The 144179-nt window shown below is 35.7% G+C and overlaps 9 protein-coding genes, 1 long non-coding RNA gene and 3 pseudogenes across 12 annotated transcripts; 9 read left to right on the plus strand and 4 right to left on the minus strand.

Moving 5' to 3' along the window:
* Positions 1-415: 415 nt before the first annotated feature.
* LOC130723096 (uncharacterized) lies at positions 416-6551 on the plus strand. The gene is made up of 11 exons (XM_057574029.1): positions 416-611; positions 1937-2464; positions 2581-2829; positions 2930-3193; positions 3308-3562; positions 3639-3877; positions 3989-4201; positions 4279-4371; positions 4460-4561; positions 5715-6074; positions 6193-6551. The coding sequence occupies exons 2-11, from the start codon at positions 1939-1941 to the stop codon at positions 6262-6264; spliced, it is 2373 nt and encodes a 790-aa protein (XP_057430012.1). The 5' UTR covers positions 416-611; positions 1937-1938; the 3' UTR covers positions 6265-6551.
* Positions 6552-13239: 6688 nt separating this feature from the next.
* LOC130726095 (protein SIEVE ELEMENT OCCLUSION B-like) lies at positions 13240-17802 on the plus strand. Of its 2 annotated transcripts, none has more exons than XM_057577322.1 (7): positions 13240-13501; positions 13717-13806; positions 14736-15163; positions 15660-15745; positions 15879-16033; positions 16177-16659; positions 17037-17802. In XM_057577322.1, the coding sequence occupies exons 1-7, from the start codon at positions 13301-13303 to the stop codon at positions 17646-17648; spliced, it is 2055 nt and encodes a 684-aa protein (XP_057433305.1). In that variant the 5' UTR covers positions 13240-13300; the 3' UTR covers positions 17649-17802. The 2 variants fall into 2 exon arrangements, with proteins under 2 accessions (XP_057433305.1, XP_057433304.1); XM_057577321.1 differs by having other exon boundaries at positions 13241-13501; positions 15651-15745.
* A 3292-nt stretch (positions 17803-21094) lies between these two features.
* Positions 21095-27407, plus strand: LOC130725467 (protein CHROMATIN REMODELING 35-like; annotated as a pseudogene).
* A 3879-nt stretch (positions 27408-31286) lies between these two features.
* LOC130726967 (uncharacterized) lies at positions 31287-33147 on the plus strand. Its single transcript, XR_009015067.1, has 2 exons — positions 31287-32517; positions 32861-33147. It is a non-coding gene; the product is annotated as an uncharacterized LOC130726967 (long non-coding RNA).
* Positions 33148-33978: 831 nt separating this feature from the next.
* LOC130725468 (uncharacterized) lies at positions 33979-54588 on the minus strand. The gene is made up of 19 exons (XM_057576693.1): positions 54585-54588; positions 54304-54438; positions 53108-53761; positions 52764-52975; positions 52477-52580; positions 51309-51395; positions 51145-51220; positions 50993-51067; positions 50644-50697; positions 38964-39023; positions 38339-38455; positions 37739-37833; positions 37417-37619; positions 36286-36400; positions 36087-36182; positions 35845-36010; positions 35544-35666; positions 35237-35319; positions 33979-34036 (listed from the first exon to the last, which is right to left on the minus strand). The coding sequence occupies exons 1-19, from the start codon at positions 54586-54588 to the stop codon at positions 33979-33981; spliced, it is 2517 nt and encodes an 838-aa protein (XP_057432676.1).
* A 2123-nt stretch (positions 54589-56711) lies between these two features.
* LOC130722660 (protein argonaute 4-like) lies at positions 56712-65343 on the minus strand. Of its 2 annotated transcripts, none has more exons than XM_057573466.1 (23): positions 65187-65343; positions 63925-64198; positions 63528-63733; positions 63207-63434; positions 62939-63075; positions 62763-62860; positions 62579-62676; positions 62314-62470; positions 62075-62191; positions 61887-61994; positions 60040-60102; positions 59829-59945; positions 59586-59751; positions 59388-59500; positions 59002-59139; positions 58724-58854; positions 58341-58406; positions 58011-58074; positions 57812-57923; positions 57653-57726; positions 57435-57529; positions 57307-57338; positions 56712-57203 (listed from the first exon to the last, which is right to left on the minus strand). In XM_057573466.1, the coding sequence occupies exons 2-23, from the start codon at positions 64192-64194 to the stop codon at positions 57028-57030; spliced, it is 2766 nt and encodes a 921-aa protein (XP_057429449.1). In that variant the 5' UTR covers positions 64195-64198; positions 65187-65343; the 3' UTR covers positions 56712-57027. The 2 variants fall into 2 exon arrangements, with proteins under 2 accessions (XP_057429449.1, XP_057429450.1); XM_057573467.1 differs by having other exon boundaries at positions 63925-64194; positions 65187-65295.
* Positions 65344-67893: 2550 nt separating this feature from the next.
* On the plus strand, positions 67894-68725 carry LOC130725469 (uncharacterized). Its single transcript, XM_057576694.1, has 4 exons — positions 67894-67964; positions 68194-68393; positions 68471-68567; positions 68656-68725. Exons 1-4 carry the CDS (start codon positions 67894-67896, stop codon positions 68723-68725), a joined length of 438 nt encoding a protein of 145 aa, XP_057432677.1.
* A 6089-nt stretch (positions 68726-74814) lies between these two features.
* LOC130725470 (L10-interacting MYB domain-containing protein-like) lies at positions 74815-78854 on the minus strand (annotated as a pseudogene).
* Positions 78855-103810: 24956 nt separating this feature from the next.
* LOC130722388 (L-ascorbate oxidase-like) lies at positions 103811-109472 on the plus strand. Its single transcript, XM_057573093.1, is given in 6 exon segments — positions 103811-103978; positions 103980-104187; positions 104544-104636; positions 104911-105123; positions 105957-106154; positions 108401-109472. Coding segments are annotated over 6 exon segments (1689 nt in total). The 5' UTR covers positions 103811-103952; the 3' UTR covers positions 109352-109472.
* An 8097-nt stretch (positions 109473-117569) lies between these two features.
* Positions 117570-120456, plus strand: LOC130726932 (L-ascorbate oxidase-like; annotated as a pseudogene).
* Positions 120457-128142: 7686 nt separating this feature from the next.
* On the plus strand, positions 128143-128595 carry LOC130725472 (uncharacterized). The gene has a single exon (XM_057576695.1). The coding sequence runs from the start codon at positions 128143-128145 to the stop codon at positions 128593-128595; it is 453 nt and encodes a 150-aa protein (XP_057432678.1).
* Positions 128596-132633: 4038 nt separating this feature from the next.
* On the minus strand, positions 132634-135018 carry LOC130725473 (uncharacterized). Its single transcript, XM_057576697.1, has 3 exons — positions 134287-135018; positions 133188-134189; positions 132634-133116 (listed from the first exon to the last, which is right to left on the minus strand). Exons 1-3 carry the CDS (start codon positions 135016-135018, stop codon positions 132634-132636), a joined length of 2217 nt encoding a protein of 738 aa, XP_057432680.1.
* A 1827-nt stretch (positions 135019-136845) lies between these two features.
* Positions 136846-139790, plus strand: LOC130724515 (ribose-phosphate pyrophosphokinase 4-like). Its single transcript, XM_057575756.1, has 7 exons — positions 136846-137027; positions 137500-137815; positions 138463-138558; positions 138711-138779; positions 138858-138986; positions 139195-139291; positions 139377-139790. The coding sequence occupies exons 1-7, from the start codon at positions 136897-136899 to the stop codon at positions 139508-139510; spliced, it is 972 nt and encodes a 323-aa protein (XP_057431739.1). The 5' UTR covers positions 136846-136896; the 3' UTR covers positions 139511-139790.
* The last annotated feature ends 4389 nt before the right edge of the window (positions 139791-144179 follow it).

The following is a 144179-nucleotide window of genomic DNA, read 5'->3' on the forward strand; positions in this document are numbered from 1 at the left end:
AGTAATAATACTAATCAACTTGAGGTTCAGATATCACATTAAATGAGTAAAATTCTCACAACAAATCATTCTTCATACGCATCATCAATGATCAAACCCTAAATCAGATCCATAAGAAACTCCGATATCTACCGATACTGGTTATGCTAGAATGTGTTGGTTACGTATATCATTATTTATTTTTTTGGTACATCACAAAGTTAAATTGCACCCGTCAGGAATCGATCCTCGACCTCCCTCTACCCAACCCATATGTTTCAGCTCCTCCCACTTGAACTATATGCATATCGTGTATTGATTCAACAATAATATTTCTCCAAGTAAATTCATATAAAATATAATTATTTTCCTTCTATAAAAACCTTTTTCTAAACATTTAAAACCCTTCACAAGGTGAGTTTAATTATTGTATACATAAATAAATAAATGTAACAGTTTGTGAGATTTGTTTTTGGTTACAAATAGTTGTGAGATTTGTGAACCGCCACCCCAAATATCATTCTCTTCGTTCCCCGATCTCTGAACTGCCGCTAAATGATTCTGGTCTCTCTTCTCCGACCGTCGAATTCTGCAGTTTCTCTCTGGATTTAGGGTTTTCGCTCGCCACATCGGTACCAATTTCTCACACTCTGTGCCCTAATTCCCAGTTCTCTCTTTCCCTTTCTTCGATCAATTTCTCTGTTGTTTGTTTTCTTCAGTTTTCCCTCTTTCTCTTCAATCGTTTGGGAACTGTTGTAATTACTTTATCTTGTTAGCAATTTTGATTGGACCTTGAGTGTGATATGCCAATTTGCTTTGCTTGATTTTTTCTGGCGGTTTTGTGAATGTTAGAATTTCAGCACCACTGTTTTCATGGTAGATGTAGGAAGCTTGTTTGTAAATTACTCTGCAACTGATTTTAAGGGGATTCTACTTTAGCCAAGCTGAAATTATGGTTGGGATTTGGGAATAATTAACTGCACTAGTAGCATTATTCACTGAAAAAAAAATCATGGGTGTCACAAACTTTGAGGGAAATAATAGTGGTTTCTGGATTGATGATTCCTTGCTCAATGTAGCATTTATTATTATGAGTGAGAAAGGGGTAATTTTTTATTTTGGGTATTGAAGCTTGTTTGTACTTATTTACATGATATCTGTGTTATACCCTGAGAATGGTAGTTGTTTTTTGTTTTTGTTTTTTATTTTCAAATGATGAGTTTTTCCTTACTAAACCAGTCATATATTTGTCAAACACGGATCGTAGTGAATGTTTATATAGAGTGTAATGCTACTCACCTGGCTCGGAATTAATTTTTAAATTTTTGCGTTAAAGAAGGCACCGAATTTGCTTTGCCTATGAAACAAAAATCAAACTTCAAGCCTTCTTAAGTTGGTTTGGTTTCTTAAATTTTGTTTTATTGGAGATTTAGCCATAAAATGTTTGTGTAAAAGCTTTCATGAGTGAGGATTTTGTTCAGCATTGATGTTTAGACTTTAGGGGAGCTGGGAACTTGAAGTGGTAGAGTTGTTAGACTTAGACATCTACAAAAAGTGTGCCGATTCAAATCGAACCGTGCAATACACCTCATTTCTTTCCCATCCCCCTTCTCATGGGGATTTTCCTGGGCATCCTAGAAGTATCTGAAAAGAGAAAATCTAATTAGCTTCTTGCTTAGGTTATATATAGGTGGCTCTCTAAGTTACATTAGATATAATTATGATGAATTCATAACTTCAAGTCATGCTCAAAATCAACTTCAAGGGAAGATGAAAAATATGTTTGAATAATTGAAAGAAATATCATGGTTTAGTGTATTTTGCATTGTAATGATATCCATTTTTTAATATACTTATCAGTTCGCTTGTACTTACTATTTTGTCGCACTGTAACTTAAGCTGTATTTTATATCACATAATTTTGAACAGCACTGATTTTGCTCTGTTTTTTAATTAGACATGCCTCGTAAGGCCAAACGCTCCAAGAAAGGTGTTGCGGCCAAGGGACGAACTAGAGCATCTAATGGCACATCAAATTTGATGCCTCAAGCTTCTTCTCAAGGACATTCTGTACATCTAGAACCACAACCACACCTTTTAGAGCCAACACCACCTCAGGCTCCTGTTCCACCATTGGGTAGTACACCACATTCTCTGGCACATCCATCAGCTTCTACCCGACAACCACACACCACAAAACTCAATGGTTGTTTGGTTGTGGCTGAGGCACGAACTAGAGCATCTCATGGCGCATCAAATTTGATGGCTCAAGCTTCATCTCAAGGACATTCTGTACCTCTAGAGCCACAATCACACCTTTTAGAGCCAACACCAGCTCAGGCTCTGGTTCCACCATTGGGTAGTACACCACATTCTCTGGCTCCTCCATCAGCTCCATTGGGTAGTGCACCACATGCTTTGGCACCTCCATCAGCTCCTACCCGACAACCACACGCCACAAAAAGCCTTTCCTCCTCTACAAGACGTGAGTCCAGTAGAGTATAGAATGTACTGCTATTTTTCTGTTTTAAATTATCATGCAAGCTAAGTTGAATATAACAGTTTGAATTGGACTGAATTTTTTGTTTTGTTTTATCTTAGGCATGCCTATTAAAGAAAAACATTCAAAGAATGGTGTTGCAACCAAGGCACCGCCTAGTGTATCTCATGGCACATCAAATGTGATGCCTCAAACTTCATCTCAAGGATATTCTATATCTGAGGATCCACAACCAGACCTTTTAGAGTCTACACTGGGTCCACTATTGTATGATCTGACTCCTCCATGGGCTTCTACTCGTGCCGCAAAGCGTCGTGGGTTCAGTGGAGTTTTGGATCTACAAGCCAAAGGTAATATATGTTTTAAATAGTTTTTAGATTGTGATGCAAGCTTAGCTGAATATATATCAATTTTGAGTAGGACTAATTTTACCTTTTTTGTTTCACTTAGGCATGTCTCATGAAGCCGAACGTTCAAAGAATGGTATTGCTACTAGGGTACCATCTCGAATATCTCATGGCACATCAAATATGTTGTCTCAAGCTTCATCTCACAGACATTCTGTTCCGGTGGAGCCACAAGAAGACCTTTTAGAGCCGACACTGCCTCAGCCTGTGGTTCCACCTTTGGGTAGTACACCACAGGGTCTGACTCCTCCATCGGCTCCTACTCGACGAACACGTGCCACAAAACGTCATTCCTCACAAGCTAAAGGTAATAATATTTCTATTTTAAATGGTTAGTAGATTAGATTATGGTGCAAGCTAAGTTGAGAATATATATCATTTTTGAATAGGACTAAAGTTCCCCTTTCTGTTATCCACATAGACATACTTCGTAAAGCCAAACGTTTAAAGAATGGTGTTGCTACAAGGGCACCCTCGCATGGCACATCAAATTTGATGTCTCAAGCTTCATCTCAAGTACATTCTGATCATGTGGAGCCACAACCACACGTTTTAGAGCTGACACCAGATGCTCTATCTCCTCCATTGGCTCCTCCTCAATCATCACGTTCCTCCAAACTCCGTTCCTCCAAACCAGGGCGTGAGTGCGCTAGAGCATGGACTGTACAAGCTATAGGTAATAATAATTTTGTTTTAAATTGTTATTAACTTATTAAACCATCATGCGAGCTAAATTGAACTTCTTTGAATAGATGAACAAGGCAACGAAATGAAGATTCAAGTGACGAATCCGGGTGTATTTGATATGCCTCAAGGTCAGCGCATAGTGGTACCATTTGATAGGCAAATGCGAGCCTGTGGAGAAGCAGCAGCACTCCTTTCAGGAGCTTGTGGACGTATTTCCACCAAACCTGATAATATTCCAATCTATTTTGAAAGCTGGCCAAAAGTACCTGATTCATACAAAAAAGAATGCTTTAACGCTTTGAAGGTATATGGACATGTTAATGTTAACATTTTTCAAGTATAAATTTTTACTATTGAGTGTTGACAATTATTGTCTTTTAAAGATGACATACTAACATTGGTGTTTTGTATGAAGAATCTTTTTCATTTTCAGGCCTCGGAGGTAATTGCTAAGCGTTATTGTTATCTTACCATGGGAAGAAAGTATAGGAATCACAAGTTGAACTTATGGAAGTTGAACTTCAACCCTTCATATTCTAGAGAGCAACTTATAGAAAAAGTCCCTAATGGAATTCCTGAGGATCAGTGGCCATTGTTTGTTGATTATCATCTGAAGCCAGAATATATGGTGAAATTCCTAGTTATTGGTTGGTTGTATTGTCCTTTTAAGTTGATATTTTAATTAACACATTGTTCATATCTTAGGAGATGTGTCAAAAGAACGTTGAAGCCCGTAAAAAGCAAACAATTCCACATACTGGCGGATCTAAACTTTTGTCGCGGAGACAACAGGAAATGGTAAATAACTTGTGTTCTTTCTTGTTGGGTATTAATGGGTACTTATTTTTATTCGTCATTTAGACTTATGTGGGACACACATATGTAGGAAGAAGAGGCTGGACATGCTGTGGGTCGAGGTGAATTATATATTGCAACTCACAAGAAAAAAGATGGATCTTATGTTAATGCGGAAGCCAGGTCTATTGTGGTGAGTTACAATTCTCATGAGACTTTATATATCTTTTGTGAAGCATAGTCCTGCAGAACTCTCTTTATGGTTCAGTAAAAGATTTTAGTTTTGAATTGGTTGTTAACACCGATTGCGTAGTGTAACCTCATCTTGTTGTTTGGATTATTTAAATATAGGTCTCCACACATATGAATCATAGATTCATGATTCTGTACATAAAAGGGTATCTTCTTATTTGATTAGGTTTCTATTTTCTAATTCAAGGAATTGACCAAAAAGGCAAAAACTATATAGCTTAACTTTATTAAAAAAAAAACCCGAGAAGCAAGAAGAAAGCACAGCTTTTGTGACGATGCAGACATTGAGTGTTGAATTGCATTACAGCCCTCTTTGTTATTGGTGAGACAACATTGAGATGTTGAGTAAAAACCTCACGCTGGCTTTCTTTTAATGTTGTGTCAGTGTCTCTTAAACCAAACTGTTCCACCCGAGTCTTCAAAATTTAAAATTTCAACAGAAGATAAAATGGCCCGTGGCCTTTCTTGATTGCTTCAACTTTTGGAACAGTTGAGAAATACATGATATACTTTTTCATGTATCTCTCTTATTCTTTATATATAGATTCAGCGAGCACCCTTCAAACTAGGCACTAGTCAGGGTTTTGTTATTATTTTCCTCCTACCTCGTGGAAAACTAGGCATGCACCTTAAAACAACAACCTTCAGCAGCTAGATTTGCTACAAATCATATCATGGTAAAACCTCGAATTGTTCCTCATACAGCTCCTACCTACTAAATACTTTTGTACAGATAAAGCTCATAGGAGTATTAAATTAATAGTAAATTGTATGAATTCAAAGCAGAATTGGCTCGGAATTTCTCATTTGAATCAACACAGAAATTTTTGTACCTTCTTTAACCATTCAATTATTGATCTATTTAGCTCCTTTGTTGGGACATATACATGGATATCATAAGTAATTTAGTAATTCATTCCTTATGACCAATTGGGGATTAATAAGTATATGTTTGATCAATTTGGGCTGCTATTTAAATGGAATGTGAATATGTGATATAATTTGAGAATGTGTTTGATTAGTTTTAGTTATTGCTGCTTATTTATGCATGCTTTGTCATTATTTTATCGACATCAATGTTTTTATACATACAGGAGAAACTTGAAGAACAATTAGGTCAACTCGTTAATACTTCAGAAATTGCATCAAATGATGCTCTTGCTAAAGTATTGGGACCAGATCACGCTGGACGTGTACGTAGCTTAGGCCTAGGAGGTCTTCACAGTGTTGCATTTGCGTCCACCACCACGCGATTCAGTGTGTTAGGGAATCTATCAAACACTGATACAGCTGAACCTTCTCAATTGAAAGAAGAGGTCGACAGTTTGAGGCTCAAGTTAGCATCTTATGAGGAGAATATCAAGACATTACAAACTGTACTGATTTCATATATAGAAATGAAGGAGGGAACGGTCCCTGAAGAGTTCGGTGGTTTGTTAGGGACTCCTTCAGCGGTATGATTTCATATGCTTACTTTATATTGAACTAAAATAGTACAAGCTATTGGGTGAAGTTTAGTATCTTATCCTTTTAAGTATGCAATAAAGTGAAAAGTAATTTGGTTTTTCACAGGATCAAGAGAAGGAAGGTGATGCCCCCACATCAGAAGGAGGAGAATCTTCACTAAATAGTAATCGAGTTTGAATTACACATGTTTCGTGTATTTTAAGCTTTTAGTTTGCGATGGAAAGTAACTGAAGGTTGATATATACTTCATATATCGCATAGATTAGTATTTTTTTTTATTTAAGTGTGTTTGAGTGTTTTCCAAGTCGTTAAGAAAATACTATTTGAAAAACTTCTAAATTATCTTGTGGAAATTTCAGAGTCATCTTAAATAGTTTAGTGACATTCATGTATGGTATACACCAGTGAAAATGACATGCTATAGCAAAGTATTGTTAATATAACTAAGGAATGTTTAGGTTTTATCTTCCTCCCGATAGCACCCACATGTTGCACATTTTTGAAGCCTTTCATGCAATAGCTGTTTGATTCGGGAGTTGCCGATTCAGAATGTCGAGATCTGTGAAGAACCAATCCGGAAGTTACCAATTTCTCCGGCTATGTTAGCCTAATTAGAAGTTGTAAGGAGGATACGCAAGTCCCCATTTCAACAGCACAATTGCATGTTTGCTGAGTGATGCAATATGGTGTTTGATATTTCAAGTTTTCCAATTTTAGGTTATTTTTTCACTCATTTAGGTGAAAGTTTCAATTTCCCTGCAATTTGCATGCACTTGTATTCAAGTATCCACCTTATTTGAGTTTCTTAACTAAGGTTTAGACTCACAAATTGATGTTCAAGACCCATCTTCATGATGAACGATATTCACTCACCCTTTTATTACTTGATGTGACTTCTGGTCACAATAGATGCGTCTTAGAGGTGAAGTCGATTGACCAAAAAAAGAGAGGTGAAGTCAAATACTTGCTGTATTAGCTTAAAAAGGTAGAGTTACTGAGTTACATACTCAATGTTTGTTTTCACCTTGGAGATCTGGTTTCTTGCTTTGAAATGATAAATTTGGCATAAACGTGAATGGAGGGGGTTGGAGACTTGGAGCACCGTTTTCATTCAATACCACGATTTTAAATAACAAGCACGCACTTAGTTGTATCAGTTACTGAAGTGCTAACAAAAACATTTTTGGTATAAACATTTAGTATCCGGTCACCCTTTGCATGCCGCCAGATTCGAGATGTAGTCACAGTTAAGACTCATCATCCCTCCTCCTGGAGTGTAATATGTAGGGATTGAACCCAAGAACTCTTTTCACACACTCACCGCCAAATTTGATTGAACCCGAAGTTCACAATATATTCTTTTAAGACATTTTTTTACACATTTATTTTATTAGTTAAAATTATATGGTTCCAACTTCCAATTTCCAAATAAATAAATAAATAGATCATCTCAATGCCAATTTGGTGGAACCCGTGTAAATTTCAATAAATAAAAATGAGTACGCTTGAGTATATATATCATTAGTAAGTTAAAAAAAAAGAGTATATATATCATTAGTATTTCTCATACTTTAAAACTAGAAATTAAACCCGTGCGCGGTTTTTTTTTAAGTTATATGTTAAATTTATCTTCGTATATGTAATAATATAGTAAATGTATTGTGTAGTAGATAATTAAAAAATAAGATAAATATATGAAATGTAATTACATTGATAAAGTTTAATAAAATATTTATTGTAAACTAATTTTTTAGTATATTAAAAAATATTTTATGTTGCTTACTAAAATTAATTTTCAATTCATTTCGTGATCATATCTATCTATCTATCTATCTATCTATCTATCTATCTATCTATCTATTTATACTATATATAAAGGAAGAGTTTTTGCTACCTTGAGAGCAACTTTGAAATTTAATAATTCATTGTACACAACTCTCAAATTAAGCATGGACATTTGTGTAAATATACTACTTATTTTCGTTAGATTGGATCAGGGCCGTTGATTGCATCTCCAATGTTATTGGCTTTTGCCCTTCTTTCAAACATTAATTTCTCTTCCTCTTCCACATTCAGCGGTTACAACTTCTCATCAACCTTTTGGACTTCAAAAATCTTCCACCATCCAAAAAATTTAATTCACATATTATCTTCATCTTCCATCTTCTCAAGTTGCACCTTATCACCCACCTCTTCAGCTTCAACTATCTCCCTATAAAATCTCTAAACCAAGTTTTCCTCACATCAAAGCACACACACAATAGAGAAATATCATTCTACCAGCCCTCTGCATCACCTGCGTCGATTTCGACATCAAGGTATGACCCGGTCACCTATGCTTTAGTCATTTGATTATTTCCAATTTTCTATCTCAATAATCTTCCTCACAACAAAACCATATTTGCCATCAATTGCATTTTTTTGTCTTGGTTTATGTATTTCCTTTTTTAACTTCCTTTGCTGAATTACTATTTTTTCCCTTGGCATTTAACCATGCTTGCAAGCCCTACTCTCAACGAAGGAAGTTGTGGTTTACTTGATGATGTTCAACTTTAGGTATCACCTTAATGTTTGATAATTTTCTTTGTTCATTTCGTATATATAAATACTAATGTCTTTCTTTTGTTTCCTTTATCTTTTGTCATAATCAAGTTTTAGTTTTACTTATTCCCCTTTTACATCTTTTAATTTTCAAAGGGGTGTATATACATGATTATGATGATGTGAAAAGTTGATGACATATAAAAAAGCAACTTGGAGGATGACTGATTCATGGGGTTATTTTTATACTTTCACTAAATTATAAAGGAAGAGTTTTTGCTACATTGAGGGCAACTTTGAAATTTAATAATTCATTGTACACAACTCTCAAATTAAGCATGGACATTTGTGTAAATATACTACTTATTTTCGTTAGATTGGATCAGGGTCGTTGATTGCATCTCCAATGTTATTGGCTTTTGCCCTTCTTTCAAACATTAATTTTTCTTCCTCTTCCACATTCAGCGGTTACAACTTCTCATCAACGTTTTGGACTTCAAAAATCTTCCACCATCCAAAAAATTTAATTCGCATAGTATCTTCATCTTCCATCTTCTCAAGTTGCACCTTATCACCCACCTCTTCAGCTTCAACTATCTCCCTATAAAATCTCTAAACCAAGTTTTCCTCACATCAAAGCACACACACAATAGAGAAATATCATTCTACCAGCCCTCTGCATCACCTGCGTCGATTTCGACATTAAGGTATGACCCGGTCACCTATGCTTTAGTCATTTGATTATTTTCAATTTTCTATCTCAATAATCTTCCTCACAACAAAACCATATTTGCCATCAATTGCATTTTTTTGTCTTGGTTTATGTATTTCCTTTTTAAACTTCCTTGCTTGCTGAATTACTATTTTTTCCCTTGGCATTTAACCATGCTTGCAAGCCCTACTCTCAACAAAGGAAGTTGTGGTTTACTTGATGATGTTCAACTTTAGGTATCACCTTAATGTTTGATAATTTTCTTTGTTCATTTCGTATATATAAGTACTAATGTCTTTCTTTTGTTTCCTTTATCTTTTGTCGTAATCAAGTTTTAGTTTTACTTATCCCCTTTTATAGCTTTTAATTTTCAAAGTGGTGTATATACATGATGATGATGATGTGAAAAGTCGATGACATATAAAAAAGCAACTTGGAGGATGACTGATTCATGGGGTTATTTTTATACTTTCACTAAATTATCTGCTTCAACCTAAAATTAGTAAATTTGTCTTTCAACTTTATTGTGCTAAGTTCTCTCTTACACATGGTAATTGTCTGGCTTTTGGGTTTATTGTCTGGATGACAAATGTTGTGAGGAAATTCTGTGTGAAAGTTGTATGTGTGTGTATTTCTAATCTCAAAATTCATATTTAATTTTGATTTTGGTGTTTGGCTTATCCTTGCCCATTTTCAATTTAAAGGTTGATTTTGTGTCTGTTTGTAATTTCTTTTCTCATTATTTTGGGTTTTAATCAATTCCTTTGGCATTAGAGTTGAAGATATAAATTTGTCCAAGTTGGGGCAGGGAGGAACCATACAGTGGTTGTTACTGAGGGTGTAAACTCCCTGATGGAACAAAACATTGACAGCTTGGTTTCGATTTTGCAACTATTATCCAATAAAGCACCCAAAAGTAAAATATTTAGCATGGGGAACAAAAATACAGGTGAATATGAAGAAAACACATTAATATACTTTATGGGTTATAGAAGTTAGAAAAATGTAAACTTTAAATATTGGATTTAAATCTCAATTCAAAGGCCTAATGATAACACTAACATAAAGAATTTAAGTCACAAACTTTTGCACTTCTATAATTCCATTCACATACACATATAAATCTTATAAAATTTAATTTTTTTTGCAAGGTACTCCATTTTGTTTATAAATTTAAAAATATAAAATTAAAGAATAAATTAGTTTAAAAAATAACAATTTAATTGTTAGATAAAAATAAAATAAAAATTGATTAAAATATTGTTAAAATTAGTCTTCAAACTTCACACACATATGCGTGCACACAAATATATTTTAATAAAAAAATTAGCATAAGAATAGTGTTTACATTGTATGAATTTATATCGTTTTTTACTTAGGAGTTATGTAGAAGTCGAAAATTTTAAAACATGAAAGATTGAGGTTATATCCCAATTCAAAGCTCTTAATGATGACCCAAAACTAAAGAATACAACCCATGGGCCAAAAACTATTAGACTTCTACAATTCTACTTACATGTGCTTACTATTATATACTCCCTCCGGTCCTTATTACAAGAAACAATGGACTTTTTTGGTTCATAGAATAATTAATGTATCTTTTTATAAATATAGACTAGATACATCAATTACATAATGAACCTAAAAAGTCAAATGTTTCTTATAATAAGGACCGGAGGGAGTAGAACTTATAAAATCAAATTACTATTCTTAAAATGAACTTATTTTGTTTGTAAAATAAATATCAATTCGAAAATCAATTAATTTAGAGACTAACGATGTTATTTTTAAAATAAAATAAAAATTGATAAAAACATTACTATTATCATATCAACTTTTAAGGGCATAATTTGTTTGGAAACAAACTTGAGAGTATTTAAGTGATGGTAAACATATACGAAGACTTCTTATGCAACATAGTGGTGAGACATTTTTAATCAAAACTCATAAAAAAGTAAGGACAAAAGCCATTTAAAATTTTATTGCGCTTCTGCAAAATAAAAAAAAATACATTCATCATTTGAAATAGAATGTAAATTTATGTTCCCTTATATCTAAAATTAATTTTGTTTTTTTTAATTCATAAAAAAAATTCTTTAAGTACTAGTGTTTTCATAATAGTACACTCTCAATAATAAGTAAAAGGAGGGAAATATATAATTAGAGTTGAATAACTTAGTTTGTGTTTTGTGCAAAATGATGTTTCTCTCTTACTTTTATGCATGTTTTCACCTTGAAAGCAATGTTTGCAATTGAATTTTTATGGGAACAATGGTATAGAAAAAGTTTAATTATGAAAAATATTTTTAGTGATGCATATAAAAAATTATATTATTTATTGTTTGATAAGCATTTAATTAGTTAATATGCAGTTTGTAAGAAATTATATTTTTTAATTTAATTAGTTGATAAATGAATTAAGATAATAGTTTATCTTTTTGGTACATCAGAAAGATATATATATATTGCACCCTTCATGGATTGATATTTTGACCTCCCCCACCCTACCCACATGTCTTCTAGCTCTCGCCACTTGAGCTATCATTCGATGACAGATAATAATTTATCTTATTCAATATAAACTTTTAACAATTTTGAAGATAGTAAAAAATTGAAAAAACTTTATAAGTGCAATTTACAAACACAAATCGTTCTATCTGATGTATATCTATCATAGTGGTTAAAATTAACTCTTTAATCCCTAAGGTTCGATCATTAAGAACTGTACTCTATGGGAGACCTTTGACTTTAATCACACTCGAGTAGAACATGGTTTCCTCAGTAGATGATACATGTGGTTAAAAAACTAACAAAAATTGTAAAGACTTAGTTAAAAAACTTCATAAGCTCGTCTACTATGAATATAAAGATAAAAATAAGTGGAAGTTGGTTAAGAATAATTTTTATTTTTTATCAATTAAGAAAAATTTTAAGTATACCAAATATAATTGCATTTAGGAAGTTCATTAAACACTTTATTGTATACTACTTTTTTTTCCTATTATAGGTGAGTGCAACAATAATAAACCTCAGAGAAAGTTAGTGCAATATGTCCATATTTATGTAAAATCATATTAAATATTATTACCAAAAACATATTTTTACTATAAATTATAATTATTATCAACCAAAAATTTCAAAATTAAACTATTTTGAAAAATGAATTTATTTGATTTATTCTTTTTTTTTATAATGAATATGATATGCATAATATTTTAAATATACCTTCTAATTTTATTAATTTATTTTTAATATATTTAATTTATTTATTATCATATATGTATTTAATTAGGAAAATTACTCTATTATAATCAATAATTACTTGATAAAAAATATAAAAGTAGCAATATTAAGAAGAATCATTAAATGATAACCACAATATGTAACTAATGTAAAAACTCAAGTGAGCTTTACATATACTTTAAAAAACTAAGCAGATTCTTGATTATTTAATGAACTTTTATCTTGAAACTTGGCAATCTTAGAAAAAAATACACCAAGGGCATCACTCATGTAAGTGGCAGCACTCAGAGTATATTATTTTCTTTATTCGCAATTTCACCTTTATCTTTAGTAAACATAACATCATTTTTAGTTCTGTTAGCCACACAGATTCTTTCCTTCAAATCTTTGATGGAAAAGAATACAGTCAAGCTTGGTTAATTTTTGGGTATCCTAATGAATTGTCATTTATGCCCTTAATTATTCAATGCTCATCTAGCATAAATCATGAACCCATCAAGGGTATATTATGAAATCCTTATACAATCTTAGGTGCCACAAAAGCTACTTCAATTATAATAAATCTTCTTTGTAATCCAATCTCTTGTTGAGTTATAATGAAGCTTATTATTATGGCTGTGCATAGAAAACTAGTGTGCTTTCTTCAGCCTATAAATAGCCATTGTTTGGTTAAGTAAATTTTGAGATAGATAGATCTAAGCTGGCTGAATCACTAACATGTCTAAACAGGTTTCAAGTAACACTCTACAGCAGGAGAAGATCATGCAGAACCCATTTGAAGTCAGTGATGATCAGATACTAGAGAAAGTTTACATAACCCATTTCCATTGTGTTGAAAAGTATGATGTTGGATCTCTCTACAGCGTTGCTTCAAATGTTATCAACCACTCAATTGAAATTTCTGATTTGGTTATTAAGGTAACCTTGCCCATTTTACACTCTTGCATACATCAAACAAGTTGTTTATCATTAAGCACATTTTTGTTACAATGTAGTATAGGTTTACAATTCTGGGCTTGTTTAGTTACACATTTCATTTTTCATTAAGTGTGAAAAGTGTCTCGGAATATGTTATTTTATCGTGTTCATACTTTTTTATTTTGATTGATAACCTAAGGGGCCTTTGTGTACAGAATGGCCAACACATTGATCAGCTAAGAGAAGAAACAGGTCCATTGCTCTCTTTCCCACGACTCCCTGCCTTGAAGCGAATTGCTTGCCAGGTAAAAATGGGATTATACTAAAAAATTCTTCTCAAATAATTAGTGTGTGTTTGTTTTTCAATTAGATAATTGTGAATGTGCTTTTTCTCAATCCAACAACTTTACTAAATTGGAAAAACTGTCATGGAAAGCCAAATATGTGAGTTGAATGTGCTTTTTCAGCTGGAAACCAAACACGCCTTAACCATGTGTTAACTCTGGTTTCTGCATATGCCTCCACAAATTAGATTTAAAAGCAAGAGTTTTTTTTTGTTAGAATGGAGGGATACACTCTTAGCAGACATGTCACAAGCTCAGTGAGTGGAAGAGTAATGCATTGCTTGAAATATAACTCACAATGTGACTGCAACCTCAATATTTAGTACTTAACAATCATTTTAATGGCACTCATGTTTTATGAAGTCACCACTACATTAATGAGTTTTCTAATTATTTCTAACTTGCTGAAACTTCTATCGTGGAAACCAGAAAATAGTAAAGGTTTTCCAACTTATCAAGATACCAGACCTGAAATAACAAAATAAGGGTGTATTGAGGTAAACAGCTAAATAAAGTGCTTATGACAACAAGCACTTGTTACATTTTAAAGCTAATTTGATAAGCCTATTGAAGTAATGTCAAAGTAGCTTATTGGTAAGTATAAACGCTTATTTATAAGCTAATCTGAGAAACTCATGAAAAGAAGCTCAAAACAGCTTACATGTGAGTCATAGGCTATTTTCTTAAGCTTATTCAAACACTTCAATAAACCCTTATGCAAAAAGATAAGCTCAAATAAACTCAGGCAAACGTGACTTAAGTATGGCACCAATTCTTAGTATAGGTGCACTTATAAACAACAACTAGAACTTTTTCATTTGGTAGGATGGATTAAATGACATGTCTCATGATAAATCATGTCTTTATTTAATTGTAACAATTGATTACAGATGATATGCACACCTCGTGGTGAGCATTATGCACATCAAACAACCATGTTGATACTTGAACAGCTGAGAGACTTTTCGTGGGATGCAAAAGCTGTGATAGTTGTAGCAGCATTTGCACTTGAATTTGGCAAATTTTGGCAACTTGCCCCTATCCCAAGAGACAAGCTTGGAAAATCTTTGGCAGAGTTGAATGGGCTTCAGAGCATGATGGAAAACACTCAGCACCTTGCTAGCTTCAGCATTTTGGTGAGGAAGGTCATGCAAGTGATTCAATGCATCACTGATTGGAAGAAGCTAATCACTGCAGAGTATAGCATAAAGGATGTGGCTGCCTTGTCAGATACTTTGCATGAGATTCCTGTTCTTACATATTGGACAATCATCACCTTGGTCACTTGTACTAGCAACATTGATTTCATGGGTGATAGGTGAGCGTAATTGACTTGTTTGAGTAAACAACTTAATTCAACATTTATGGTAATGAGTACATATTACATAAGCGCTTATTTATAAGCTTATTTAAGAAGCTTTTTGATATAAGTTCAAAATAGCTTATATGTTAGTATCAGCATTTATTAATATGTTAATTTGAGCAGGTTATGAAAATAAGTTCAGAACCATTTGTAGGTTGGTGGTCATAAGCTATTTGCATGAACTTACTCAAAACCTGCATAAGTGTTAATGTTATAAGATAAACTCAGATAAGCTCTTCCTAACGCAGCATTTTATCTTGTTAGAGAAGATCACACTTTATTATTGTATAAGAACAATGTCTGTAGTCTTCTTGTTTTTTTTTTATTATTATTTTAGTCCATCTTGAAAAAAAAAATCTTGGTTGTATTTATAAGCATTTTGCTCATAGTTACTCATTAAAGTTTTGTATGATAGATCATAATTGCAATTGCTTTGGTTCAGGGGTTACAGATACGAATTATCCAAATTTGATTATAAGCTTGACTTCATTCTCAAAAATTTCAAGGACCATCAGGACAAGTGCAACCTGCAGATAGGTTAATTATATTTTTAGTACTTTAGAATTATTTTCTCTATATTAGAAGTGTGTTTCCACTTACATGATCTGAACTTGAAAAGATACCAGAATTGAATATAATGCTAATTGGAGATTCTGTATGTTATTTGCAGGGGCAATAGAAGATTACTCAAGGAGAAGGGATATTATCAATGCCATTCAGACTGATAAAGAAAATGATATTGTGAAGTTTTTGGAAGCTCTTATTATTCCTAGTGATTCTCATGGTTCAAAACCAATAGTGTATAATGGCCTCACTGGAGCACAGGTACCACTATTACTACTTCCTTATGCTTAGTATTAAGCCAATGCACAATACATTAACCAAAAAGACAAAGTGTTTAGTCAATTAAAGTCTATTAATATTGACAAAATTTCCACCTTATGAATATCTTTAATTATTCATCACAGGTTGGAGTGGGAGAGTTTAAGAATAAGTATGTCTTATTGTTCATTTCGGGTCTTGACAACATTGAACATGAGATTCAGCTTCTAAAATCAATTGATGAAAAATTGAAGGAGGATCCAAAAGAACTAGATGGTTACAGGAAAGAGGATTTCAAGATTTTGTGGATCCCCATAGTGGATGCTTGGGATGATGACAAAAGGAAAATTTTGGAAAATGCTAATAAGGTTGAGTGGTATGTGGTGAAGGAGTTCAATTTTCCAACAGGAATGAGACTAATCAAAGAGGTGTTGAACTACAAGGACAACCCTATTATCATGCTCATAAGCCCTGAGGGTAAAGTGGAAAACCCTGATGCAAAGCAGATTATTTCTACATGGGGGATGGATGGCTTCCCTTTCAGAACTTCTGATCACACCAGACTTACTCAGCAGTGGAACTGGTTTTGGAATGAGATGATCAACCTCAGTCCAACAATAAGGGAATTGGTAAGTGCTAAGCACTACAAACTAAAGCTTATCATGTTTGATTTGAAACTGCGTGTTTGGATCAGCGTTATCAGAATTAGAATTGATTTTGGATAGAATTAATTTTGTTAAAATTGAATTGATTATAGTAAAAGTGTGTTGAAAGTGAAGTGATTTGCGTGTGGAGACTTTTATGAGAAAAGCGATTTCTATAAGGTAATATTGTGAAATTCAATTATGAAATCCTACAATTGGTTATGCCACGACGATAGAAATTGAACCAGCTCCCTCCTTTGCCTATGCTAGAAGCTAAAATAATTTATTGTTGTCCTTTTATTGTTAATTTGGGGTAGCAATCAAAATACAATTACCTTTAAACTTTCATGTCCATAAATCAGATCAAAAGGGACTGTTATGTCTTCATCTATGGAGGCACCAACAGTAAGTGGATCCAAGATTTCTCTTCAGCATTGGAGAAACTGAAAAACCATGAAGCTCTCAGCTTAGAAGAAACCACAATTGAGTCATATCCATTAGGAAGGGATAACCCCAAGGTTGTTCCCCGGTTCTGGATCACCATAGACAACTTGTTAGCAAGCAAGAAACTCATGATGAAGGGTGGATCTGAAGAAGTGAAAGACTCCACAACAAGAGAGATACAGAGATTGTTGTTCCTTAAACAAGACCCTCATGGATGGAGCATTCTGAGTAAAGGATCTCATGTGAAGCTTCTTGGTCAAGGTCAAAGCATGCTTCATACTGTCACAGATTTTGATGTTTGGAAAGAGAAACTGCACCAAGATGTGAGCTTTGATGTGGCTTTCAAGGAGTACTATGAGAAGTGCAAGGCTAAGGAGGTTCCTCAGAGATGTGAACATAGGGAATTTGCTAACTACCCCACTGATATTCTAGCTCACATACCATGTCCTAATAAGTGTGGCCATGAAATGGGAGTGGCTTCTGTTAAGTACATGTGCTGCCATGGTCTTGAAACCACTGATATTGCCTGAGAGTAAAGAGGAAAGAATGCATGTAACTTCAAAGTTTGGTTTATTTTTGTTCTGGTGTTTCCTATTTATATGTGTCTGTCATGTTAACCCATGGTTGTTGTATAGGCACTTGTTATTGTATCAAAACTTTAGTTTAAATGTTGATTTCCATGCAGTTTGTCTGTGTGTTAGCATTTTTTGAGTGAATTGGTTCAAATTATATAACTAGTTCTGTGTTCTAATAGAATGTGCAGAATTCTGTACTATTCTTTCTTGCTCTGCTAGCTCCTGGTTTAGTCAAGGCTAGGATCGATAGTTCTCTCTCTCTGATCAATGGGGACTTTATCCATAGTTTTTAAATAGTTTCATCTTACCAATGGGGAGTGGGGACTTTACTTTTTTTTATTCGAAGAAAGCAGTACTAGGAAATAATGATGATTCAGCCTTTCATCAATGATGATTCAGCCTTTCATACAGCCTTTGGTTTTGTATTCAAATAAGGATTAGGAATTAGGATATGTTGTAATAATTACTCTAGTAGTAATAATTACATAGTGTTCCAAAATGACAAGTGTGTTGATTTTGCATTGAATGGATTTGAAACAAGTTCCACATAGAAAGGGGAGCAACTTTTTAAAGCATTTATATATCATTAAATGTCAACCATTCAACAAAGAGACAAAGAGAGGATATAGTGCCACATGTGCATGGGTTGGTGGTCCCAAACTTTATGTCACATGCGGCGACACCAGCGTGGGCGTAGAGGCGCTAGTGGCGCACGACCGCAACGCGATTGCAGTAACGTCCGTTTGTTTTGCTCGTTTTTGAATTTGAATTTTGCGACTGTTGGTAACAGACATATCTATTGGTAACAGACACAATTTATGAAGGGTCGCAACCTTATATATTGTTCTGTTTTTGCTTATAAATATAGTGCATGATTCAGAATTCATAACACAATCATATCCTCTGATTTTCCAGAAAACCACTTCGCCTCATATCGAGTTTTCATTAGCCTTGTGCAAACTCGAATCTAAAGGCTGATTATCCTAGGTATTCTTGCATCCAAACTCTAAGACAAATTCAAAGAGTGCTTGAAATACTTTAAGGAAAGTGATTTCCTTCACGATCAAGCCTGTTCATTTTCTAACAGGATATAGCTAGATGCAAACCATCCATGGTGGTTTGGGGGCTACTCACGTAGTGAAGAAGACAGCTAACGAGTTAAAATATATTTAAAGTATTATATTGTTCAAATCAAAGCAAATAAGTCATCAATCGTATATTGTCTAACATGTTTTTTTTGTCTTTAATAGATATTGACATGTTCGAGATACTATAGTTGTTGCTCCCAACAAATGACTTTCCCGAACTTTCCTCTTATGATCTCACCTTTATGGGGATCTAACTTATTTACCACTAGACTAATAAATACATAATTTTAAAATAATATAATAAAATATGATGTAAAAATAATAAAATAATTTTTATTAGTTATTTTTATTTGTTGGCATATAGCTTTCAAATGACTTAAGTATGCTCTTTTAACAAAATACTACCCGCGTCCCATATTATAAGGCATTATTTTAGTTTTTTTCCCAAATTATAAATTACTTTTTACTATCTACTAAACATTAATTACTTTTTGGGATCATCAAATTGGTCCCTGTCTTTGTAAGGGTGTTTGTGTTTGGTCCCTCGCTAGAAAATATTATGATTATCATCCCCACGATTGCAGCAAGTTTGCGTTTCATCCTCACCGGAGGGCGGAACTTCGGCGTAGTGGCTTAGTGGCCTGCCAGAGCTGATGTGGCATGCCTTATTTTTTCCGGCGAGGGACCAAACGCAAACACCCTTATTTTTTTTCATGTTTACCCTCATCCTATCATATACTATATACTATTTCCGAAACAAAAAAGTGGCAACTTTAGACAAGTGTCACCCCCTCATTCTATGTCTTCCGATATTTTCTGATTTTTTTAATAATTAAAATATTAAATAATTTCATATTTTTTAAAATAATTAATGTATTAATATTGCATTTAATAGTTATTAATGATATTAGAATAATAAACAAAAGTCAATTGTGACTTTTTAAAAAAAAATAACTACGGTATTAATTTGACATTTAATGATTTTAAATAACATTATAATAATTAATAAAAGTCAATTGTGACTTTTCTATCATTAAGATGTATGCTGATAAAGTTTTTTTAATGATTATGTTTATTTTTATATTACAAAAAAAAATTGAATGTAATATCTTACGTTCAAAATGATATAAAATATGCTATAAAAAATTGATATCAAATAGTTTTAAAGGATTGATTTGGAAATTAACTCAAAAATTTATATTTTATGTTTTCCTATAAAAGATTCAAATTGTTTTGGTATATTGATTCAAAGCATAACAAATTAGAAAAATGAGAGAATTAGAATGTAATCGGATTAGAAAAAAACTTAAATAAGTGATATACATATTTAAAAAATAAAAAAGAGAGAAAAATATGAAAAAAATTGATGTATGCCGACAAAGTACCATTATTCCATCCGTACATGATACAGGATCAATACTAGTATTTAATATGAAAGAAATAATGAGATTTTAAAAAGTTTTTAACTTGGTGAGTTTTAGTATTTATGAATATTAGTTATTAAAAAATGCAATCATCACTCTTAATAATAATAGTTAATATAAACATCTTATCAGCTTTTTTTTTGTCACAACATCTTATAAGCTTAAATGTGTTTTTTTTTAATATTTGGTCAAAATATATTTTTAGGAAAAAAATCACAATTTTTTAAAAGAAGTTGTTTTTATCTTTTGTGCGGGCTAGCTCATGAACTCGCAAGTCCACCACTACGCGGGGTGGACTAGACTTTTCCATTCCGTGTCTTATGCAGGTTAGCCCGCCCCAACCCGCTAAAAGTGCGAGGCGGGGCGGGCTACCTGACACACCTATCCCTAGCCCCTAGGTATGCAGAGAGTCATTTCCCCCTCCCTCCCAAAAAAAGCGAATATAAACGTACACAACGCTATTGCCATTGACTGTCACACACACTCACATGAAACCATAATTCTGCTCTGCATTGCTTTCGCTCTGAATTCTCAAACCCATTATTCTCCTCTTTCCTCTCTGCTACTTCTTCAGGTGAGGTAACTCTCTTCCTTCCTTTCATCTCAATTTCAACACTAACAAAAACTGATCATTTCCTTCAATACATATGATCTTATTTCTTTTCATTTTTTTCTAATGGGTCTATCATTATTTTTCTTCTGGAAATCATCAAAATTTCAGGTATAATGCAGAGTCCTGACCAACTATTCATGGTTACCAACACATGTTCATCCAAACAGCCATCGAATTCATCAGGTATTTTTATGAGTACATAGTATCATTGTACATTGTATCAACAAGCACATTTGTCACTGTTAGACTTTACTCATTCCAGCAAAGAATGCACGAATGGCTAGAAATTCAGTTATGAGAAAAAAGAGAAAATGGAATGCTACAACATTTCATGGTTAGTAGTTTTGTTGTTCTTTCTTATCATTTCATAACATGTGAATGTTAGTTATTATATTATACCTACATTGTGTCTATCTATTATGGAAATATAAAATATTTGTTTAAATTCAAACAATATCAGATGAAATATTAAGTCCTGGACAACTATCTGGGGTTACCATTCCCAATGCCTACCCTGCCAAAGGACTTCCAGAAGGCAGACCTCCCTTTACGCCTCTAAGAGCGAATGCAATTCCGAGAGGAAGCTTGCCATTTGAGGTCGCAGGACCCGTGGTGTGGACTTCACCGTGTTATTTTTATCCCAGTCCAGTCCAGCTGCCACCTTACTCCACAGGTATCTTTCTCTGCTCATCAGATTAACTATCATGAACAATCACATTCATTTGTTAAACCATTAGTTTCTACTTATGCCAGCAAAGAAGTCTCGCATGGAGAGGATGTCAGCTATGAGGCGCAAGAGAAGTGATAATTCTACATTGGCGAATGGTTAGTGTTTTACTTATGATTATGAAGATGGAAATTAATCATTTCCTTTTTTTTACTTGGATGTCATGTATCATGGAGTCTGACTATTGAACTTTATTTTGCAACAGATGAAAATATGGTTCCTGTTAATACACATGGAGTTCCGACGATGATTTCTTTCAAAACTGGATTAATGACACAAACTTCTTATATTCCGGCTCTAAACCAACGGCCACCGGATTTAAAAGGTATTTATGTGATATCAGCTACAATTTTCTCTGCTCAAATAAACCAATATGAACAATCACATTCATTTATTAGTTTCTACTTGTGCCAGCAAAGAAGTCTCACATGGAGAGGATGTCAGCTATAAGGCGCAAGAGAAGTGAGAATTCTACATTGGCGAATGGTTAGTTTTTTACTTATTATTATGAAGATGGAAATTGATCATTTCCTTTTTTTTTACTTGGATGTTATGTATCATGGAGTCTGACTATTGAACTTTATTTTGCAACAGATGAAAATATGGTTCCTGTTAATACACATGGAGTTCCGACGAAGATTTACATGAAGACTGGATTAATGACACAAACTTCTTATATTCCGGCTCTAAACCAACGGCCACCGGATTTAAAAGGTATTTTATTATATCAGCTACATTATTTTGATAAATCTCATTCATTTGTTGTTTTGATCAATCTCAGTCATTTGTTGCTATAAACTTATCCCAGCCAAAAATGCTCGAATGAAGAGGAAATCAGCAATGAGACTAAAGAGAATGGGAAATTCTGCAACATTACATGGTTTGTGTTTCTTTAATGCTTATCAAATTAAATATTGACATAATTCAATCGATAGCTTTAGGAGTGTATGGTCAAATTGATGATTGTCAAGATTCAATAAATGTCTTAAACTCAGGTGAAAATGTAAATGCTGAGGAGCTATCATCTATCTCTGCTGACAAAGGTAAACACTTTATGTTTGGACGAATTTTAGATTTAATAGTTAGTACCTATATTGCTTCTTTTATTGTCATAATCTTGATTGTATACCTAAACGCCCTGCTCAAGCGGTATTCTTAATTCCCTTCTCACATGTTTTTTTCTTCTCTTTTTTGTTCGTTCTATTTTTGTTGATTGTTTTCCTTATTGCTGATAATCAGGTACATGCCAGTGTAGTTTTGTTTTTGTTTACAGCTGTGTTTTCCTTTCACCCTCTCTGCAATCAACTGTTTTCTCTGGATATATTGTGCACGTGAAAGTTGTGTGCCTTTTGACTTGTTTAATTCATGCATACCAACATGTTTACCATACATTTATTCTGGATTTAAGTTGAATCGCCGGTATTTATGATCTAGATTTTTTTTATGTGACTTTTCATGTATCTTTTTATCATAAGGTTCTGTATTTTGTCAAACATTGGTTAGATGATGTATGTAACTTTATGCCATTTGTAATTGTAATTCTTTTGCAACTCTTTTTGTTCAGATCAGTCTCTGAGTGAAATGGGGGTGTGAGCTGAGAAGTGACGGTACTCAGAGTAATGCCCTTAGAGTGTTTGAATTAGCCTTGACCTATGGGGACCTTATTTTCCACATATCATTCCTAGTAAAAAAGTTGAATGGTTACTCCAGACATTTTATTTCTAAAGTTTATTATGGTGGATGAGCTGCTGAATGAAGTGGAAACTGCCTTAGTTTATGTAGGATTCCATTTAAGTCCAACTGAATTATAAGTCTTAACGATATTTGCTTATGCTCGTCTACTTGTATTGCGGTTCCTCAGGATGCATTCATTTAGTAGGTCATGTGGAATTTCTCAATACTCAGTATAGAACACTTGAAAGGGATACCTGTAGTTTCTCTGAGTATAGTTTCTGTCATCTCTCCCATTAATAAATTTCTCTATTTATTCATGTCTTTCAGATTGTTTAAATTTCCAGTTTTTTTGAAGCAAAAAAAATACATTTATGGGTGTTAGTGTCATATAGATGTTGACAAACTCCATTTTCTGAAACCAGGAATTTCTTGTCAAGGACATAAAAGACTGAAATTATCTAGTAATAGCCTGCCATACTCAGCACATGTTAAAGCTGTACCAGAGGCACCTGCAATATCTGGCGTTCCAAATCATTTACAAAGTGGAAAATTTGGAAGTGTCATGAAGGACACAGAGGCCCTTATACCCCGAAAAATGCAATTACTGGGGCCTTTCTTTGCTAAGTATCCTAAACCTTTTACTCAATCATTAAAAGTGGCAATGAACCACGACGAAGAGAGTAATAAGTTAGAAAATAAAAAAGGTACCGTTATATCACATGAAAAGGTATACTTGGAAGAGGAGAGCATTAAAAATGATGCTTCTGCAGCACAGCCTGTTGTGGTTATTGATTCGGATGATAGAGATGAAAAATCTTCTCTTCCATTTAATGAAGTAATGTTGCCAAAATCTCTCCATTCTCCTGCATTGAATATGATTGTAAGTTCCCCTGGTTTTTATGATTCTTTAAATATGTGAGCTCTGTGAGCTTTTATTGGATTAGTGGCATGTTTGCTCCTGGGATGATTTGAAGGAACTTTAGTATTTCATTTTAACATATGTGGCAGAAGATTATTGTAAATGCATCACTATCTCTTGCTATATGGAATGTTGTATTTTATTTTAATATGTTGTAATCATTGACTGTCTTGCTAAACTTGTATGTTCCTATACCATATAAAATTTCCCGTACCTTCGGTGATTTACAGTATGCTTGGTAGTCATGCAAATGATGATTGGTTTTAAACAAAAAAATAAAATTAATGTATGTATCCGGATTTATATTTTTCTAAATGGTTTGCTATTTCTGCCTTCCTTTTTTTTCTTTACTCATACTATGATACCCTTAATGTTGAAAGATGACTAGTGTAGTAGTTTATATGGATTGTAACATTCTGTGTATTTGGATTGAAATTTATTGCTAAACTTCATGAGAAGATGCTGCTACGTCTTTCTTGTTTCCTTTCTTTAATGCAATTTGTTTCACTGACATGCTTTATTATTCTCTGTGCAACAATTCTTTATAGGATTACCGTGCTCCTACTACTTATCATGGAAAAAGTGAAGATCTACCAACTCTCGCTGCTAAAGATAACACTCAGAGAGCTAAAGGTGTTTATGTTGGTGTACAGGAGGAAGAAGATTTTGAGCTTGAACTGAAGATGATGATGGGCTTGATGATATTTGGAGGGAAATGGCAATGGCAGTTGAATGTTCTAAAGTATGATTACTTTAACTTGTTTTCACAGTTAAATAAGAACAACAGTCTTTGTCAATTCATTATATCTTCTACTAATTTTGTTCCCCTTTCATGTCATTTCATGTGTACTACTACTAGGATGTTTCTGTGAATCACCCGCCTGAGGAAGAAGTTGAAAAAGATGACGACTGTGATCATTCTTTTGTTTTAAAAGATGATCTTGGTTATGTTTGTCGCGTTTGTGGGATCATTGACAGAGGAATTGAAACCATATTTGACTTCCAGTACAAGGTTAGACTCTTGTCAGATGTTAATGATTTTTTTGTTATAAATCTTGGCCATAAAACTTTTGTGAGTGTGTGACATTTAGTTTTTAAGTATGGGGCTTGAAACTATATGCGTAGATTGAATGTTTGTCTAAGGACATAACGATACTTAAATTTTTAAACAGTTAGAAATGTGTTGCAAAAACTCTTATGATGATAGTGTATGGTTTCCTCTACCACGTCTTTTGTGGGAAAAATAGGTAATTTGTTTGATTCAACTTCATACAGCACCCAAGAACCTCTTTACTAAACCAAAATAATACAATAGCAGGCAGGACATTTTTATTATTTGGAAGATTGCCTAGTTCTTAATTGTGTATGTTCTGACTAAGACATGAGATTGCTTATATCTGGGGGAAGCAAGTGATCAAAATATTTTTTTTTTCCCTTTTTTTATTGAAGGTTAAAATCAGCAGCACTATGTCTAGAACTTACAAGGCTGATTCATGGACCAAAGCAAAAGCTGATGTATGTGCAATTAAGATTGCTGAAGATGACATCATGTTAACTGACATCTCAGCACATCCTAGGCATATGAAACAAATGAAGTCTCATCAAATAGAAGGATTCAATTTTCTCGTCAGAAACCTTGTAGGTGACAATCCTGGGGGCTGCATCTTGGCCCATGCTCCAGGTTCTGGGAAGACATTCATGATAATCAGTTTCATGCAAAGTTTTCTAGGCAAGTACCCAAATGCTAGACCTCTAGTGGTGCTTCCTAAGGGAATACTATCTACATGGAAAAAGGAGTTTCAGACATGGCAAGTGGAGGACATACCACTTTACGATTTTTACACTGTGAAGGCAGACAGTAGATCTCAGAAGTTGGAAGTTTTGAAACAATGGGTTGAACATAAGAGCATCCTTTTCTTGGGGTACAAGCAGTTCTCTTCAATTGTATGTGATAATAGTATGGACAGCGTATCAATATCTTGCCAAGATATATTACTGAAGGTACCTTCAATTCTCATTTTAGATGAAGGACATAACCCACGGAATGAAAACACCAATATGGTGCACTCCCTTGCGAAAGTAAAAACACAGAGAAAAGTTGTACTGTCAGGAACTTTGTATCAAAACCATGTCAAGGAGGTATTTAATATCTTGAATCTCGTACGACCAAAGTTTCTAAAGATGGAAACATCTAGGCCTATTGTCAAGCGCATTCATAGTAGAGTACATATACCGGGCAAAAAAACTTTCTTTGATTTGGTTGAGGACACTTTGCAGAAGGACCCTGATTTTAAAAGGAAAATAGCTGTTATACAAGATTTGCGTGAAATGACGAGCAAGGTACTTCACTATTATAAAGGAGATTTTCTTGATGAGCTTCCTGGTCTGGTTGATTTTACAGTGATACTTAACCTTACCCCAAGACAGAAGCATGAAATAGAGAAATTAAAGAATATATCTAGAAAGTTCAAGGTATCTTCTCTGGGCAGTGCACTTTATCTTCACCCTAGATTGAAACCTGTTGTGGAAGAATGTAGTGAAAATTGTGTATCTGATCAAATGGTGGATGATTTAATAGAGAAATTGGATGTGAAAGATGGTGTGAAGTCGAAATTCTTCCTGAACATTCTAAACTTGTGTGAATCATCTGGGGAGAAGCTTCTGGTGTTCAGTCAATATCTCTTACCTTTGAAATACTTGGAAAGGTTGACTTGGAAACGGAAAGGTTGGTGTGTTGGGAAAGAAATCTTTGGAATCTCAGGGGAATCTAGCTCTGAGCAAAGGGAGTGGGCAATGGAAAGATTTAACAATTCACCTGATGCCAAAGTCTTCTTTGGCTCAATCAAGGCATGTGGAGAGGGCATATCCTTGGTTGGGGCATCCCGAGTACTTATTTTGGATGTTCATCTGAACCCGTCTGTTACTCGCCAAGCTATTGGTCGTGCATTCCGACCAGGGCAGACAAAGAAAGTCTTTGTGTATCGGTTGATAGCAGCTGATTCTCCTGAAGAGGAAGATCACATTACTTCTTTCAAGAAGGAACTGATTTCAAAGATGTGGTTTGAGTGGAATGAGTATTGTGGTGATAGAGCCTTCCAAGTTGAGACTACTAGTGCCAAAGAATGTGGTGATTTGTTCCTTGCGAGTCCAATGTTAGGAGAAGACATAAAAGCTCTGTATAAAAGGTTTGAGACCACTCTTCCTACATTTTTGCACATCATATAACAACCATGCCCTTCTTCTTTACTAATACTTGTTTTATTTGTATCTTTCAGGTAGATAGACTATTGGCATTCAGTGGAGTAGGAAAATGTTTACTGCATTTATGGTGCATAGTTTTATCATTGTATTTTGATACAGAACAAAGTAAAGAGTGGCCTAATTTAGTTTTCTTTGCTCTTTGTACACTTGTGATCTATCTTCCTCACTCTTGTGTGAGTGGAGAGATGTGCAGGGTATTAAATTTTCGTAACTTGTAATTATTGCAGTAATAATCCTTTAGTCTTGAATTTCTGGTACATGAGCTGCTCAGAAAAATGTTACTATTATGTCCTGTGATGTCTGGTTGAGATGCTAATACCAAACAGGAACATAATTGTGGTTCATTAATTTAGCACCATCCATTTACATACACCAACTTAAGTTGTGGTATCTATTTGCTACACGATACGATTAACAACCTATAATTAGTAAGGTAATAAATATTTTGAAATCTTCATTATTATTTTCACAAAGTGTAAAAATAGCATAGTATGACTATAATTGGCAACATCTTCTTCTAGCTATGGTTATCTATAATTGCTTAGTTAGATATGGCATGGCATGATGAAAAAATAACTCAACTAGCATTCAGCAACAGCACTATGGGGAGTTTGGTAGAAACGTGACGTGCCAAACATTACTTGTACATCACCTTGACCATATTCAAGGAGGCGTTTACTATGGACCACTTTTTTGTGGTCTATAGTTGCATCACCTTTTTGACCTGCTATTGCAGGTTTTCCGGTTTTTAAAAAAAAATAAAAATACATATTTATTAATCACAAAAATTAATTAATTTGTGATATTTATTAATTAGTTTTAACCTCTTCTTCTTCATGACCAAACCTTCAATTTTTTCTTGGCACCACCACCGGCGAAGGGCGGCGATGTCGCCAGAGAAGAATCGAGGGCTGGTACCTCTTCTCCTCGTGGTGGGGATCATCGTGGTGGTGTTGGTTTCTTCAAAGGCCAAAAGAATCGGCTGGAAAAGCCATTTACAGGTGGCGGTGGTGGCGGCCGGCGGTGGTGGAACGACGATCTGACTTGGGAGTTTTGTTGCGGAGGGCGAGGGGAGCATTATGGTGGTGGTGGTTCCTTCATATGACTCGTGGTTTGACCGGGATCGGAGAAAGAAAGTCGCGGTGGTGGTGGATGAAACAAGGCCTGCAACAACCAGATCTTAAGAAGAAGAAGCCATAAACTTGGTGGTGGTGCGGGTTATGGGTATTTTGATGATGATTATGGGTTTGATTGCTGGGATTTGGTGATTTATTGGGGCTAGTCATTTGAGCTTAGAAACTTTCCGTCAGACAATGTTCGTTCAATCTCCACTCTCTCTCTCTGTAAAGTTCAAACCTTTCTGTCTACAATTTCTGATTTCAAAGTTACCCATTTCCTCTTTTGGTCTCTTTCGGTCTCTCCCATATTGTTTAGGAAGCTCAGAAATTGATTAGAAGGAAGTGACGGACCCAGGTGGTCTTCGCATCTTGAAGGTCTCGGTTTTAGATCTAGTTTTCTGCACAACAAGAAGGTGGATCCCAACAAAACCCCCAAATTCGGTATGGGTTACTACAGAAAATTCACCTTCTTCTTGAAGCTTTTCTGCACAAATCTTAGATATGGTTTCCATCTTCGTTGAATTTTCCTTCCTCTGCACTTTCCTTCATCGAATCATCATCATATTGCTTCGATTGGGATGCTTATGCTACTGTTTCCTTATAGTACAATTAGTTAATTGAATTGCAGCAAGTAGTAGAAAACTACGCGAGGAATTGGTTGTCTCTGAGGAAAATTATGTTATTATCCTACAATAATAAAACAATCCATCATCCTCTTGCATTTGTCTTGTTTCAGAGGGAGGTGTCAAAGCTTGCAGCCTTCGATTTGTTGTTTGATTCAATAGTTAGTAGTAGTATAGTGTGATTGATAGTGTTTACTGTTTAGGATCTGCTAATTGAGGATTAATGTGTTTGACCATTTAGGTTAAAAGCTAATTCAATTAATCTAATAATTAATTAAAGGTTAAGAAAATATGTTTTTTTGATTTTTTTAAAAAAAACCTGTTATTCTAGGTCTAAAGGGGGTGGTGTAACTTTGCACCACACAAAAGTGGTCCATAATAAATTTTTCCTCATATTCAAGTTATAAATATCACACCTTGAATATCAATTCATTCACACACACGGTGTTGGCTTCGGTGTGACAGTTAAATACTGAACCACCATGGTCCAGTTCAATATACACCTTTGATATATTAATTAAAAAAACAACGGTTTAGATTCAACTAACTTTAATAACTCAATTCCAATTTTACCCTCTCTCATGCACCACCGTCCTTCAAGGTCATCATCCTCCATCAAGCACCGTGCAACTTTCAGCCTCCTCCGAACCACCGTTTGGTCCATGGTGCTGCCACCGCAGCCCTCCTTCTTCCTCCTCCTTTTATCCTTTTCTTTTTCTCTATAACTGCGCACATAAACTTGGGTATTTTGATCAACACTTGTACATGGGCTCCCATCAAGGGGTTTAACAGAGGATTCAAGAACCCAGGTTCTTTGAAGACAAGCTAATAAAAAAAAATTGGGAAAAAATGTAAAATTTTAGAGAATACACAACTTGAGATGGAGATTTCTCAGCTCCAGCGCATGCTTGAAGAAAAGAATAAAAAGGTAATCAAAAGGTTGCGTTTTTCTTGCATCTAATTATCCATGTTGTTTCCAATTTTGCAATTTTGTTTGGGGAATGAGTTAGGGGAATAAGGCATGCATTTCGATTATGGGTCTTTGGATTTTCAATTAATTGATACCCAGATAAAGCTTGATTGAAATTACATCTTAATCATCGGCCTAGCTTCTCAGCTGTGGAAATATAATGTATTCATTGCAATTTTAGAAATATGGGTTCTTTATGCAAGATCACCATGCTACAAATGGTGAAAAGGCTAGGTGGGGGAGAGGATCCAAAGAAGGACTGCAAGATGATAGATAGGAGAAGATTGTTGTGGGCCGGAGTAGTGGTTGGAGGCGGCGACGTGTGGCGCCGGATACATGCTAGGAGAGGTTGTGAGTGTAAAGGAGAAAGAAGGGAAGTGAAAACATAAAATGGGTATTTTCGTAACTTAAGTGAGGAACAGTGATTGTATCACCATGGTCCATTTTTGTACTGTCTCATCGAAGACATCGTCCACACACACAATATAATTCATCAACAGCAAAAGAATAATTTCACCATAGCTAGTACACTCGATCTTGTTGGGATGTCAAGTGTGAGTAAAGAAGTCCCACATTGGATGGTTAGAGGAGAGATGAGCACTTTATAAGTGAGAGAACTCATACACCCATTGCCTTAAGGTTTTGGGTGAAAGATGTGGTGTCCAATCCACTTTGGTGTGCTCATGTAAGCCCAATGTGATGATCCTCCGGTTTATTCTCTTGCGGCCCAACAGTGGTATCAGAGCCGATGGTTAGGCGATCATGGTGACGGCTCCTTGTGTCGAAAGTCTTCCTAGCAATGGTGGCTAGGCGGCGTGTCCCGTTGATGGAGATCCAACGGCGGTGCAAGTAATTGGAGGTTTGCGCTTGAGATGGACTCACACTTGAGGGGGAGATTGTTGGGATGTCAAGTGTGAGTAAAGAAGTCCCACATTGGATGGTTAGAGGAGAGATGAGGACTTTATAAGTGAGATGACCCATACACCCATTGCCTTAAGGTTTTGGGTGAAAGATGTGGTGTCCAATCCACTTTGGTGTGCTCATGTAAGCCCAATGTGATGATCATCCGGTTTATTCTCACTTGTTGTGTGGGTCACCAATAAGTGAGCCCACAATCACATATATTAAAGAGAAAATAAAAAGGAATGAAGCTTGTGGGCCGTAGCCCATGTCTTGGTTCAAAGGGTTTATTCCCTTGGTTGCTGCTACTGTCACGTGAAGGAAAAGAATAGAATTATCTAGATTGAGAATTGAATTGCTTCTGTAACGTTAGCAAGAGATGAAGAGAAATTAGAATTCCTTGGAAACCTAAGGAATTAATGAATGGTACCGTTGAGTTGAAAAGTACCGTTGGAGAGAAGACTAGAATTCTCTATAAATAGAGAATTGGTGAAGCACATCAGATATACAAGAGATAGAGACACAGTAAGCGAGAGAGAGAGAGAGAAAAGAAGCCTCGCAAGAAAAACAAAAAGGGAACGAAACAGTGAGTGACAGAGAGAAGAAGACTGGTTCATTGGCAGAAGAGTGATACAGCAAAGGTGCTCTGATTTGAGTGAAATTACAGTGTGTGAATCCTGTCAATGTGCTGGTAATATTAGTTTCTTCTGGTGTTTTGCCTTCTCTTTGTACTGTTTCAGTGTGCCCTTTGGGGTAAGATTTACTCTGTTGTTATCCACCTTACTGGTGAAGATTGTAATTGTTCTGTTGATCCCTGGTGGTTTCAGGAAGACTTGTGGTGTATCTCATTAATTTATTAGTGGAGAATTTTACTGGCTTGGTCCCGTGGGGTTTTTACCTCTTTGAGGGTTTCCCCACGTTAAAATAATTCTGGTGTCTCTTGCATTTTATCTGTTCTGTTCTGTGTTTACTAATTGTTGCCTGAGTTGTTTGTCTGTAGCCTATTTTAATTGCACGCAGGGGAAAAGTCGATCCAGTTGCTTCCGCTAATTGTTGTCGGGGTTTATATTGTTTGTCATCTTTCCCCAACAGATCTAATGTTTCTTCTCACTCTCATCTCAACCACACATCTCTCCTCTCCCATCGTTCTTCGCAACTTTTCTTCATTATTTTAGGCAAGTTCCAGATCATTCCTTCTAATCCAACCTCATCTTTTTCCTATTCGAGAGCCCCTTTTCTTTTGTTCCTTGGCCTAGTGCCTCCTGTGTGCCCAAAACTCCAGTGTTGATCTCTCCAAAGCATGGTAAAGGCTTGCAGAACCCATTACAATACTTGGAGGTTGTCAGGTAACTTTTCATACATACTTGGGTCCAATGAAGTGGTCCCAATTATGTATGAAAAGTTATCCTGACAATTATTCCCTCCTGACCTCCGGAAGTATATTCCTCTTTATCTATTAACAAATATTGGTGAGTGATAAGCTTCCTTAGTAGCTCCAGCATTTCTTGTGAGTATCCCTTCTCTTTGTCTCTTGTCTATTTTCAGATTGCAGAAATTGTATCTGAATGGATAGATGAATCTGATAACAAATTTTAGTTCATTGTGTACTTTTATTAATTTTAAGGTGATTTAATCATATATAATACACTTTTTTAATTGATAGGTTTTCTTCTAAATCTCTTAGACTCTCACCACTCTCCTCACACATCCCTCTTTCAACTGCACACCCTCAGTTGCTTCGAATAACTTAGTTTATATAATTTTCTACTTGTTAAAATATTTCTCCGATTTCAAATATTGTGCTTATCTGGTTCTTATTTAGTTGCTAAAGATGACAAATCTCACCATAGAGCAGGTGGCATGAATGTTTCCCTTTCAAGTCCTTAAGGCCATGTTCTTGGAATATGATGCTTTTTTTTCTTCATACATATATGAAGGGTCTTCCACAGCACAAAGCAGCACCAACATACTTATCCGCGCTTTCTAGAAAATACGATACATACTTCATTTTTTCAAGATCATGCTATATTAAGTCCAACAAATGAGACTTGTAATGTGATGAATGTTATACTTTGTATTGTTACATATTCTTATTCATGCCAAAGGCCATTAGCATGTCCTTTATTACATTTATACATGACTTTATGACAGTTTCAATATATTCTTTCATAATCCACAAACATAATCGAACCCAAATCTCCCAAGATACATGCTGCGTCAGTCTGAGAGTCATTGCCCTTTGGAGGGAACCAAACCAATTGTAAAGTCCAAAATTATTCTGATCAAACATTCGTGGAGTGCGACTGAGGCTACTTGCGCCAACTACTTGAGACAGTAAATTCAGAACATTAATCCTTCAACCATTATTACTGCATACATAGATAAAATATTGAACTGACCAGGTTGTATCTGGCCAAAGCTGGTAAAGGCAAATGTACCACTTGCAGGAGCAGCTTGTGGAGGTTGGAAAGGTGTTGAAATGGGTAATGAAGACTTTGATATCCTGGTTGTTGTAGCAGTAGTACGTACTATATATCATTTATAAGAAATATTTACAGACTAATGAAATAACTGGTCAATAACCAAACTGTCATCTTTACAGGAAATTAAAAATTATAAGTGAAAAGCACTATCAAACACTAAACTACTCACCGCTGTTTGACCAAAACCTCCCCAAAACCTTAATCAGTTTGATAGGGTTTCAATCAACACCATTGTGCAATATAAAAATTCAAATTTTCAGTAGTATATAACCATCTGTCTACTATAGTATTTAAATAGTAAGTGAGGCTCTGCTGTTGCAAGCTAAACAGATAAACTATTACCTGCATGAAATATGATTAAGCAATATGTTTGCAACCTAAGAAAATCAGGTACTGTTTTTGTTAGAAATATTAAACCATCTGAAACTGCCCAAGTCATGCCTGTTTGCAAAGATAAAAAGCCATGCCCCAAAATGAGAGGACTATCAGTTGGAAGATAAAGGTACTTTTCTTTTTGAGCTTTCCTGCAATGCTGTTGGTCTCCTGTAACATCAATTAATTTAAAATCATCAGAAGTGTCTATTAAAACAAAACAAATAAAAAACACATGTTAATTATTGGACATTGAATTACACAAAAACGAAAAAACAAGATAATTCTCCTTCTGAGGGTTTTCCCGCTTCTATAAGAGAGGTAATGTTCAGTTCCCTATAGATAACAAATCAGAATACCCTTGCCTCTCTTTTCTTCCACCTTAACTCTTATTTAAGCTAATTCCCTAAGATAGCTCTGCATACCACCTTCTCTACGTTCTCCAATTCAAGCTAATTCCTTAAGCACTTTTAACTAACCAAACCTCACTATTCTTCTAACTAACTAAATAATTGATTTAATTCTAACTTAATACTATCAAGCCATATCAGAAGAAAAGAGTGATAAAGAGTGACTATGTATTCTGGAAGCATAAAATGCAAAAATAAACCACAATACAAGGGAAGGGTTTGGAAATCTTAGCTTAGCAGGCTTTTAATAGTTATATATTAGAATTATGTGTATGTAAGAATTCAATACTATCATAGTTACCATAAATTTTTCTAAAATATCCATACAATTATAATTGACTCAAAGTAGAAGTATGATATCAATAATTCAATAGTTTGATCAGCAAGGATGATGATGGTTAGTCAATGTAGTTTCTTTAAGAAGGAAAACTAGATCATTCATCAAGCTATATTTGGATATTTAATGGAGAATGAAATGAAGTGAAATGGGATGCAATAGAATGGAGGGGAATAGATCAGAATGAAATAAATTTACCACTACATTGTTTGCATATATTAATGATGGAATGGAGAAAAAGGTTGATTCCATCCAGTACAAGATGAAAAAAGGGTGAGGTATTTGACGGAATGGAATTTATTGCATCCTATCCTATTATAAACAATCCAAGTAATACAACAATTATTATTTCCCTTCCACTACATTTGACCCGGTTCAACAATCCAAACATAGCCTCAATTCAAGTATTATTGTAGAATGTAGATATCGAAGAATTATTAAAAGAGAAAAGTACTAGATGAAGGATCATCCTGCAAAAAAATGAAAGAATGACAAAAGATGAAAAGAACACGGAACAACATTTCTTTAATCACTCTGCAAGACATGAAACCCCATGAAAACCCCTTTGGCAGGCAGGAAACCATGGGGTAGAAAAAGATATTGCTGTAAAGAAATACAACATACCCACACGCCCATTGATAGACATTTTCCACAGCATTTCGGCTTGATAGAACATTTATGTACCAATCTGTCCATTCACTATTTCCCTGAAGATTTAAACAAACAAAAAAATGAAAATGAGCTTCAAGATTATGGACTTAACTTTTAACACCCATTATATTCAAATATAATATCAAAACAGCAGGAAATTACTAACTGGGAAGAGAAAAAATTGATCAAGAGATACTTAATAGCATATAGTATAGCAATGTGCAAATTTAAACAATCGAAAAACCGACAAACAGAAATTGATGGAGACAAAGTAACTGGCCTGCAAATGTTCCTGAATCACACCGTTGCTATTTCCTAACTGGATAAGTTTGTTAGATACACGGGTTAAGTGTCCAATGCTTCCTATCCTGGGCGACGATTTACCCTCAGCAGGTATTGTTGGCTGCATGAATATTTTGCAAAGACAAATTAGAAAATTAGAAATGTCCATTTATCAAATAAAATCCATAAAAGTTGTGAATCAAAATACAGACAAATAAATATTGAACATCCGCATGCAATTTTTTTGTTGGAGAGCTTTATTCTTATTTGGCGGGGAGGGGGGACAGAAGATCATGTACCTTGTTTGTATCCGCATCCAGTGTAACACACTTTTCTGCTTGGATAATTTTCCCTACTAAATCACAATCACGGAGAATATGTTCCCAAAGAGAAGAACTATTTCTCTCTAAGCATGATATTATAATATTTTCTACATGGTGATGCAGAAAGTTGTTGTATGGGTACCTATGCCATTCAAACAGTGTATCAAGGCATGAGATAAAATGACTTTAGCACAAGATAACAGAATAGTTAAACTTACTCAAAGAACAAGTATATTATTCTTTTTACTGCTCCAAGATCAATCAATTTCTTCTCATTGGCCTCACTACTGACAGTTATTAAGACTGATATTAAACTCTACAATCTGAAAGAGCATATTTTAAGTTAATATTATGCAAAGATGAAAATTCGTTTCAACATTTTCGAAATTCAAGAATAATGTGACAGTAAGCAATAACTCCAATAGTCTGTTTACCTTTAAACGGTGTCTTCCAAGCGGTGGTTGTAACTTGCCAAAAGTAGTTAGCAAGGGATTTTCAGCAGAAGAAAAATCTAGAAGCTTGAGCAGATCACCTGTAGGATAAGAGGCAGATTAGCATTTCTTTTCTCCAGTAGAAACACTCACGTTATAACTACAAAAATACAGAACAAGCATGCACATGCAGACACACATGGCATCAAGGTATAATGTTAACATAAATATTAATTTACTTCGATGGACTCTAAGAGAATTAGTGGTATGGACTAACCTAATTGAAAAGCATGAACTTCCTTTTTTGCTTGGGGTGGGTGGAATGAAACAAATAATCTTATAAGATGCATATGAAGATGCAAATTAAATAGCATTTTGTTTATGCCATTTGGGATGAAATCTTGCAGCACTACTGCCATGATGGTTATTTAATAATGCTATAATACTAACAAAATGATAAAAGTTCATATAAGTTACACTATGAAAATGCCTAACTATTTGGGTTGTATATTGGAGTAATTGACAATATCATAGATTATATCTTAGGAATGGTTTCCAATTTATTTATATTTCATTATTTGTTTCCTTATTTAATTAGAATTAGAAGTATATAAATTATCAAGATTAGTTTCCTTATTTAGCTAGGACAAGGAGTATCAGTCTAGTATTAGCATTAGAAATATAATGTAAAAGCATTCATGTGTCTTCACCAACAGCTTAAGCTTTTGAGATAGTTGATTTATGACATGGTATTTGAGTCTCTATGACCAAATGGTCTAAATCATGATCCTTTCTACCCCATTATTCTAATAAAAAGTTTGAATTTCAGACCAAGGTAGGTGGGCATGTGCATTGTCCACGCTTCGGGCCTAATGGGTTCTTGCATGAGTGGGCGTGTTAGAAGTATAATATAAAAGCTTTTGGGATAGTTGGTTATGACAAGTATAAATAAGAATCTATGCTTAATCTTTTTTATCAAACCACAATCACATTTCTAAGTCTTTATTCTTTCTCTCCCCTCCTTCATTATCTAAAACCTATAATTTCAACAATATCTAACTTGAGACCTACAAGTAACAGATTATTTGGAGGTCACAAGTGATGGAGAAAGGCTTACCTAGGCCTTCTAGCATGCCTTCAACAATCTCAGGATTTGCAGTTACAGTAGATCCGTTAGTTATTTGGCGGTTATATGTATGATAAGCTCCAAATGCAAATCGCTTAGGGTCTAGCAAAGATATGCATAGAGACAAAGAGTTATCAAGAACAGATTTTGGCCGAGAGTCTTCCAGAGCATGTCGGAATAATCTTTCTATAAAGCTGCAAATAGAAAAGGATATCAGATATTACACATAGAAACGGATGGATCAACTTCAAATTATGAAAAACTGATATAGATTTGCATTTCTAACAAAGAAAAAAAATATTTAAGAATCTACCTTGGGCTAGATATTTTGGCAGTAAGCCCTGCTGGAGCAAATCGGGTAATGGCACAAAGTGTTTCTGCTGCATTAGCATGCACTCCTGGAGAATTCTGTAAAAGCCACATCAAAGGAATGTACACTCAAAAGTCAAAAGGGAATGAATTTTATGGCCTTCTTAATGTACACTCAAGCTTTCATAACTGAGTTTGGTGCTTTCATGTTTCAACCTTTAATAACTTGATTTCTTATACTTCAGTCGCACTTGGTTCAACTTTTTTATGAAATTCTGATATTCCTCAGACAGAATGGTTATAAATAGAAATTTAACCACACAAATAAATATACATCAAATGAAGAAAATATGATGAGAGCATAACTGCATCATTCCTATTCTATTTAAAAATGGCAGTGGCAGTCAGAGCATAGAAAATTGTATAGCATCAATGCATATTAAATATTCACATAACCAATCTACTTATGCATTCCATATCACCTTCAAATTCAAAATATTACTTTTTAATATATCCATCCAAATCCTGTAACAATCTTTATATTTTCAAACATTAACATATCAAGATCCTCCAACGTAGATTTTGGAAAATTGATAATACTTACAGAAGAGATGAACTTGTCCACAATCATTTCAAGCACATCAGTGTCTTCAATCCACTGCATTGCATCCGCATGATTTAAATACACATGCTCATCCACACCAATCAAGCGTATCAAAACCTGGTTAGTGGAAGAGAGGAATTACCGCTAGAATTACAAACACATACTAAAATATAAATTTAGCTATTTAGTTCATTTAAGGGTCTTAAATCCTAGGCATGTTTCTTGGGTATAGTTTCTGCAGCAGTGCACTTTAGTAGTTCAAGATAAGTCTGGGGTTGAAAATAAGGTAATTGTTGTAGTATTCATAGTTGAGTGCACCTATTGTATAGGATACTAGCTTAGATGTCAGTTGGAGTTTGTTATTGACAGTTGTCAGTCAGTTAGTTCTGTTAGTGTCAGTTAGACCTACCCATATAAATGTCTTTGTATCATACTCACTCAATCAATAATAGAATAATCATTCACTGGAAACTATTCCGAAATCCAACCCACGTGCGGGAATAGAATAGAAAAGAGAATAGAAATAAGGTAGACAATGTAAGTAAATGACTATTAATTCCATCACACATGTATCAGCAAGATAATATACAGCAAAGCAAAGAAATAAATTTAGCCAAAACCAAACCTCCATGACAGGTGTAATGTCAATCAACTCAACTAGTTTCTTCACAATATCTTGGTGAGCCTGGATGAATGTATTTAACAAATTAATAACTGTAGGACAATAGAAACTTCACACAACAATGAAAATAAGCAGTCAAGCAGTCCATTAGAATGTAAAACGCAAAGTTCTTGAAATCTTCAACTTAATAATTCCTTCAATATTGACGCTTTAACAAATTCATTAGACCTTCAGCTTTAGACGTGTTATTGTCTAACATGAGAGAGGAAAACCTGTATTGTATTATTCAAATCCAGAGATAAATCATATATAATACTTTTTGCTTTAGCAGTTGTGCATCTTGAAAGCCAGGATAAGAGTGAGGAAAATCTGCAGGGTATTTTTCAAATTCACAAGCTTAACATCTACTCTGAACAAGGTATACACTGTCCCCTCCAAGAAGAAGCATTAACGATTTTCCAGTACAAACGAATGAAAAAGTTCACAATTATTGCTTCTCATACACCTTTAATGGATTTCTTTGAAGTAATATTCAGAGGTTTTATTTAGTCAGCCTTCATTACAAGGTCTACGCTTAATATAAATCCATAAAAGTTAAGATTCTATTGCAACTTCTAACTGTACTACGCTTGACTTTTAGTTTAGTTTTTAAATTGCATGTACGTAGCAAATCATATTCAATAGGCTTTACCGTTAAAGAAAACATAATGAGAATGTTTCAGAAGTTAGGTGTTACATGCACCAGAGCAGAGGATAAACTACATAATTTTGCTGATTCATTATTGTGAGAAATATTTCCAAAATATAAATTGGAAATATATATTTTTCTACTGGTTATAATATTTAAAGTTCGTGTTAATATCATTATGTTGGTAGTGGCCCAGCGGATGGCTAACAAGCCAACTCCAGTCGCGTCCCAAGTTTGAATCCTGCTGGTTGTGTTTTGCATTATTTAATTTGAATTATTGAGAATTCAAAATTTTGGCAAAAGGGTGCACCTGTTGGATTTGAACCCGCGACCTCTCCAAACAATGCACGCGTTGGAAGCCAAACGAACCAAAGCATTGATTCTAATTATAGTTCGAACATTAAATATATAACGGTTTCTAACCGTTAGTTTTTCAAGAGATATATCTCTTCACCAAGGGATGTTAGTATCTCTATATAAAGAGATACTTGGGCAGAAAAACTCAGATTTATGATGCACGAAATTAGACTTCCTTTTGGTCAATTTCTCCTCCATTTACTATATTCTAAATCATCCTTAACTTCACTAATGCATGAGTGAAGTGTGGGAATCATACTTCTGTAAACTATTATCAAAGATACGCTTGGTGTGTTAGTGCAAACCACATCAAGGAATTCAAAGTATCCTGAAGGGAATTCGCCGGTTTTCTCATTTGCATCCAATACATATTAATTGGTGGGGGCGAATTGAACCTAAAGGTTAGTGCTTATGCACGCTTTGAATCTTCAAGTGCTTCCGTCGTCAACATCTTCATCAATCCAAGTGTTGCAGCATCTTCCCCAACAGTTTATTTCCCAACAATCTTTAGGTTCAATTCTTCGTAATCAATGGCTGCATCACTCAAAGTTATGGGGTCTAATTTTGTGAAATTGGACAAGTTTGATGGAGGCAATTTCAACCGATGGCAGAAGAAGATGCAATTCCTTCTTACAACCCTGAAAGTGGTGTATGTTCTGAACACCACAAGATCATTAGAGAAGGAAGATGAAACCATGACTGAAACAAGATGAAGATCAAATGGGATCAATTACACTTATGAATAGAGGTTAGTACCCCACAACTATTCGTATTGTGTGAAGACTATGAATTCTTAAGATCTGATATATCTTCTACATGCTTTAATATGATTAAGTTTACATGTGGTAACAAAGCATGAGTTAGAGAATTTGTAGTTTTTCTTTAATGATGATTTGATCCATGAATGATGTCTTAAAATTATTCTTGATGGTTTTGACAACTTAACTATTAATTTTCGCTACATGTATATGATGATTTAAACAAATGGTTGAGATCATGTAATTGCTGCAATCTAGAATCATTGATGTTCATGTTTGAATGTGTTTTTCATTCCTTATAAATGAAATAATGATGTTTGAAATTATAGTCAAATGTTTGTATCATAAGAATGCATTGCTACTTATGATTTGATTTTGGCTGCATGACAACATATGCAAATTACAACTGAATTCGAGTAAGAATTAAAGCATCATAATTTGCATTGGTCGACTGTGTTTACTATGTGTATGCCTCTTGGGTTTATTTTGTGAGAAACAGATGTTAATTTCAAACACTATATATATTTTATTTGTGATAAATGTTACCAAAATAATGGGTGGCTTAGCGGTTCGGCTATCTGTTTTATTGTGCTAGTGCATGGGTTCGATCCTGGCAGGGCACCCTTTTGGTTATTTTATTTAATTTTGAAATGAAAAATTTGAAATTCAAAATTAAACGGTTTCTGGGGTTCGAAATCAGGACGTGACTGTTAGAAGATTAACAGACCACTTGAACAGATGCTTTGTTATGCAATGTTTTGATAATGAAAATATATTTTATTTATAGTTTCCAAAACATATCTCCAAATTTCCTATATATTATATTATGATAAATATTTTACACATTGTAGTATGTGAAATTATTTGGAAACTAGTAGATCTTCCTCCAAGGTCCAAACCAATAAATTGTAAATGGATCTTTAAAAGGAAAATGAAAGTTGTTGGTACCATTGATAAATTTAAGATTGGACTTGTTGCTAAGTGATTTACACAAAATGAAGGTATTGATTATTTTGATACCTATGCACCTCTTGCAAGAATTGCATCAATTCGAGTGTTGTTGGCTCTATCTTCTATTTATAAGTTTATAATCCATCAAATGGATATTAAGACAACTTTCCTAAATGGAGAGTTGGATGAAGATGTGTATATGAAACAACCTGAAGGGTTTGTTGTCAAAGGCCAAGAACATAAAGTGTGTAAATTGACTAAGTCGTTATATGGGTTAAAACAAGCACCCAAACAATGACACCAAAAGTTTGATCAAGTTGTGCTTGCTAATGGATATAAAATAAATGAATCTGACAAATGTGTTTATAGTAAATTCCATAATGGAAATGTGTTATGATTTGTTTATATGTGGATGATATGTTAATATTTGGCACTGATTTAAATGAGGTAGAAAAGACTAAATCTTTCTTATCCAATAGTTTTGATATGAAAGATCTAGGTGAAGCGGATGTGATTTTAGGAATTAAAATCATAAGAAATTGTGAGATTATTGGCTTATCCCAATCTCACTATATTGAGAAAGTGCTTAAGAAATTTGATCATTTTGATTGCAAATCAGTTTCTACCCCTTTTGATCAGAATACTAAGTTACAACCACATAAGAGATGTCATGTAGCACAACTTGAATATTCAAAGGCAATCGGATGTTTAATGTATGCCATGACCTGTACTAGACCTGATATAGCATATGTTGTCGGTAGGTTAAGTCGGTATACATGTAATCCAAGTAAAGACAATTGGCATGCTGTTAATAGAGTATTGAAATACTTGAAAGGGAAAATTAATTATAGTTTGACCTATAATGGTTATCCTTAAGTTTTGGAAGGATATACAGATGTCAGTTGGGTAATTTGTGTAGAAGATCATGCTTCCACTAGTGGATGGATCTTCAACCTTGGTGGAGGTGCAGTTTCTTGGGGTTCAAAGAAACAGACTTGCATTGCCGACTCCACCATGACTGCAGAGTTTATTGCTCTTGCTGCATGTAGTAAAGAGACTGTATGACTAATTAATTTATTGTATGAGATACTTATTTGGCCAAAACTAATGAGACAAGTATCCATACATTGTGATAGTAAGTGCACACTATCAAAAGCATGCAGCCAAGTATATAATGGAAAATCCAGACATATTGGTTTAAGACATAGCTATGTGAAGGATTTAATTTCAAATGGAGTAATCTCCATAGTGTTCGTAAGAACTGAGAAGAATCTTGCAGATCCTTTGACGAAAGGTCTGACAAAGGAAATGGTGTTGAAGACATCATTGGGGATGGGTCTCAAGCCCATATCTAATTGATCACCAATAGTGGAAACTCAACTCACACTTAAGTAAAATTAAGTCTTGAGTTCAATGGTGAAAGTACACTATAAGAGTGATTGCAAGTACTTAATTATTGATACATCCCAAGGAGTAGAAGTACTTGGACCATAAGAATAAAGTGGTAGGATGAAGTTTTCTTCTTAATAGACATATAACATATATTTGTTGGAATGCATAATTATGGGTGCATTTCTGATATAGTCTACCTATATGAGAATGAAGTGTGGCCGCTTCATGGAGTTAAAGGGCTTGACTCTTAAATTCTTATGAAAAGGATATGTGACACAAGGCCTTATTGAATGTGTCAAATTTAAATTCTTTTGATAATACCGAGATTTCATGTATAAGTTATGCACACTTGTTCCATTGAATAGTTGGTTCAAAGCTTGTCTACCAATTTCTATTCGGGATAAGTGGAACCCATTTCTTACTAAGTAATGGTTCAAATCGTAAGATACCATTATCTGAAACCATGATATTTCCAGAAATATGGATTTAGTTATATTTTGTAAATGGTGGGGGATTGTGAGAAATATTTCCAAGATATAAATTGGAAATATATATTTTGCTACTGGTTATAATATTTAAAGTTCGTGTTAATATCATTATATTGGTAGTGGCCCAGCGGATGGCTAACAAGCCAACTCCAGTCGCGTCCCAAGTTTGAATCCTGCTGGTTGTGTTTTGCATTATTTAATTTGAATTATTGAGAATTTAAAATTTTGGCAAAAGGTTGCACCTGTTGGATTTGAACCCGCGACCTCTCCAAACAATGCACGCGTTGGAAGCCAAACGAACCAAAGCATTGATTCTAATTATAGTTCGAACATTAAATATATAACGGTTTCTAACCGTTAGTTTTTCAAGAGATATATCTCTTCACCAAGGGATGTTAGTATCTCTATATAAAGAGATACTTGGGCAGAAAAACTCAGATTTCTGATGCACGAAATTGGACTTCCTTTTGGTCAATTTCTCCTCCATTTACTATATTCTAAATCATCCTTAACTTCACTAATGCATGAGTGAAGTGTGGGAATCATACTTCTGTAAACTATTATCAAAGATACGCTTGGTGTGTTAGTGCAAACCACATCAAGGAATTCAAAGTATCCTGAAGGGAATTCGCCGGTTTTCTCATTTGCATCCAATACATATTAATTGGTGGGGGCGAATTGAACCTAAAGGTTAGTGCTTATGCACGCTTTGAATCTTCAAGTGCTTCCGTCGTCAACATATTCATCAATCCAAGTGTTGCAGCATCTTCCCCAACAGTTTATTTCCCAACAATTATCACTCCTCTGGATACGTTGGCCACTTTAAACAAACCACCACATACCGAAAACTGCCATTTTCTAGGTCACATAACCCCTATTAATACAAGTATTACACTCCTAATCCTAATCAAATAACAAAACAAATCAAGAATATAACAAAATATGGAAACCTATCCAAAAAGATCATCCAAGATACTTAAACATATTCTAAGATTAAGGATATGATGATAATATGGTATTATGAGGTCTTCCTGGATATTCTAACAATTTTACCTATATATAAATATAATATGGAATATTATGCAGAACTATAAGTCTATAACACAGTAAAGGACATCATGTATCATGAAATGCAAAAGTTGAGGGAAACTTCTTTGGTATCCATTCAAAATGAAGAGGTTCCATACCTTTGGCTTTGATTTGCAATGATTTCTTTTGTAATAAATCTTTTAAATTTGCAACTCAGTCTTTTATAGTCTAAAACTCTAAATGATGAACTGAAGGGTACTAAACCCTTTCAAAGGGTAACAGAGCAATTCCAAAAGTTCAGAGCTGCATCTTGAACTTTGAACTCATGTCCAGTAGTTTTATTACATCATACCTCCCATTATTCAAGTGTACACTAGGAGTAAAAAGTACTGTAGATTTTGATAGAGATATAGAGTCATTTGCACATGTCGCATACTTTTTTAGCAGATTAGCACTCAGGCAGAGAGTTGTGTTACTAACAGTCCGTTTTAAGTCTGTTGTAGCTTGTTTGTAGGTGCTTGTGCAGCAGGCCTCCCCCCCCCCCCTCTCTCTCCAGATACTTAAGGCTTAAGGCACATGGGCTCAGACAGAGATAATGGATAAGGGGACAATAATAAATAAACTGTTAGAATCTGTTATATTAGCTGTATTATTTCTCTCAGAATCAGTGTTTTATTAGTTGTCTTACTTCCTTATTTAGCATATTACAATTATAGTGTATGAGGGAAATATCCCTTAATCATAGGGATCTGATTGTATAGGTGTTATTGTATTTCCTAAAATAGCTTTCTAGCCTTGTATATATGACTGATGTATTCTCAGCATAGTTTAATGAAAATCAATTCATTCTACCCTAATTCTTGAGATGGCATCAGAGCTCTCAAATTCTGGGAGCCGCCTCTGACTGCGCAAATCAAAACCCTAGAGGACAGCCTTCATTGCTGTCAATCATACTTTTTTAGTACAGCCTTCATTGCTGTTGATCATTCCTTTCAGAATACATCCTCACTGCATTGAGGTTGTTGTACTGTTGTGGCCATGGTGAACCCAGTTGATGAAGTGGTGCAGAAAACTCAGGAAGAACTGCAGAACATCAACACTGCCTACCGATTGAATGGGAAGAATTACTTGAAATGGTCCCAGCTTGTTGGCAGAACTTTGAAAGGTAAAGGGAAAGCTAACCACTTGACTGGTGATGCCCCTAAAGAAGGAGATCCCAAATTTACAAAATGGGACGAAGAGGACTCTATGATCATGGCATGGCTATGGAACTCAATGATCCCAGAAATCACTGATACTTGCATGTTTCTTAATTCTGCAAAGGAGATTTGGAAGGCCATGGAGGAGACAAACTCCAAAGCTAAAGATGCTGCTCAAATATATGACGTGAAGGTGAAGACTATGGCTGCAAAACAGGGAAACAAGACTGTTACAGAGTACGCCAATCAACTCAAATCACTGTGGATGGAGTTAGATCATTACAGGGTCATAAAAGCCAAGTGCCCAGCAGATTCAGCAATGCTCAAAGAGTATATTGAGCAAGATAGAGTCTATGATTTCTTGGTTGGGCTTAACTCTGATTTTGATCAAGTGAGAGCCCAGATCCTCGGAAAAGAAAAAGTTCCAGGAATTAATGAAGTAGTAGCTATGGTCAGAAGTGAAGAAAGCAGAAGGGGAGTAATGCTAGAAACCCCAACTGTGGAAAATTCAGCCATGAAAGCTTCTGGGGTCTCGGCCATGATAGCAGATCAGAAAAAAGGGGGAATAAGCAATATGGAGAAGAAAGGTGAAGGGGTGTGGTGTACCAACTGCAACAGGCCTCGCCACACTCGTGAGAATTGCTGGAAGCTGTATGGAAAGCCACCTAGTAGAGAGTGGGGGCCCCAAAACCGAGATAGGGAGTGGGGAAAAAAAGGAGACAACACAAGAAAGGGAGGACAAGCACGTAGCTGCTGGAACCAGTGAAGAAAATAAAGGAGGATTGATTCAACTTAACCAGGGTGATCTAGAGAAAATGAGATCACTCCTCAACAAGTTGGATAAACCAACAGGTAGTTGTTCTCTAGCATATTCAGGTACGTTTGGTGAGTTTCCTTTTTCTTTTGGACTTAATGCCTCAGATAAACAATATAACCAATATTGGATACTGGACTCTGGGGCTACTGACCACATGACACCCCTACCTAAACATTTCTCCTCTTACACCCCTTGCCCTAGCAATAAGAAAATATCCACAGCAGATGGCACTCTGATGACTGCAGCAGGTCAAGGAGAAGTTGAAATAAGCCCATCCAAAACCCTTAAAAATGTCCTTCATATCCCTAAACTATCCGTCATTCTGATTTCCATAAAAAAACTCATAAAAGACCTATCATGTATTGTTGTTTTTTATGACGATGCTTGTATACTGCAGGACAAGCACTCGGGGAGGACGATTGGACATGCTAGAGAATGGAATGGCCTTTATTACTTGGACAGCCCGAATCTGCCACTAGACCTACAAAATTGCAAGTCTTTTTTCTCTGATTCAATAAAGACCAACAAGGAGAAGGTCCTCCTACATCATTGTCGTCTTGGACATCCTTCCTTTAGAGTCATAAAATTGTTATTCCCTTCCCTTTTTAGCAAATTAGATGTGGAGAGTCTTCATTGTGAAGTGTGTAAGCTTGCTAAGCACAAGCGTGTACCTTTTCCAGTTAGTAATAATATGAGCACTTTCCCCTTCTACTTAATTCATACTGATGTGTGGGGTCCCTCAAATGTCCCAAATGTTTCTGGTGCCCGTTGGTTCCTTACCTTTATAGATGATTGTACTCGGGTCACATGGGTTTTCTTACTAAAACAAAAGTCCGAAGTCAGCTCTGTGGTCCAACATTTTTTCTCCATGGTAAAAAATCAGTTTGGTGTTAGCATTAAGAGGATCAGATCTGATAATGCCAAGGATTACTTTAATCATGAGCTTATTTCCTTTTTTCAAAAGGAAGGTACCATTCATGAATCATCTTGTGTCAAAACACCTCAACAAAATGGGATTGCTGAGAGGAAAAATGGGCACCTATTAGACCAAACTCGGGCTCTTCTTTTTCAACATAAGGTTCCTAAAAGGTTTTGGGGGGAGGCTGTTCTCACTGCATGTTATTTAATTAATAGACTACCTTCAAGTATTCTAGCCTCAAAAAGTCCTATGGAGGTTCTGTCCTCTTTCTATCCTAATGTGTCCACATCCAATCAACTTGTTCCAAAAATATTTGGGTGTGTATCTTTTATCCATGTCCACAGTGGTGATAGAGGTAAACTTGATCCTAGAGCCTTAAAATGTGTCTTCATAGGATACTCATCCACACAAAAGTGATATAAATGATATCACCCACCATCCAAAAAATTCTTTGTGTCCAGAGATGTCACCTTTTTTGAGCAAGAAAGTTACTTCCACCAAGATCATCTTCAGGGGGAGAATACAAGAAAGGAAGATGATCTCCTTATGCTCCCTGACTTAAGTTTAGGACCAGAAGTAGGGACTAGAAGTGTAACAACTTCTGAGAAGGAGACAACTTCTGGGAAAGAGGCTCAACCCACTAAGTCCACTCAAGATGGAGCTGATGCTGATGTAAGATTTGGGAAAAAGCTGGTTTATTCAAAGAAGACAAAGGTCATTCCAGAATCTGTCCATGTCCAAGAATCCAACCCAACATTACATGAGGTAACTACCCTTGATCCTTTAATCTCCACTGAATCAACCTCTGATTTCCAAACTGTACAGGAACCCGAATCCAGTTCAGCACCACTCCATGAGGACCTAGATATTCCAATTGCTCTTAGGAAGGAGACTAGGAAATGTACCACCAAGCCACTTTACCCTCTAGCCAATTACATATCCTTTAAAAACTTCTCACCAACCCATAAAGCCTTCCTCACAAGCCTAAACACTACAACCACACCTACCTCCTTATCCGAGGCATTGACTGATAGGAAATGGAAACAAGCCATGGACTTGGAAATGGAGGCATTAGAAAAGAATAGCACCTGGGATTTGGTTGCTCTCCCAAATGGGAAAAAACCAGTAGGATGCAAGTGGGTATATACTATAAAATACAAGGCTGATGGATCCATTGAGAGATATAAAGCAAGGTTAGTAGCTAAGGGATTCACTCAAACTTATGGAGTGGATTACATGGAAACATTTGCTCCAGTTGCAAAAATGAATACAGTTAGGGTGATATTATCTCTAGCGGCTAATTATGGTTGGAACTTGCAACAATTTGATGTTAAAAATGCATTCCTCCATGGAGAACTCGAAGAGGAGATTTACATGGAATTGCCCCCTGGATATGGTGGAAAAACCACTGCCAACACTGTTTGCAAGCTAAAAAAGGCATTGTATGGGCTGAAACAATCACCACGAGCATGGTTTGGAAGGTTTACTAAAGTTATGATAGGTCTGGGCTTCAAACAAAGTCAAGGAGACCATACTCTGTTCATTAAACACTCTAAGTCAGGGGGAGTAACATGTTACTGGTTTATGTGGATGACATTATAGTGACAGGTGATGATGAGGAGGAGCAACAACTGTTAAGCCAACATCTAGCCAAGGAATTTGAAATTAAGACCTTGGGAAAATTGAAGTATTTTTTGGGAATTGAAGTGGCCCATTCTAAAAAGGGAATCTTCATATCTCAACAAAAATACATCACTGATTTGTTGAAAGAGACTGGTAAGACAGCATGCAAGCCTGCAAGTACACCAATTGATCCAAACCTGAAGTTGGGAAATGCAGAAGAAGATACTGCAGTTGACAAGGAAATGTATCAAAGACTAGTTGGTAGACTGATATATTTATCTCACACTAGACCTGATGTTGCATTCGCTGTGAGTCTAGTCAGCCAATTCATGCACCAACCGAAGGAGGTTCACTTACAGGCTGCACTAAGAATTGTGCAATATTTGAAAGGAACCCCAGGCAGGGGAATTCTGTTTGAACGGAATAGGAGTGTAAGTCTTGAAGCATATACAGATGCAGACTATGCATGGTCGATTGTGGATAGGAGGTCGACTACAGGATATTGCACTTTCCTTGGAGGGAATCTTGTGACTTGGAAGAGTAAAAAACAAACTGTGGTGGCTAGATCCAGTGCTGAAGCAGAGTTCAGGGCAATGGCACAAGGGATATGTGAACTATTGTGGCTGAAGATCATCTTGGAAGACTTGAGAATAAAGTTGGATGAACCAATGAGACTTTATTGTGATAACAAATCTGCTATTAGCATAGCAGCATGATAGAACCAAACATATTGAAGTTGACAGACATTTTATCAAAGAAAAATTAGATAGTGGCCTGATCTGCACTCCATATGTCTCCTCACAAGACAACCTTGCAGATATTCTAACGAAGGGGCTGAATAGCAACAACTTTGAGAAGTTTGTTTCCAAGCTGGGAATGGAGAATACCTATTCACCAGCTTGAGGGGGAGTGTTAGAATCTGTTATATTAGTTGTATTATTTCTGTCAGAATCAGTGTTTTATTAGTTGTCTTACTTCCTTATTTAGCATATTACAATTATAGTGTATGAGGGAAATATCCCTTAATCATAGGGATCTGATTGTATAGGTGTTATTGTATTTCCTAAAATAGCTTTCTAGCCTTGTATATATGACTGATGTATTCTCAGCATAGTTTAATGAAAATCAATTCATTCTACCCTAATTCTTGAGATAAACATTTTGTCAGACCAATTGATTAGCATTACTTAAAAGAAAATGAATCTTTTTGTTGCTTCATCGGAAAGAGAAAAGAAAATGAATCTTGTCTTGCAATAATCATTTGCACACTACAATTCACTGTGATAAAAACATGTCATTATGGGTTGTATCTTTCTCTTTCTTTCTATTTGTATTATGGGTTCGGGTACCCCTTGTACCTCCTTTTAATACAAGTTTTGCTTATCTAAAAAACTGTGATAAAAACATGCCATGGAAACAAAGAAGCTTCTGAATGAGAAAAATTAAGATGTGGTGGACTTACTTGAACATATTGCATGAAAGGAACTGTCTTGCGTAGCAACAGGCATACAACTACCTAGCAGCATAAGAAATTAATAAAAACAAGGACAAGGATTATTTTAAAAAAGAACTTAAATAGGAAAAAAAAGGGAAGAAAATTTAACAGACTACCAATTATGATTTCAAAGGGGTAATGGCCAACTCAACCAGGACTCGTTTTGAGGGAAAATAATCTTGGAGACAGAAAGCATAAGTAACTCTTGAGTTAAAAGGTTTATTTCTGAGCAAGCTCAATTCTTCCCACCACACCAAAACCTATTCTACAGCATAATCAAACATGCGGTGAACTTCAAATTTCAATAAATCAGTACCTTGCTAAAATATCCAGCTAGTAGGTTACTATGGGAGTGATTTGACTCCAAAAAGGAGAACAACAAATTCATCAACTGCCAAGAAGGAATGAAATTAGTTCCTGTAAAAATTATTGCCCACTTAAATGGGTATAAAAGTTTTGATGCCTTACTTCTTCATCTTCTGCAAGAGTTTTGAGAATGATATCAACCTCACACGTAAATATCTCACAAGCAATAAAAGGAAACCTGTTACAAAACAACAGAAATCTGACGTATCACTGAAAATATCCAACAAAACAAAAACTTAAATCAATCTCCAATTTGAGCAACCTACTTGAAAGTTTGTTTCTTTTCAGTATCCTCGGTAGCTTCTTCAACAATGTATCGTATCAATTGTTCAACCTGTGCTCTTCCAGATAAACTGCAATAGAGAATATAAACCTCCTTACTTACAATTAATAAAGACTAGCATAATTACTAAAACTGCAGTGGAATACCTAATATACATATACATCTTATATTATATTAATAAGTTTAAATACAGGTACAAAAGAAAAAATTCTAATAACTTTGCACTTGTAAACATATGATTCAATAATTTTTTTCTTTAAAAAAGTTGCAACTGATAGGTTTAAAATAGTGGGAGCCTAATGCTCTAAGCCACCCTTTATCATATTAGCATGGGACCATGGCCATGAGAGTACGAGATACACAACCGGAGTGGCTTGTAGACAAAATGAAAGTTAACGAGTATTATCTCTAAAGTTAGTTTTCTTCCACAATCATTAGGATTAAAACATGCGAAATGAGCATTATCTCTAACTCATTACCTACTATCCAGGTGAAAATTTTTCAAGTTCTTGAAACAGATAATCAAAACTTGTATACTACTTACCATACCAAGTTAGGAGACCTTACAACTCAACAACATGGAAACACAAACCTATACTTTGTTTCCTAATCTAATGAATTAGGATGTAGCAGTCAAAGCCAACTTGACAAAATAAGGGTTCGCATTAGAGATTTCAAGCAAGTATAACGATAATCTCATTCTAAATGATACTATGAAGTCAAAAGTATTTATCCACATTCCATATTGTCAAATAACCACTTAATCCCAAAAGCTTAAGCTGTTGGGTAAGGGTATAAATGCACAGGTCCACCTACCATGTGCTTAATTAAATTCCACTTTTTAATTAGAAAGTGAGGGGAGTAAGGATCGAACTCTAGACCTCTCGGTCATAGAGGCTCTGATACCATGTCAAATAACCACTTAATCCCAAAAGCTTAAGCTATTGGATAAGGGTCACTTTAATGGTTTTATATTATATTCTAACACATATGTTAGTTTATAAAGTACTCTGCTGATAATATTATAATTCACTTCATAGAAATCATTTCTTCATAACAAAACAGACCAGGAAAGCAACTACAAAATACACCACAGTAATTTTATTTCTAATAAGAACACAACCGTGATAGTGAAAAAAGAAGACCATTACAAATTTATAAGGCGGCTGTGAAGAGCTTTGCATTCTTGAATAATTTCATCCTCATCAAGTAGATCCTCCAAAGTAAAATTCTCCCTATCCAAAATGGTCTCCACCTAATACACCAAATAAACAATAAAATCATTCAACCAATAGGTATCCAATTTCATACAAAAATAAAATTCTTATAAATATAATGCAACTCCATCCCCCCAAAGAAACAAGCATTAAATATCATCTAACATTATACCCTAGAAATAGCTGTAGATTCAAGTTTTATCGGGGAAAAAAACAAATACCGGATACACATAGAATTTATCTTGTCCTAACTGATAGTCCTCCCATCTTAGCTCCTCGTGGCTTTTATCTTTGTAAACAGACATGGCTGATATGGACTCAATTTTTGCAGCTTTTCCTGAGGTACCACTATTTGCTACAGATCTTGATGAGTAACGAGCTACTTTACTTCCACCCCGTTGACTTCCAAAAGTCGAAGTTGGAGTATGAGATCCTGCCCAAGAAAAAGATGTAAAGGTCATTTTCAATTACAAAGACAGAAACACGCATTAATTCTCTAAGTCCCTTGTATCTCAAAAATAGATATATCACAAAGTAGTCAAAATTCTAAAGGCTAAAAACTCACCAAATGCAGAACTCTGAACTCCAAAGGGTGAGGTTGTCCTCCCAATTGGGCTTTTACTACCAACTGCAGAATTAGACTGACCAAAAGCCTGAGTGGAGCCAAAACTAAAAGCAGGGGTACTAGAAGCACCACAAGCAGGATTACTAGAGGCCCCAAATGGAGTACTTGAAGAGCCAAATGCAGACATACTAAGTGAACCAAACATAGGATTACTTGAAGCCCCAAATGCTACCCCACCGCCAAACGCATGAGCACTTGACACACCAAATGCACTCCCTATGTTGCCAAAAGTTGGGCTTGAAATTGAACCAAATGCTACCCCACCATCGAACGCAGGAGCACTTGACACACCAAATACACTCCCTGTGTTGCCAAAAGTTGGGCTGGAGGTTGAACCAAATGTAAGGGTGCTAGTTCCACCAAAAGCGGGGGTGCTCATTGCAGCAAATGCTGGAATACTCGTAGCACCAAATGCAGGTGTGCCAATTGAGCCAAATGCTGGCTGAGATGATGTGCCAAAAGGTGTTGAGGAACCGGATATGCTACTTCCAAATGTTTGTTGTGATGGTTGAGTGGCACCTCCAAATGGACTTGTTTGAGTATGAGTAGAGACAAAACCTCCAAAAGCAGGCTTCTGACCGAATAGGGATGATCCTAGGAAGCAAGTGAGTTGGTTCTCAGATTTAATTATAAAATCATCATATTAAATAACAAAAACGGATGAAAGCATGTCAACAGATACTAATGATAACCATCTTTAAATGTACAGTATTCAAGGATGCCATAAACTAACATAAATCTCAGTTGTTATGTTAGGTAATCTTCAAGTCTTTGAAGTTATCTATAAACCAGCATCAAATAGAGAGTATGTACATCTAGAAATGTTATCTCTTTATAATGGTCTTGTTCTTAAGTGTTTCATATGGGATTTTGCATTATCATGTGTTTCCAATGATATCAATGAACTAACATGTAAATAGAAACAACCCCAGAACCAGAAGAGAGCTTTATCTCATAAGAGAGGTAACAAAAAGTAAGTATTTCTCAAAAAGGGTATTCCAATTAAAGAAAATATTGTGGTTCTCACGCATTGCACACCAAAACCCCAATACAAATAAACTGGTTTTCAAAGACTCCAGTGAAGACAGTAAGATGACAGCAATACAACACAAAAAGGTTTCCATAGGCACACTTACCACCAAATGATGATGGACTACCGAATGTCGTCGGAGTTGAAGATGACCCAAAAACAGGCACTGAACTACCAAAGGCAGGTGAAGATGAAGCCATAGTGGAAGGGAAGGGAGAAGAGGATTGTGCTGCACCAAAAACTATATATCATATAACAAGTTAACAGCAACAATGACAATGATAACAACAACAAAGGATACTACTATATATATGATCTAACAAGTTAACAATCATTGTCAAAGGTTGATGACTACACTATCATGTATGTGTTGTAATGGTCACTCACCCATGTTATTTGTAGCGTTTTACTCACCCTCCCCTTCTCCTTCTCGTCAACCAATCTTTTGACAACGGGTTTACGTTCTGTTCTTCGTACTGTCGGAACTTGAATTGAAACCCAAACCCTTATATTTCCAGCCACATATTTACAATAGTACCATTAATGAGATAATATCTAAAACATGTAGTTTGGTTTGGGCCTTTGGGGTGAAACAGGCTACACTTTACTTGAGAGAAAAAGTTTGATGCACCGACGGTGTAAAGTTTTTTTACACTGTCAACCAATCATATTTTAAGGATATGTCACGTCAATTAATGAAATTAAATGAAAAGAGAGATTTTCTCACATCTTTGAAATCTGATTGGGTGACAATGTAAAAAAACTTTACACTGTCGATGCATCAAAATTAAACTCTTACTTAAATAGGTCTGACTTATTTTAAAATTTTAAGGTACTAACCATTTGACCAAAAAAAAAGGTACTAACCTGACTTGTTATATGTCATAGACTTTTTTTCAGATCTGAACCTTGATTTGTTGAAAGTCTGACTTGATTTGATAGTTTATTTAAAGGTCTGACATCCAAGTATACCAACAAATATATTTGTAAACATATCAACAAACTTATAACCAACGAAAAAAATATAACAATATCATTATATCGTCTAAGTCTAAGTCATCGGTCTTTATCTATAGAGGTTTTTATATGGTTAAATATTTATATATTCTAACATGCTTAAACATATAAATAAGTCAATAAGTAAGTAATTTAATGTAAAAATAATAAAATAAATATTTGTATTTTAAATAGGTCGGTCTGTTAGGTTTATAAAGCTTTTTAATTGGCTTAAGCCTGACCTTTTTAACTTAAAAGACTTTTCAAAAAGCATTAACATTGTCTATTTATTAAATAATGGCAAGAAAACACTATTAGGAAATAATTGTGATTTAGTAATAGGTTGTTGATATGCCCTATGATTTGGTTTTGTATATCATATAAAGATGAGGATTGGGAAATTAGATATAGGTGAAGACTAGGATGGCCAATTTTTTTTCGGTGGGTGAACCATCATTAACCACCGTGGGATCTTGGAATATAAGAATATTTATTTAGATTGATGGTCAAGATTGAATTTCTATTAAAAAGATATAATTGTAATACCACCATAATGACCTCCCCTCCCTCTCCTAGACCTAGAACCACCCTCGCCCTGCAACCTCCACATCGTTGCCGTCGTCGAAGATCGAGATATTCGTGATTGTCTTTGTGTGAGGTTGGAGATAAGAGAACGTGAGATAGAAAGAGCCATGGTGACTGGAGTACCTCACGATGGTGGTGACGTAGCTGCTCGCACAGAGACGATTTGGTGGCTTTGGTCGTCATCTTCGCATAACTTGAATCACCAAGTCCAAATCACGGTTGTTCACTGGGATCATGTAGAGGTTGGCATTGGGGCTTGGACCCGAGTTTGACAGTGCCGGAAGTTGCTTTTCCTCTTTTATGTGCTCTTCTGCAAATAAAGCAATGAAATTTTCTCTAGTTAAGAAAATCCTGATTGATTTACGCTTACAAGTATTGAGGTAGTGGTTTACAAGTAGTGATTTTCTATTTAGATGTGTTTACAGCTTATTGAGGAAGTGGGGGGGGGGCAGTGGGGAAGAGAAGGGTGGGGGAGAAAGGAGGGATTTGGGATGAGGTACTGAAATCACTGAAAAGCCCTCAGATATAACAAGCAAATCATGATGCTTTGGAAACTTAACAAAAATATTTGAACGTTAGCTTCATTAGACGATATAGTTTTTTTGAATGACATTAGACGATATAGTTGAACTATAGCAATATACATAGTTCACTATGAAAAAATAATAAAATAGAATGAAGAATAAATGCGATCAGCAAGAACTATAGCCTCTACGCTCAACATATTCGAACAAAATAAAACCCTGAACCCTATTTCTAATGATTTTTAATTGATTCCAATTTGAAAGTTGTTAATCTTATGTTAAGAAGTTCTGTACTCAATAAAACTAATATCTGAATAGAAAAAAATAGATATTATAGCTATAAAACACAAGGTTCACTTGCAACATATTACATTACATTATAAAACTAACATATCTAAATAGAAAAAAATTAGATGAAACATCAACACCTGATATTATAGTTGTAAAACACAGGGTTCACTTGCAAAATATAGTAGTGTATCCAAACATAGCTAAAATTCCATAATCCATGTTCATAGATACTTAGCCTACCACAAAACAGAAAGGCTCACTTAGCCTACCACAAAACAGAGGCTCCAAACACATGAGAAGGCTTGTGATAAAAGCCTCCCAATATTCAAGCCCTACGGCTAATAAGATAAGGTCTTCAACATAGGTTAACACAGAAAAGCTAGTTAGGAACTTAGTTATATGTACAGCATTCTTGTCTAAGGCGCTTATAGGCCTCAAACAAAGAACATAGAGTTGCAAACATTATCCTGCAATTTGGGCAGTTGAGGGACAGGAACAGCTCCAGCAGCACTCAGTCCACCATGGCTTGATGATGTCTCAGATTTGTCCTCGAATTTCATGAACTGGCCCAACTGGGTTGCAGCCAAGTGGGCATAGCATATAGGAGCAACTGTGGAGAAGATAATTTATAGGTAAGTTCCAATAATGTATGATCAACAAAATAAATACAACAATATACAACAACTAAATAAGTGTAGGATATTGGAAATTACCAACAGAAATTGCAGTGGTGCTCCTCTGATACCTGTTAAATCACAAATAATTAACTTAGATGATTTAACAGAAACCTTCAAATATCAGTGTGGTCTAATGCAATCAAGTATGCCAAAGTTCTACTTACACATATGATAGACTGTGTACAAGCTCCTGCAGTTCATCAGGAGAGAAACCAGCCTGATCTAGCAGCACATGGTAGTGTGTAGGCCTACTGGTACCCTGAGCACAAGATTTTATCAATGTTAATAAAAACTCTTGAATAAACTTTTCCTACCCATGAGTATATTTAAAAAGATGTGCACATTTCATAGAGATATCATCCCCCCCTAAAAGTATACATACAATCATTCCAGCATGCGCACAAAGGTAGAAATCATAATTTCTGGGATGGCCAATTTTATTGTCAATAATAGTTCCTGCGAAACAGGAGGTGAATGAAGAGTCAATAAAAAGCATCCATTAAAATACAATAAACTTTTTGGCAAGTCTATAAACACAAACCAGGTGGGACATTGTCAGGTGAGCCAGGCTGGAAGAACCTTGTGTGGTGGTTCTTCTGAGCAACAATTACAACGAATTTTGGCTCCCACTTATCATCAAGAAATTTACATGCCTAAGAAGATAATGTTCAATATTAGACCTTTTATGACTAAAATGTTTACTATTAAATTTAAATAGTATGGTTGGTCAGGTTAAGAACCTCCATGATTTGATCAAGCTCAACATTCAACACTTGATTGAATTGCGACTCACTGACTCCATCCCTATATTTGACGGAAAACAAAACAAAATATGTTCACTTCCATCAGAAAGAATCACCTTGTATAGCAAACTATAAACATACTTCATACCCCATATTAACCCACACTAAACAATTAACTAATTAAAAATATAATAAATATCAACCAAGATTTATAATAATAAAACTTAAAACATTTATGGTTGAAAGTTGAAACTACCAAATTGCAAACAAAAAAATTGAAAAAATAGGAAATAATTTATAGCAGAAGTGTTAAAAAACAAAGAATACCTGAAAATGATTATATTGTCTGGCTTTCTCTTCCCAGAACTTAGATAGAAATCAAGCAAAAGTTCCCTGCAGATGATGAAACCATAAGATTTACATAGAACATTAGATTAAAAAAAAGTATGTAAAACCGCATTAAAACACTATACTCCTTAAAACAGAACAGGAAAGAAAAAATACTTCAAAACCGCATTATTGTTTGCAAGTGTTAGCTACAAGATACAGAATCTTATTTTATTGAACAACGATGTATAAGTAAATTAACCTCATATTCATAATGTCTTCATCGTCTATTTTAAAACACTCGATTTAAAGTATCTATACCTTTGCAGGAACCATATAGAGAATCTTAAAAATACTGAATAAAGATGTAGAAATAAATTAACCTCATGATGCCTTCATCTTCCTTTTCTGACACTTGCTTGAACAAGTTATCTATCATTTCAACCTTTGCAGACTGGGTACGAACACAAGCCCTATACTTTGATATCAGAGGCCACTCTCTGGAGCTGACCACCTACAAATGGATTGTATTTAGGGTAATAAGCATGCAGGTTAACACACAAACTATTGAGTTCATAAAAAATTAGACATAGTGCCAACTTACGCAATTAGAAAAAACAAAATATTCATAGAAAAACACACAAGACCAATTATCATTTACCGCAGCAATTGAAGGAATATCAGTCTGTCCCGGTGAGCCATGAGACACATCCATGCCTAGAATGAGGGTGGGAGCTTTGGAAACAATGGGAAGAGAAGGAGACAATTCCACACTTAACAATGAATTCAACCCACCAAGCTGGAAGACAATATAAGAACTCAAACGATTATATATCCTAAAATAAATTAATCAAGCAATAAAAATTGATGTGTAACATTAAACAAGAGCTTTATCCAAGAAAGTGGGGAAAAGACATGAAGGTGTTAATCAATTGCAATGATACCACATTTATACAGTAAACATAAGAAGGTTTTGAACCAGCACATGTGTATGAACATGTAGAAGTTGCTTCACAATTTGCCAAAATACCAATGAATGACATATACCTTAGCATTTATCTTCAGCATAATATTTGTCAGATACTGGTCATTGACCCGTAAAGGACACATGCACTGATTAACTATTCCAAAGTCAGCAAGATTCTTCTTTTTCCATGGACCTTCAACGTCAAAAATTAATTACCATCAGGGGCACTTGAAATTACTAAGGCATAAACATAATATACAACACATCTAATCACTAACCATAAATTTCACAGTTTTTCCTATCAGGAAGCAAACAGAGAAGGAACTGAGGAGCCCCAGGAAGTTTTGATTGGATGTCCTCAAACATCTTCTCCACTCTAACCATAGGTGGGGCACGCCTAAACTGAGGACTTTCAGCAAACACATCAAATGGTTGGTCCATTTGCTGCACAAGTCAAAGGAGAAGAATATTTCAGTCAATAGCTCTTCATACTTCAGTTAATAGATAGCAATAGAACTTACAATTCCTTTCATATCTGCAATTCTCATTAGATCTCTCACAAGTGCTTGAACATCACAACGTGCAGAAAAGTTGGCCACAGCCCATCTTTCAACCTTTGCAGTTGGCCGCACAAATTTCTGCAAAGGCATTTGATTTAACAGAACCCGAGACAATAATGTTATTAGGTGGACCATGTAAAAGCTTACTTAACATGGGAATTGAAGTACATACCATCCTGGCCACATTCCATCTTCCATTCCTAGGATTCATATCTTCACCATTGCCAAACTTCAACTATAAGAGAAGGTTAAATAATCAGATTCAAAACATGGCATTTAGTACATAAGATACTTATGTAGGGTGAAGACAAATAATTCTTTACGCAATACAATTGAGTATATTACCCCAACCTAAGAAAAATAACAACCTCCTTTTAGGGGTAACAAACAATTAAGGGATTCTGTCAATTCATATTCTTCTATATCAAATTCAAACTAACATAAAATCCAGCGTAAAACACATCAGATAAATATCGAGCTAAAAGAGAGAAAAGATGAGATGTATATGGCTATATCCTACTATAAGATCAACAGTGTAAAGGCAAGTTACAAGAAGGTAATAGACCACTACATCAATCGGTGTAGACAACATGAATTAACAAAATTATTTGACACATGGGTCATTATAATCACTTTTGAGGTCAACCCATTCACCCATGAACTGCTTGAGGGCTGGGCTTGCTATTGAACAATATTAAATTATGATTATGAACACAACATTACTGAAAAAGAGAACAAAGTGGTTTCATAAATAAGTGGACTAGCATTTAATATATACAAGGAGGTCTTTTTAGTTTAAGAGAGCTCAATTTTCTCAAGGGAAACTATGCAAAACCCATGTACGACAAGCATGATTAGCATGATTAGTTAGGCCCTGTAAGTTAAAGCAGGCCTTGTAAAACTGTCAAGAGTAGTTAGTTATGCTGTTGCAAATGGAGGCTGTGATTGAGGGAATTAGATGGTTAAGGATTTGAGGAGGGACAGATTGGCTCTCATTCTCATATCCTGGAAAGAGACAGCTTCATTGATATAGGGATAGTGAAGATCTCATCAATGAAATTCTAACATTCTGTTACTATTTCTTTCCTGACCTCTGAACCAGCTCTTAGTATATTGGGTTTAGCTTTTGCAAACCAACTTAGGTTATAAAATCAATTCTAGCGATAAGCTATGAAGTGTAGCATTTCAGTAGAACTGTAGTGATTTTTTTGCACACTACTTGATCTAACATCCACCATCATGTTAATTAACATCTAAGGAGTTATATCAATTAGTTACCAGAAATTCCTATAGGAAACAGGGAAAATAATAAATTGCTATGGGCTTTGCTAAAAGGTGAAGATATAAAACCATTATATAAGCTATCTAACTCTTGGAACCATAATAATAAGAGTAACATCATTTCTCCAACGGGAAGACTACTATAATAATAAGGATTTGAGGAGGGACAGATTGGCTCTCATTCTCATATCCTGGAAAGAGACAGCTTCATTGATATAGGGATAGTGAAGATCTCATCAATGAAATTCTAACATTCTGTTACTATTTCTTTCCTGACCTCTGAACCAGCTCTTAGTATATTGGGTTTAGCTTTTGCAAACCAACTTCGGTTATAAAATCAATTCTAGCGATAAGCTGTGAAGAGTAGCATTTCAGAAGAACTGTAGTGATTTTTTTGCACACTGCTTGATCTAACATCCACCATTATGTTAATTAACATCTAAGGAGTTATATCAATTAGTTACCAGAAATTCCTATAGGAAACAGGGAAAATAATAAATTGATATGGGCTTTGCTAAAAGGTGAAGATATAAAACCATTATATAAGCTATCTAACTCTTGGAACCAGAATAATAAGAGTAACAACATCATTTCTCCAACGGGAAGACTACTAACTCTGATTTTATCAAACCTCAAGAAAAGTCCATATCATTTTCTTTAAATAGAAAAATAAGACAATTAAGTATAAAAATTAACACTAAGCTTCATGAGCATAATGATAAAAGAATATGTACATACCCTTGGAGCAGGCAAAACACGACCCTCGACTTGGGTAAAGCCATTGCTTATAGAAATTCCACAATTCTTTAGCAAAGGTTCAGCACCATAGTTGCTAATTTTCAGTGCCTTCAGCAAAAAGACTAGTAAGTTCCCTTAACCAAGGACATCCATTAAAAAATCATCCAGAATATAACAAATCAACATACATCAGTCAAAACATTCATTCGCTCTTGTGGCTTCTGCCTGCTCTTTTCCACCAATGAGGACCGTTGAAGTGTGGTCAAAGCTTTGGTATATCGTTGCAGGGATACCAATTCACAGAGCTAAAGGATACAAAAGAAAAATGGGTCAGTTAAAAATCAAATATGTAAATTAAGATGAACTTGTATTTCTATCACTTTTAAAATACACAGTATAAGAAACAGAAAGAAAACCCATAATTCACCTCAATGGGGAAAAATGTGGGCCGTTTAGGCTTCCCCACATTAATACATGGCAGGTCACCAGAGTAGCGGAGTTCTATCTTACGAGTATTAACAAAATAATCATAGACAGTAACTTCCTCACTATCATCACCATCACCTTTTTTCCTCAGAGAAAAGCTGCAAAACCATGCCATTCCCCAAAAATCTTAACACATCATGTAAATGAAAACTCTACAACTACAATGAAAGCACATACACAATATAATTAAGAGAGAGAGAGAATACGTCTGTTCTTTGCAGGGGAGTTCACTGAATCCAGTAATTTTGAACTCTTGATTAGAAGGGTAGGTTTTAATCCTCAGGTTTTTCAGCGTCCTTTTGGCCTGTTTAAGGAAATAAATAGAAGATCAGACAAGATCAATGAAGAGTGGCAGAAGACTGGCAAAATAGTGATCTGCATCTTGCATACCTTGGTCCAATCAAGTTGAAAAGGATCTCTGACATTTTGATTGGAAATTAAGAAGTCTACCACTGGTCCTGGTTGAACTATCATTGTAGTGGAGACATCTACACAAATGGTAACATCAAAGGAGTTAGACAAAAAGTATTTCCATGTTCAGATTGCGTATGGGATAAAGATTTAACCTATGTTCAGAGACAGGCCACTCTGTGTAGTTCTAAAACTAGAATGGAATCCTCTACAGCCTAGAACACCGCCTCCAACATCAGCAAAGTTTTTGGGATCATTGTGAAAGAAGTTTTGACGTACAAGCAGACAGCCTCTGCAATAGCAAATGTACAGTTACAATTTCAGGCCATTATAATGCAACCAAACATATGATACGCAACCATACATACAAAACGGAAAGTTCTAAAATAGCCATGACATATTAAGAAAGCACTATTTACTTACTGCTTAGCCGCATGCTGCCTCAATATGATATCTAGCACTCGAATGGCTTCTTGGAAGTTTTCTGACTCCTGCCCTCGTAAGGCATTGGCAATGGCCTGCATTGGAATTTTGGCAGCATAGCTAATCTCAACTTTAAACGTCTTGGCACGATAAGGGCGCCGCATCCTCTTCTTGTCAGTCTCATTGTCCTCCCCATGACCGTTTGGAGGGCTACAATTGCCATTGTTTCTACAAAAAGATAATAACCAAATGTTACACACAGCCAAAACAATTCAGAAGGTCAAAACAACAATCATAAACTAGCCATTCATTTCTTTCTACCTGTTTGATGTCACATCCTCCAGAACAACTTCATACTCAAGCTTGTTTCTAGGAAGGGAGCCAATAGTGAACAGACTCTTCTCCCCATCATACGCAAAGTCCTTGCCATTTAAGTCAGACTGATAAGTCTCTTGCACCTTGTCCATTATCTTCCTCCCTACACCCTTACCTTCTACAGGGCGCCCGTCTTCATAGGTAAAATTCACCTGTTCACATACCAAGTTTCGAAACAAAGTCAATTTTAACCGGCTTAGTTCGCGTTTGAAAATCCTTCTACAACCAATTCTAAATACAAAATCAACCAATTAGCAATTACCAACACACAATTGATCCAAACATGCTATTAACTATTAACTAAACTGTTAAACATGAACACAGATATAACATGACAACATACACTATAATGGAAGAAGTGTCCATCATTGTTGGTGCAAGTAACTTTGAAGTGGTTGGTCAGAAGCGGTATTTTCGTCCCTTTAGTTCCCAGACCACGTCTAGCAATCGGAAGACGCGCAGGTGTTTTCTTCTTCACCGGTTCAGGAGGTGGAGCAGCAGGAAGCACCTCCTCTGCTTTTAGAGGTACCACATCAGAAGGGAGAACCGGAGGCGGTGGCGGCAACGGCAAACTCTCCTCCTTCCCATTACCATCAGGTTCAAACGAATCCATCTTCCTATACATAGAACGTAAAACACAAGTAAGAATCCAATCATTTCAACATGTAGAAAATTTCAAAAGCATGCACCAACAGTAAGGTTACTACTACAACAATCGGTACCAGAGAAAAATGGAAAAGGAAAAATGAACTGAAATGCGTTTAGGGTAAAATTTGAGAAGAGTGTTTGTTTCAGGTTTCTATTAACCCGACCCGACTCGACTCGACTCATGCATTTTCTCTACTACTTCACACTCTCGTTGCCTACCTCACTCTGTATCAGAATATTGCCACGTCAGCGAGGCAGTTACATGGACTAAATAAGTAATTAGGGAAAATAAAAGGGCTAAATTATGAGAAAAATTAAATAGCAAAACAACCCAGAAACAGAAAATGAGTAGAGATTACAGAAATTAGTAGTACTACCAAATTTTGATCAAGTTTAATCACTGTAAAGTAACTGACAGATGAGGGAAAAAGGTGAGAAAAGTGTAGATATGGAATGCATATAAAGCATTGTCAGTGCATGCCGTAAGCTAACAGCTAAAGAAATAGAGAGAGAGTCATAGAAATCTAGTTATCTAGAACCTAAAAAAGTGAAGAAAAAAAATTACTAAAAAATAACCGATTAAACCCAAAAGTACAAGTACGAACCAAACTAGACCCTAATCGCACTTCCATTTGCAGAGAAAAAATCAAAAATCAAAACGAAAATGAGTACCAAAATCCAAAAGCATTAAGCAAAAAACAGAAACTAAGTACGATTTCCGAAACAAAATGGAGTTTGACTACAAAGGAAGGACCTATTTTCGTTCTCAGACACAAGCAACACTCAAATCAGCCTCAAAAACTCAGAGAATGCAGCATTGCAAAATTTCAACTTCAGAATAAGAAATTAAGCAATTCTTGTTACCAAATCAAACCCTAGAAAAGCAATGCAGCATCAAAACAAAACAAGCAGAAAAAACAGTTTGGTTTCGCAGGAACAAAATTGAAGGAAAATAACCTAGAAATGAAGCGGGTGAAGAGCGATGAGAGCTAAGAACCCTAGAAAGAGGAGAGTGGTGAGTGTATTGTGGAGTGTGTCAACGCACTCTGTTACTATTTACTATACCCATTAAAAGCCGTGATGTCATTTTCAATTGTGGTGGTTGTTCCCTGCGGTGCGATTTGGTGCGGTGCGCAAGGTTAGACACGTGTGGGTTGATGGATATTTTGGATTGTGGTTGCGTGGATGGTTGAGATTGAATTAGGGGTTTTGGTGCTGTGATCGAAGTGCACGCTTGGAGTTGGAATGCGAGCGTGTGAGTGAGTGCGTGTGTACTGATTCGGGCTGCGTCATCCGTATTGGGCTTTAACAACAGGTGCGGATTAGAAGGGCCAGCTCAATGGCTTTAATAGAGAGTTCTGATCTTCAATAACAAAATCTATATATACTATAAAAAAGAATAACATTGTGAGACCCACTTATAACACTTGGCATTTCATGACTTATTCTCACAAAATCTCCTTTATTAGATTAGATGACAAGTGTCAACCTCTCCTTCATTCAGACCACCTCATTGAAGCCCATTTTTCTTAGACTTTTGTTTTGAGGTCCATCATTGACAACTTATTTAATGATCATTATAAATTTCATTAATAATTGATTTTTAAAATCAAATCTCCCTTATGAATTAACCCTTTCTAAATTAAAGCAAGAATGCAAGATAGGTCAGAAATTTATAGTTTCGTTTTTTTTTCTCCCTTATGAATTAGTTTGCCTTTACTTTTTACTGCAAAGGTTTACCAATGAAAATCATTTATTTGACCTCTCTGTTTTTTTCGTTCAAAAAAATAAATATTAACCGTATTTAAATCATATTAATCCGGCACAGCCTAAGAGAAGTAGTATCATAATTTTTTTGACAGCTACTATATCATAATTACATACCATATCTATTTTCTAATTTTTATACAAATATTTTTTTCTTATACTCAAATTCATCTATAATTAGTTTTCCCAATAAAAAAAAACAAAGATTCACCTACAAATCTCACTATTATTTGTTTCAGGGTAAAAAATAAAAAATAAAAAAAATCTACATCAGAGCTTCACTAAGGAAAATCAATGTGTCAAGTTTTTTTAAAAAAAGTTTTATACCTGAGTATGACATTAAAAATACTAGCATTTTTTTAAAATATTCCAAATTTGACATTGTCAAAATTTGGTGAGTCTGATTAGAAGAAAAATTAAAGTTGATTAAATGCATTTTCTTTCTCAAAATGAAAAAATAAAAAATCAATATTTCTCATTTAATTTAATTTTCTTATTTAATTTATTTGCCTTATTTCATTTAATTTCGTTATTTCAGTTAATAGTGTATATTTTAACCCAACACTCAATATTTTTAAAAAAAAAATTATGTGAAATATAGAGTGTATATTTCTAATCATTATTAAATTATTCCCAAATTAATCACTGCATGAACTAATAAATGCTATTAATTTTCAGTTTTAATTTCGTTAAAAAAATATAGTTTTATTCCATACATTTTTAAATGAAGTTATGAGCATTAATTATTTATTATGAGTAGCATCATTCTCTCCATTATCAAATATTTTTCAAACTTATAGATCAATGAAAGCATTAAATGCCTTTAAAAATAAATTAATATTAGAAGATTCATCTATATACTTTAGAAAAGAGGAAGGTTGTGAGCCCCACCTCCATGGGTTGGCACTCCAAGAATGACTCTCGTCCAGCCCCCCTCTTTGCATGACAACTGACAAGTGTCACCTTCTGATTGTTTTGGACCAAAATAGTAGAATCCCATTTTAATTTCAGTTTTTTTTATGGAGGCCCATTATTCAAAGTCATTTGAATGATGATTTTGTTTTTATTGTTTTATAATCCCTAATTAATTGTTAACATAAAAGTTGTATACATATACCATTATACCATTGATTATCATTTTTCAAAAAAATTTGAATTTTCGATAGGCATGAAAAAGGTAATTTAGTAAGGTGAAAACATTCTAAAATTCAACGTTTAGGCTGCAGAAACTTTTTTGTTTGAATCTGAATCTTCAAACTATTTTTAAAACGGATATTCACAGCCTTGAATTTGAGATTCAACACCTGCACTGAATGAAGAATTAATGGTGTTAATTATGTTAAGGAAAAGAAGTCAAGAATTAAAAGGGTGCTGATTCTGCTAAGCAAGTCACGGGTTAATTTCTTTCAAGCATTCACACCATGTTAATGCTGCTTTACAAGTCAAACCTTAAAAACTTAATTTTGAGAACCATATTAATAACCCCTTCTTGAAAGAAATACGCACTGTTTTATTTTTGTGCGAAAATAAAGAAATTAATTCTTGAAAGAAATTAATATGATTTGCAATAAAAGTCAAACCTTAAATACTGTAATAACACCATGTTAATCTTAATTCCTATTTTCCTTTAATTACTCATCAGAATGAGTAATTCACGTGTAACGCATGGTATTTAGTCCATAATAATTAATTTCAATAGTGAAAATTGACCTGAAAAAAAAACTACCTCCTTGCAATCGGATTTGTATTACCGTCCAACCTTTTTTTTCTCTCATTTTTTAACATTCATTGATCAGTAACCCTAATTCTCAAATTCCTATATAAATCATCTCATGCTATTCTTTAACTTCATCATCCATTCCCACCAACTATTAGCTTTGAAATATACTTTGTTCTAATGGCTATCGACGATCTCGCCACCATCGATGCCTCAAAAGAGAACTGGTCTGTTGTTGCAAAGGTGAACTGGTTGTAGCTTAGTCCGAGCTTATATGGCTCAAAGCTTCCATTTTCCATGGACATGATTCTTATGGATGACAAGGTAAATCACTTTTTTCACATAATAACCATGTATTACGTTCTTTTTTTTTAAACTATAAATCTCAAATTTCCTCATTTTATTGAATTTCAGGGTTGTAAGATTCATGCTACGGTTAGAAGACTCTTATATACCGATTCCAATCTTTGTTGAGTGAAGGACGTGTATATCAGATTTTGTTTTTTGTGTTGGTGAAAGCGGTCGTGATTTCCGTCCAACCTCGCACTCATTCAAGATCAACTTTGACATTCAAACATTGGTGCGCTTGGTTCCCAACAATGCCATCAACTTAAGCCCTTACAATTTTGTGCCAATATCTGATATAATGTTTAAGGACCTTTATACGTCTTTTCTTATAGGTATATACGCTTTTTTAGTCTTTTGATTTTTAAATTACTGTTCTAGATTTTGGATTAATGTTTCTATGATTTTGCAGATGTGATTGGAATTCTCACTGGTGCAAGTGCTGAAACTGAGTTTGAGAAAGATGAAACAAAGCAGAAAAGAATTACTGTTGAACTTGACCAAGATGGGCACATTCAATGTTTAATGCTTATTCATGTTTTTTCCATCTTTGATTATTATGAGTAAGGTTTTATAATTTCTCAATTTTCTTAACAGGGTTCGGGTTGAATGCGCATTTTTTGGAAAGTATGTTGCTGAAGTCGTTGGTTATTCTCTTTATTGTTGACAGCATAAAAAAGATAACAAACAGTTTATTGATCATCTAATTTGAAGGTGTATTGACGTTTCTATAAGGTTAGTTTAACACTTTCAAATTATACACAATTTAAATTTGTATTGGCACTGATATTTTTTTTTTCCTTTCTAGGTTCTATAGCTCAAATATGCTTGATTGACAACAAACTCGTTTATGAAGTCTTTATCATCAATCATGGACTACAATTTCGAATAAGGGTTTATGTTGCTGTCATTGTTATGTTTATCTTATTTCAATTTCAATGTAATGCATTACTTAAAAACTTGGCTTTTATTACTATTCAAGTGTTGACACTGTGAGGTATCTACAACCTCATCAAATTAATACATTTACTGTGTTCCATTCATCTACATGTTTGTAACATATGTTCAGTTTCATATCTTTTATACTTACTGAAAAGAGCCTAAATTAAGTTAAAATACATTATTACTCATTCATGTTTACAATAAATTTAATCGCCGTGCAACGCACGGGTAAAGAACACTAGTAATAGATAAAAATAATAATAATGTGTTCATACAAGAAATGGTGTTTGATGTCATTTTCTCCAACTTATAAATCCATCCATTTATAGGTCTAATTAATCATAAGGACATAGGAAACAGATCTTATTATAAGTAATTGAAGGCTATACAATTAAGATTTAGTTAAAACTTATGCGTTTCTGTTTGGTATACCATGAGATCAAGAGGTTTGTTTGATATGTCACTATTTAATGAATCTTATGTTATGTTTTATAGTATAAAATGTTGGTGTTTGTTGTAGTATCTTAAGTCAGACTAAAGTATGGTACTTAAAATGAGTTGTCATAGTAATAAAGACATATGTATCACTTGAGTCAGCAATTATACTATTTTCTCAATAATGTATCCTAAGATTAATTGTGTCAATTCGATCGGTGTAAGTCTCTCCCTTAATCGAAACCATGTTAATCAGGCTCAATGCTAGGAATGAGATTTGCGGCAACCACTTCAAAGTCACAGTGGACGCGAACAAATGTCGTTGGAGGATAGTTGAGTTGCCCGGTGAACGAGAGCGTTAATGCACTAGAATTATAACTTTAAGAATTATAATTTCAATTATCACATGTCATTAATCTATTGAACGACCTAATGTGGGTATCACACCCAATAAAAAATGAGGGTACGTACCACATAATTCACCTAAAACTTTATAGTATTAAGATGATAAGATGCAAAATTTTTAAAAAAGTTAATAAGATAAGATCCAATAAAATAAGATCCATAAATTAGTCATACGATCTATAACTTGTTATATCATTTAAATTAATATAATGATATGCTTTGTAGAGGGTGGTGGTGGTGGGTGGTGGTAGAGGTGGTGATGGAATTGTAGTGGATGGTGGTGGTGGGTGGTAAAGATAGAGTGGCGGTGGTGGTAGTGACGATGACGGTAGTGGAGACGGTGGGGAGGGTGGTGGAGTTGATTGCGGTAGTGCCATAATGGTGGTGGTGTCAGTTTTGTAGAGTGATGGTTGCAGTGGCAAAGGGTGGTGGTGGGAGGTGCTAGTGGTAGAGGTAGTAGTGGGGTGACAGTGGTGGAAAATGTTAACGATGGTTGTGGTGGATGTTGGTAGTGGCGATGGTGATGGAACCGGGGCAATGGCTGTGGTGGATGGTGGTAGTGGCGATGGTGATGGTCGAGGCGGTGGTGGTGAAGACGGTAGTGGTGGAGTTGGTTAGGGTGGTGGTGGTGGTGGTGGTGGCGGCGGCGGCGGTGGGTTGTGGTGATGATGGCGGTGGTGGCGATAGTGATGGTGGCAGTGGTGGCAGTTCTGATGGTGGTGGTGGATCAAATATTTTTCAAGTAGTTTATACTCACAATCTTATCATGCCTTAACTCACCTATATATGTAGGATTGTATATAATTCATCATTTTAATTTATAAGAGTCGATTGATTGATAAACTTACACAATATAACAGGGAAATGGAAAGAATTGATGGTGCTACCCTATGAGCTCTCTCATCCTTATGACATCTTGACCTGAGCGAGGAGCATTGTCCAGATGGGGAAACGTCTTGGTATGCGTATGACTGCTCATACGACGTTGCCCACTGCCACATTCCTGATCAGATATTGGCTAGACGATAGTAGAGGGTTTTGGGTTTTCGCAGGGCTTCAGGTTTCTTTAAGTGGCTTTTGGCGGGCTGTGAGTGAGGAGTTTTTTTTTTCGAGAGCAAAAGAGAGATTATTCATTAATAATCAATAGAGGGAAACAACCCAACAAGAGGGAATACAAAAAGACCACCAAGTCAACCAAGAAAGACTAAAAAACCAGCCAAAATAGAAAAGAGACACCTTCCTAACAACTAGAAGGAAAATTCTCCTTAATTACTGCAGCCAACCCTCGAATGGCCTCTTCATCACTACTAGGGAAAGACATGACTGCGAATTTAGCAAGACACCAAGCCTTCCTCGCTCGGGTGAAATAAGGACTCGGAGGTGAAGGAGGACTAGGCGATGCCGGCTCAATAACGAGATCCACACTCTCAGACTTACGGGGACGACCCCTAGACCGCCGAGAGCACTCACGCTTCCTCTCCGAAGTTTTCTTCGGCCGACCACGAGGACGAGGCCTCGGAGGGGAAAAATCTAGAGCGGGATCAACATCACAAGCAATGGCCTCAACCTCAAGGAGCGCCTCTCTCGCACTAACTGAGAAATCTTCTGGACAGGCTTGAAGGCCCCTAGCATCAGCGGAGCCAGAACCTTCACCAACCTCAAAGCAAGAATTCGAAGGACGGAAAGTGACATTCCCATCAAACCTCAGCGCACCAACATCAACCGCGGTGGACACTGGATCCCCAACAACCTCCCTATCTACCAATAGGTCGCCAGCTACCAATCCAGGGGTGGCACAAACTTGAAAAGTCGCGGAAAAAAGAACCAGCTAGGTGCAGCAAATGATCATTTAACCATGGCAAAAAATTCCTCCTAATTCCAAGGGGAGCAACTAATGTGATGACCCGGGATTAAATGTTATTTTTCTGGTTTCTCTCAACTAGTATGCTCATGAACTTATCTTTCTTTGTTGATTGTGTATCTTGTGTTTTGGAAGTGCAGACATATGATTTTGAGTTGATTTATTATGTGCTTGAGGACAAGCTTTCCTAAGTTTCCGCTTGAGGACAAGCTACCGTTGAGTATAGGGGTGTGATGACCCGGGATTAAATGGTATTTTTCTATATAATTTTCATGCATTTTAATATATTATTTAGGATATTTTAGTCATTTTATGTCACTTTAGGATTACTTCATGCATTTTATTATGTTTATGTGTTTTTAGTATTTTTCTATCATTTTTATGATTTTCATTTATATATTATTAGGATTTTCGGATTAATAATGAGGAGCTGGTCTGGAGCTGATAGTCCATGGAAATTACCACGCACCACAGGAAATCTGACGGCTTCTGTTTCCATCCCTGCCATGTGGCTCATTCACTCTAAGGGTCTACCATAAGACCATGAGCCGCGAAACACTTGATTCCACCCCTTTAAGCTCCGTCCAGTAGATTTGTGACACGTGACAGCTACATTAATTTAGCTTTTTCAAAAGCATGCGACAGTAAAGACGGAGGGATTGGAAAAGTTATAATATATGGCCATGGGCTTATGAAATTGACGTGATTGCATCAGATTTGAGTCCAGATTGGATTTTAAATAAAGAATACGAGTGTGTTTGGATCAGCGTTAGCAGAATTGGATCTGGCTAGAATTGGATCTGTAAACGTGAGTTTGAGTGATGTGATTTATGTTTGGATACATTTATCAAGAATTGATTTCCTTAGTAGAATTTCGTTTGGATAACTTTGATTAGAATTGATTTTGATTATGAAATGACCAAAATGGGTATGAATACTTAAATCATTATATAAGAATTGCACCATTTTTTCAACTGTATATTAGTATGAATTAATTTAAATTTTAAATTCAATAACTTAATTATTATATATGAATGCTATAAAAATTGATTTCATTAAATTAATAATAATATATGAATGCATACTACTAAAAACTTTCAAATGATATGAAATGGACGATAGTAATTATCAAATTAGCATACAAGCAAACATAAAGTAGCCACTAAAAAGTACATTAAGAAATATAAATTATAGTGCCATTACAACTTGAAAAATAACAAGATCTTAGTTAATGTTCTTGGAAATTACAATTTGATCTCTAATGATGTCTCGAACATGATCTATCTCTGGTGAGGAAGATATGCTTAAAACCGATGAGGACTCCGAGTTAACATCACCAGGTTGATTATGATCATCTATGTCAATAATTATGTTCTCATCTTCATAGCGATTGAAGTCAATATCCATATCAGCGTGCCTCCTAATAAAGTTGTGTATAGCCATGGTTGCACAAACTAGTTGAACTTGTGTTTCAATTTTGTATTTATGCATCTTCCGCAAAATTGCAAACCTGTTCTTCCAAACACCAAATGTTCTTTCTATTGTGCACCTTAAGCTTGAGTGATAATAGTTGAATACCTCATTGTGATTCGAAAATCCAGGTTGACGCCTAAAATCAGGAAGATGATAGCGTTCACATCTATAAGGTCCAAGATAGCCCTTTGGTGTTGGGTACCTAGCATCTACCAAGTAATATTTACCTGAAAATAAGAAAATGTTTAGATGGTTTTCTTAAAAAAGAGAAAATTAGTTAGAACCATACAAAAGAACTCACCACTGGGAGGATGCGGGAAGTTCATGTTAGGATTTGTGACAACTTGGTCAAAAACACGAGCATCATGAGCAGTACCCTCCCATCCAGGTAACACAAAAGTAAAACACATGTTCCAATCACATTCAACCATTATATTTTGGGTGAGATATCCTTTTCTTCCAATAAATTTTGCTTGATCACTAGGGGAAACCACACATGGAATATGTGTACCATCAATTGCTCCTATAGCATTATTGAAAAATGGCCAATAACGTTGATCATTTTGAAGTTTTGACTGACTATCTCGAAACATATGATCGTGTGGCCTAATGTATGCCATTGACAACTTAAGACAAGCGATTAGTACATTATGAAAATGTCTACTCACAGTTTCTCCTGAGTGTTGAAAAATTTCTTGAGTCATTCTGTTATCTACCCCATGACCAACAATACTTAAGAATATTCCAACCATCTCCTCAACCCCTGTACGAGTAGTGGGCTTTAGACCATGCCCAACTAATTCTGTGCAAAGTTGATAGAATATGTGTTTTTCCATCCGAAACATTTGATAGCAACGAATAGGATGACCTTGTAAAATTTCTCGCACCCATGAATGACCTGTCTTATCACCATCTCTACATGGCTCTTTACATAAATGATGAATTGCATACTGACCAATAAGTGCACTCACACAATAGGCTTCTTGCATAATTTGCTCATTCTCATCAGTATCAAGCTCAACTATTTCATTCCAATTATTCATTTTGAAGTCACAATCACCTGTATAACATAAATAATATTATAACATAAGCTTATATGAGACCATAAATAACAAAATCATTCTGTAATCCACAACAAAAATAGTACATAAAAAAGTAAAAAAAAAAAATAGTAAAAAGATATAGTAATATCTTTTTCCTTTCTAAATTGTTTTACATTAGTGGAACTTATTCTGCAAAAATAAATACTGCCATCTTCCCAGTTTCCTTTTTTCACTAGTTATTCACCCTGTGGAAGCATAATAATTGCATTAACTCCACGTTTACAAGCTAACTCAACCACCATTTTTTTCTTAAATACTGATATTTTGAAAGACTTTGAGCATCGTAGGCAAAAGCAGTGGGTTGTTGATGATCTTGAAGCCACAATAAAAAGTAATAACTAGTGATAAGTAATAATTAGTCCACAATAAAAAACAATACATAACAACATCATAATTGGTCCACAACAAAGAGAGTACACAACAAAGTCATAACTAGTTCAAGGTAAATGAAGTACACAACAAAGACACAACTAGTTCACAATAAAGAGAGTACACAATCAAGATAGTTTGTAAATAGTCCTACATAGTCATAAATGGCTAGGGGTTATTTGCCGCAACCTTAAGCCAATGCAACCTTTTCTCTTCTAAACCTCGCATTGCAACAAACATATCCCTAGCTGGCTTGTGCATCATTAGTAGGCAACATTTGGTATGCAACTCAATATCATTTGAAACTTCTTCAATGGTCTGAAGCTCAGCCATCACTTCTCCAATGGATGAATTGTCCACTGCATCATTGCGTGACTTGCATGTTTCCGCAATCACACTAATAGCATCTGCTATCCTTGAGGAGGCAGTTGAGTTTTTTTTGTTCTTTATCTGTTCAGATTGAGTAATTCTCTTTCTCTTCTCTCCAGTCCTTTGACTCTCAACTCCTTGACTCACATTTCCTTGTGAACTATTTAAATTAATACCAGCTAAATCATCTGTTGCTCCAACACTATCATCTTCACTATCAGCTGAGCCTTCCTCTCTACTAGGGCCAAGATTTTCTAGGGATGGGCGATATCCATCATTAACATCTTGAACCCCATTAGGCATTACCCCTTATGAGGGTGCCCATGCATGCTCTCCAGTTGCCACAACATCTTTGTAAAGTATAGTCAAGTCATGAGCAAATGGAAGTCCCTTCTCCCTAAGTTTTTCATAATTGGGGTTTTCCTGCATGTTCCAATAGTCTAGTTATAACAGGAAAACACTAAATATAAATTTCAGACGTGCAATTTTCACAAATACCATCATTACATACCATGATCTTCTTCTCCCACCACTCATCTGGTGCATCAAAGTTGTGTTTCACATGATCCCATCCTACGCCTGTTTCTTTGCCACATACTTTATATCATGTTCGCCAATCCCTTCTCAAATTATCATACCTATTTTTCAACTTATCCTTGTTATAGTTCCTTCCACTTAACTCATTAAATTGCTTTTCAATTCCTATCCACCCCTTCTTAGTAAAGCTGGTACCTTGGCGTTCTCCATAAGTGTAGTTGAACTCAATAATTAGGTTGGTAGAAATTAAGAGTCCATAAATATTCTGCCGTGTGCAGTAACTACTACATATCTAATGACCTGCTTTTTTTTCCAATTCGATGAAGTGCTATATAATAAATATTCTACTGTATGTGTAATAAATATTATGCTTTTTTACATAGTTTATAAGAAACAGGTCGGTGATATCATTAATATATATATATATATATATATATATATATATATATGTCAGTGCTTTACATGAGAAAGACTAACTAGGAATGAAGACAACAAAATAAATGGTATCAATCAGAAACTTTGGCTCTCAACCTATCATACCATTTGGTGGCATGCACGATTCACTTTGAGCTTTACCAATTATGACATCAAAGCAAGTTAGTACTGTCTTTGGGACCAAGTTACTCCTTTGCCAACATTCCAGTTTTTTATTTGCAAAGCTTGCTATGTAGAACAGCCAGAGCATGTGAACTAGGTGGAATTTTAAACTTAGAATTTAGTTCTTGATGTACTTTTCACTACTACTAGCAAGGTTATGGGAAGTTGTGGACCAATCTAGTATACTGTCTCTTCAAGGATTTGTGATTGTAATAGGAAAAGACCCTAATGTTAGTCCCACATCGGTGAGAAATAAATATTAAGCATTTTGATTTTTGTTAGTCCCACATCGGTGAGAAATTTGTTAGTCCCACATTGCAACTTTGCATTCCTTTCCCCTGCTTATGGCCACCAAAAACAGAGAGAAAAATCTAACCATGGGAATCGATTGGCAGTGGAATTGTAAACCCTTCTTCAGAGGATTGATTGTTGGAAAAATCTAACCATGACAGTGGATGAAGGGAAAAGGGGCACAAAGGGAAAGGTTTCAAAAGTTTTGATTTGGCAATGCCATGGTTTCAGAGATTCACGTTTGATGGACGGAGAAGCTGGTATTGGATGCTTCAGCCAGATCCACGTTCCTTCCTTGATTCGGTTCTCAGACACGAGCAGCCAAACATCAATTTTGCATTGGAGATCCACGTTTCAGCCTCAGATCCGATTTTCAGCTTCAGATCCACGTTTGAGACTCACAACCAAACACACACGGAGTATATATAGATGAATGGAACGAGACATAGGGCAGATAGAACAGGAGGGAAATAATTTGGAGAACGGTGCAGCAGAGGAGGAGAATTTTGGTTTGATTATCATAGTTTTCTTTCTTTCTTCTGTAATTTACTAAACCCTCTTAGTGTTAGGGTGATTGATCTAGTTTTCCTTTAAACTATGTTTTGAACCAAGTTTCAGTTATGATTATGATTTTTATTTTAGTTCTTGAATTTCTCCTCTGGTTTAATTGAAACTTTCTATTGCAATAGTTTGTCTTATTATTTTCTATGCAATTGGGAAATTGGTAGAATTTAGGGATTTGGGGAGAAATTGAGCAAGGGTCTTTGCACCTTAGGGATAAGGGTAACAAATTGCTTGTGTTTGCCTGGACTAAATTGAACTTTAATCTCTGCTTAATTAGGATTAGGTACTAAGGAATTAGCTATCACTAATTAATTGGAAGGGACACTTATGCAAGGAATTGATAAGTGGACAATTAGACTTAGCACCTTGAAAATTAATTTGATTCATAATTATAATTGATTGGGGAGATACATAGGGAGATGGTTAACGAAATCAGGATCCCTAGCGCGCTTTTAAATTGAATTCACTTCAACCGTGTTATTTGCTTTCTTTTATTTTATTGCAGTTAAGTTCCATACCAAACAATCATTCATCTCTCTATTTTTATTTTTATTTTCACGTCCTTTCATTCTAAGTTTAGTTAATTTAGAGTATAAATTAGGCCATCTCTATGGTTCGATCTTTTATTACTTCGGCAATCTGTACACTTTTAGATTCGCTATCATAATGCTACTTTCAAATTCAAATTCCTCAAATTAAAAGGGGTAATGTTTCATCCACACCTCTCTTTTGAGGTAGAGAGGTGGAATGATGAGAGAGATATGAAGAAAAGAAAAAGTAAGAGAGAGAAAATATGAGATATGATAGATGATAAGATGAGAGAAATAGAAATAAAAAGATGTGGAAATGAAGTGTTTAAAAAATGAGGTGTGTATATATCATTACTCAATTAAAAGAAAACACACAGCCCTTGATTAGTGCCCTTGGAGAATCCACCTCATTAAAAACTAATACATTATCATGACCAATTGGGAAAAGCTGGTCCCACCCCCTTCCAAAGCACTCCGACACTTCGCCTTCCATCGACTTCGTTCCTTCACCTTCACAAAGATCGACAGCACCAGCGGCCTCAGGCATAATCGTGATGGAACCCGACGACGCAGCCACCTCCAAAATAGTATCTCATCGTTTTCGCGCGTCACACCACTAACCACAGACCTTCCCATGGACACCAACTCCGGGAACAGAACCTCATCAGAAATCTGTTGCGGTCCCTGCCAGCAGCCACCCACGCCGTCAACCAAAAACTCAGCGTCCATCGCCAGAAGTTTATCAGTCCTCACCGTTGTCCTTCCCTTCACCACGTCACTCCATGCACGAAATGACGGAGAAGGGCCATTCAGAGCAAACTTCCGTCTCTGAGCGAGAGGACCTTTCGACATCGCAAGAGCCTCCGCTGGAGCACGACACCTACGGCGCAAGCTACCCATCATTCCAACAGAGATTTCTGGTTTCACTGCTAGAAAAGAACCACCCAAACGAACTATATCCACAAGCTACATGGCTCTAACAACATCATGTTTCTTTACGTAGCGAACGAAACCAAAGCGAAATTTCCTCCCATTCCTCCTCTTACGCTGAATGAACACGTTTTTCAATCTGCCATATTGCGAAAAGAGGTCCCTAACCTGACTGTAATCCACAAAATCGGAAATCCCGTCGATGAATAGGGGGTAACAAGGGCGATCAAAAGTCGCAGCAGGCCCGACCACCCCCACAGAGACGCCACCCAGATCCCCATCTTCGTCGTCATCCTCTTCAGCACTTGAGCCATCTCCCCGGGAGACAGCAGCAACCTTCTTGAAACCTTGAGAAGAAGAAACCCTAGCAGAGCTATTGAAACGCTTCATGAGTCAAACCTATTCAAAACAGAAGTTATGTGGCTTTTTGCAAGCTTTGTAAGGCTTTGCGTTTTTTTTAGGTGGTCTTGTATAGGTCTTGTGGGTGTTTGTTTGGGTCCTTTTGGGGAGGTTAGGTGGGTTTTGGCTTCGCTTGTTGAGGCTTTTTTCGGCTGTTTATGACTTTTTGATTCCTTTGAGGAGGTGTATATTGTGACTATTTTCTCATCTTTATATTATTACAGATTTCACTTTCGAACAAAAAAACTTACACAATACAAAGTGGCACCAACACAATAGATAAACTTATAATATATTGTATGAGCTTATACTATCACACATAGGCTATGTTTTGCATGTCATTTCAGCTAGCTTATAGCTTATTTGACTAGCTTAAAGCATATTTGACTAGCTTAAAAGCTCTTCAAAAGTGTTTGGTGAATGAGCTTATTTCAGTAGCTTAAAGCTTTAAGCTATAAGCTATCTCAGGTAGCTTATAGCTTATTAAATTTATTCTCATTTTTATCCTTATTATTTTATTAAAATTCCACCATTACCCTTATATATTTATAAGAATACTAAACATATTTTCTCCTCACTCTTACGTATGCAGTTCCCGCCACAGCGCTGCGCACCATAAGTATTAAAAATATTATATTAATAAAAATAAGTAAAAATCAATATTATATTTTTAAGATGATAAATAACTTGAGTTAATAAAAATATTTAAAGTGATAATAGTTTTAATATTAATATCATATAGGTATTAATATGAAAATAAAGTAATGTTAAATATAAAAATAATTATACAAGTATGTCCTTTTTATGCCATTTTACAATTTCAGCTTGTTTAACAGCTAGTTCTACCAAACACCTAGCTGATAGCTGAAAGCTGAAAAGCTACGTGATTGAAACAAAAGTGTTTGGTAGAACTAGCTGTTAAACAAGCTGAAATTGTAAAATGGCATAAAAATGACATACTTGTATAATTATTTTTATATTTAACATTACTTTATTTTCACATTAATACCAATATGATATTAATATTAAAATTATTATCACTTTAAATATTTTTATTAGCTACAGTTATATATCATCTTAAAAATATAATATTTATTTTTATTTATTTTTATTAATATAATATTTATAATACTTGTGGTGCGTAGCGGTGTGACGGGAATGGTGGCGGAAACTGCATACGTAAGTGTGAGGGGAAAATAAGTTTAGTGTTTTTATAAATATATAAGGGTAATGGTAGAATTTTAATAAAATAATAAGGATAAAAAGGAGAATAAATTTAATAAGCTATAAGCTACCTGAGATAGCTTATAGCTTAAAGCTTTAAGCTACTAAAATAAGCTCCTTCACCAAACACTTTTGAAGAGCTTTTAAGCTAGTCAAATAAGCTTTAAGCTAGTCAAATAAGCTATAAGCTAGCTGAAATGACATGCCAAACATAGCCATAGTATAGCGTACGAAACAAACCCTAAACTCTGATAATGTCATGTGTTATATACTTATATTAGATATGATAAAAACAATATTATCAAGCGTTTGTTCAATATATAAGTTATTACTCCCTCCGTTCCTTTTTAAGTGTCATTCTAGCAACAAAATTTTGTTCCTATTTAACTGTCTTTTTGATATTTTAAGTCTTATTTTGTCAATTATACCCTTACTAGTAAGAGGAAATTAAATTCCCACTACATAAATTCACACTACATGAATTCCAATGAGAGTACCCAAAAAAGCTTTCAAAGTTTACACAGGAAAAGATGCTAACATTAAATTCTGTCAAAGTAGATGAGTTAAAATTCTATAAAAAGGAGTAACAAACATTAGAATTACCACTAGAATTACCAAGTGAAGAATTCTATAAAAAGAATGGGAGAGAAGTGTATTTCGTTGGAAACTTGGAATTTTGGAGGGAGGTCTTAAGTTTTGATTAAAAGAATGGGAGGGAGTAAATGTTTTAATGATATGAGAGAGTGGAACAAAAAATTAATTATTTTGGTTGGGATATAAGAGGGTAGAATGGGAAAAAAACCTCCAATAACCCATTATCTTGGTTAGAGAGTTTTTTGCTAGAATGACACTTAAAAAGAAATGGAGGGAGTACATTGTTTCAATTAATACAATTTTATATTTAGTGAAGTATTAAATAATGAATAGATAATATAAAAAAATGTTTAGGAAAAACACTATAATTTAAAATGCGTTATTGTTTATTTTTATGCATTATATATACAAATACCAAATTAATATAAAGTTATAGATTGAAAGAACTTTTAGAAACTCAACGGAAACAAGTTTTAAAATTTACAAACAATCTTAGGGTAAGTTTGTTACGAGTTTTATGCAAATATTCCCAGGAATGTTGTTTCCCAGGAATCTCATTGTCAGTAAAGTCATTTTCAAGTAAAATGAAAATGTTTTTGGTTAGTATAAATTATTCCCGGAAATATTTTTCAAAATCATTTAATATAAAAATATAAAATATAAAATAAGTAGTGGAAGAGAGACAGTGGAAAATAACTTTCATTCCCATGAGAATCTAAGATTCCCCTTCTTTTAGATGAAAATGAAATTTAAAAAATCATTTTTAATTTACTTACCTCGGAATCTTTCATACTCGGGAATAAAAAATTTAAAACTTCTATCAAACATGAGAATGTTAGGGCTTGTTTGGTTTATGTGTTTTCTGTTTCCATTTTCACTAAAAACTTAAAACAGTGGTGAAAACACGTTTGGTTAAATATTAGAAAATGTTTTCCGTGAAAACACTATTATTATCACTTCAGTTTCACCAGCACCCCAGTCTGCAACCACCACGGTCCTTTTTCTTCGACCCTAGTTACACCGCCGCTTGTGACCACAGCGTCTAGAACCACCTGGATTTAGTTATTATGACCGCAATTGATTGATTATTTACCTGGATTTCTCGGTGGTGGTTTGAGGTTCATATTCTCCTCTCTCACAGCACTTTTTGCTCTCTCATCCCTAACCGTGAGTGCGTCAATTGATCCCAGATCTGGAAGAGGTTGAGGAGGTTAACAAGCAGCTGGTTAAATCCAATAGAAATATTGATTAGTTGATGCATTTTTAGCTGAATCTAATGTCTCGAGGGGCGTTGATTTGAGAGAAACTCTTGATATAATGTGCAAAGGTTGGTTTTAAAATGTTCCTTCGTAGTGGTGCTTCTGTCACCAATTGGGATTTTTTTTTTGAAATTGTCACCGATTGGGATGCTAAAGGAATATGTTGTAGTATTGTCTTTGATGAAATCCTTGGCTAGACTTTGATGAGCTTTGTGTTACCTGCCAATATCTATTGAAAATAGTGGAAGCAAACACATTTTCAATGTTTTCAATTTTAAAAATTTGAAAATAGAAAATTAAACCAAACATATTTTCTAAATCTTGAAAATTGAAAATTGAAAATTGAAAACATTTTTTAGAAAATAAAATTAAAAAACGAAAATATGAAATGTTTTCTCAAACCAAACAGACCTTTACTTTCCCAACCTCACATTTCCGAGAATATTTTGAGATGCGCATCTACCAAACGCCCCTTAGAAACATAATTTTGAAATATATTTTTTTAATCTATTAAAAATGATCAATCAGTGCCTTTCAAAAATATATAAACTACTATTAGACTTTTTTACATCATTGGTGTAGTTTTCAAACTTATTTACCAATCTAGTGTTACGGATCTAGTATAAGTCGTCACTGGCGTTGGCGATTTTCTTAAAAAAAAATTGACTCTTATGAAATCGCCACTTTCATTGGCTACACATGAATTTTTCATTTTTTTAACTAGTGTCGCTATTAACATTGGAAATTTTATTTTATTTCATTTTTTTATTACTGGTATTGCCACTACTATTGAAGATTTCAATTTTTTTTTTTCATGAAATCTACAATGGCATTGGAGATTTCAAATGTTGAGAAGTCTTTTTTTCACATGTTCTTCCTTTCTCATCTTTCTCACATTTCCTTTCTTTTTGTCATCTTATCACCATTCATTTCGTCTGTTCCTTTTTTTCTTGAAACTTCCTTTCCTTATTTAAAAATACTAAATCATGTTTTCAATATATTTTCTTTTGCTCTCTCAATTTTTTTCGTCTTTTGCCATGTGCATATACTAAATCATTGAAATCACCAATGTCATTGTAAATTTTATGAAAAACAAAATAAAAAGTTGAAATCTTCACTGGCAGTGACGATGTGAGAATTGAGGCAAGGAACAATTGAGGCAACATATGCGGTACATGTTCTCCCTTTTTTTCACATGTTCCTTTTTTTCACATGTTCTTACTTGGTAAGTAAATTTGAAAACTACACCCGAAATGTAAAAAAGTCCTACTATTATTGTCTACTAGTAAAAAAAATTATTTCACATACACTTCTCTCACAAGTCAATATTCACAAATCTCTAGCTTGAACAATATAACTCACAAGTAAAATCAACAATTGTTATACTAAGGCGACATTGAGGCAACATATGCGGTGGGGCGATAGCGCAGTAGAAGAAGTGACACTGACGACGCAATAATAGGGAGGTGACCGCTCATAGTGGATTGGGCGATGGAGGATGGAGAGAGAAGATATGGAAGCATCGCAAAAGGGATGATAAGGAAGAGGCAGAGAAAGGGTGAGGGTAGTGGAGGAGGAGGAGTACTGGGCCAAGGGACGTGGAGAGTGAGTATTGGAGTTTGAAGAATGAGACAGAGAATGAGCTTTATTATAAAGAAAATATAGCTCATAAATCAATGAAAGGTAGCTTCTAGCAAGTTCAGTTAGTGTCAGTTATATCATCGCTAAGTTGACCAATGAAAGTTGTAGCGTCGACCATAAACTAGACGTATCACTAGTTGGATGTTACATTGGCCGGTGTTTTCAGCGTCTGTTAGAATTGACAAAAAAGACAACGTTAATTGGTGTTGGTCCAACCAACACTAACATTAAATTAGTTTTTTATGCATTGTGTTGACTTCATGTCGAGTTGGCTAATGAGTTAAAATTAGCGTTAGTGTCGGGGTCGACAACAATTTTAAAATTACCCTTTCTTGTAGTGATTGTTGTTGCGGATGGGAGGACACCATACCCATGCAATTTTTTTTTGAAACTACCCATGCAATATAAAATAAACTAATAGAACGCAATAAATATGAATGTTATAATTAAGTTGGAGGCATAAGAGCATGACTGAAAGCGCCAATTTGTAGCAAGATATTATATTAACCAAAGAACTGCTCTCTTTGTTCCTCATTTTTTTTTCCATCGGAAAATTAACAGCAAAGAAACAACTACAAAGAGTTCAAACGATCCGTCAAAATCAAGATCTCCAAGTCCCAGGGGGGAGCCTCCAGCACGCAGCAAGGATCCAAGGGAGAAGACGCTCCTCGCTTCGCCAACCAATCCTTTGTTTCGTTACATTCTCTGGTGATATTATCCAAAGATACCACCTTCCTCATTAAAAGAATTATACCTATTTATCTGTCTATTTAGAATTTTAAAAGAGTATTAGTTAATGTTTTTCCAAATAATATATTTATAAGAAGAATAAATAAGTAGAGATAAAGTATAATGTAAATTGTAAAATAGTATTTTTTTTATAAAATCTAACAACACTAATTGCATTAAATAATATATGTGTTTCTTCTCTTTTTTTGAAGTTTTTTTTTTATAGGCAAAAATGTTAGTTACTAGCAATATTAGTGAATCATTAGGATTTGATGACCTCTTCACCCTTCATTCTCGAAACTATTTATCTCTTATCACTTGAACTATAATAGAAGAATAAAGAACTAAAAAAGTAGAACAATGCTTAATTTTCTTAATATTTGTATATTCATTAGCCGATTCGATCCACAAGTCTATTAGGGATAATTCCCTTAAGCTAAAGAAAACTGTACAAGTGACAACATCCCGTAGCTAAGAACATAACTAAGAACGACATTACGGATTAACCATCATCTAAATTACTATTTCGAAAATAATATTACATCTATTTGGACTTGGTACAGTTGTTGAAAAATGCCCATCAGCATAACGGCTATTAGAAAGATTAAAATAACAAAAAAAAAATTAACAACATTTACTTTAATACACGGCGAAATACTAATATTCACTTTGATATGTTTTTTTCAACACTCTTTTATTAATTGATTAAAATTTATATGAAATTCACTAATTATGAATCTCTCTTTTAATTTAGTGAGATGCCAAGTGAATTTTAATCCATTAATAAAAAATATTAAAAAATATGTGTTGATGAGTTTTACTAACAAATTTCACCATTGCAAAATCTTAAATGGCTTAAAACAAAAAACATGTGATGGCTTTACAAAAAAAAAACACGAAACACGTGATGGAACGAACCGCGTTTGACTGGTGAGTTGTGAGAATGGCAATACTTACCTACCAAAACTTTTTGAACCATCCCTGTCTTACTTTTTCTTCCCGCTTCCATGAGAACACTCAGTAGCTAGCATAGATTGAGCACAATGCATGTACACAGTACACTCAAATTTCTTCGCAATCATGAGATTAATCTCTTGTATATTTTATGGTCAGGACAGTAAATGATAGAAGACTAATCAATTTTTTTTTCGTTAACAAGAATTGAAAATTAAACTTTTAACCACTTACACCCTCCGGTCACTATTATAAGCAAAAGTTAGTTTTGTAGGTTCATTCAATAAATGATGTATGTGACAATTTTAATGACTACATACATAATTTATTGAATGAATCTAAAATACTAATTTTTACATATAATAGTGACCGGAGGGTGTATTTAATAAGATAACTATTTTTTTATGCATCTGAAACATGAATCTTCCTAGTTTTTTTTTTTTTTTTTGAAAGTATGAATCTTCCTAGTTGAACAAGCCATACCTCTTTTGGAAATGGTTGACATTCATGATAAATACATTTGGAAAAATCCAACCACGTTAAGAACGAATGAGAATAAAAAATTATTAAATATTCGAGCCATAGGTACACGCCCATCACGCTAAAGGCTTTTTTTTTTTGGTAAGCAAAGAATTGTATTGATATGAAGTACAAGGGGTACTTCAACCCAATACAATGGAAATGAGAGAAAATCTAACAAAAGAAAAGAACAAGCGTAACAACCTTACAGTAACATCAACAAATACCTCCCCACTAGTAGAAGTCCTACCACCCACCCCCTCCAAGGAGAAAGATTTTAGAAATCATGCCTCGTTAAAACCTTACCAGGAAAAACCCCCTTTGGGAAAACCTGATGAAGGAAAAAGAGTACAAGATTTCTAAGATCAAGGGGTAATCTCCCTGGAGAACTAGACAAAACACATATGCTAATTTAATTAAATTCCAGCTTCCATGCCAATGCCACCAGAGTACAGCAACCAATTCTCACAATCATCCTAGTTTCTTTTCATATTAGCCTCATGTAGCCAACCTCTTAGATATTCCATCACAATACAAATGCAGCATGCCAGTTCAACAATACAGCTTGCCTATTTTTTGCACCCCACTTCGCATAACAGAATCATGGCCCATGTTTCGGACTTAATTTGGTACCAAAAGCCATCCTTACTAATTGACCTTTGTATCCCAGCACGCTGCTCTTCCTTTGGCCTCACTTCTACATCGCTTCAATGCATGTTCCTACATTTGATTTCCATTCGAACCACGAGTAGCAAAAGCCATTCACTTTCGCTTTCACCCATTGCCACGCCTTGAGCTGACTTAGTTCCACTACCTGTTCCACATCCAGCACCGCACCGTTGAAGATTATTCTATTTCTCATCAGCCATATAGACCAAATGGTTGCCATCCAGATTGTTAATTCCCCCATCCTTTGAGCTTTATTTCTGCCATGTGTTGGAAACTGCATCATATGCTCACGAAGGGATGCAGGAGAGACAGTGAGAATTCCGCGCCATTTAGTGATGCCAAACCAGATTTGAGAGGATTTTGGGCATGCAATCAGAATATGTGATGTCGTCTCAACATCTTGATTACAAAATGGACAAACTAAATCCTCTTCTCGGCTTAAAACTTGTCTCTTTCTCAGGTTCTCCTTTGACTGAATGCGATCCAACATAGCCCGCCATGTGAAGCCCTTCACGTTTGATGGAACAGATGCACTCCAAATTTGTTTCAGCTCCTGATCTTGTTCCTCAAGCTGCTGTTCCTGCAAAAACAGATACGATGAGTGAACAGAAAATTCTCCTTCCCCTTCCAACTTCCATATCCATTTATCTGGTTTATTCTCCACTAGATGTCTCGTTCTCAGTGCATCTAATAATTCAGCTATCCATCCCACTTCCCTACCTAGTGGATTCCTCCGCCATCTAAACTCCCATTGCCATGCCCCCTCAATCCACCTCCCCATATTCTTCACATATGCTCTCTTCTGGTTTGATAGATTATACAATCTTGGGAACCTGAATTCCAGTGGCCCATTCCCCATCTAGTTCTCTCCCCAAAATTCCGTATCATTACCTTCCAGTACCTGTTTTTGGAGCCCTGCATCAAACCAGCTCCAACCCTCTAGAACGCAAGCTGAATTAATATCCTTCCACCATGATGAGCCACCTTGTTCTTCACATCTGAATTGAATCACTTTTCGCCACAGGCAGTTAGGTTCAGTTAAATACCTCCACTTCCACTTTCCAAGCAACGCCATATTAAATAAGCGCCAATCCTTTATTCCTAACCCCCCATAGTCCTTTGGTTTGCATACAGTGTCCCATTTTACCCAGGCAATTTTTTTATCATTTTCCACACCTCCCCACAGGAAATTACGCATTATGCGTATACACATTTTAAGCACACCTACTGGAATTTTAAAGAATGACAGGTAGAATAAAGGTATCGCAGATAACACACTTTGGATGAGGCATATTCGCCCCCCAAATGATATATGTTTCTGCTTCCAAGTCGAGAGTCTCCCTTTTAGCTTGGTAATAACTGGTTCCCATAGTGCTGTAGAATTTGCCCTCCCACCCACCGGAATACCAAGATATACAAATGGGATATCCATCAATTTACAGTGCAATATCGAAGCAAATCGACGCAAATTATTCCTTTCCACCGCCACCCCTGCAAGTTTACTTTTGTGAAAGTTAACTTTGAGACCTGAAATCAGTTCAAACACCCTCAGTACACATTTCATAACAAAAACATTTTGGGCTGTAGCATTTCCCACAAAGATGGTGTCATCCGCAAACTGCAATATTGAAACATCCAACCCAGAATTACCTCCAAATGAAAACCCCTCAAATCTGCCTACATTTATAGCTCTCTTGAAAAGTCCATTCAAACCTTCTGCTATAATCAGAAACAAGAATGGGGCAATCGGATCGCCTTGTCGTAATCCCCTCTCCATTTTGAACTCATCACAGGGACTCCCATTTACTAAAACCGATACCGAGGCTGATTGAACACAGTTCATAATCCAGTTCACCCATTTGTCAGCAAAATTCAGTCTTCTCATCATATATGAGAGGAATTCCCAACTCACTGAGTCGTATGCCTTTTCATAGTCAACTTTGAAAACTAAGGTCGACTGCTTCCTCTTCTTTGCAGCATGGATGACTTCGTTAATTACTACCACACTATCCAACATGTTGCGCCCACCTAAAAACGCAAACTGGTTCTCATTGATCACTTTAGGGAGTACCTGTTTCAATCTAAGTGCTAGCACTTTTGAGACAACTTTGAACATGCACCCAATGAGTGAGATCGGCCTAAAATCATTTAAGCCCAAAGGGGAGCTAACCTTCGGGATCAATGCAATAAACGACGCATTGGAACCCTTTGGCCAAACTCCCCTTCTCCAGAAGTCATCCAACACCTTATGGAAATCACCCTTCATTAAGCCCCAGAACTTCTGGATGAATTTAAAATTAAATCCATCAGGACCGGGACTCTTATCTCCCCCACACTCCCAAACTGCCTCCTTTATTTCCTCCACTTCAAATCTCCTCACTAAAAATTCATTATCAACATCATCTAGGCCCCTGAAAGGAACCCCATCCAGGTTTAAGTCCACCCCCTGAATTGCTGCATACCTTTGCTCAAAATACCTCTTAACTTCACCCTTCACCATTTTCGGATCCTCCTCCCATAAGCCATCAATCATTAACCCCACAACTGAGTTTGTGCGCCTTCGCCAGTTGATTAATGAGTGGAAGTACTTAGTGTTCTGGTCACCATCCTTCAACCATTGAGATCTTGACTTTTGATACATCAATGATTCATGAAGATTAACAACAGACCAAAATTCACCATATAGAGCTCTACGTTCATCTATTTCCTCCATTGATAAGCCCACTTCTTCCTCCTTTTTATCCAGTTCATTCATTTTTAACACCACCTCATTCCTTCTGCTGCGCAAGTCACCAAACACATCTCTATTCCACCCTTTTAACTTCCTCTTTAAGTGCTTCAATTTTTCTTTAAGCACATATGCTCCCCAACCGCTGATTTGGTTTTCTACCCACACTTGCTTCACATACCCTTCTAGCCTGGGATCCTTGAGCCAGCAATTCAATACACGGAAAGGCTTAGGCCCCCAATCAAGATTTTTATTACGCAGCAATATGGGACAATGATCGGATATGTCTCTACTTAGTCCCACTTGTGAGCAATTAGGCCAGTTTGCTAGCCATCCCGGAGATAATAAGAATCTGTCTATTCTGCTCTGAGATCTCCCATTTGGGCGATACCACGTAAATTTCCGACCTGCTAGTGGAAGATCTAATAACTCCATCTGATCAATAAAGTGGTTAAATTCCATGATCTCCCTCCTTTGAGAACTTCCCCCTGCGGATATACCCTTTCGTTCATCCTCACTTCTTATAGAATTAAAATCACCCCCTAGGCACCATAGTGATGATGAGCACCTGCCCTTCCACTCTAGCAGTTCTCTCCATAGCTCCCTTTTCTCCTCTAAACGACAGGGTGAATATATATTCACAATTACTGCATTGGCTTCAGAATCACCCCACACTCCCACCAGACCCAGAAATCCCTGGCTAGTTACACAGTCCTGAATTTTGAACATACCTGGTTTCCAAATGCAAAAAATCCCACCCCCTCTGTTAACAGCAGGAATAGCTCGCCATTCAAGATTTGTATCTCCCCATACCTGAGAGCATAACCTCATATCCACTGACTCTAATTTTGTCTCTTGAATACATAGCATATCTATCTGTTCCTTAGCCATTAATTCCCTTAGCACCCTTCTTTTGGCATTACTGCCAAGGCCCCTTACATTATATGACATTATCTTCATGGTAAACCACTTGCTTCCCTGCTTGGCTCAACGCCAACTTGCGCCCCTACCTCCTTGGCATCTCTCTTCTCCATGTCAATTAGCTTCTTGATGACATCCTCATCGCTTCCAGTAGTTGATACCCCAAGCTCCTTTCCTTGATCCCACAATCTTTTAGCTTCAGACTCCATATTTCTCAGCCAAAAGAACTTGTTACAATTTATGATATCAGAGTCTCTTAAAGAGCTAGAAGCGGATTGCATCGAAGCTTGGAGTCTCCTTTGCTCTGCCACTTTTAGTTTCTTCAGGGACACACCTGCTTGAGCCGCCTCACCTTGCTCCTGTGAAGTTTGGTCAGGCGATATCTTTGAAGCTTCCCCTCGACGGAGTAAAGTCAGCTTTTTCTTATTACCATTCACATCTTGATGCCCATCTCGATCTGAACCTGCAATTGAGATTCTCCAATTTGTGGCTGTAGTGTTCTGGTCCCCTTTTTTCCCATTCTCGTCACCTTCAATCCTCTCCTTGGATCCCTTCCCCAATATCTGATTATTCATATCCACACAATCCTCATCAGGTCTCGTGAGTCCATTATCATGGGCAGGATCACCCAAACCCGGATTTGGGTCCATATTCTCATTGTCACAATTGGGCCCTAGTATCATTTCACGGATCTGCAAAGACCAAGGCCCATGTAACGCAGGTTGTGTTTTTGGAACTTCTGAACTTCCAATACTGCCCATCCCTTCATCCTCATTTAAGTCTAATGTTTCATTAACCCTTTCAGCACCATCGGGCCCCACATGGTGAGATACAACCTCCTTATTAATATCATTATTTGAAAATTCCGACTGTGCAGCCCCCACGTTATCATTGGAATTAATGGCGCCGTTATTGAGACCTGGAAAGTTGCTATCTCCAAGAGAATGAATAAATGCATCTAGGTTCTCCCGCTGGTCCTCTTCCTCACCTGGTACTGACCGGTCCTCTTCCCCGCCACCCTCCGACGGCTCTGAGGAGTGACTATCTGCATTCAGGGACCATTCTGAATGAATATCGTCTTCCTCTACTGACTCCTCTCCATAACAACAATTCATGCACTGGGACATAACCTCCTCTGTAATTCTAATTGTATGTGTAATCCCATCAATCATCATCTTCCTTGTCAAGGATATGGGTTCCAATGCAGTTGTTCTTATCTGCATCCTTGCGTGTTCTAATGTTGTGAACATACTGGTTCCTTCATCCATTTTAATTATATTCCCCACTGGGCACGTAAGATATTTGAAGCATTCCAATGACCACAAATTCAATGGTACCCCGTAGCATCTAACCCATGTCACCCGGCAAGTGAAAGCTATCGATGGACTCCATGGTTGTAATTTAACAACAAACTCCTTCAGCCACTCTTCAGCTTCCTGCAGAATTCCTTCCAACTCCACTCCCTCAGGTCCAGTAATTAACACTAGATCATCTCCCATATAGCGTACCTGGACTGTTGCATTGCCTTCGAGCATGAAAGCATCCTGGAGTAATGGGATCGTATCCAGATTTTTAATTGTCCCAACCATACTGCGCTGAAGCCAATCTTCGCCCTTCGGAATCTCCGGCCCATGCCATAATTCTAGTGCCGCCATATTCTTCCCTTCTTCTTTTTTCGTTTCACCTTCTGGCCTTTTACGTACCCACCCTTTCGTAGCTTTTGAGCCAGCCATCACTGCTTGAGCATAAGAGGAGATCTTCCCCCTCCCGTTACCATGGACAGTAGCCTCTCCTCCTATGTCCCTTCTCGTGGCTGCATGATACCTTCTCGTAGCTGGATGATCCCTTCTCGTAGCTGCATAATCCGTTTGTGTTACTGTAATTGCCTGCTGTCTGTCTACCTTTGTATACTTAGGTAAATTGACGTGAATCTTCGAAGCCCCAATCACTATCTGATCCAGTCTCCTTTCCAAATCCAGAGGATTCTGCACATCTCTAAAGCGTACAAACCCAAAGCGCCGTCCATTTTTATCCCTTCTGTCTGAGATAAACAAGTCCCACACCTTGTCATATCTCTGGAATATTCCCCACATAGCCTCTTTCCCAAAATTCTCAGGAAAGCAGGTGAAAAAATACGACGTGATTCGATCTTGCTTCCTCCCTCTCACCCTCGTCCATCCCTCTTCAGCTTGGTCGTGACTTTTCCTCTCCCACACCCTCAAGTTTTCGCTCCTTCTCTCTCTACCTTTCTCTCTCATCACGCTAAAGGCTTAACTATTAAAATGATATTATTAAAATCAGCAAGTATTTTAGATTTAGGGCTCATTAGACACATTGTATTAAATATTATAGTATAAGCTTATACAATACATTATCAACTAATTTATTGTTTGGTGTAAAAATTGTATTGTACAAGATTATACATCAATCATCTCTTACACATTAAAATGATAGATTATTTAATCCACCTTATTGATAATGGATAATGCATGATAAAAGTGTAATTATTAAAGTTACATGAAAATATTTAATCCACCACAACCCTCCACCATCGGCGTCACCACCACAACCCTCTATTGTCGCCGCCATCACCGTCCACCATTGCCACCACCACTCTCGACCACTACCACCACTACCCTCCACCACTGCCGCCACCCACCATCATTGCCATTATCTCTACCGCTACCACAACCCACAATAATCGCCGCCTCCACCAGTACCACCACCACCATCGTTGTCGCTATCAGTGACGGATCCAGAATTTTTATGTAGTGAGAACAATATATACATATAAATTCGTAATAAAAAAAATTAACATATTCTATTATAAGTGAAGACATTTTTTTACCAAAGGAGACACGAGTGAAAACATTTTTTACCAAATGGGTCATCAGAAACCACATATTTTTACTACTCAAGTGAGTGCATTTAGCAATGTGGAACACAAGTGAGGGCATTTAGCAATGTGGAATATAAGTGAGGGCAATTTTTATCAAAAGAATCCTAAAAAATCACATACTTTTACTACTCAATTTTTTTTCTAATGTATTTTTCTATATTTAAGTGAGGGCATTTGCCCTCATACTCTACAACTTGGATCCGTCTCTGGTCGCTATCACCACTGCTGCCGCCACCCTCTACTTCCACCACCGTCACCGCCTCCACCACTACCACCACCGTCGTTGCCATCATCGCTATTGTCATTGCCACGTACCACCGCCGCCACCTACCACCACTACCACTACCACCATCATCACAATCACCTTCCAATACAACCACCACCACTGCCGCCTCCACCGCCATCATCATCGCCGCCACTAGGGGTGCACATGGGTTGGGTTGGATGGATTTTGGTCAAAATAAAATCTGAATCGATCAAAATTGTCTGGGTTGGGTTGGGTTTGATTTCACGAATTTCTTCTTCGGACCCGATCCGAACCAACCCGACGAAGTTTGGATTGGGTTGGATTGATTTATTGGGTCACTATATTAAAATAATAATATATCTGAAATATTAAAAAATCTTGCAAAAATTATTATAAATTCAGAAAAAGTTATAATGAATACTAAATATGTTATAATACTAAATAGCATGAAAAAAACACAAAAAGTTATAGAAATAATACCACATAAATGACATATAGACAAATATCATGAAAACATAAAACTTCATTACCAAATGACATGAAACAATCTAATATAAATAGTATCTAAAAAGTGAAAAACAACACTAAATGTCATGCCATGACACTTAGAACTTAGATTTCTCCAACATGTCAAATAACTATATATAAACATGTAACAAATAACTACGAACAAATACTCTAAGTTCAAATATGACAAATAACTACAAATACTTAAGTCTCAAAGTTTCAAAAAGTCATCACTCCGACACTAGCACTCCAAGTATGAGTAAAATTATAAAAATTATTATTATATGTATGGATTCTGGGTTGGGTTTGATGGATTTGAACTGAATCCGAAATCCGATCTGAACTTAGTTGGGTTGTAGTAAAATCAATCCGACTAACCCGATTGCCCGATCCAACCCGCATTTTTTCTATTGGATCGGATTGGGCTGGGCGGGTTCATTGGATTTACCCGGCCATGTTCACCCCTAGCCGCCGCCACTACATACCGCCATGAACCACCACCACAACCTCCCTCCACCGTTGCCTCCACCAATAGCACCACCACCGTCATTGCCCCTATCGCCACCACTATCACCACCCTCCACCTCCACCACCACCGTCGCCACCACCACCATTACCACCACCATCATCATCACCATCACCATAATCTGTTTGTTTGCTGACGTAAAATTGAAATTAAAAAACATGAGAGGAAAATATAAAAGGAAAATAAAGTGTTTTTTAAATTGATAGGAAAAAAACTTAAATGAGAGAAAAAGTGAAAATATTATTTTTGTAATTACTATTTTACTTTTTAATATAAATTTTAAAAATAGTTTATATCTCAAATTTTTCAATACATATTGAATTATGACATTTTTAATTAATTTAATGAAATTTAATAATGTATTATAATTATAACCACATTTTTTTCTGAACACAATTATAACCATATTTACTTTTCAAGTTATTATTGTTGTGCGTTTGTTAGAAGGTTGAAAAAACATTTTAAGGTATAGTATTTATGAGAATATGATTGTTGGGAATATCATTATAGGGTAAGACTTATAAGTTTGTTTGGTTAGTATTTACGATTCCCATAAATATTTATAAATTTTATTTAATTTAAAAATGAAAAAATGTTAAATGAAAAAAAAATATATGATGAAATTTGTGAGTAGTACCTTCACTTTCCCATAAAAATGCAAGATTCTTAACCAATTTTATGGGAATCAAATGGTGAGAATTATGCAAGTTATTCCATTCTTAATAATGTTTTATACCCAAAAATCTAATTTCCAACTTATAACAAATGCGAGAATATACATTCCCAACTTTCACATTGTTATGGGTTGGAGCATTTTAATAATTTTGATTTTGAAAAATTATCTCTACATGTTGGGGAGAAGCAACGTGGGAGTAGAAATTTATTATGGAAGTTGCTAAATTTTAATTCTTTACAAGCGGTGTTTAAACGGGTGAGGATCCTCTCAAGTGGGGAAAAACTTGAGGAAATAATGTGAGTAGATCTCAGCCCTTCATTTCTTTTAAAATAGATCAGATGCTGAAACTAAGAAAAAATTAAATAGTGTCTTTTATGTGTGATGTACCAAATCATTTTCTTGTGTAGATTAGATAAGGTTCTCTCAAGTGAGTTGATTATTTCTTCTATTTCCTTCAACATTTCCTTCACCTGTCTTCTTTATCAAGCACTGAACATCACCACCGTGTCCATGGAAGCTGAAGATAGGACTTTTACCCAATCAGAATTTTCAAATGGTCACTAAATATTTGTTGGTTACAGAAAAAAATAGAGGTATCAAGAAAAGAAAAGAGTAAATTGGTTGTGTTAATTTTATAAATTTTGGAAAACCTTAGTACTTCACCCGTTCCTATATAACTGACACTTTAAGGTTGTTGCACAAGTATTAAGAAATAGCAATTAATGTTCTTGTTTTATTGAAATTACAATCTAACTTCCTATTAAACCATTTATCTCTCTTATTAATTCCAACTTTTCAATTTCCCTACCACCAATAAATGAAGGGTACAATTGGTAAAGTATAATTAATGCTCTCTTGAACTTTGTAAAGTGGATAATTAGGAACAAAATTCAGCTAGAAATAGTGTCAGTTATTTAGGAACGGAGGGAGTACTATTTACATACATGTATCATACTACACGAAAATGAAATGGAGTTTGGTGTGTTAATCTTATAGTATGAGAATTGAGAACTGGATAGAGAAACTGATTTAATCCACATAAAGAAATGATTGGGTACATCACACATAAAAGACACTATTTAAATTTCTTTTAGTTTCAGCCTATGATCTGTTTTAAAAGAAATGGAGGGTTGAGATATACTCACATTATTTCCTCAAGCTTTTCCCCACTTGAGAGAATCCCCACCCGTGTTTAAACACATGCTTTTATGGGCCAAATTCCATAATGTGGCATGGTAACAGAGGTGGGAAAATCAAGTTGTGCGTGTGTACTTGGCTGAATTGATGGGGCCTAGCAGGAATAAAATCTCCACCGTTTTTTGGGGGCCTAAGTCAAGGGAAGTCTTAATAGAGGTGTGTCACACATTAGCACAAGCAAACAATTTATCTTTGGAACCAGAAAGCCAAATAAGTGATTATGGGGCAAGTGATTTTGAGGTTGATGTTTTCCACACTTAGGTCCTAGACGTACCTTTGGTGTCAACAACCAAGCTACATTGCAAGTCAAATGCTATTAAGGGGGCTCCTAAGAAGAAGAGAGGTCGTCAGCGCAAGGAGAAATTACCAGTTTTGGAGGCCAAACCCAAACGTCCGCCAGGAAGACCTCGGAAGAAAGAGTTTGTACAACAAAAGATAGATGCGAAGGATAAACTATCGGTGGTGCCAACAGATTGGAATAGTCCGGAAGGTATTCAAATAAGGGCGCGACGTGCATACATTAACAGTGTGCGTGCTGGCATGTTATTTGATTGTCCTGAAGAAATAGTAGTGCATGAATTGGCAAATCAAATTGCAAGCCATCGTTTTCAATAGTTTATGTTTGATGCGTTGGGTGATAAGGTGTTTTGATTTGATTGAGATGGTTGTTGTAGGGGTAGAATTCTTTTTATCGGGGATCGTGGGGGATGAGGACATCAATCTGAAGGGGTTTGGATGATCAAGTAATCTTATTTTTTCTTTGACTGATTTGCTTATGCAAAATGAGGTGTTCTCGTGGTGGAACACGAGGGGTGTTGGGATTATGGAACGGGTTTGGTAGCTGACAAGTTTTGCGGAGGCTTTGCGGGTGTTTATTCGGGGTTGTTTACGTGGGTTAGGAGTGAAGATTTTCATCCGACAGTTGTCTTATATGGGGACGCATAACTTTCTTTTACGTTTCTTTTTGCTAAGACAGAATGTGATGGCATAATTCCATTGTGGGTGGTTTGTTTTTATCTAGCTGGTGATTTGTAATTCCCACTCTCGAGAGGGTTGTTCTCAAGCTTTTGGCATTTCAATAATAATTTTCATTTTCAAAAAAAAAATACATCTATTCTATAATGATGTTCCATATCCCTAATTTGAACTAAATTTTATCTTATTTAGTTTATCTTATCTCATTTTCATATTCTAAATTAGAGATGAATCTCAAGAATTCTTTTATATAAAAAAAATCTTTGATTAACTTTTTATCTTATTATGATAAGATTAATCAATCTTCTAGTTTTTTCAGTTGATATTTTTTAAACAATGAAGTTGTATGATAATTGAGGATCAAACTTAAATTTCACAACAACAAAAATTTGGGGGTTGGACTTGGACCACATAAAAAAATGCAACAAAAATATCTATAGTCGTTGGAAATTTTAAAATTCTTAGGCGGATTGTAGCCCTTGTCCTTCCCTAGACACCCCCTATATCATATAACTGCCACTCTCCACCATGGCCACCATCACCACCACTGCCAGTTTCCCCCCTCCCCCCCCAACTGCCACCTTTTGCCACTTTCACCGGCCACGCTGTCCTACAACATTGTCACCACGCACTCTCCACCACTGCCGCCACTATCGTGACAACCGCCAAAACACTAATGTTGCCGCCACCACCTCACTCTCCACCACTATCACCAAAAATAAAAGTAATGCATTTTTAATCAATGTTTATTTTTGTTAGAATATTTGATTTTTATACTATCTATCACTATCCAATTCTTCATCAAACATATAATTGCATTAATTCATTGATATAATACGTTATACAGTGCATTACCAAACACTATATGTAATTAAATTTTTATGATATCTTATTTTATTGGGCTTAATAGTTAATACAATCAAACTTTGTACAATAAGACTTTATACTATACAATGTACTCATAATAATACTAAAATTTTATTATATCATGCTTAATTTTATTATATTAGGCTAAATTTTTTGAGGTCTTATTCTATCGAGCTTAATAGTTATTCCCCCGTTCCTAAATAACTGACCCTTTAAGGTTTTTGCACAAGTATTAAGAAATAACAATTAATGTTCTTGTTTTATTAAAATTACAATCTAACTTCCTACTATACCCTTTATCTCTCATATTAATTATAACTTTTTAACTTTTCTACCACCAATAAATGAAGGGTACAATTGGTAAAGTATAATTAATGCTCACTTGAACTTTGTAAAGTGGCAGATAATTAGGAACAAAATTTAGTTAAAAATATTGTCAGTTATTTAGGAACGGAGGGAGTAATACAATTAGACATTGTACAATAAGACTTTATACTATACAACATACTCATAATAATACTAACATTTTGACTCGTGCAGTGCATTTTAAACACAAGTGACAATCTACGAAACCGCCGCTAAATGCATAATTTTCGTATAATGGAGGTACTTGTAGTTTAAAATTTTAAAAATAGTAATCAATTAGAATAATCTTTATATAATAAGTAATATTAATTTTAAATTTTCTAATTGAAATTTAAATATTTAATTAAAAACAAAAAATGGGAATATTTAATTAATTGAATTATTTATTTAAAATATTAAATATCTTTAAGTGCCTTTATAAGCTTTAAAATTAATTAATATCAATAATAATCTTTATGATCAACAAGGAGTTGTTCTAGTCGTAAACAAGCTATATCTTGTAAGAATCAGAGCACAAATTCGCAACTGCGAAAGATATTTGTTGGAAAGAAATATGTGCAACCGTATCTCGAACGGGTGGTGACATCCGCCAATGACATTTTTTATTAATATATTTTATTTTATTAATTAATACTTTGTATCAATAAATTCATTTTAACATTTAAAATTACAATAATTTATAAATTTAATAATATAAAATATTATATGTAAATTTAGTGCTTTTAAACCTAAGTCATAGAGTGCCATTTTAAGCTTTTAAGTTTCTAAAATACTTATTGACTAGACTTTCAATTTTTTTTTTTGCTAATTCCAATACTTAAAGTATTTTTCATATATAAAATATTATTTAGTTTCTTTTACTTTTCTAAACTTTGGATTAATAGTTAAAATCAATCAATATATATTAGAAAAGAACAACTTCTAGCATGACGTGTCGCTCCCACATGCCAAGTTAGTGACGTGTTGTCCCAGATTAATTCTCATAAAAATTATTCCACGTGTCAATTTGTTAGAGGATATAATTTTCAATTGATATATGTTTTAATTTTATATATTCTAACCTAATTAATTGATATTATTTTAGAAGATATAATTTTCAATTGATCTATATTTTAGTTTTATATATTCTAAAATAATTGATTGATATTATTTTAAAAGATATGATTTGGTCTTTTAATTTATTTTAAATTTATTTTTAGAATATATTGATTAATTTTTATTGAATTTTCGAATTTTTTATTAATTCGGGATTTTATGAGTTTTTATTGTGATTTGCTAGATTTTGTTAGTTTTTATCTATCTTTATTTAATACCATTTTTAATATTAGATTTGATTGGGATTTAGGTTGTTTATTTATTAATTTTATTTTAATTTATCTTATTATTTATTTTAAATCCAGAAAATACTTTATTTTATTTTAGATTTACTTTTAGAGTATATTAATTAAATTTTCTTAAATTTTCAGATTTTTAATTAATTTAGGATTTTATGAGTTTTTATTGTGATTTGCTAGACTTGATAGTTTTTATATATCTTTATTTAGTACCTTTTTAAATTTTTTATTTGATTAGAATTTAGGCTGTTTATTTCTTAATTTTATCTTATTATTTATTTAATTTTACTTCCAGGAAATATTTTATTTTATTTTACATTTATTTATAGAGTATAATAATTAATTTTTATTGAATTTTCGGATTTTTAATTAATGCAGGATTTTATGAGTTTTTATTGTGATTTGCTAGATTTTGATAGTTTTTATCTATCCTTATTTATTATTTATTTAATTTTAATTTCATGAAATATTTTATTTTATTTTTGAGTTACATTTAGAGTATAAAAGGCCCTGGAGGTTGCTTCCACTGTTGGACAGAATTGATATTATGCTACCAGAGGTGAATTGCAAGGAAATAAAACATGTGCTGCGTGAGGCGAATGAAGTGGCAGATTATTTGGCTAAAAGTGGACGGGATGGGGTGGTCGTGCTTTGGCAGGCTTGTGTTTGATTAAGAGGTGGGATGAGTGACTGCTGCTGGCATTGGAGACAAGGTGGTCTGTCATGGTTAAGCTGATATATGGTATTCTGATAAGCTGGTTTGGTTTTTTCAAGAGCAACAAGCCAGTTTTCTCATGTGGCCAAACGTTGATTGCCCGTGGAGATGCTTGAGTAATGGTACCTCTTTACATGATGGAAATGTGATGGTACTGGTTAATTTTCATGTGCCAGACTGGATGGGGATTGATTTTCTTATGTTTGGATGTAGTTTTTTTTTGAAGGGTCTGTGTACTGGTTATTTATTAAGGTTGCTTTTGGGGTTGGATATGTAAGTAGTCTAGTGTTTTGTGTACTCTTTTCCCTACTCGAGGTTTTTCTCCCACAACGGGTTTTTCCTTGGGAGGTTTTAACGAGGCACAAGCGCTAGGTGGGTCTTTTGGCGTTTTTGGTTGGTATTTCCAAATGACTTCTACATGAGAGGATTGTTCTCATGTTTCATTTGCTATTAATAATATTCATCTTTTGTTGTCAAAAAAAAAATAAATGAATTTTTATGGTATTTTTATTGAATTTTCATATTTTTATTTAATTCAGGATTTTATGAGTTTTCATTGTGATTTGCTAGATTTTTGTAGTTTTTATCTATCTTTATTTAGTACATTTTTAAAGTTTAGATTTGATTAGGATTTAGGTTGTTTATTTCTTGATTTTATCTTAATTTATCTTATTATTTATTTCATGCTAATTCTAAGAAAAGCGAGTTGATTTGGTGCCGAGGGTCCACAAAGCTACCATGGACACGCAGAGATTTGATAGCTGCTATTTCTACCTCTGCCACATGTCGCGATCGGGACAGAGGTATGCCGTAAGATGATGTTACGTGAAGAAGAGTTTATCATGTTGTGATTGATGGTTTGTGTCATTTCAGTTTATTCTTTGTTCGTAATTCAATCATGGATTCTTAAATTTCACATATTTTGTGTGTTTTGATCCGAAAGTTTGCAAATTTTTGCATAGACCCTTTAACGAATCATTGTTGAAGACGTAATGTTTTGATTCTGATGTAATGTTTTTTCTATTGTTCTTCTTCCGCTTTTGTATTTTTTAAAACCAGATTTTAGTATAGTTTGTAGAAATTCATGCGTGTGAAGCCATTCTAAACCAGATTTTGGTATAATTTATAGAAATTTACGAAACTTAGGATAGCCTGAATTTATATTCATTTCTCAAATTTTGCACGTTTTTATTCATCATGTTTGAGCTGTGTGTATAAGCATACTATTTGCACTGTATGTGATTGATGCACAACTTACTAATTTTATTTTATTTTAATGATGCACAGATCAGTCAAATTGATGAAAGCATATGAAGAGCTCACATTTAATCCCCATGAGTATGTTTAGCTCATTCTTAAGGTTGGTTCATGTTTTCCTCAAACTCATTAGTTTTGCATATACTCATGTTTTAGTATGTCAATTGGGTGACTTATCTTACTTTGCTATATATATTTCCTTAAGTTCAATTTAAATTGATTGTTAGTATAAGTTTATTGGTGAAGTAACCACAATTATTTTGGGTGGGAGAATTATTTTGTTTTTTTCTCACATATATAGATAATTTGTTGGGGTGCGCACATATGGGGCAATACACCATTTTTTGTTTCTCTTGACTGAAATGTTCCTTTGATTTTTTGTTTCACAAGGGTTCCACCCCAAGATTCACAAATACACTAAATACAATTCTTTCACCACAGTCCTTTCAAATTGGTGAAGGAGGGTATTTTGTTCTTCAAGACTTCATTTTGGGTTTCTGTTTCAATCTTCTTCATGAATTGATTTTGTTCTTCAACTAATTGTAAGATGTCATATGCTTAAATGATTCCTGCTTTTCTCTTCTTAATCAAAAGCAAAAGGATTGAGGAAAAGAAAATCTTCTAGGGTGCAGAATATTCACTAATTGGAAAAAAAAAATTAACACGTGTCATTCTCAGATTAATTCTCATAAAAAAAATACATTTTAAAATTTTAGATTTGATTAGGATTTATGTTGTTTATTTCTTGATTTTATCTTAATTTATTTTTGATTTATTTTTAGAGTAAAAAAATACATTTTTAAATTTTAGATTTGATTAGAATTTAGGTAGTTTATTTCTTAATTTTATCTTAATTTATTTATTATTTATTTTTAGAGTATTAATTAATATATCCCAAACTTTTTTTTTAAAAAGAGTGAGTTTGAAAGCTATAGCTTAAGTTAATTTATTAATATATTCCCAAATAATAATAATAATAATAATAATAATAATAATAATATGTGTGTGCGGATGGGCCAGTTGGGTACTATAGTGCCTATACTCGCACCCATACCCTCTATTTTTTGCGGGTAATTATCTATATTCAACCTCATACCCATTTAGCGGTTTTTTACCCTACCCATAGTGGATATTTTTTGCGGGTACCCTATGATTTTGAGACCCATTGTCATCCATAGATTTAGATTTTGACAAAGATGGATAGCTTCCTGTAATGACATTGAATTGTCTAAAGGTGGAGAGCTTCGAGTTGCTACCCACGTGAGTATGGAGAAGGGTACATGTAATTTTTAAATACGCGGGTATGGAGATGGTACTATAGTACCTACCCATTGTCATCCCTACTTAGTTGGAATAAACACAATAATGTTATACTTTATGATATATCTTACACAATCCTGATTTGTGCTACTATCACATTAATTTTTTTTAAGATTAATATGTTGATAATTCCTTATATCTATGATTTGTGTTATCGGCTTCATATTTACGAAGAATGTGAAACGAGTTTCTCTTGGTCTCAATCGGGCTTAGAAGAGAAGTCTTTATGTCCAATTTACTCATCAATTCTGACTTTTCTATTTCATCCGTTGTTTAATATATTTTTAATAATCAAAGTATTAATTAATGTATCAAATACAATAGACATATTTCCCGTGCAACGCGCGGGTAAAAAACACTAGTTTTAACTAATTTTGTATTTAACATTTTACACCTTTGTATTAATTTTACAATTAATATGACTACTAATAAATATAGCTATTTAATAATTAATTAATATTACCATTAATGCAAAACTAAAGTCAATTTTTCTTTTTTACATTTATTTATATTTATATACATTTATAGTATGTGTGGTAAAATCATCTTTGCGTTCTACTAAGACCAAACCAAAGATGCACTAAAAAAAGACCGTGTGGTAACTCTTTGCATGTACCATCATCTGTTTGTCACGTCACCGATATGTAGCGAATCATATTTGTATTGTTGTAAAAAAAAGAATTAGATAAAGGGACAGTTGATGTGTTCAAAAATATAAAAAAAGTATTTCACACTCGCTAATCGCTAGCTAGATCAATATATTAATATATTCTCAAAAAGCACCTAGCTCCATGTGTGTCTATATATATATGCCCCTTATATGCAATGGTGCCACACTCCGGATACAACTTTGGTATCCTCGCTCCACTATAGCTTCTTGAATCGCTCAGTTAAGGCGTTTCTAGAAGCAAAAAGTGATTTTATACAATGAGCTTATTGAAAGCTCTTTTTCTTTGGTGCCTTCTATGGGTGGGGTTGTTTCAGTCATCAGTAGTGGTTGGAGCAAAGGTGAGGCACTACAAGTTTGATGTGGAGTACATGTTCAAGAAACCAGATTGTTTGGAGCATGTTGTGATGGGAATCAACGGCCAGTTTCCAGGCCCAACTATCAAAGCTGAAGTTGGTGACACCCTTGACATTGCACTCACCAACAAGCTCCACACAGAGGGAACTGTTATTCATTGGCATGGAATCAGACAGGTAATATTATAATCAAAAACCGATTTTCAAAAAAGTTTATGTGAATAATCGCTTCTGGAGTGCTAGAATTTTGATTTTGAAAAAAAAAATAGTTAATTCAAACATGCAATATGATTTTGTCTACTTTCTGGACTAAGAAAGATCTAATTCACAAGTCAAAAAATATTTCTGCAAATTAAGTTATGCACGTATGGAGCATATTGTAAATAAATAATTTGTACTAATAATTAAAATATATTTCATGGGTGGATCAGATTTAAAATGGTACACTATGGAAATTGTTTAAAATATCTATATATGTTTTATAAATGGTGTTTATTGTTCAAAGTTTAGCTGTTGAATTATTGTATTTGTAGCTTGGAACACCTTGGGCAGATGGAACTGCTGCTATCTCACAGTGTGCTATAAACCCGGGAGAGACTTTTCATTACAGGTTCACTGTTGATAGGGTAAGCTAAGTGCATTATTTCATTTTCACTCCTCTTTTTTAAATTGTTTTTTCCATTTGTATAGGAATCTACTTTGAGACATGATCAGTATGATTGATATCACCCCATCTTGCTTGTCTTGAGCTCAAGTGGCATCTCTGGCCGCGGATTCTCTTTTTGTGTTTCAAATTATTTGTGTGTTCCATACGTTTTGTTGTTTAAAGAAACAATTTATACATAGTTGTCTTTTCTCAATGTATGTATTCATATGAGTTTTTATTTATATGGTGTATAGCCCGGTACATATTTCTATCACGGACACTATGGTATGCAAAGAGCAGCAGGATTGTATGGTTCTCTGATAGTGGATTTACCAAAGGGACAAAATGAACCATTTCACTATGATGGTGAGTTCAACCTTCTCCTCAGTGATTTGTGGCACAAAAGTTCCCATGAACAAGAGGTTGGCCTCTCTTCCAAGCCACTCAAGTGGATCGGTGAACCTCAGGTAAATTAACTTGATTAATGATTCCACTTTTCCCCCTTTCAAATCTTATATACTACTAAAAATTTGCTTATTTCCTACAAATCATTTCTGCATTTTTTTAGAAACTTCTTATAAATTTTCCTTCATATTTTTAAAATTTTCATGTGAATTTAAAATATGTAGGAAAAATTGCACTTTTTTCTAATGATTTACCGGTGGAATAAGTTACTTATGGAGTATTTCTAATGCATACAAATCTCCAGGAAAATCCAATGAAAATGAGTTTCTTACTGATTTTTGCGAAAATATGAAGGAAATACCAATATTTTAGTAGTGATATAAAAACAACCTTCATTATATCTTTATTTTTTTACAATAATGTTATTCACACATAATGTATTAAAAATTAAAAATATTATATATGTTGAAATTTATTTAAGGTTACATCGAATCAAACAACTCAAACATTCGCTTTCTAAACACCTCCTTCAATTCATGCCATGTGAACATGAAAAGAAAAATAGAAAATTGGAATATGGTGGTGTAAAGACATAGACTCCAGATCGAAACCATACCTAAATATCGAAAAGTAACAATGAAAAAACATGTTCATGTGTGGTCCATCTCTACAAAGTGGTATTGGAATTTTTCATTTTTATACTAGGACAACATATCATCGCACTCTCCTGTGACCCACCCTCACTTTTTCCAGTTTGAATAATATTCACTTGACAAGTAACTAATCCAAATCGATTTTTGTTTGTGAATTTGAGCAATTGGCCAACTCGTTTTGTAGTTGACTGAAAAAAGATGGAAGCTAATTAGGAAAAGCACTTTTTTTGTAACCTTTTCAGAGTTTGCTCATCAATGGACGTGGACAATTCAATTGCTCCCTTGCAGCTAAATTTGTGAACACAAGCCTAGTACCACAATGCCAATTCAAGGGTGGTGAAGAATGTGCACCAGAGATTCTTCATGTGGAGCCAAACAAGACCTACAGGATCAGAATTGCTAGTACCACTTCCATGGCTTCTCTCAACTTGGCCATTTCAGTAAGTACAAAATCATGACACATCACACACACATTGATAGAGATTTTTCATTATCTCTTTCCTTTTGTCTCTTTCTCTCTTGTAAACATTTTTTTTTTCTTTTGTACGTCGGCCGGTACCTATTGTTTGTGTAAAAAATGCTAACAATACTCGCTTTAACGATTTTTTTCCGACACATTTTTTGATTGATTGATTATCATGCTGCCTCCTAAAAATGTGAATCCTACTTTAAATGTAGTGAGATTCACATAAATATAAATAAAAAAATGCTGGAAATAGAGTATATATTGTTTATGATGCTCCTCTTGTATTAAAAGTAGTATTATTGCAAAGGCAATTATGCATCTTAGCAAGGGCTAGCTGTAAGGTTATTCTAGGATATTGATTTCATGGTTCCCCACATCCCACTGAAGCTAAAAGGACTCAAATTAAAACACCAATTGTTGACCAGAGGAGGGATAGATTTGGAGGAAATCCCGGAATTCAACATCTTTATTAATTATAGTTTATTTGACAATATGGATTAATTTAGGGGTATGCATGTATGTTGGTGACAGGTAGGTAAGAAAGATTTGACTAATGGGTCAAGAAAGTTGGAAAAAATATATAAAACAAATTAATGTTGTTAAAAAAGGATGATTTGAAACAATCATCCCACGAATAAAAAAATGTTTAGTAGATGTGGAAATCTATGATTATGTGCATCCTAATAAGACGTTTAGGAGAAGAATCTGACTGAGGAATATAAAAGACTATAGATTTCTAGCATAAGTTGCACATAATATAAAAAAACTCTAAATAGATATTATAACATAATATGTCACACAAAGAAGGCAGCGGTTTTACAACTAATAGATAGTTAGATCTTAAACATTTAATTTAAGATAAAATGTTGGTTTAGTGATCAACGAGTTATATTTCTGAAAAAATAATGACGCAAGTTCAAATTATAAAAATATTATTTATTAAAAAGAATTGTTATAGTTTTTCGAATGGATTTACGCCCGAATTTTAAATTGAATATATAAAGAGTGGAGAATGCTATAGCCTATATGCATATGATGAACAGAAATAATGCCACAAAAATCAATATAATTATTGGAAGTTAGAATGAGTCACAATGCTTGTGCGTGGGAATAGGATTCTCTGTCTGTGAGTTGTCTAACATCAAAGCACAAGAAAAAAGCAGAATGAACAAGTTAAAATATAAAGAGAAGACAAGATATTATCACAGAGATGCCAGTAAGCATGTGAAACAGCAGAGTGCGTACCCATCGTTATGTGATGATTGGTACGTGCCCCCAGCATTATCATGGCACCATGGTACTTATTCAACTTTCGCATATTGGAAATTTGGCATGTCATCTTTCAAAAGAAAGTTGACATTTGAATTTTACAAGATGATGTTAGCTAGATGATGATGAAAAATTGAAAATGGATCCTCTGTCCCATGATTTTGTGCAGGTCCCTCACCCACTGATTTTTATTTTAAAGGTTAAATTTGTTGCATGAAAAATTAATTAATTAAAAATATGTAACAACCATGCTTTATTTGGTTAAGGAGAGAAAGAGAGCACACAAAAAAGTCAAGATTTTGTTTTGGTATAATGAGAAGAGAGAAGATAAGTATAGAAAATTAGATGAAAAATAAAGTATATAAAGGAGAATATAGGGGGCTTTGAACCCCCCCCCTCTTAATCCAAAAAAAAAAAGGAGAATATAGACCACATAAAATTGGATGTGTTCACCTGCTTGACCCGACTGATGAACTGACCAACTAATTTCACAAAAATGAGCTCGTTTTTTGACCTTGGGCTGCCTTTGATGATGAGTTGTTTTAAGTGTGGGAAGAGAGGATTCAAATGTCACTTGACCTAGCTAGTAAAGTCCTTTCTCATTGACACTAATTTTGAAAAAAGTAATTAATTTAATCAAAATAGCATGTGTTTAGATACTTATTACTAGAGTGCAATGTGAATAAACTTATCTCAATTCACAACAAAAGTTTCATTCATTTTTTATTTTGAAGTGAATGCTAATGTTATGTTTGTTGGCACTCACTTATCATTGCTTAATGAAATCATCTTAAATGAATTCAAACATCCACTTAAAATATATTTTTTTATCATGAATGTTACCACCAAAGTGCTTATATAATCACTTTTCTTATATAATCACTTTTCAAAAAAGTGCTTATATAATCTTAGTCTTCACCAATTAACTGCAAATTTCTCTGTCAACTGCAGAATCACAAGCTGATAGTGGTGGAAGCCGACGGCAACCACGTCCAACCCTTCGCCGTCGACGACATCGACATCTACTCCGGCGAGACCTACTCCGTCCTCCTCACCACCGACCAGAACCCAAACCACAACTACTGGCTCTCAATCGGCGTCAGAGGCAGAAAACCCGCCACCCCACAAGCCCTCACCATCGTCAACTACAAAACAATCTCCGCCTCCGTCTTCCCCACCACACCGCCACCAACCACCCCCCAATGGGACGATTTCGAACGCAGCAAAGCCTTCACCAAGAAAATCACCGCCAAAATGGGCACCCCACAACCGCCAAAAATCTCCCACCGCCAAATCCACCTCCTCAACACCCAGAACCTGTTCGACGGATTTACCAAATGGGCAATCAACAATGTCTCCTTATCACTCCCTGCAACACCGTATCTGGGTTCCATCAAGTTCAATGTGAACAACGCTTTTGACAGAAAACCGCCGCCGGAGACTTTCCGACAGGACTACAACATTTTCCAGAGTCCGGTGTTCCGCAACACGACGGTCGGAAATGGGGTTTACATGTTCCAGCTGAACGAGGTTGTTGATGTGATTCTGCAGAATGCTAACCAGTTGAATGGGAATGGGAGTGAGATTCATCCATGGCATTTGCATGGGCATGATTTCTGGGTTCTGGGGTATGGTGAAGGGAAGTTTAGACCTGGTGTTGATGAGAAGAGTTTCAACTTGACTCGCGCTCCGTTGAGAAATACCGCGGTGATTTTCCCTTATGGTTGGACTGCTTTGAGGTTTAAGGCGGATAACCCTGGTGTTTGGGCGTTCCATTGTCACATTGAGCCGCATTTGCATATGGGAATGGGTGTGATTTTCGCCGAGGCTGTTCATAAGGTGAAGAACATACCTAGAGAAGCTCTCACTTGTGGACTCACTGGGAAGATGATACACCACTAAAACTAGCCACTAAGTTATTGTTCGTCGAAATTCTTCCGCAGTTGATTTTAAAGTCAAAATAAAATTTGATGGAGTAAGCTATGATTCTCGAGAAATAAAAGTTAATCCAAATATGCTACTACTGTCAGTGTAACTTTGTGTCTTTCTTTTTTGAGTAAAATACACTTACCCCCCTCAAGGTTTGCTAGAAAAACACTCCACCCCATTCTTATTCAAAATATACACTCCACCCCACTCATTTTGTCATGTTAACTCCATCCAAAAGATGCTAACGGAATATTCCATTCAAATCAAAATTATTTAATGTAAACATATTTTTTCATTTCTTTTTTTTTTCTGGTTATTTTTTATTTTATTTTTTTCAAAAAAAAAACCTCACTTTTAAATAAAAATCGTTTAACGTCAGATCCATTTAAAAAAAAAACATTAGTTTCAACAAAAAAGAATATAACATCACAGTTACTAGTAATACCCAGATTATAAAGATTTTTATAAATAGTGAATTATATAAAAATATTTCGAAATTAATTTCATACTAATTAAAATTTCACCAAATAAATACTAATTAAATTTCTTTTTCCTAGATTTATAAAAAAATGTTGCTTATGAATTCATTGAGTAATGTATGGATATTATTTAATAAAATTCTCTTATCATATATCAATAACATCCCTCATTTTCAATTACTAAAAGTAATATATACTTTAACATTTAACATGTTATAACCAACGCTATCCAAATTAATTAATTAATTAAAATAATAATATAACTTTATATTCTGTTATGGAGTGGAAGTTTAACGTACTTTTACCATAAGTTTTAATTTAAAACTATTTCATACATATTTATTCTTGAATTATTTTATAAAATGGTTACTTTATATACCAGCTCCAACAGTATGTAAGCATTGAGAATATTTGTTTGGTCAAATATTAGAAAGTGACGTTTTTTTCTAAAAAAAACAGAAAAAAAAGGAAAAATAAGTTTACATTAAATAATTTTGATTTGAATGAAATATTCCGTTAGCATCTTTTTGAATGAGGTTAACTTGATAAAATGAGTGGGGTGGAGTGTATATTTTGAATAAGAATGAGGTGGAGTGTTTTTCTAGCAAACCTTGAGGGGGGTAAGTGTATTTTACTCTTTTTTTTTTCTTAGTTCTCACTTTGTGGGCATTGTAGAATCAGGTCATTGTTGTCTGACTACCTCTTAAGGAGGGTAGTCATAAATAATTACTAATTATCTTTTCTGCTGTTTTTGTGTATCAATTTTGTGTAAATTTAATTTATGGGAAAGATGTGAACTGAAGGATTGATGATTATTTGGATGGATGTGAATTTTGTGTTACTTCTATTTTCTAAAGGTTCCAATCCATTCATAGAAATAATATTGACCAATGTGCTCAAAGGGGGTGATCAGTCTATAAACCGCCACTAGTTAGATCAGTCTATGGAAGCATACAAAACTGAAACCATTTCTCATTTAAATCCAACATTTTCACAAAAATAATCAGACAACTTGTTTTCTTTTGGTCCAAAAAGGATAGACACAGTCACACAGGATTTAAGGATGCAAAATCCGAACCTTGCTCATTGCTATGCATATATGATATATATCCCATCAAATAAAGGGAACATTTTAATTTATGTCGGAAAAGAGAATATCATTGATAATGGGCTGATTTCCCATAAAATAAAGGGAGCTTTTAAGCATTCAGAACTTTAGTGGTTTATTTTATAGCTTTTTTTTTTGGTCAAATGAACTTAGATTCAAGAAAGAGCAATGCTATATAGTACGAAAGGGCACGCGCGAAGAATGCACGAGAGTAATTTTGTGGCGGTTTTAAACCGCCACAAAATTACAACTGCAAAAAAAAAAGCAAACATACTATTATTAGCGGTTCAAAACCGCCACAAAATTACAACTGTCAAAATAAAAAGAAAAGCTACGGTTTCTGGCGGTTATAAACCGCCAGAAAATGCTTCGTGCGTGGTGCACGAGCCCCAAGGTCGTGCCCCACAGCATTTTCCTTCAAAAAAAAAAAAAATGTACCTAAATTCAAATACAAAGGGGCACAAGGCATGATTGACTTTACGCTAAGGCAATACAAATAACAAAAGACAAGAGGGGACCGCCTAGAGCAAACCAATACCAAGTTAAAGTTTCCAACCGATTCCCACGTGAAACAGAAAAGCTACAACTAAAACCAGCTAAGGACACAAAAAACAGAGAAGAAAACAAAATACTATTCTGGATCAACCTTCTCCTCTTCTCATCCACACAGCTTGAGCACCTGCCATAGCAGCTTGGGCCAGATCATGAGCTTGACTATTTCCTTCTCTTGCTGATAACTTAGTTGATAGGACACCATGTTTTTGCCAAAGGTATACGAATTAAAACCTATGGCAACTTTAGTAGTTTCTGAATTTGGGCTTGATTTTTTGACAAAAAAAATTGAATTTGGGTTTGATTTCCTTCTTCTCTGCTCATTCCTCTCCATTAGTAGGCTGGTTTCTCAGCATGTTGGGTTTGTTTTCTAGTTGGATCATATCATTTACACTCTGTTTGGATACAGAGGTGAAAATAAAAGGAAGGAATATAAGAGGAAGGAATATAAGTAGAAAATGAGATGATTTTTGAGTTGTTTGGATTGAGCGAAAGAGAAGGAAAAATGAAAGGAAAAGTAAGAATAATAAAAATAAGTGTGATATATAATTACTCTTTGTCCCTCACACATAAATTTTCATAGTAAATCATATGTAATTTTTTAACTGTACATAAAAAAATTTGAATTAAGTTTTTAAATTTAATTTTAAATGTTAATTTTTATATAATAAAAAATTATATATTTTTAAATTATATATTTTCAAGAAATATTATTATTAGAACTGTGGACTAAGAAAGATTGGAGGAAATGAAAAAAAGGCTGAAATTATTACTGTAGTATTAGTAACCTATTAGTATTAATATTAAGCAATTCATTTTTCAAAGTATATGATAATAAACACAAAAATTGGCGTATGCACTATGCAGTGGAGCAACATAAAAAAAAATTGTTTCTCGTAGAAAATAATGGAGGGGTATTATGGTTTTTTTACACTAATTCTCACCTTCTCCCTATTTTCATTGCACATTTGGGAGGAAAACTGTCCCCTCACTGTTGACGTACGGTTTTCCCGTACTTTTCCTTTCATGTATCATCCAAACACACAAGGATGATGTTTTCATGGCATTTTCCAGCCCCCTCACTTCCCTTCCAGGCAAAATCACCCGATCCAAACAGAGTGTTAAGGTTTTGGGATCTTTCACTGAGATTTTTATTCTTATCAGCTTTGCTTTGACTTGGGTTTGGAATTAAAGCTGAGACTAGGGTGAACCATTGATATCAGCTTTGCTTTGAAAATAAATCATATCATTCTTTCCTTAGTAAGCAGCATATACTTGTTGGATGTTAGTCATATCAATTATTAAAGGTGAGACTAGGGTGAACCATTAATATTTTGGTTCACCAAGGACCAAGAGCTATTTTGGATAAAATAAGCCCTTATTCTCCCCTCCCACACCCTCCCAGTCTGCCACTTCCCCTGCCCCCTTTTCCCACTCCCTCCCTCTTCCATTCATCCCTCTCCATCTTCTCAATTCATCATCCTCCATCGATCAACTTGAACCTCCATCTCAACAGCACATAGAAATAATTTTCCCAGCAAGAAAAAAAAATCAACTATAGTTTCATATAGAATAAGATAACATAAGAAAAGGGCTTGTGTCAACCAAGTAAATAAATAAACTTCATGCTGAACTCAACTTTGTGAATCATGTTTGATGCCGATGTTTGTTGTTCCATTGAACTTGTATAATAAAAAGAAAGAAGGAGCAATTGAGGCAGTAGAATATAAGAGATTCATGTGATAAAGAAGCCATCTAGAATAGCTTCAACAAAGATCAAAGAAAATACAAAGATGTGCTTAAGATCATTGATGATTGGTGGAAGTGCCAACTCCATAGGCCATTGCATGCTGTTGGTCACTTTTTGAACTTTTCACTTTACTATGGCGCCGACCCATAATATAAATAGAGTATAACCGTTAGATTATGAGTGCAGTGTTTTTTTTGTTTTTTTTTTGAACAGCTAAAAAAGATGAATAAAATAAATGGTAGCATTAAGGAATGCTACAATCCCATTTTACATAGTGAGTACCAGTACACAACAAAGTGCAAAAAGAAAGTATAGTGGCCAACAAAGAGTGAGAAACATAACACTTTTTCCAGATGCTTTGTACAGGATGCCACGAGATTCACCATCTTGGTTAGACAAGCATCAAAAGAGGATTGTTTCAAGTCATCCAATAGTTGTTTAAACCCAAGCAACCAGAAGGGTTCCCTTTCCAATCTTAAGAGGAATAATTGAATCCTTTCTTCTTGCAGCGGAGCCACTTCCAGGACCTGAATTTCACTAGGTCCATTACTTGCTCTACATTAGCTTTTTTGTCATTAAATTGAATTCCGTTTTTGTGACCCCAGATTGTCCAGATTGCTGCCATCCAAACGTACCACCAGCCCGAATGAGTGCAGTTGTTGGGAGGTCTGTGAAGGATCAAAAGTCTCAAGAGCTAAATATTTACAAGAATGGAAGTGGTATGTTTGGAAGTGGATTTTAAAACAACAAAGGAAGACCATTGCTCCAGGTAAGAGAAATAGACTTGAGCATAAAAGATTGCATGATTTTGGTTTTTGTGAAATATAACCAAAAGCTCAACAAAAGATACAACTTTAGAGATGAGATTGACCCCATCACTCTCAATAATATTGATGATTGTAATGAGTGGCTTTTGGGTGAGATCAATGGGTGCTCCAAAAATGATGATGAGAATATGATTTGGTTCATGGAGGAGAAGACACTTTAAATTGGAAAACTGTCTTTGAGGCTTCACGGGTTGGAGAGCGTATAACATATACTGGGTGGCGGAAAAAGAAAAGTATCAATAGCTTCTAAGAAAGGTAATTCATATCTTCAGCCGCAAGAGAAAATAAACATGTTGAAGTTGATGAAGAAGAAGAATGGAAAGAAATCCTTGCTGAAGTAAAGGAAGAAGCAGTTGAAGAAGCCGATTTTGAGGATTCATCAGGATCAGAGGGAGAAGAGGGAGAGGGATATGGTGCACTAGATGGCAATGAAGTTGACTACACTAGAGTGAATGAGGATGATATTAGTTATTTAGAATGAAATGTACTCTGACTTTGTTTGTCATGTTTTCTATCTTTTATTCATGTTGCTTTGCTTAAAACATGAATTTGCCATGATCGTTTGGTATGTAATGTTAGACGAGACTAGAATTTATCTATCTATTGAACTTGTGTATAAGAATTTTGGTATTATATATATCAATGATATTTAGGTATATTTGATAACATAAGTTCATTGTGTGTGTGTGTGTATATATATATATATATATATATATATATATATATATATATATATATATATATATATATATATATATATATATATATATATATATATATATATATATATATATATATATATATATATATATATATATATATATATATATATATATATATATATATAGAGGATGTATCATATGAGAAAGCTTCTATTATGTGAGAAAGATAAGAATGATTTTTAACCATTAGATTTAAATGGATATATGGATTAGATTATAACACTTAATTAAGTGACTCACGTGCCTTCCCTAATTTCTCAATCTCGTTCTGAAAGTTTCTTTCTCCATCCCGTTCAATCCTTGTTCTTGTTTGTTGAGGCCGCCGCGACAATGGATTCCTTTTTTGTTTTCCTCTCGCATGTTCTGCAAGTTGTCTTTCTTCATCACTTTCCCCTGTTTGTCGAGCTATGCTATGCCGCCACCGCAATCGTTCGTGGAGCGCCGCCGCAATCTTTCATGGAGCAGTGCCGCAATCATCCACAAAGTCTTCCCAACGTGCCCTGTTTTCCTATGCCTCACTAGATCTGGAAAATCCACTTTATGTTCCCTTGTTCATTCGAGTTGCCTAGCGCCGCCCGCCGCAATCGTTCGTTGAAGCTTAATTGTTGTCCCTGTAATGTTGTAGGCACCGAATTGAATTTTCCTTTCGTTCAGTAAGAGTGAGATGAGTCATTATGAGCCATTAGATCTAATCATGAATGATCAAAATTATATATAATCGACAGACATGAGACTAACCCCCTCAAGATTTTGAGATCGCATTAAGTGAGTGATCCTCTCTCAATAAATCATTCTTCATACACACTGCTTAGAGATTGAATTATGAACTAAATGTTTCAGAATACAACTATTTACTAACCATGCTAGACGCTGATGTTATTAGGATATATAATGATTAATGATACAAAGCCATCATAAAAAGAATTCACGAATGCTGAAGTGGCTAAATCTAATACCGTTAATAGCTCTCCCTCTCCAATTTTGTATCTACTTCTGATTTCCATTATAAAATGGCTTAATTGCCCTTTTGGTCCCCCAACTTTGGCCTTCCTGTGAAAATCGTCCCCAAACTTCAAAATTAGCAAAAAACGTCCCTAACGTTTACACCCGGTTGCAAAATTGGTTTTCCGTCTAACTTCCGTAAAAAATCTAACAGATTGCTGACGTGGTATTATTTAATAATATTTTAATTGAAAAATATTAATAATTTAATTAAGAAATATAATTTTTTATTTTTGGGACTAGTGACGGAGATAATCCGTCACAATTCAACCTCAACCCCCTACCGCTCCCTCTCATCCAACTCCAATCGCAACCTAACATTCATCTTCTTGGTTTGGTGCATAAATGCTTTATGTAATTCTCCTTCCATTGCAGAATGTTGCTTTCTGCAATCATTAAAAAAATAAAAAATACAAGAAGTCAAGAACAGAGGAGGATGGAGATAAGCTAGGGCAGGTTCATGAACAGCAGGTAGGTCATGGGAAAAAAAGACAAGAAATAATTTCCTTGTTACCCAGCTCTCTCTCTCTCATCTTCTAACTTTGGGGTTTAGATCCGATTTTTGCTTGTCCCTCACAACACCTAAACCAGAACAGATAAGGATGAAGGAGGTAAGGCAAGCCATCCAAATCCAGTCCCATCAACACCACCATCTCCCATCGGACCAGATCTTCCTCTGGGTTTCTTCATCTCAGAATCAGACCGTGTTTCTTCATCTGGTTTCTTCTCCATTGTGGCCTCATCCTCCACTACCAAGCCAAGGGGCCGCCGTCACCACCCACTCCATATCCTCCTTCCCGACCTGAATCATGCGTTACCATCATCGTTTCCCTTGATCTGTGCGCCGCCGCCACCTCCTCTAGGTCTGCGTCGTCTCTCTCTCTCTCTCTCTCTCTCTCTCTCTCTCTCTCTCTCTCTCTCTCTCTCTCTCTCTCTCTCTCTCTCTCTCTCTCTTTGTTTCTGGAGCTTCACAATCACATGCGCCGCCCCTCGCGATCGTTTCTCGGACCACCGCGGTCAGCGCCACTGTTATCGCAGTGGTCAGAGTGGTTGGGGAGGGAGCCAGAGGTGGCGGCGTTCCTCAGATTGGTTCTGGTCTGTTAGGGTTTTCCGGTTTTGGGAGAGGATGGAGAGAGAGGATTATGGCTTAATATTTTAATTTTTTGGTACATGGCTAAATATTTTAATTAAAGAATATTAATAAATTATTTTTTCAGTGAAAATTAATTTAGAAATGCCATTTCACCATTTTCAGTTAGATTTTGGACGGAAGTTGGACGGAAAACCAATTTTGCAACCGGGTGTAAACGTTAGGGACTTTTTTTGCTAATTTTGAAGTTTGTGGACAATTTACGCAGGAAGGCCAAAGTTGGGGGATCAAAAGTGCAATTAAGCCTTAAAAAATTGCTTGTGTACAAAACATACTGTAGTCGCGGTTCATCTCGTGCCATGAAGCAGCACTCTAAATATTAACATTGGATACTAAACACGGGTTAAATTGAATAAGGGACATTTGTGGCTTATTGTTTGGATCGGAATACACCAATAGGTCCGTCCAAGGCTTGAATCAGCAGAAAGCAAAGATCCAATCAAGAAAAACTAAAGGGATAGTTTATGTATTCAAAAAATAATTTGCACGCGCAAATCGCTAGATTAGTATAATTTATAATTTAATATACAAAATACCTCCATGTGTATATAATATATATATTCCCCCCTAGGTAGGTGCAATAATCAGGATACAACTTTGATATCCTCCACTGAACTCTTATTCATAAAACCCATCTTTCATTTCATATATAGATTCTTGAATCGCTTAAGGCATTTCTGAGAGAAGCAAATTAAAAGTGATTAATTTTAACAATGAGCTTATTCAAAGCTAATATTTTTGTTTGGTGCCTCCTATGGGTTTGGTTGTTTCAGTCATCATCATCACTTGGAGCAAAGGTGATGAGGAGGACACACTACAGGTTTGATGTGGAGTACATGCTCAAGAAGCCAGATTGCTTGGAGCACGTTGTGATGGGAATCAATGGCCAGTTTCCAGGTCCAACTATCAGAGCTGAAGTTGGAGACAAGATTACCATTTCAGTCACCAACAAACTCCCCAAAGAGGGAACTGTTATTCATTGGCATGGAATCAGACAGGTGCGCACATAAGCAATTTTCCTTAGCTTTTCTGGTTATTCGCCGTGCATCCAAACAAACACTGATTATAAAGTCAAAATCAACTTTTGATCTGAACAAGTTTCCTCCAAATGACTTATGGGAACTAAAATTGTTTACGAGTAAAAATAAAGTAATCAAAACATAACATATTTGTTGAAGCAATTTAAGTGACATGTGCCACCAAAGAATAAAAAATTAAGGACTCTTTGATTCCATATTCCTCCTACTTTGTTTTAGTTCAGGTAAAAAAACTGTTTGGGAGGAGATTGTTTATTATATCATGTCAAGTGCTTACATATGTAAATTAAAATAAGAACCATGATTAATTTTCTTGTTGATGAATTATTGTATTTGCAGCATGGAACTCCTTGGGCAGATGGAACTGCTGCCATCTCACAGTGTCCTATAAACCCAGGAGGAACATTTCATTACAATTTCACTGTTGATAGGGTGAGTGCACTATTTAATCAAAATTCGAGGCGAGTTGTGTATGAAAAAGAATTTGTTGAGAGATACATACTCAATTAATGTGATCTCCGAACTTTAGTGAGATTAGTCTTATAGCAGGTTTTTAATTAATTTAATTATATCCATGGTGTGCGCATGTAGCCCGGCACATATTTCTATCATGGACACTTTGGTATGCAAAGAGCAGCAGGGTTGTATGGTTCTCTCATAGTAGATTTACCAGAGGGACAACACGAACCATTTCATCACTATGATGATGAGTTCAACCTTCTCCTCAGTGATTTGTGGCACATTAGCTCCCGTCAACAAGAGGATGACCTCAATTCCAGGCCATCCAAATGGATCGGTGAACCTCAGGTGATTAATTAATTAATTAACTAACTTGATTGGTCATTTAGATAACCCCATAAACTATATATCATTAAATTATATCTAATTTTTGTACAATTATGTATGTTTGTTATTCACAATTTCACACATTATAATCTTCATTAAATTAAACAATTTCAGAGTCTCCTGATCAATGGACGAGGACAGTTCAATTGCTCCCTTGCAGCTCAATTTCTGAACACAAGCCTACCCCAATGCCACTTCAAAGGTGGTGAAGAATGTGCACCGGTAGTTCTTCACGTGGAGCCAAACAGGACCTACAGGATCAGGATTGCTAGTACCACTTCCTTGGCTTCCCTCAACTTGGCCATTTCAGTAAGTACCACTACTACTACTCTATCACACATGAATGAGATCGAATATCAATCCATGTTGCATAAATTCCAACCTAATCTTAGGTGACTCAGTAATATTTTGTACTGCAGAATCACACACTGATTGTAGTGGAAGCTGATGGACGCTATGTGCACCCATTTGAGGTTGATAGCATCGACATCTACTCCGGCGAGACCTACTCAGTGCTCCTAGTCACAGACCAAGACCCCAAACACAACTACTGGCTTTCAGCCGGCGTCATTGGTAGAAAGCCCAACACCACCCAAGCCCTAGCTATCCTGAACTACAAGAATATCTCCGCCTCAGTTTTCCCAACTTCACCACCCCCCATCATACCCCAATGGGATGACTTCAACCGCAGCAAAGCCTTCACAAAGAAAATCATCTCCAGAATGGGAACTCCACAACCCCCAGAGCTCTCTGACAACCGCCAGATTCTCCTCCTCAACACACAGAACATGTACGATGGATTTTCCAAATGGGCCATCAACAATGTGTCATTGTCACTTCCATCAACACCATACTTGCAAGCTCTCAAGCTCAAGCTGAACAATACCTTTGACCCTAATCCCCCATCAGAGACCTTCCCTCATGATTACAATATCTTCGCGAACCCGGTGTTCCGCAACACGACTGTTGGTAATGGGGTGTACATGTTTCATCTGAATGAGGTTGTTGATGTGATTCTACAAAACACAAACGTGTTGAACGGAAATGGTAGCTAGTGAGGTCCACCCTTGGCATTTGCATGGTCATGATTTTTGGGTTCTACCATTTGGAGAAGGGAAATTCAGACCTGGTGTTGATGAGAGCAATTTCAACTTGACTCGTGTTCCGTTGAGGAACACTGCAGTGATTTCCCCCTATGGTTGGACTGCTTTGAGGTATAAGGCAGATAACCCTGGTGTTTGGGCCTTCCATTGCCATATTGAGCCTCATCTGCATATGGGAATGGGTGTGATTTTTGCTGATGCGGTTCATAGAGTGAGGCAATTACCTATACCCAAAGAAGATCTCACTTGTGGGCTTAATGCCAACATGACACACAATTGATATGAATCATATAGCAGTGGTTAGGTGCAAATCTTGAAACCATAGATGCACTAAATCGAAATTGCCACTCATGCTTGGTTGTGATACACTAAGAGTGGCTCTGTTTGTTTCTTCTCTTTCTTTGTGTGTTTTTTAATGTCTTTGTTTTTAGAATAATTGCGAGTTAACATTTCATTTTCACCTAAATCTTAAGTAAATAAGAAGAAAAATAAGTGGGATGATTTGTGATGTGACTAGAAATAAATGACTTTGTTCTCACTTCGTCGATTTTATCATGTGTTAGTTTTCATGTAGAATCGGGTCATTAATTACTGTCTGACTACTTCTCAAGTAAGGTACTCATTAGAGCATCTCCAATGGAGTCCTTATTTTGGGATCTTAAAATAAGATCCGGATCTTATTAGATCCCACCATTGTAGTTATCCTACATGGCATGAGATCTTAGCAGTGCCTTAGCTCAGGTACTCTCTAATATGATATTTTAAATAAAATAATATTTTTTTCTCTCCTTCAATACCAAAACCAAAGTGAAAAATAGGGAGATAAATAAATAATATAAATATATTGGGTACCGCGGGTCCAGTTAAAAGTAAAATAAGATCCCAACCACTAGAGTGAAATGTGCATAGGGGCCTTAGAGCATCTCCAATGCATGGTTGCTTGTTGGGTTGCTTAAGTGCTATTCTTGTGGGCCCAGACTGCCACATAGGATTTAAGCAACTCATAAGTAACCCATGCAGAATTCTCTCCGGTGCATGGTTGCTTATTTTACTTTTAGTTGGACCCCACTGTACCTCATATGTTTATATTTTTATTTCCACCTAAGCATGATTTAAATATAAATATTTATAACAATATAATATTTCAATTATATTATCTAATTTTTCAATTAACCTGATTTTATCAAATTATAACAGTATAACAAATTCAACTTTTGTTGTTGTTGTTGTTTGAATATAACAAATTAACTCCTTAAAAAAAGAGTATAACAAAACAACTATCTATTTTTTGTTCAAAAAAACTATCTATTTCAATTTATTTGATTTTTTTTTAATTTGGGCCAAATCCATTGATCCATTCACCAAAACAATTCATTACCCGTTTCTTTCCCAAAAAATCCATTCACTCAATCTCTCACACGTTATCATCCACCGCATTCACCATTCAGTTTATTTCTCACCCAACGCATTCACTTTTTCCATTCTCGAAGCTTCTTTCTCTCTCACACTCTCCAGATTCACCTTCTCTTCTCACAGATTGAGTGAAACCCAAATTCACCTTCACTCACCTCTTCCTCTACTCTGAGATCGAACCCAAATTCACCCTCTCGTTCAAACCCACATCTCTCAAACCCTCTCGTTCAAACCCTCTCCATCTTCTGTCTTTCAAACCCTTTCGTTCAAACCCTCTTCATCGAAGCCTCCATCCGCGTTCTCTCTCACTCTCAATCGAAGCCTCTCCTATGTTCGGAGATTCCAGCCATCAGATCGGCGATCGGAGGTTCCAGCCATCAGATCGACGACATGCAAGAGAACGGAGGTTCCAGCCATCAGATCAGCGACATGCAAGAGAGATCCTCTCCATTTTTGTGTAATTTTTTTTATTTGTTTTAAAAATTTGTATTTTAATTGTTAAATCTGTGTTATATATTTCTGTAATTGTTAATTTGTATCACAGATCCTCTCCCTTCCCCTCCTGTAATATATTTCTGAAATTTTGGATTGTTGTTGAAATTTCTAAAATTTAAATCTCTTTTCTGGTTTCCTTTTATTGTTGGATATGCTTGTTCATGGATCTGTTCTTCCCTCTTCTTTTAACGATTATTCTGTTGCTGAATGGAAAGAGAAAAAACAGTTTTTTAATAGCTGTAGCAAGTTAAGGAGCGTTGCTTATTTAAGCAACGTTGCTTAGCTTTGAGCTGTTAGCAACGCCACCTCAGCAAGCTCCAATGGGGCAGAAAAATAAGCAACGCACCTTATTTTAAGGAACTAGGTTAAGCAACCCCCATTGGAGTTGCTCTTATGAGTGTCTTAAATCTTATGTGGCAGTATGGGCCCACAAAAAGTGAATTAAGTCCTAAAATAAAATCCCACCATTAGAGATGCTCTTCGTAATTTCAATTTTCTATTATTCAGTTTGACACAACCTCATTGAGGAGCAGGAATGTTTTTATTGAGACAAAGCTCATTGTCCTGCTGCTATCAAGTGATGTCACAAGCAAGAAACATTTGCATAAGCTTCATTTCGAAAGAAATTACTTAAGTTTATCTTTTTTTAGTACATTAGAAAGATAAATTAAATTTTTTAGGAATTGATTCATAGACCTTCCTCTCTTCAACCCATATGTCTCCCTGCTCTGACCACTTGTGTTATCTTTTGGGGACATTATTTAAGTTTATTTAATAGCTAAATACTTATGAGAACTTATGTAAATAACTTATAACCTATTTATATAAATTATTTCGAACTTATTTTTATAAATTGTTAAAATTGATTTTTGAATAAGAGTTTATACTTATCTATAACTTATTTCATTAAATTTTTCAAATTAATTTATGAATGACAATCAATAAGTTTCCAACTTATACTGTAAACGCTAAACTATTTACCTATATGCACCCTGAGTTATAACCGAAAGGAAGCAATGGGTTCAAAGGGGTGATTAGTCTAGACCAACACTATTTAGATTTTTATTAGATAAGTGAAAATGTGGAGAGGGAACTTCACAAGATGTGTAAACCTCATCCCAAGGAAATGCTTTTTCACAAGGAATCGAGTTGGGAACCTCTTTGTTGAATACCCATATATAAACTCTCAAGCCTTACAGACCTAGCATGTTTCCATCAGGCCAAACTCTTTTCACTAATTAGATAAGCATATGGAACCATGAAAAAAAGACCATCTCTTAGTTTTTTAAATCCAACATTTTCTGAAAAATAAGCAGACAATTTGTTTTGGTTCAAAAAGAGATTAATTAGATGATGGAGAAAGGGGACTGGGTTAGGATGCAAGATCCGAATTACCTTGCTCATTGCAATGCATTCATATCCCATAAAATAAAGGGTTAATTTAAGAACTTAGTTGGTAAGGAGGTTATCATCTACGTCATACGCCTCTCCTCCACCAACGACGATGAGTCCCAATTTCCCTTTTTGTAAGCGACCCAGGAACACGGTTTTGTTTAAGCTTGCAAAAGTTTTGATTTTGTTGAAAACCCCCAAATTTTTGAAATCAATTGATTGCCATTGCAGGAGTGGATTGCTCCCAAGCCTTTGCTGACTTGATGGTTATTAACAGGATTGTTGGGACTGTGTCGCAGGTAAGTTTTATGTGGCTATATTTTGGTTGTCAGATGTATTTGGCTTTTCTTTTATCCGGTTATCAATCTTCAGTTTCTTTGAGTTTATTGTGCATATGACTATTAAACTTTGATGGTCACAGCTTCTTCTTATGCCCGTTCTGGTTCCTATTTTGAATGAGGCAAGGCTGCTTTCAATTGGACTATTTTTTCACTATGTACATGTAAGCATTTTTCTTTTTGTGAAATCATAAAAAGGCCATCTATAATTAAAGCTCTAAATTAACAATTTTGAATGGAATGCAGATGTTCATTTACAGCATAGCATGGACCTCCTGACACTTTTGCAATTCTGTTGGTAATTACGAGTTGATTTTTGTTAATTATTGCAAAGTTTCTTTGACTGTTTGTTCCTGTACATGATTCCAATATCCCTTTTACCCCACATCTCTTATTTTATTATATAACTAATGCTGACAGGTTCCTTATGCCTCTGCAACGTTTTCAATTTTGTTTAATTTCTCATAACCGTGTGTGAGTTTCTTTCCTCATTTTATCCATGTTATTCTTTAAATGGAAGTTTGTTTTTGTCCACCTTGATCCTCAGAGGCACTTGAGAACTTTGACCTCATTCTTTTATGCCTTGATGAGATTCTCTTTTGCTGCAGGCCAAATGCTTCTCTGCAACAATATATTAGCGGAAAACATCTAGGGCCAGCACAAGAGCCATTGTTGGAATGGTTACATACAGTGATACAGATGACCATTGAGTGTGAGTAAATTGCAGCACTTCTGGAGGTGGAGGTAGAGGTAGGGGTAGAGGTCGTGGTCGAAATTCTGTACAGTGCCAAGTCTGCTTTAAAATAGGGCACACTGCAACAGTATGCTATCACCGGTTCAATCAAAATTTTGTTGCATCACCACCTCCCCAACCCACATACTTATGGAAACAGTGGAGCACCAACACATAATTCACCCAATTCAGATCAAATAACATGTATGACATGTATAACATATATGGTTGATTTGATGTCGCAGGTTCCTTATCTGAATATTCTCAGATCAAATATTAATCGCGGGGTTTCTTTCAGCTTCTGAGTTCATGACACTTCTGTTCAGCTTTTCCTGCCCTATTTTTTTCAGTGCTTTCTATTACATATATTGTTCATATTTCATTCATGGTTGACTGATTGCAAATTAATTTAATTAGGCTTTACTTTATTCCCATTTAAATGAATAAATTGCATCTTATATGAACAGGTCTTAACCATGATGAAGGTCTTCAAATGCAGAGAAATGTGCAGCTGGAGGTACAACCTTTATTCTCTCACTTTCTATTCTCATCAGTTTTGCTAAATGTATCTGGTCAAAGGCTGTTATTTGTTTTCATATTGTAATTGCATGGACTATTGTAATATGAAGGGCTGTTTGCATTTTCTAAACTTTATGGTATATTGTTCCATTTTTTCTCTGTTAAATTTAATCACTTCCTTAAAACTGCTTAAGCTCATTAATTCACTGCCATTTATTTTCCTGTTTGACAGAAGTAAGAAGCACCTTCAAGTGTGACCAAAAAGAAGGTTGCAGTTGCAAAGCAGTACATAGAAAATCATTATAAGAAGCTGATGAAAGACCTGCAAGAGAGAAAGGACCTGTATCGGTATGTTCAATTTATATTTAGGTTATAATTGTGAGTATGTGACTGATGAGTATTATAACATGTTAAGTAGTTGTTTAACATACTTATAGACATCTCCTAACATGATTAAAATTATAGTTGTTATTCTTATAGTTGTTTCAGTTATATTGCTAAAATTAAGTGCATAAAATATTTGCTGAAACCGAAAGTTTATGTAGTTTAGAATATTAAATTTATTCTAATATCTAAAATCTTTAACAAATCTAATCTAAAATCTATACTTTTTATGTAGTTTCCAGCAAATCTATAGTAATATATTGGCTTTAGATTTTAGATTAGATACAAAAAGTAATATAAATTCTATAAATTCGTTTTCCAGCATATTAGATTTAAAAAGTTTAGAAACATATTAGATTTGTTTCCAGAATATCAACAAAATCTATAGATTTAAAATTTTCAAATTAGCCAAAATAGATTTGTTTTGGCTGATTTATAAGATTTATATATATAGTTAAATCTATAAGATTTTGTTTCTACATAAAATGTATCAGTATGAAATTATAAGATTTTGTTTCTAAAAGTTGTTGTTGTTTGTATTTGGGTATAATTTTCAATTGATATGTTTGAAATTTCAAATAAAATCCCATCAGATTACAACCATTCTAAATCATCTCTTCTCCTTGATAGATATTTTTTTAAAAGATTTGATCTTTTTATTCTAAGATACTACATCAGCCATATTCTCCCCTATATATAACCATCAAACTATCATTCTAAATCATCTCTTCTCCTTTTGATAAATTGCACTATTAGCTTATTTCATTGTCCCTTAACCTAAAACTTACGATGGCCAATACCCCTGCAATAGGTTACAAATCTGATGTTTTGATGCCCAAAAGCTACTTACATAAGCTTTTCCCCATGATTGAATTTCTAATAAAATCAATTGTAGAAGAATTTACAAACATGCACGTAGTTTCCCAAATTGCTCACACACTTTAGATATTTTGAACGTGTTGCAGATACGTGGAAATCGAGATAGAGTATGGGGTTCCTGTATCAGTGAACGGGAAGAGGCTTTCACCAGGAAACTTGGTTGCCAAGCTGAATGAGATCGGCGGAAGATTGGGATAAAGCTCCTAATCACAAGAAATATTTTGCTGATGAGATGTAATGCTGATTTGTGGTGATGAAAGTGGCTCCCTTGGCTGTGGAATTGGTACACTTATTGATTGTTGCGATCCTCCATTGCCAGAAGTTCCTGAGGAGGATTGGTTCTGTCCAAAGTGCAGTAGCAACCAAAACTGCTCAAACAATCCAGCTAAAAAGAAAAAGGGTGCACTGTCTTTATCTAAGAGTAAGTGATATTCATTCTCCCGATTTAATCTGTCACCGCATGCATTTTTGAGATTTGAAGAATGTGTTAGTATAACCTGAAACATGTTCAAGATTGTATTATTGATTTGGTTTGGTTTCATATTTCAGTTGTCAATATGGAGAAAGGTGTAAGTTTGTACATGCAGTCCAAACACAGAGAAAACCTAACGTTCATGGATTTGTCTGTGACATGATATATAATTCCTGCTGCATTATTACCTTTATATTCAGTTCTGAACTGTGCAAAATTTGGGTTAGCACTCAAATTCAAGAGAGAAATTCATGGAGGTAGGCTGTAGAAGATTTTGCTGATATGGTTTCTGCAGGGAACAATTGGAAATGCACTGAGATATTTGTTTTGGGACAATATACTTGGTCGTAAAGGTGAGCATCAATATTTAAAGGCTGCTCTTTCTATTGCACTGCTCTTGCTTAAAGGTGTTGGTTCCTGTCATCTTTAAGTCTTAGAATTGATAGTGTCTAATATTTCTTTCACTAAGTTCATGATAGACTTTTTATCTAATGGTGTAGAAGAAGTTGTGCTATGTTTTTTTTCACAATTTCTTGAGCAATTTTGGGGAATAGAAATAAAGTTTTGTTTCAGATTATCAAACTCCGTGGGATATTCACTTCAAAATTGATATCATGCTATTGTCCTTCATTGAAAAATTTAGAATTAAGAATCATAACACCAACATTATATCAAAGCTATGGTAAAATTAATTTCAATTCAATGTGTACATACATTGCAATGCATGACTGTTATAATGTGATTTTCCCCTCTCCCCTTCAAGGCTTACCAGTTTACTGCCTGCATTTTTGTTTGACTCTAACAACTGATAGATGTAACATCTGGATGTGATTTGTATCGATGGAGCTCAAATCTTCGGCAATCTTAACAGTAATTTACTTAAAACACCTATTTTAGATACTATGTATAATTTTCTTTCTAGGATGCATGGATAAATTTTTTTATGAATCTAGGTAGGGGAAAAATAGCACTTACTGATCTTGAGAGTTTTGGGGACCGGCTTCTGTTAACTAGCCTGTATGTTGTTTCTGGCCGGTGGTGAAAGATTGAGAAGTTCAAGAAGATTCTAAAGAAGGGGGAAAATTCAGAAAACTTCATGGATTGAGCTGGGTATATATGTATAATAATACCATATGCATGTAAATGATTCTTTTCGGCTGGAGGTCCCTTTTTACTTTGCCACATTATTTAGGTAGATAGGCCATGAGTTTGCATTGTGAATATTTGGTCAATTTTTGTGGTTTGACATTTTGACTGAATCTGGTGTGCTGTTAGTGAGGCATAAAGCCAAATTTTAAATATGAACTTGGTGTTTCCTACATGTTATAGTTTAAATGTACGAGAGATTTTTGTTTTTAAGTCCAAGTCATACATTACTTTAAACACTTATGTTTGATCTAATCATTTTGTTACAAATGTTTACAACATTTCTATAAAAAAATGTTTATTTAAATAATTTAATGAGCTGATATATTTATGAAATTTGATAATTATTTATCTGAATTGCTGACAAACTCATAATGAGTGGAATTTAATATTTTGGGAATTCCAAACCACATACTAATGTTGAAAGTTGGAGTTCCGATCATGCTTATGCGAAACATAGACCAAGCGGCCGGTCTGTGTAATGGGATCCGGTTGAGAGTTACTCATCTTACTCAGTATATAATTGTTGTGACTGTTTTATCAAGAATCAGGCTGGGTAAAAGTAAAACTGAGTACATTCCGAGGATAACCTTAACGCCTTTTGACTCTGATCTTCCCTTCCAGTTCTCTCGAAGGCAATTCCCGATGACTTTATGCTTCACGATGACTATAAACAAGAGTCAAGGCCAGTCCCTTTCTCATGTCGGTTTGTACCTTCTGAGGCCTGTGTTTACTCATGGACAACTGTATGTCGCTCTCTCAAGGGTGAAGTCTAGAAAAGGGCTTAAGGTGCTTATTGTGGATGAGCAAGGGGTAGTTTCGAGCTCCACGCGCAATGTTGTCTACAAAGAAGTTTTTGAGAACGTGTGAGCGGAAATTGACGCGCATAATCACGCTCACTGCAGAGTAACTCGGCTACTGTTTATTAGAGACCGTAAAACCGTCCCCTTATATGTTTTGGAGAATTTGAGGTTTCGTTCACCAATCTTCTTATTAGTTAATCAGTCGTTTGCTTCGCATTTCAAACACTTCTATTTCATCTTTATTTATTATTTATTCAACCGAATGAATTTCAAACAAGTGATTCAATTTAAGACTTTTCCGCCACTATGCTCAGCGTATCAGACACTTCAATTTCATCCGTTGTTTAATATATTTTAAATAATCAACGTATTGACCCACGTATAAAAAAAAACGTATTGATTGATGTATCAAATACGATAAATTCGTCCCCTTATATGTTTTGTACAATTTAAGATTTCGTTAACCAATCTTTTTATTAGTTAATCAATCGTATACTTCGCATTTCAGACTCTTATATTTCATCTTTGTTTATTATATTTTAAAAATTAAACGTATTAATTTACGTATAAAATACGACATACTTATTCCCCGTGCATCGCACGGGTAAAAAAACACTAGAATCAAACATAAAAACTACATCAATCATGTCATAACAAATATAGCTTGAGATTTGGTTAACCAATTTTTTTATTAGTTATTTAATTGTACGAAGTTCAATCTATGCAACAAAGGTTTTAATTTAAGACTTTTTGTCCACTTTGCTCATCATTTCATACTCTTCTATTTCATCAGTTGTTTATTATATTTTTAATGATCAAGGTATTAATTGACCTATCAAATATAATAGATGTATTCCTCGTGCAACGCGCGGGTAAAAAACACTAGTATGAATTAAAACCCATGGCAACTTTACTAGTTTATTTTTTTTTTGTCAATTACTAGTTTCTTTTTTTTTTGGTCAATCAATACAATTACTAGTTTCTGAATCTTAGCTTATTTTCCTTCCTTTCTATAAATGGGCTAGTTTCTCCGTAAGTTGGGTTTATTTTTTATTTTGGGTCAAAGTTGGGCTTGTTTTGTAGTTAGATCATATCATTTTTGAGGAGTTGGGTCGGGATCTTTCACTTTGATTTATTTTTCTTTATCAACTTCGCTTTCTTTATATAGACTTGGGTTTGGATTTGCTTTGGCCCAATTTGCAGCCCACCTCTCTGAACATTCTTTGCAACATTTTGCACTTCAATGCCCTCAATCATTTGACTAGGGCATTGATCAATACCTCTTCTTGTGACAACAAAAAAGGGCATTGATCAATATGTCCTCTCCTCCAAATCTCTATTTTCCTTTTCCCACATTTGTTCTTTAGCCTTGGTGACTTTCTGCACCTGAATCCTGATTTCCTCCATAGAATTCATTGGTCGGACAAACAAATCCTCATGAAAGCATTCCCTTCTTAAAGTGAATCAAAAATATACTCTTAATAAATACACTTGTAACAGTGTAATAATCTAACCTTTAAAAAATATATCAATTTAACGTTTTGCTAACACTACTATACCTTTCAACAATTTCACATATCTATATCAAATTTTATAAATATGAATAAATTACAGGAAACCTTATCACATCAAATTATTTAAAAAATTGCTCCAACCAATCTCATTTTAAGAGGTTAAATTAAAACAAAAGGATTAAATTGAAAATTTACTGAATGAGGTGAATTACGATAATGCTTTCAGAAATATCACTTTGTCCAAAGGAAGAAGAGAAAAACTATAAATAATAACATATATTTATCTATAACAAAGTTTTATATTGATAGAATAGCAAAACAAAAAAAGAAATTTGAAAACAAAAAGAAACCCAATTTAAAATAATAAAAGAAACACCCAAACCCCAGCCCAGCCGGTCAAAACCGTCCTCTCTCTTCCTGACATTTTAACCTAGCCGCCCCTCTCTCTTTCTCTATGATTCTTCATCTTCTTCTCTCTTCTCTCGGTTTCTTTCTCTCCTCCACCATTTTTTGACCCCAACCCCATCCCAACCGCCACCAAAGCCACAATAACCCGAGTCAAGAAGCATTGGACCGGACATTTTAGGCTCTGAGCTATCCTAGCAAGGATTTTTTCACCAAAATTCGAGTGACGCTGGACCGGACATTTTAGGATTTTTTTATATGTAAATATCACTATGCTGTGTGAAAGTTTACATCTTTAGTGTAAAGTTTGATTTTTTTATTTAAAGTTTGAATTTCTATTAATAAAAATTTGTTTTTGTTTCTGTTATTATGGGACTGTGGTTAGGTGAGGAATTGAATAGTCGTTGGATCACAAGTTGAAATCAATGGTCCAAATTGAAAGTTCTCTTATGAATAGTAATTTCATGTCTTAAAAACTTGGCTTAAAGGGTCCAAAGGCCCCTGAAATTACAAAGGGAATCAAATCCAGGACCTAGAAAAATTTTGCATCAAATTGGGTTTTTTAATTCAATTAAGGCCAATGTGTGCCAGAGCTCAATTTTGTTCTAGTCAGCTTTTCCACGTGACTTTTTTAATTTTTTTTAATTAGAAAAATTAATTAAAAATAAAATTTTAATTCCAAGTCAGTTATGTCAGCAGGAAAAAAAAAACTTAATAAAATCCTAATCTAAACATAAATCTTTAATCTAAACAATGACCTAAACTAAACAAAATCAAATCCCTAATCTAATAATATCAATTCAGCCCCAAATTAACCCTATCCATCCATCGTCAGCCCCAATTTCAACCCTAACGAAGAACACCTCCACCTCCACTCGAACAGCGGAGCACGAGGAACACCTCCACCTCCACTGGAATGGCGGAGCACGAGAAGAGAAGGGAGAAAATGAATTCACAGGACCACGAAGCTTCAAAGAAAGTGAAGAACCACAGGGTCAGTTGTCGTTCATCCACCTCGTGCCCTTCACCCTCACTTTCACGCAAGACTTGTGGCTGTGGGAAAAAGGTTATTCTCTACCGATCCCATTCCAGTAATAACCCATGAAAGCTATTTTGGAGGTGCCCTGATTGGAGGGTAATTTCTTCTGTATCAATACATGTATTTTAATTTCTCTGCCTTCTGGTTCTGGTTGTAATGTTTGATTTTAAAATTGTTCCAGGTGAAAGGGTCTTGTGGGTTTTTCGAGTGGGATTGAGGTGTTGCTAATGAAGATGAAGATGGTATGGAGGGTTCTTCAAATCTGAATGAAGACATTAATGACATGATGGAAAAAAGAATTGCTAGTTTGAGGGAAGAGCTTCACGAAATGTTGCAGAAGGCAATGGTCAAGTTATATGAAGACATGAATGAGGGTGAAGACATGAATGAGAAGGACAAAAAAATTGAGAGGATGAAGATGAAGCTGAAAAGAGAGGAATTCAAGATTAATGTGCTATTGTTCTTATTAGGCATTGCTTTGGCTGTAGCAGTGTCAAAGTTCTTCTAGGAATGGGGTGTGTTGTATTTATGGTTTAGGTTGTCATGTATTCTGTTGTTTATCCTCTTATGTGTTCTGTTGTTGGACTTAGAGTTTAGGATGTTATGTGTTGTGTTCTTGTTGATCTTCTTAGACATTACTTTGGTTGTAGCAGTGTTAAAGTTATTTTGTATTGAATGAAAATGTCCTATGTAATGAATGCAATCTCCAGATGAGACATTAATACAATATGTGTTGGTTGTTTTGAACATTAATGCAACATGGATCTTGTTGTTTTCCCTTGCAGTGTTCCATGAGTTATACAATATGTGTTAGTTGTATTGAATGTCAAAGTCCACATCCTGACTCACAAAAATGTATAGTTGGTGCCCTGTTTTGGCAGTGTATGCACATGATGCAGAATTGAGATAATGCTTAATAAACAACAATTCTTATAGAAAGCACAACCTCAAAACATGTGAGTCTTGAACATAGAAAATGAGAGTCATAAAGCTATTACAAAAGTAATGGAAAGTAATGTCATCCAAGCATTTCATTACAATAATGGTGCTGTGGTCCCATCTTCCACTAAATAATACTAACTATTACAAAAAAGACAGATATGAGCATCCAAAGTTGTCCTGCAGCATCATGTGACCTTCACTTTCTTCAGATCCATCTCCTTTTGATAACTCTCTTCTTTGGTTGGTCTTGACTAGCAACAGTTGCCTTGCCCTTGCCCTTATCCCCTTTGCCAGAAGTTCCACTTGCATGTTCTCCTGGAATCCAATGACCTATCTCATTGTCTGCTCCCCTCTTTTTTCCTCTTTGATTAGAAGCAGCAGCTACAGGTTTTTTGGGCTGTGCAGCAGGTTTTGTTGCTCTGGCAGCTGCAGCTGGTTGTGGAGGTTGAGGTGCTGCAGGTTGCTTTCTGGATCTGGCATGTGGAGGTGCTTGTTGTATGTTGTTTGCAGTTGCAGTTGCAGCTGGCTGTGGAGGTGCAGCAGCTTGCTTTTTGGATCTGGTAGTTGGTGCTTTGAGTGGAGGTGGAGGTGACTGTTGTTGATTGTTTGCATTTGCATTTGCAGCTGGTGGAGCTTCTTGTGTTGAAGGAGCAGAAGGAGACACATCTTGTGTTGAAGGACCAAATACCTGTAGACAAGAGATTTTTAGACATGATGAACAGAAAACCACAAGCAGTGTAAAAGGGATTTTATTGATACCTGTGAGAAATCATGTTGCTGTGGTTCATTCTCTTCTTCAATGTGACCATCATCAAGAGCATCCTCAGATGGTGGAGGCAAGGGGCACTTCCTCTGGTTGTGTCCTTTTTTGTGACACCTACTACATGTGTAAGAACTGCCTCCTCTTCTCAATTTGGTTGTGTTTTTCTTATCTGGTTCATTAGGTTCCCTTCTCCTCAATTTTTTTGGCCTTCCAGGCCCTTTTTTAATCTCAGGAGGAAGGATGTCATCTTGTTGGAGCTTTGGCCATTTATTCTCACCATTAATTGGTGAGATAATGTGCCCATAGCAAGTGTTATAAGCTGTTTTTTTGTAATAATCATGCACATAATTTTCAGGATTAAGACCCCTATCAGAGAGACAAGACACAGCATGTCTACAGGGAATTCCATTTAATTCCCAAAAGTTGCAGGTACATGTTTGCTTCTCTATATCAACTATGAATTGGTCTTCAAAACCAGCATGCTCAACCTGAAATAGACCTTGAGCAACCCAAGTTGCTGCCCACCTACCACTATAATTTATCTCTCTATCTAGCCTCTTCCTAGGTTTAGGCATCACATTACCCTTCCATCCTTTACTTTTTTCTCTCAAAGTAGCAAATCTGTTCATTAAATACTTTCTAATCCATTCAAACATAGTGATAACAGGTTTGTCCCTATCAACTAAAATGGTACAATTGAAAGCCTCAGACAAATTATTCATGGTTACATCACATTTAGGGTAGAAAGAGAAAGCATGCCTGCACCAATGTATTGTAGGGATAGTCATCAGCCACTTGTAAGCATCTTCATTTATTGCTTTGATTTGTTGCATTTTCTCCTCCCATAACTCCTTGTATGTTGCTTTGGATGCCCACATGAGAAGGTCTCTAATCTCAGTTCCTCCACCAAACTTCTGCTTGAAATTGGCATACAAGTGCCTCACACAAAAGCGGTGCTCTACACCAGAAAAGTCCTCCTCAAACACTTGCATTAACCCCTAGGCAACACAATCAGATTGAAATGTAAGTAAAATAAGTAAGCACAATCAGGTTGTAATGTAATGAAAGTAAATACTATATGTTAATTTAGGGTACCTTTTGCTTATCACTGATGAACACCCATCTTTTGTCACCGATATCCCGGATCAAATGGTTCAAAAACCATCTCCAAGATTCCTTGCACTCAGCTTCAACCACTGCAAATGCAAGTGGGAAGTACTGATCATTTGGGTCCCTTCCCACAACAATTAGAAGGATGCCACCATATTTGGTTTTGAGGTGACATCCATCAATTCCAATAAATGGTCTGCATGCCTGTTTAAAAGCAGATTTGCATCCCTCCAGACACATATAAAAACAACCAAATCTGGGCTGAAGTGTGGTGGGATTATATCTCAGAATGATAGCTGCTGTGTTTTCATGATTCACCCTCTTGAGCTCACCTGCATAAGATGTTATCATGGTGTACTGCTTTAGGGCATCTCCCTCAACAACATCCTTAGCAATTTTTCTCGCATTCCAAGCAGTCCCCCAGCTGACACCTACACTGTATCTTGTCCTCATCTCATGAATTATCTCCTTCACTTGGAGTACTGTACTAGAATTTCTCATTCTGTCCTCAATAACCTTTGCAATCCATTTAGCTGTTGCTGCCCTATTTTTGAATGTTCTTCCACATGTGTGTTTAGGATCAAGTGTCTTAATCTTGTATGTTGAAGTCCCTTTTACATTGGAACAGTATGCAAGGAAGCCACATTCTTCTTGCTTGCAATCAAACCTCACCCTATCCTTATCATTCTTCTTGTACCTCACAGCCTTCCCATTCATCACAGAGTGTGCAAGGATAGTATTCTTAAACTCTTATGTGGAGGAAAACTCCATTCCCAGTCTGAATTTATAGTCTTTGTCCAGGTCCTCTACCCTGAACCTGATTTGTCTGGCCCTGACTCCATCATCTTCCTCACCACTAGAATAGTCACTCATCAGCTCATCACTGTCATAGTCCAAATCAAAGGGATGCAGGGTTGCATCTTCATGTGGAATGTCAAAGTCCACATCCTGACTTCCATCACCATGTTGCATCTCATTGTTGGAAGATAATGGCCCATCAGAGTTTCTAGTCACATCCTCACTGCCATCCTCTTGCACATGAAGTGCTTCATTCACATCATGAAATCCATCATCAAGCAAGTTTTTACATATTTCATCTTCACTGTCTAAGTTCCCATCACTGCACAATTCAATGTCACTGTCACTTGAGAATGATATGTCAGACTCATAATCACTCTCAGCAAGGCATTTTCCTTTTCCCTTATCAGAAACTTCCCTAACATGTCTTCTCCCAGTTGGAGCTTCCTCAGTCACACGAGTCACTTCCACTTCAGGCAGTGTAACAGAAGGAATCTCCTCCACTTCCTCAATAACATGTGTCTCCTCCACTTCCTCATTAACAGGAATCTCTTCAACTTCAGCATTCTCATGACTGACAACCACATCAGGAATCACAGGACTGACTTCCACATCAGGAATCACTTTCCCAGTGAAAGCTTGCCCAGTCACTTCCACTGCAGGCAAGTCTTCATCAAGCAAACCAGCATATTCTTTTTGCATCTCTTCCACTGTAGGCAATTCTTCAGGCAATTCCACGGTATGTTCCAAGTATATATCAACCACCCCCCAGAAGCCATTGCATAACTAACAAGTTCCATTGCATCCTTATCATCCAGTATCTTCTTTAAGCCTTTTTCAAACCTCAGTTCTGACTTGCACCACCACAAATTGTAAGCATCATGAGGATATCCCAGGTCTTCCTTCACAGTAGATTTGATGGAGAAGTATGAGAACAAATCAACATCCCCATCAATGTCAACTGACTCTCCCCCATCATATGTCATAGGAATGCCTCTAAAACGACCCTTGTGGTGGATTCGGGTTTTGATCATACCTTCTGCCATTCCTGCGAAAGGAACCCTAACTCGTTAAGCAAGTATTCACCCAACAAGTCAGCAAGTATTCATCCCCAACAAAGAAGAAGTAAGCAAGGTATTCATCCCAACAAAGAACAAGTACGCAAGTATTCATACCTAGTTCGAAGATTGATGAGGTTCGACCTTTCTAAATGCAGCACACCTTGGAAGTTCCTTGTTCTTCGCTCCCTCAGTTTGTGCTCGTTGTTCTTCGCCTTACTCTTCGATCTCCGCCTTCTTCGTCGATTCCTGGAGGTGTTCGTTGTGGCCGCCGTTCGAGTGGAGGTGGAGGTGTTCTTCGTTAGGGTTGAAATTGGGGCTGAAGATGGATAGATAGGGTTAATTTGAGGGATTTGATTTTATGTTTATATTAGGGATTTGATTTTATGTTTAGATTAGGATTTTATTAAGTTTTTTTTTCTGCTGACATAACTGACTTGGAATTAAATTTTATTTTTAATTAATTTTTCTAATTAAAAAAAATTAAAAAAGCCACGTGGAAAAGCTGACTAGGACAAAATTGAGCTCTGGCACACTTTGGCCTTAATTGAATTAATTTTTTTTTCTAAGGACCCAATTTGATGCAAAATTTTTCTAGGTCCTGGATTTGATTCCCTTTGTAATTTCAGGGGCCTTTGGACCATTTAAGTCTAAAAACTTTAGACAAAAGCTGTTTCTTTTTGTTATTCTGCTTATGTGTTGTGTTCCCTCTAAATTCTCTTTCTTTTTGCTCTGAAGAATGGCATCATCAGCAGTGGCGAAGTCTCCGAAGAAGTCAGTGAACCTCTTCTACTCCCTTGATTCCCAAGACCTTGCCCTCAAGGTTGCTGCTCACTCCACCGATATCACTCTCCAGAATATTAGATGGAGGTTCCTCTTTATGCCCCATTCTCATGTTTTGTTTGATTATTGTTGTTGCACACAGTTTTGTCTCTTTGATATTTTGCTAGATTGTGTATTGGGTCTTATCTCATGTTTTACTTGAGCCAAATTTGCTGCTTTTGTTTATGATCTTAACTGTCACTGCATGTTTTTATCAGATTATTTTGCCTTCAATTAAAAAAAGTGTTCTTTTTTGGTGGGGGTGTTCAAAATTAAGCAGGTTTTATTAGAATTTAGAGTCCATAAACTAAATGGGTATTTCAAACACAGGACAGAAGTTTAGTGTCACTGACTGGTTAAGAGCTTAGACATTTGTGGAGATGAAACAACAAAATATTGTACTATTTAATGATCACTTGTACAACATTATTATGAAAGAAAAAAAGAGCTGCATGATGAATGTAGTTTTCCTTTGTTGTTTGACAAAATAGAAAAACTGATTAATTTTGTGCTTGTCCAGGTCTTTTGCTGATGGGTTCCCAAATCTATTTATAAATAACGCAGAGGAGCTTCGTGGTGAACATGTTGCCTTTTTGGCATCATTCAGCTCCCCAGCCCAAGTCTTTGAACAACTTTCTGTCATTTATGCACTCCCTCGCCTATTTGTTGCTTCCTTCACATTGGTATTGCCTTTTTTCCCAACCGGATCATTTGAGCGAATGGAAGAGGAAGGAGATGTAGCAACCGCCTTCACCCTTGCAAGGATGTTGTCCAATATTCCTGTTTCAAGAGGCGGCCCAACTAGTTTAGTCATATATGACATTCATGCCTTGCAGGTTTGTGTATTTAATGCTCTGAAAGGAAGTACTATGACTGCTTATGTGGTGTGTAATTCAAGGTCCATATGGATTACTGTTAAATAATCCATTTTAATGGAAATTTTGTTGATGGTCCCTTTGCTTTGCCTGGTTATGATGGGTCCATGTTTACATTGCACTTATGTTTTGTTGTCCTATATTGTACTATTAAGAAGCTTTTCTTCATTGAAGTAGATGATGTACTCTCAAAAGAAGGCCTAAAGGTACTGTCCATTAGAATACACAGCTCAGATTGGCGTCAAGAGTAAAAAGTATAGATGATGTTTTTGCTTAATTGATGTTCTCATCATATGACACCATGGATGTTTTAGGGTAATTTCAAATCTATGTTTTGATCCCTTGATGTTCAGCATACTTGTTTAACTTTTACATGTTCAGCATATTCAACTCTTATTCTCATTTAGTTCAACATCGAGAGCATGCTTAATCTATGTAAGGTGTAACAACATAACAGTACATTTAGGTAATCAAGGCTTCTTCATAGAAGTGTTTTGAGCTTTTGGGACATTGCATCGTCATTCCCTAACTCTCTTTGCTGTTTTCATATGTACTTGATGTTTGAATGGTGAGCTAACTTTTATCAGTTATGATTTACAATTATCCAGGAGAGGTTTTATTTTGGAGATGAGGTTTTGCCATTGTTTGAGACTGGTATTCCTCTGTTAAAGCAACGCTTGCAGCTGCTTCCTGATGCTGATAATGTGAGTGTTCTGCATTATTTCAGTCACATTTCCTTTGTCTGTAGGTCAAACCTGTAATGCCAAAACAATGCATATTTATATTTCCTGGCAAATTCTCATGCTTGCTATTCTCATTTTCTTTTTTAGTCTGAATAACTGATTGTTATTTTCAGGTAGTTATTGCATTCCCCGACGATGGTGCATGGAAGCGATTCCACAAGCAGTTTGATAAATATTCAGTGGTAGGTCTCCCTTAAGTATATCTTTATTTAATTTGTACTATAGTTGTGTATAGGTTGTCTAAATTTTTGAAATGGCAGGTTGTATGTACAAAGGTTCGTGAAGGTGACAAGAGGATAGTTCGGCTCAAGGAAGGCGACGTCGCTGGACATCATGTAGTCATTGTTGATGATTTGGTCCAATCTGGAAGCACCCTGATTGAGTGTCAGGTTAATTATTCAATTTCTGAATCAAAATAAGATGCTTATTTTGTCAAAAGAAAAAATTCTATATTTGAAGATCATTGGTGTGTTGGGTTTGCAATTTAAAAATTAGCAGCACTTAATCTCTCTATGCATGTGTCTGCATATAATCAGTCCATGAATCTACTTCTACATTTAACTTAACATTTCTCTCTTTTGCTGTTGGTTTCCGCAGAAAGTGTTAGCAGCCAATGGCGCAGCAAAGGTGAGTGCCTATGTCACTCACGGCGTGTTCCCTAACCAATCATGGGAGCGATTTACTCATAAAAATGGTTAGTCCTGACGTAATGTCACATACATCTACATCCCTATATTCTCATATATTTGAATATTATTCCAATATGATTTTATTTGCAGGAGCTGTGGAGAATGCATTTGCCTACTTCTGGATCACAGATTCTTGCCCACTTACTGTCAAAGCTTTAGCAAACAAAGCTCCTTTTGAAGTTTTGAGTCTAGCCGGGTCAATTGCTAATGCCCTGCAAATCTGAAGACAAAAACTGATATAGGGAAAAAAAAAATATCTAACATTGTGATAGGGGAGATTCTTATCTACAATTTTTTTCCAGTTTAAGATTACAATTGCATCCTTTTCACTTTGCTTGCATTTCCATGAGCTTAGCAAAGTGAAACCTGTTAAATTAATATCTTCTGTTTTGGACTTTTGAGATTCCCCTGAACTGAGTGTCAACTATGGTATAAGACTTTGGAATGCAAATCATCCATTCTTGCCTGAGATTGCTCATCATCAGGCATGAGAATTTGAAGTCATTGTTGGAATCCATGTTTACAATTTTGTCTGACTAGAAAAACTTACATGCTAATCTTTAATAGAAAGGATGCAGGTTCATTATATAATACTCACGCTTGTTGAATCATTTGTCAATTATTACTTGTCTACTGCCAAATGATATTTCAATTGTGAGGTGACTTTTTAGATACTGTAATACTGTTCCTCAATATTCCTTATAGAAAATGAAGCTATTTGCAACTATTACTCTCTTGATAATTCTGAAACTTCAAAAGCAGGAGGCTTTCCTTTTGCTCTGCCAGCCACCAAAACATTTGGTGGCCATGACTTAAAAGTTGTCTTTTTAGCTTTTTGAACGTTTTTACCTCGTGCTAAACTTTTTAATTTCTTTTTATATCTCAATTTATATTCACTTTGCATTCATTTTATTTTTCAACTATACCACCTAGCGCGTAGATCAACTGGTATGAGGTTATTTTAACTTAAGCAGATGTCTTGAGTTTGAGTCTTTGTGAATGGAGTTACATTAAATACTTGGATGGGAGAGATTTCTACCCACAGAGGTCCTACTCGGCTTGAGCAAGATTGTCTCCGTGGAGATTTCTCATGTGATTTATAAAAATAAAAATAAACATTTATAACTGTATTGTATATTACATTATCATAAATTGATTGACATTAGTCGGTATTATTAACAAATATATTACATTGAAACCTATATTATATTAGGCTTAAATGCACTTTTGGTCCTCTAAGTTTTTTTGGTTTCCCAAGGTATCCTCAAAGCCGATAGCCATGAGACTAATCCTTCAAGGCTATGAGATCACGTTAAGTGGGTAGACCTCTCCCAATAAATGACCAAACACGCTTGGCAAAGCAACACCTTTTTTATTTAGGAAGAAACGTGTGATTTAAGCCTCAGTTGAAATATACTGAGCAAAAAGTCCTAGTTAAACCCTCACACAATTCAATATCGTTAAACGTAATTCAAGAATTAAGTGGAAAAGCGTACGAAATAGAGCGAGAGTAAATTAACAAGCAGGATTGGCAATAAAAATAACTCAAGTTCTATTAGAGGGAAGGCCCTAAGGGGACCACCAAACATTGATCAAATTACAAAGAGGGTAAGATATATTTCAATTAAACGTTAACATCATTATTTACATTGTCTTGATTCCCAGCGTTCAGAAAATCGGTGTCGCCCACCCCGAAGGATCCTCAGGACCAACCAAGCCAGCATGAGTGATCACCTTGAACAACCCCATTGGACGCAAGTCAAGATCATTGAAGAGATGGCGGACTTGGGCCTTGGCGAGGAAAAACCCGTACTCGCGCTGCAAGACAATGGCGATGGCGGTGTCATTTTTCAACTTGATCTCCAGATTTTCGGCGTCAACCTTAGCCTGGGCCTTAGTCGCAATAATGATTTCCATCTGTGTCTTGAGGCCGGCTATCGCTTTATCATTTGCCGTCAACTCGAGTCCTTTGGCCTGAGTGGTTTCTCGCCCCAATTCAGTCAGCTTTTCGTCAAAAGTGGCCTTTTGGGTTGACAGTTGGGATTCCAGTGCCTTGCACTTTTCCTCACGTTCGGAGTGGGCGACTCGAAGTTGGTTCACCTCACGTTGCAGATCTGCAACATCTTTGGCGGTAGAGTTATACGTTTTGAATGCGTGACCAAAGATGCCCCCCGCATACAGGAGACTCGCCATGACTTCATCAGCCATGTGGTCCATACCTTTGCTCAACACCTCCTCTTCTAACTTCTCGTGGCGAACTTATGAAAGAATGAAAGCAATGGGGTCTTCGATGTCCTGGAAGGCAGGGAGCGAGAAGGGCCTTCTTGCTCGCCCTCAGATCGAGAGGTTTGCTAGGAATTGTCGGCATCCGGGGGAGACGACGAGGGCCGTTGGAACTCAAGGGTTGATGGATCATCTTGGCGGAGAGGAGAGACTGGCAAGACATCAGCCTCGCCTAGGGTGAGTATGGTTTTCCCCTTCTCCGTGGGGCGTGAGGTCTGGGTAGGGACCTTAACCCATTTTGGGGAAGGGGCGGAGGTCCCAGACCTGAGCAGCTCGGCGTCCACTGCAGACTGGCCAACGGTGAGGGGAGACTTCTTTTTCGGAGGTGGGCGAGGGACCTCACTACCGAGGTCCGGCTAAGGCCGCTTCTTTGGACCAGGCTTCTTATTTCCACCCGTAGCGTTAAAAAGGGGCGGAAGGGGGGTGGTCTTCTTGCGGGCAAAGGCACTGGAAAGCTCGGCGCTCGTGAACTTTAGGTCCTCTGTAAAGAAGTACGCTGAAGAGGTTAAAATAGGAAAAACAAATGAAAAATAGCAAAATTAAGGAGCATAGGGTGAGAGATTGAGCTACCTAGATATTTAGGGGTCATCGACTTCTTGCCAGCCTCGATGACCTGACCACAGTCCCGAATGGGGATTTTGGCGAAGAAGCCGATGATAATCTTATCGGTGTCGGTGAGGGAGTCCTCTAGTGGGTCGACAATGTTGTTGGGCTCCTCCGTCCAGTAAAAAGGAAAGAGGGCGGTCCCGTCCCTCTAGGAGAAGACCTCGGGGTAGTCATGGAGCACGCACCCCGATCTTGAAGTACCTCTGGGCGAAGTGGGATTTAGCGTTGAACTTGTACGAGTTGAGTCGTTTGCGGCCGAGCTTGGCCTTCAAAGAAATCTAGCCGCGCGACTGCAAGGACTTGGCGTCCACATCATAAAAAGAGAAGAAGTGAGTGGATAATGGCTCGCACTGAACGACATCGCAAAGGACTTTATATGACCTCATAAATCCCCAGGCATTGGGGTGCAACTAGCAGGGAGCAACGTTGATGTTGTTCAGAATGGAGCAATAGAAAGGGGGAGAAAGGGAGTCTTATTCCCAGTTCGATGAACAAGTAATCATATACGAAGAAGAAGTGAGAACTGTGGGGGTCGCCCGCTGGTCGACATCGCTAGGGGCGTTTGTCGCTCGAGCAGCCGCTATAGACAAGGATATTGTCCAAGGGAACCTCGCGGCAAAATCCCCCAATCTCCGAGGACAGTTCCGAAACTGAAAGGAAGTCCTCGTACTCAGAGGGTTGGTCGATAGCTTCTTGGGGGGGAGGCTTTTTGGCAACATGAGGAAGAGTGGCGGAGGTTCTAAACCGAAATGTCGTTACCTCCGACGCCGCTAGTGGTACCCTGCCGGGGTGGGGAGGCCCAGTTGGCCCCCTAGGCGTTGGAACTTGTCGCGAAGGAGAGGTGGGGTGCCTTTGCGAGAAGAGTTCCTGGTTTGACATTTGGAGATCATCATTTGGGAAAATAAGGAGGAATGGAGATTGTCGATAACGAGCGTTATGGATGGAGTAGAGAGTTCGCTGGGAAAGGAAGTAAACATAGGGTAGCCAAAAGGGTGGTAGGCGGCAGTGCGGGAATTATGGTAAGTCGGAGATCTTTTGGAAGAAATCAGAGATGAGAACAGTGGAGGATTCGAAAGTGGCAAATGATGGGGAATGAGGGTTTTTATAAGCAAGGGACTAATGATGGCACAGGACACGTGTAGGATTTGAGCGATCGTTTCATTGCGTGCAGAAGATGGGGAGTTGCGCTTCATAATGATAGAAGGGAATGATTGCCTTGGAAAAACAAACGACGCAACCTTTGGAGGAGTTGGTATGAGCCCAACCTCAAGACCCTGAAGCTATTTAGAACTTTAGTGGCACTTATCTCATTAGAGAAAAGGCAAATGCGCCTTCTGTGTTGTGTTGGCTGGTTGGGCAAGATCTTCTCTTTTCTCACAGTAAACAACAATGCCTCTTTTTTGGCATTGCAGTAGAAACCCTTGACATCGCATCTCGACCATGTTGACTTCCAGGACTTCTAGAGCCCGCTGGAAATTGCATTTTCTCTCTACTTTTCAATTGCATGGTTTAGGTTCCTCTTATTTCATTGTCTTCATCGTTTCCTTGCTATTTTGAGGGCTTTAGGACATGAGAAAAGTTTTACTAAGCAACTACGATTAGCGTCAACATTCACGTCTTACTCCAAGAGGCAAAGGCAGAGTCAACATGACAGGCAAAGTCAACATGACTCGAAAATGGGAATCCTAATCTCTCATAATACAAGTGAGTATGCTTTTTACATTCCCTATGCCATCTCTTATAGATCAAGTCATTAATTATGCAATAAAAGCATTTATGTTCCTTCCTGATATCTCACAACAACTGTTGTCTCTATTTTCTCCCTCGTCATTTATCACACGCGCTCAACATTTAAAGGTAATGACGTGATCCTTCTGAGTCTTTAGAAATTAGGCTTAATTGCAACTTTGGTCCCTGACGTTTACCAATTCCACGATTTTAGTCCCCCACCTAATTTAATTACACGGATGGTCCTTGACTTTACTGTCCGTCTGCAACGTTGGT

The sequence above is a fragment of the Lotus japonicus genome, chromosome 6, assembly GCF_012489685.1.
Source record: "Lotus japonicus ecotype B-129 chromosome 6, LjGifu_v1.2".
Taxonomy (NCBI): domain Eukaryota; kingdom Viridiplantae; phylum Streptophyta; class Magnoliopsida; order Fabales; family Fabaceae; genus Lotus; species Lotus japonicus.

What these genes read in the sequence shown, in the direction of transcription:
- LOC130722660 (XM_057573466.1), bottom strand. Translation starts at nt 64,194, where the DNA reads ATGGATTCGTTTGAACCTGATGGTAATGGGAAGGAGGAGAGTTTGCCG. An exon ending in TTCAACTTGATTGGACCAAG is followed by an intron (nt 62,677 to 62,762) that starts GTATGCAAGATG and finishes TTCCTTAAACAG; the next exon opens with GCCAAAAGGACGCTGAAAAA. An exon ending in AGCTTGATCAAATCATGGAG is followed by an intron (nt 57,924 to 58,010) that starts GTTCTTAACCTG and finishes TTATCTTCTTAG; the next exon opens with GCATGTAAATTTCTTGATGA.
- LOC130723096 (XM_057574029.1), top strand. Translation starts at nt 1,939, where the DNA reads ATGCCTCGTAAGGCCAAACGCTCCAAGAAAGGTGTTGCGGCCAAGGGA. An exon ending in TCATTCCTCACAAGCTAAAG is followed by an intron (nt 3,194 to 3,307) that starts GTAATAATATTT and finishes TTATCCACATAG; the next exon opens with ACATACTTCGTAAAGCCAAA. An exon ending in AATGCTTTAACGCTTTGAAG is followed by an intron (nt 3,878 to 3,988) that starts GTATATGGACAT and finishes TTTTGTATGAAG; the next exon opens with AATCTTTTTCATTTTCAGGC.
- LOC130725468 (XM_057576693.1), bottom strand. An exon ending in CTTTCATGCAATATGTTCAA is followed by an intron (nt 39,024 to 50,643) that starts GTAAGTCCACCA and finishes ACATTCATCCAG; the next exon opens with GCTCACCAAGATATTGTGAA. An exon ending in GTCTATCAATGGGCGTGTGG is followed by an intron (nt 34,037 to 35,236) that starts GTATGTTGTATT and finishes TTGATGTTACAG; the next exon opens with GAGACCAACAGCATTGCAGG.
- LOC130725469 (XM_057576694.1), top strand. Translation starts at nt 67,894, where the DNA reads ATGGCTATCGACGATCTCGCCACCATCGATGCCTCAAAAGAGAACTGG. An exon ending in GTTGTTGCAAAGGTGAACTG is followed by an intron (nt 67,965 to 68,193) that starts GTTGTAGCTTAG and finishes TGTTGAGTGAAG; the next exon opens with GACGTGTATATCAGATTTTG. An exon ending in GTTGAACTTGACCAAGATGG is followed by an intron (nt 68,568 to 68,655) that starts GCACATTCAATG and finishes TTTTCTTAACAG; the next exon opens with GGTTCGGGTTGAATGCGCAT.
- LOC130725473 (XM_057576697.1), bottom strand. Translation starts at nt 135,018, where the DNA reads ATGAATGGGAAGGCTGTGAGGTACAAGAAGAATGATAAGGATAGGGTG. An exon ending in TCATCAGTGATAAGCAAAAG is followed by an intron (nt 134,190 to 134,286) that starts GTACCCTAAATT and finishes TGTGTTGCCTAG; the next exon opens with GGGTTAATGCAAGTGTTTGA. An exon ending in AGCAACATGATTTCTCACAG is followed by an intron (nt 133,117 to 133,187) that starts GTATCAATAAAA and finishes TCTTGTCTACAG; the next exon opens with GTATTTGGTCCTTCAACACA.
- LOC130725472 (XM_057576695.1), top strand. Translation starts at nt 128,143, where the DNA reads ATGTTGAAAGTTGGAGTTCCGATCATGCTTATGCGAAACATAGACCAA.
- LOC130724515 (XM_057575756.1), top strand. Translation starts at nt 136,897, where the DNA reads ATGGCATCATCAGCAGTGGCGAAGTCTCCGAAGAAGTCAGTGAACCTC. An exon ending in GCACCCTGATTGAGTGTCAG is followed by an intron (nt 138,987 to 139,194) that starts GTTAATTATTCA and finishes TGGTTTCCGCAG; the next exon opens with AAAGTGTTAGCAGCCAATGG. An exon ending in GCGATTTACTCATAAAAATG is followed by an intron (nt 139,292 to 139,376) that starts GTTAGTCCTGAC and finishes TTTTATTTGCAG; the next exon opens with GAGCTGTGGAGAATGCATTT.
- LOC130726095 (XM_057577321.1), top strand. Translation starts at nt 13,301, where the DNA reads ATGTCTAAACAGGTTTCAAGTAACACTCTACAGCAGGAGAAGATCATG. An exon ending in TTTCTGATTTGGTTATTAAG is followed by an intron (nt 13,502 to 13,716) that starts GTAACCTTGCCC and finishes CTTTGTGTACAG; the next exon opens with AATGGCCAACACATTGATCA. An exon ending in TGAAGCGAATTGCTTGCCAG is followed by an intron (nt 13,807 to 14,735) that starts GTAAAAATGGGA and finishes AATTGATTACAG; the next exon opens with ATGATATGCACACCTCGTGG.